Source organism: Cryptomeria japonica, chromosome 4, assembly GCF_030272615.1.
Source record: "Cryptomeria japonica chromosome 4, Sugi_1.0, whole genome shotgun sequence".
NCBI classification, from domain to species: domain Eukaryota; kingdom Viridiplantae; phylum Streptophyta; class Pinopsida; order Cupressales; family Cupressaceae; genus Cryptomeria; species Cryptomeria japonica.
In genome coordinates this window covers 146,085,586-146,229,764 of record NC_081408.1, presented here as the reverse complement: position 1 = coordinate 146,229,764, position 144,179 = coordinate 146,085,586, and positions in this window count along the sequence as shown.

Sequence of the window (144,179 nt, the reverse complement as noted above, 5' to 3'; positions counted from 1 at the left end):
GATTAAAGAGGCTTTGTCATCTCCAAATTTGACTATTCCACCATCATACCTTTCCATACTTACAAATTTTATTTTACCACCAGTCATATGATGTGAACAACTATTGTCAATCACCCATACACCCTTTTCTTCTACCTTAGCAGCCAAATCTTTCTCCTCAGCAGAACAAATAGTGGAATCAATAGGCATAGGTCCATCTTTTTAAATGGCAATAAACACAACTTCATCTCCGACTAATTCATCATATGTAACACCTTCATCTGAAGCATAATAATAGTTCTTCTGGTTCCTAAACTTTCTCTTTAGACTTATCAGGCTTATGATATTTCTCATGCTTCTCATATCTATCAGTTGTATTACAAGAAAAGCATCTAAAGGGAAAATTTTGATCATAATTACTAGCACCTATAGGCAATCTTCGGGAAATCAATGCTTCAAGATCATAAATCTCTGTTTCTTTCTCTTCTATATCTCTTCTTTCTCTTTCATACCTGGATACCTGAACTCATCCAGATCATATTTCTGCTTACCAAAAATAGATGTTGAGGTTTTAAATGTTGTCTTAGACTTTCCATGTGATTCTCCAAATTTTCTTAGCTCTAATGCATCAAGTTTTCCAACCAATATATCTCTTGTTAGTGTAGTTACACTGTAGATCTCATCAATAGCAGCAACCTTATGTTTGTAAGAAGGAAGCAAAGATCTCAACACCTTAGCAACAATCTCATCTTCCTCAATCTTTCAATCAGCACATATGATACCAAGGACAAGTACATTCACCTTAGTCATTTATGAATGTATGTTCTCATCATATCCCATCTTCAATGTCTCATACTTTCCTTTCAAGATCTACAACTTAGCAACTTTTACTTGACTATCACCTTCATATAGGATTTCAAGCTTCACCTAGATCTCATGTGCAGTCTGGAGTTCTATTAAATTTGTCATTTTAGAATCACTCAGGGCACTGAGCAATGCTTCCTTTGCTCTAATATTATATTCAACTTCCTTAACCTCATCAAAAGTGGATGGTCCATTATGAGGAACAAAATAGGCATTCTTAGTAATCTTCTCCAAGACATTTCAAATGCACATCCATCTGGTTCTTCCACATAGCATAGTTACTTCCATCAAACCTTGGATTGTCCTTTTTGAAAAGAATTCCTTGAGCATGATAAACCTAGAGGATTCAGTTAATACTAAGATGGGGGTGAATCGATATTCACAAAAACTAAAACTTTCAACACCAAAACAAACTTATCTCAAATCTCAAAATATTCAACACTTTAACCAAATATTCATCATAGATTTCTTCATCAGATCTAGATAACAATTTCCTCTTATGGAAACTTATTAATTAGATTGGCTATTGAATTCAATATCAGATCACCAAACATAGTTACCAACTTATTAACTGATTAGAATGCTTCATCAATCATATAATCATCAATACCGGCAACCACTTTAAGATCTTTGATAAACAAATATAAACTGTCTTTACCAGGTATCAAAAATAAAATATGAACATAACAAGAAAATCATACCACACATGAGCACCATGTTTTTCACGTGAAAACCCAAATAGGGAAAGACCACTGTGGGAATTGGTACCCACAAATATTTTATACTCTTTCAGAATGCACCCTATTAGGAGCCAAGCCCAATTAGAATCTTACAATGATTGCCCTGTTAGGAGAAAACCCTGTTAGGAGTCACTCGGTTAAGGGATTAACCTCAACCTTCTTAGAAGCTTTGATCTATTAGGATCAACCTCACAAGAGGATTTAGAACTTAGATATTGAGTCACCCTGTTAGGGGATTTTACAATCTGAGGACTGTTAGGACCTACCCAATTAAGGGATTTTAGCTACTATAATTGTTAGAGAGCAACATTGAATGATCTATGTATAGCACTCTACTTCTTGCTTGATTAGATCCAATTAAGTTCTAAGTCTTCATCTCTCTAGTAGATCTTCTCACACACACTAGTTCAACTTCTCACACTTCTCAAATTCACAGACACTCCAAAACATCAACCTTGCCAGCATAAGTAACTTTTAGAACTACATCAACATCAAAACCCTAAGACTAACTACATAGATCATCATAAATCTTTACAACTCATTACAGATCATCATAGGGATCATTAAAATCAATTAAAAATCAATATCATCCATTGAATGATCATAAATCATAATAGCAAGTCGATCTAGTATAAAGTCAAACCCTTAGTACATTCCACTAAGCACTTTGCACATTCCCAAGAAATTCGTTATCCAAACACGCCAAAACATATTTCAAACTCATCACGCAGTTTGTGCTGCATTATCATCAACACGTGAACTTGATGTAGATCACTACTAAACCAAAAATCATTACCAGTTAAGAGAATTCTTTACTAGTCCTTAAACCCTTCTTAAACCATTGTAAAAATTCATGAGAAATTCAAAACATACCTTCCAATAACCATTATAGGATGTGGTTCTAGTTACATACTCAAATCCTTCATAAAAGCTTATGTATCAAACCATAAGTCACCAAACATCGCTAATCACTCAATTCCATCAAAACTTATCTGCTTTACCGATTAAGGTCCTAATTCACAATCTTTCCAGTAAACTCTGTCAAACTGTTACTCTGGTAGACCAAATCACTTGGCAAACAAGTCAATCACCAAAAACTAATTGTAAACATCATTAAACATTAGTTCAACCTAGTTGCCATCAATGACAATATAGATAACTGATCATGTCATCTTCCTCTACCGCTATAGTCATCCACCATCATCTCATCTTTATCAATTATGCCAACAATCTCCTCCTTTGGCATTGATGGAAACACTAAATATCAACATACTCAACTCATATTGTTCCACTCTGTTCTGGACCTTCTCTGCAACTCTTCTCTTCTCTATTTCACCTCATCTTCCAGTTACACTATACCTACTCCAACTAATCATATGTCTTCTCTTAATCATATTTATTCTCCCCCTTTGACAACAATGCCAAAGGTGCATAAGAATGACAAATCATCAAGTCTGTTGTAGTTGTTGTCTTCAACATGTCTGCAAACACATCTAAGTTTCTCCCCTTATGGAGTATCCTGCATCTCATCAATCCAAAGTGAAAAATAGTCATGAAGCCTACTGGATTGATGCATCCTACATTCTAGTTTTGTCTAAGAAGGGGTCTAACCCCTAATTTACCTCTAAGATAATCAAAGGTTGTCTTCGACAATGGTTTTGTGAAAATATCTGCTAGCTGCTCTTTGCTTGTCACATACTCCATGCGGACTTGTTTTTCATGTAATCTTTCCCTTAGAAAATGATATTTCAATTCTATGTCCTTTGTTCTTGCATGTAATAGGATTTTTTGAAATATCAATTGTACTAGTATTATTACAATAAATAGTTACCAGTTCAAACATATCAAATCTAAATCCTTCAAGCACATGTCTCATCATCATTGCCTGTGTGCAATTCATTGATGTTGCAATATATTTTGCCTCTTTTTTTGACTGGGAAACATAAGTTTTCTTCTTACTTGTCCAAGCAACCAATCAACCTCCAAGAAGAAAAGCTCCACCAGTAGTTCTTTTCTGGTCATCTACATTGTGTAGCCAATCTGCATCAGTAAACACATCCAAAAAGAAATTTTCTTTTATAAGGATACCATAAACCATAATATACTATGCCTTTCAGGTATCGGAATATCCTTTTCACTACTACCAAGTGAGTCTCCTTGGGATCCTTTTGAAATCTAGCAACCAATCCAATAACATGTGTAATATCCAGCTTGCTATGAATGACAAAATACAATTTACCAATCATAGACCTATATTCTTTCTCATCCATAGATGGTGAGTCATCTTGCTTAGACAAGTTGTAGCTTGTCACCATCAGAGTACCAACCAGTTTACAATCTTCCATGTCAAATATTTTCAACACCTCTTTCACATACTTACTCTGACAAATTAAAAATCCACTATCCAACTGCTGGACCTGCAACCCAATAAAAAATTTAATCTCTCTTATAAGAGACATCTCAAATTCCTTTTTCATCTCCTCAAAAAAATCCATGCATAAGTCATCATTACCACAAAATATAATGTCATCCACAAATAATTTAGCTATCAATACTTTCTCTCCATCAGTCTTTAGATTTATGTTACTGTCCCCACTAGTACATGGGAATCCTATCTTGATCAAGTGTGCATGCGTCCTTTCAAACCATGTTCTCGGTTCTTGCTTCAATCCATATAGTTTCTTAGGTAGTTTGCAAGCCATATCTTTGTCTTCAGACAAAGCACATCCATCTGGTTGTCCTATGTATACTTCTTCAAGGATACCATTGAGAAAAGTTGATTTAACATCCATCTGATAGACTTTAAATCCTTTAAATCTAGCATAAGCAAGTAGCATTCTTACTCCTTCCAATCTTTCCATAGGTTCAAAGTTTTAACCATAATCTTCTCCTTATTCTTGTGCATAGCCTTTGCAAACCAATCTGTCTTTATTTCTCACAGCCTTTCCTTCTTCATTTAAATTGTTTCTAAAAACCCATTTGGTTCCAACCACATTATTGTCTTCCAATCTGGGAATAAGTGTCCATGTCTTGTTCTTCTCTATCTGATCTAACTCCTCATTCATTGCACTAATCTAGTCATCATCCTTTAATGCCTCTCTTATTGTTCTCAACTCAATAGTGGAAATCAGACAAGAATTTTCTTTGATTTTCCTCCTTGTTTGTACTCCAACACATTTATCTCCAATTATTTATTCTTCTGAGTGATTTAACCTGACATACCTTTGTATAACTAGTTACAGTGTTGTGCTTCCTACTTCATGTTCTTCATCCCTCTCTGCATTTACCGGTTGAGCAGCTCTTTCTGCAACATTTTGCTCATCAGTCTTCTGCACTTCCAGTTCTATGAACACAAGTCTTTCTTCATATTTCTTAGGCTTAGATTTGCTGGACTCACCAGATTTATCAAGGAGTTCATCTATCTTCACATTAGCACTCTCAATGATCTTCTTAGTTCTCTTGTTATAACATTTAAATGCATTACTCTTTGTAGAGTAACCAAGAAAAATGCCTTTGTCACACTTAGCATCAAATTTTTTAGTGTAATCATCTCTTAATATAATATTTACTCCCAAAGATTTTGAAATAGCTTACATTAGGTGTCTTTCCATTTCATAATTCATAAGGTGTTTTGTTATTACCTTTTTTGACAAGTACTCGATTCAAAGTATAGATAGTAGTGCTAACTGCTTCTCTCCAAAACATCTTCAGTACTTCACCTTGAATTAACATGGTTCTAGTAGCTTCAAAAATTGTTCTATTCATTCTCTCTACTATCCCGTTTTGTTGTGGAGTTCTAGGAGCTGCCTCTTAATTACCTGTTCATCATAGAACTTCATAAACTCATTAGAAGTAAATTCACCTCCCCAGTCAGATCTCAAATATTTTAGATTCTTCCTGGTATATTTCTCAACAAGAGCTTTAAATTCTTTAAACTTACTAAATACCTCAGACTTTTCTCTCAGAAAAGTGACCCACATCATTTTGGAATAATCATCAGTAAAGATCATAAAATACTTATCACAAAAATAACTCTTAGTCCTCATTGGACCACAAAGATCAGTATGAACCAAATCAAGAATATTCTCTGAAGAGAAAGACTTACTCTTAAAAGATACAAAGGTCATATTACCCATCTGACAATCCTTGCATAACATATTGTCCAGTTTCACAAGCTAGGGCAAACCTCTCACAATACTTAACTTACTAACTTTAATCAAATTGTCAAAATTGACATGATAAAATTGCTTTAACCACAAATAGCTATCTTCAATCTTCACCACCGAATAATCATTTACATTAGTAGATATCCTTCTACTATTTGTGGTGAAGATATTTACATTAGTATTTAGATAGCTATCTTCAATCTTCGCCATCGAATAATCATTTACATTAGTAGATACCAGTTTTGAATTCAAGTAGATATCCTTTATCATTAAGTTTTCCAAGACTCAAGAGGTTATGTTTTAGTCCTTCAACCCAAAAGACATCATTTGCATTACTCTTTTCATTTAATGAAATTGATCCTTTACTTTTAACCATGGAGGGAGAGTTATTACCAAATCTTACAACACCTTCATCAAACTCTTCAAGGGATAACTTACTTTTTTCACCAGTCATGTGGTGTGAGCAACCACTATCTATTATTGATTCATCATTGTTATCCATGTGTAACACTAAATCCTTCTCATAAGTCAGATCCTCCTTTAGAGAAACAGATATTATTTCCTCATTGTCATCTTCTTCTGATTCATCATTGATCACACCTTCATCCACTACAACATAACAATGTTTGTTGCCTTTTCCTTTGAATCTCCTAAACTTTTCTTTGTTACCAGTGTTAGGGCAGTTAGTAGCTATGTGTCCAATTTTACTACAAGAAAAACACTTAAAGGGTAATTTACCTTTATATTTGCCTGTTCCCATAGGGAATCATTTAGCCAATAATTCTTCAAGTTCCATCAGATGATCTTCATCATCACCATCACCTCTGCTACCACCATGACTAGACCTGTAGTCATGATTATGACAAACACCTTTTCCTTTCCTTGTTGATGTACTAGTTACAAAAGCCTTAAAAGTAGATTTAGAAGGTTTAGAAACACTATTATCAAAACTATTTAGTTCAAATGCAGTTAACTTTCCAATTAGAGAATCAACAATAACTTTATCTTTCGAAATGGACCTCAGTTCTTGAATAGCAGACACTCTGATAGAATACTGTGGTAAAGAGTTTTAAGCATTTTGCTAACAATAGTATCATCTTCAATCTTACCTCTGGCACTCTTTATTATACCTACAACTTCCTTAATCCTTTGTTCTCATCGTCAACCATTTACATATCATTAAATTTTCCTCTCAAACTCTCTTCCTTTTCCCTTTGTACATGTTCATCTCCTCCATAGATTAAATTTAAATTTTTGCATACTTCATTTGTAGTTTCTAATCCATGAACATCAATATATTCAAAGTCAGACAAAGTGCTTACAATTGCTTCAAGAGCCTTAATTGTTTCTTGTTGTTCTTTGAGCTCATTTGGTGTCAAGGGACTAGTAGTAGGTACAACATACTTGGTTATCACATGATTCTAATACTGTGAACCCATTCCTTTAATGTAGATCTTAATCCCATCACTCCATATCTGGTAGTTGTCCTTGTTAAACTTGGGACCCTCCTTCTTCATCATCATTCCCATAATCTTTCCCTCAAGTTGTTAGTCTTTCTGCACACAGAGGACCAATGCTTTGATACCAATTGATAAACCTAGAGGATCCGATAAATACTGAGATGGGGGTGAATCAATATTAACAAAAACTGAAACTTTCAACACCAAAATAGACTTATGTCATATTTGAAAACATTCAACACTTAAACCAAATCTTCATAACAATTTTCCTTATTAGATATAGATAATCATTTCCTCTTATATAAACTTATTAATCAGACCAACCATCAATTCAATATCAAATCAACAAACATAGTTACCAACATATTAACTGATTAGAATGCTTCATCAATCACATAATTATCAATATCGATAAGAACTTTAAGATCTTTGATAAACAAACATAAATTGTCTTTACCAGTTATCAAAAATAAAAAATGAGCATCACAAGAAAAGCATACCATACATGAACACCATTTTTTTCACATGGATACCCAAATAGGGAAAAACCATAGAAGGAATCAGTGCCCACAAATATTTTGGACTCTTTCAGAATACACTCTGATAGGAGCCAAGCTTGGTTAGAAGATTACAATGATGCCCTGTTAGGAGAAGACCCTAGTAGGACTCACCTGGTTAAGGGATTTACCTCATCTTTATTAGAATCTTTGATCTTTTAGGGTCAACCTCGCAAAAGGATTTAGAACTTGTGTATGTGAAAAGTGGACCTGTATCTGTATCTGGAATACACAACACTTCAATTAAGTCATTAGATGCATGGTTAGACAGATATAAACATGAATATGAAAACCATAACAAATTAACCCATTGCCTTCTAAAATATGCGAGCATAAGATTGCTCTTAGATTTGTATAAGCAATCCAGTGACTAGACTACACCAAGACAAAGGATTTAATCTATATGAGCATGATATTAAGCTAGATGGATGCAAGATTAATCTAACAAGATTTAAGCAATAACTAAGATAAATGATCTAAATATGTATGAAATGAACCTAGAGAAAAAACAACTTAATAGCAATATATTCTCCAGGATTTTTTTTGAATGAGAGATGAGAGCCTGAATTTATAGAAAATCTAGAAAGAAACCAAAGGCTAAGATCAAATGATGATGAGCGATCAAGATTTTCCAAGAGGAAGCACAATCCAGGTGAATTGATGTGATTGGATGCTTTTCTCAGTTTTAAATGAAATTGAACTAAAATTAAGACAAAATCAGGAAAAAAATTGATTTATTCTCTATTTCATTCAATTTTAATATTTAATTATTTTAATTATTTTCTTTGAGATTATTTATCAATTTATAATTTGTTTTCCAAGATTATCTCCAATTGATTTCTTTTCTCAATTTTTAATTCTTTCTTGGTCAATTAATTCCTTTTTGATGATTTATTTCCTTTTTTGAAGATTTGATGGCAAATTCATTTATTTAATTAAATATGCAAAATATATTTAATTAAAATAAATAAGATAATTGTTTAAAAATGATTTACTTAGAATGATCAATTAATTAAATAAATATTTAATTAATATTGAGTTATTAATTTGTCATGTGACATTGTTGATTTAAATAATTAATTATGTGCTCAAGATTTATTTAATTGCCTTTGGTTGGGACCTTGGTGACCTTGGTTTAGATGACCATTTTTAGGGTATTACATTTGCCCCTCTTTGAATTAATGTGTGAGCAACACGTTGGTTCAAAGAAAATTTGATGTCTAGGAGATACCAGTTTTGAACTTGATTGATTACGAACTAGATGAAAGCAAGGAGTTTATCTTGATTCGAAGCAATGAAGCTGAATGAAGTGTGATTAAAGCGATACCAATCCCGAACTTGATTGAACTAGGAATGATAGAAAACAAAAGATACCGAACTTGAATTTGATTGATCAAGAAATGGATCTTAGTGATCTAGAACTTAATTGATCTAGACACAGTGAGTGATGATAAAAATCGATCTTGAACTTGATTGATCAAGATACGATGAGTAAAGATAAACTGTCCATCTTGATCCAAAGCGATGAATATCGAACACCTGCTTAGATTGAGTGTGATAAAAACAACTCTTTAAACCCTTGATTGAGTTTAAACAAATAATCAGCTCGATGAAAAGCGATGAAACTGATTAACTTTACGTGATTGATTCAGATAAAAGACAAATATCAGCTTGATATGAAGCGATGAAACTAATATGCCCCTAGCGATTGAATTGATTCAGAAGATTGAGAAATCTCAACTTGATATAAAGTGATGAAGTTGAGATGCCCCTAGCGCTGAGGTCTTATTTGATTGATTTTCTTTAGTTGAAAAAGATTTTTTGCTCAACTTTCAATGAAGATTTGAAAATTTTCTCGACATTGAAGAATGTGAGGTCATAAGGTCATGAGTATGCCCCCTCGGGAGAGAAATCGAAAGATAGCGAGGGTACATGATGATAGGCAATTTCTTTAGAGATGATAAGTTTGAGCATAAATTGATTCAAAGAAATTTTTGAAAATTTAGCGTTGATTGATAAGAAATTGAGCGCAAAGTTGATTTGTAGAAATTAAATTGAGATTCAGCTTTGATTAACAAGAAATTGAGCAAAATTAAAAGAGAGAATGAGCTTTTGATGAAAAGTGTTAAGTGGTCCAAATTGTGAAATTGACTAGTAAAATGATATCGAATTTCAATTTCAATCCCAAAAATGGAATCAAAACGGTCAAATTAGCTAAGGGTACAATTTTGATGTCCATCAGAGCAAGTTCAAAAATTAGGTTTTTGGCTATATATGGGACGAAAGTGTCATTGTCAAATCATTTTAACCCTCCAAGTTTGAAAATTAAAAAAGCCTTATGTGAAGAAAATGGTGATCCCTACTCGTCAACATTGATTCGAGCACTAGAGAAGACATAATCAACCCCAAAACTATGAGCTAGTGGTAAGTGATCGATCTTAAGCCTCTTATGTTTTCAATTTTGATTTTTTTGGTTCATTTTGGAAGTTTTTCTCATGTGTGGGGTCGGGTTTCATGTTTTATCATGCGAGATAGGATCCTATCTCATACGAGTAACTGGTAAAATTTCTTTTGTAGTTTAGGGTGATTAGAATTATCATTCGGGATGCACCCGTGTATCGTACGATAGGTCTGTTAAAAGACCATTTTGTCATGCAGGAGCTAATAATATGTCATTTGGGGTTTTTTTGTCATGCGAGAGCTAATCCTAGCTCGTACGAGATTTTGTCTCTCTGTGTTTTGTCATTTGGGAGACAGTGAGCATTTTTGAAGGTCCAAATGTGAAATTTTGATTTTGCATGTGACTTAGTTGAATTTGCGTGATGTTTTACTTATCTTGTAGGCTCATTTGGAATGTTTTCTGATGCTTCATTGTTGGGTTTCTTATAGGTTCGGTTACCTCCTGTGCTGTTTAGATGCATTTATCCTCCTACTATGGCATTATTTCGACATTTATTTGAGGTTGAGTAGGCTCATATTGACTTGTGCGGCTTGACTCATCTATTGAGATTACCTGATATCTGTGTGAACCACTGGATGCTCATGACATTGGTTGAGCATTTTCATTCAGAGCAGAACACGTTTCATCTACTGGTGGGGGAGTTGACTATCACTCCTCAGGATGTATATAGGATCCTCCATATCCCTTTTGCTATGGATAAGGTGGGTTATGATGTAGGGCACCTTCTAGGATTACAGGCAGTGAGGCATGTCTTTAGTGATCCTAACATTTTGACTCATTCCATTAGTTGGGACATATTGATGAGCAGGTACAGCGAGGAGAATCCTCTGGCATGTGTTCTAGCATGGTTCATAGCCTATTTTCTGATGCCAGACAGAGGGCAGCAGGGCTTCCAGTGTGGATGGGGTTGGATTCTAGAGAGATTGATAGAGACCCCTCAGAGACTTGGCTGGGGTTCATGTTTATTGGCCCACATGTATGGAGAGATGCATGAGATCGTGTATAGAGATGGATGGAGCATGGCGCTAGTGTATATATTTTGCAGGTGTGGGCTTGGGAGCACCTTCTCATTTGTCAACCCATAGAAGATGATAGTAGAGAGGTTGGGCAGTCGATTATATATAGGTATGCTAGATACATTACGCAGCCCCATCTGGACAAGAAATTTTTTTGGAGACAATAGCTAGATGACCTGATAGCCATTGTATGGAGACTGTATAGAGGCTTGGAGCCATGGGATGACTGACAGATGGTTTGTAGGGAATTTTTTATTATGCGCCCTCTTATTGGGAGATCACAGACCATTGTGGAGCGATTCATCGTTTCTTGAGTGATGAGGCAGTATGGCCAGCCTCAAGGGATCTCATAGGAGTACACAGCTTATGTGCGTTACACAGATGAGGTGGGACAGGGATGGTCTCCATGGTTGTCCTATGCTTTGGTGATGTAGGAGCTGATTGGTTTGCATCGCCTGAGGTGGGATTATATGGATGATGTGGCAGATGTGGGGGTATTGCCCCAGTATAGAGATTGGTTTCAGCATCATCCGTTCCCTTGATTCACAGATCTAGTAGAGCAGGCTCCTCATATTGAGGATGATGTTCTTGCAACGACATAGGGATAGGGACAAGGCCACGGGTAGGGACAGGCACAGAGAGTTGAGGCTCCACAATGAAGTGGTGGTGATCCTAGTGCTAGCAGCAGCAAGGTGCCAACAGATGTTAGACAGTAGAGGGGTGAGGGTGGATCCCTAGGTCATGTAGGAGTGAGATTGGGTGGGACTGAGGAGGAGCAAACAGCTCTGAGATAGGTCTGGTAGCAACGGGATGAGCAGGGTAGACCCATAGGTGGAGATGGGGGTGGCGAGCCTATGAGAGAGTAGGGGACTGACATAGGGCAGTCAATGAGAGAACGTCTTGCAGAGCTACAGTCAAGGTTGACAGTGGCTCAGACTCAGCTGGCAGATCAAGACCGACAGCTTGCCAAGGTGAGGGTCGAGCATGATCACCAGATCGCATCATTGAGGGCAGAGTCGAGAGCAGAGATAGAGGCTTTACGATAGGAGGTCCTTCCACAGAGTAGTAGGGCAGTCTACTATGTGGCAGGATATAGTGTCGTAGTTCTTGTTACACATCAGGTGATACCCTACTCCCAGTATATGGAATGATCAAAGGGAGCTCGGGTACCTCATCAGGATCCTGGGCATCAGGCTCCTCCTCGTCCTCCAGGTGATAGGGAGAGGGTACTAGCTAGATTATTTATGTTTGTAGCTCAGATATTTTTTGTAGACACACCCATTTTTTGTAGCCTATATGATTCTTGCTTTGATGGGAGTTTGTATATGTCATTCGACATCATTTTGTACTCTTATATTTGACATGATATATATATGAGATCTGATTTGACTTCATCATGCTTGTATTGATTCGCTTATGAGATCTTTTTATATGCTTTATTCTATATGTATGTATTTCTTTTCAGTGTGAATGTATGCAATGCAAATGATTATTGATGTCTATTTTTGTTTCTTTTTATATGCAAATAAATGAATATGAATGAGTAATGAGTAATGCAAATTTTTCATTTTTCTATGCAATAAGATGCATGTAAATGAGTAATAATGAAATGTATGAATCTATATAAGATGCTTATGGATGTAGCTAAATATCTCAAAACAAGTACTCGATCAGAGAAATGATGAAGAAGAAACCACTTAGCTAAGAAATGATGAAGCATCCAACTCTCATTTAGAAGATACAGAGATTAGTGTTACCATACTGAAATCACGCTAAATTCACGAGATGCAGAATGAAATGCAAGATGAGATGCAAAATGAGATGCAACCCTAAACCTAGTCACTGGACTTTGAAAAGCTTAATTTTCATCATTGAGTGTTTTACAACTACAACAGGCAGATTAGAGTTCCTTTCTTTTCATGTGTAATATTAATTATCTTGTCCTCAATGACCCCTTTTTTCATTCATATCCTTGGACAAATTTCACATGGACCTGGATTACACAATAAAGAAATTCCCTCAAAACAAACAAAGAAATGATGGGAACCTCCCTATAGCATTCAAATAAGCCAAGTCAAGGTATGTGAGGCAATTTCACCTTGATGTGAAGGCTCTTATCATAGACACCTAGCTAATTTAGATGCATCCAGATCATTGGGATCATTCCTTCAAGTAGAAAACAAAGAATATATTATGCCCCCAATACTTGCTCCTCTTAGTCAAGATAGACTTCCTCGAGTTACTTAGAGGGATAATAATCGAAAACCAATAAAAGACAACACACAAAGAAAATTTTCTTGCATAGCTCAAACTATTTAGTGATTATTTTCTGACATGTTGTTTTGCTTGTTAACTCAGTGATTAAACTCTTCAGTAGTCAAGAGACAGCTGACTGACTCAGAGTGGATGACTAGGTTTCACTGACATAAGGTTGACTTGGTTGACACTACTTAGGAAATGTAATGTGCTCTTGTCGATTACCTAAGACTAGGACATTGATCAGTTTCAACCCATGAGGGTTCCAACGAACCAGGATGTCACAAAAGTGACTGAAATATGTACAAGTGAAAGCAAAGATGCATGAAAGTGGGAATACCAACGTTGTGTTGATAGATGGAGCGCTTGAGTACAAGAGGCACCTGTTTGCCAGGTTTTCACCTAGTTGGTAGAGATTCCTTTTTTTTTTTTTAACAAGGTGCCTGTTTACCAGGTTTTCACCAAGGCATTTTCTCTCTTTTTCCTTTTTTTTTTCTTTTTCTTTTTTTTTTTGTTTTGAATTTCTTCAAGACTTTTTCTGATTTTTAGGATTTTTTCAGGACTTTTTTTTATTTTTAAGATTTTTTCAAGACTTTTTCTGATTTTTAGGATTTTTTCAGGACTTTTTTGGATTTTTAGGATTTTTTCAAGAATTTTTCAGATTTTTAGGATTTTTTCGGGACTTTTTAGCTATATAGGCTGTTGTAGCAAAGAAAATTTAAGTGAAGGATTTCTTTAGATGGATGGTGTTGATTGGTTCATGGAGCTATTCTCCTTCCGATGTTGAGAGTTGATAGGCACCAGAGCCAAAAGTTGCAGTAACAATATAGGGACCCAACCAGCTGGGTTCAAACTTCCCTTTGTTGTCTCAAAACTATTGATTTTTAGGATTTTGTCTTAGAACTAAGCCACCAACCTGAAATTCTTGGTGTCAAACCTTTTTGTCATATCCTCTAGACATTCTCTTTTGATACACTCTGAGATGATCAAACGCCACTTGCCGACGCTCATCTAGCAATTCAAGCTCTTCTAATCTAGATATTCTATAGTCTTCATTAGTAACAAGGCCTTGCAAGGAAACTCTTAGAGATGGTATTTCTACTTCAATAGGAAATATTGCTTCAGACCCATACACCAAAGAGAAAGGTGTAGCCCCAGTAGGTGTTCTTATACTTGTTCTATAAGCCCATAATGCAAGATTGAGCTGCAGATGCCAATCCTTCCTAGATTTGTTTACTACTCTATGCAAGATAGTCAGTAGGTTTTTGTTAGATGCTTCTTCTTGTCCATTACCTTGAGGGTAATATACTGAGGACCAGTGTTGTTTGATTTTAAATTTCTCACAAAGTTCATCTAGATTTTTATTCTTGAACTGTCCTCCATTGTCAGTTATAATGGATGAAGGTATACCATACCTACAGATGATATAATTAAGAATAAATAGAGCTACTTGTTTGCCGGTTGCCTTGATGAGCAGAACTGCTTCTACCCACTTAGTGAATTACTCAGTGGCATTGATAATAAATTTATGTTCATTAGATGATGCAGGATATATTTGGCCAATCAGATCAAATGCCCACTGTTGGAAGGGCCAATGTGTCACAAAAGGGTATGAGATCCCTTGCTGGAGCATGGATAAGGTACCCATGTAGTTGGCACTTTTCATAGGCTTTAGAAAATTTAATAGCTTCTTTCTCCATGTCTGGCCAATAGTAGCTAGCCCTTAGTAGTTTTCATGCTAAAGTAAGACCGTTCAAATGGGATCCACAAACACCTTCATGAACCTTGGATAATGCGCATTGGGACTCTTCAGTTTCTAGACATCTAAGCAAAGTATTATCTAAACCTCACCTAAATAGGTCATTAGCAATGATGACGTACCGTGACGCATTTCGGATTAGGTTCCTTTTTTCATTTCGGGAAAGATTAGCAGGGACAACTTGGTCATGCAGGTAAGAGTAAATGTGGCTATAACGAGATGAGTCATATCCAATAATAGAATAGACTACCTGGGACTTGGGAGAATCATAGGCAGGGTAATGTAAGTCTTCCACTAGGAATTCAAAGCAAAAATTAGATTTCTGTAGCTATGGTATAGATGCCAAAGTGGCCATTACATTCACTGCTCTATTTGTTGTTCTGGAGATCTACTGAAATGATACGAAAGTAAAGTATTTCTTGAGATCATCCACCATTCTCTTATAAGGCATCAGTTTATCATCTCTTGTCTGATATAGGTCATTGATCTGGTTGATGATGAGTTGCAAATCTCCATAGATGTGTAATTCAATGATCTTCCACTCGATGGACAGCTTGATCTCGTTTACCAAAGCTTCATATTCTGCAATGTTGTTTGTGCAAGGGAAGAGAATCTTGTAAGCTTTTGGAATTGAGTATTTTTGGGGAGTAATAAAAAGTATCTCGGCACCAGAACCATGTTGAGTGAAAGACCCATCAAATAACATCTTCCATGATTGTTCAGTAAGGTGAATGATTGATTCATCTAGGAATTCTATATGCAGAGGTTGACTGTCTTCAAGTGGAGCATCAACAAGTTGGTCTGCAATAACCTGTCCTTTGATGGCTTTACATTCTACATATTCAATATCAAATTCCATAAGAACCATGATCCATTTGGCCAGTCTCCCTATAAGAATTGCTTTACTGAGAAGATATTTGAGTGGATCAATCTTAGCTACTAGCTTAATAAAGTGTGCCAACATATAGTGCCTTAATTTTTGTGATGCAAAGACCAATGCTAAGCATGCTTTCTCTATTATAGTGTAGTTCATTTCATATGACACCAATATTCTATTGATGTAATAGATAGCTCGTTCCTTTTTATTGTCATCTTGTTGTGCCAGAATTGCCCCTAGTGAAGTATTTGTAGCTGATATGTACAGGATCAGTGGCTTACCTTGATTCGGTGGCATTAATATGGGTGGATTAGAAAGACATTCTTTGATTTGTTGTAAATGTTGTTCACAATCTTTATCCTAGTTGTATTGAATCCCTTTGCTTAATACCTTTGTAAAGGGTCGAGCTTTATCAGCTAGCTGAGATATAAAATACCTTATTGACTGAAGATGGCCCTGTAAACTTCTCATTTGACTGATATTCTTGGGTGGAGGCATTTCCATTATAGTTTGGACCTTTTCAGGGTCAACCTCAATTCCATTTTTTGAAATTATGTAACCAAGCAATTTTCCTGATGTTACTCCAAATGCACACTTTTTAGTATTTAATCAGAGCTTGAATCTTTCCATTCTATCTAGTATGAGGCCTAGCTCTTAAATATGCATAGATCTCTTCATAGTCTTTACCAGGGTGTCATCAACATAATCTTCCATGTTTTTATGCATCATATCGTGGAAGATAGTGGTTACTGCTCTTTGGTAAGTTGCTCCTGCGTTCTTTAGACCATACAACATAACATTCCAGCAGAAGGTTCCCCATGCATATGTGAAAGCTATCTTTACTTGATCTTCAGGTGCTATCTTGATCTGATTGTAACCAGAGAATCCATCCATTAATGAATATATCTCATATCCAATAGTCATATCTACTATCATGTCAATGTTGGGCAATGGAAAATCATCTTTCAGACATGCTTTGTTGAGATCCCTAAAGTTTGTGCAAAATCTAATAGATTTGTCCACTTTTGATATAGGTACTATATTTGATATCCATTTTGTGTAGTCTATAGCTCTAATAAATCCAACTTTTAGCAACTTCTCTAGTTCAGCCTTGACTAGCAGTACCACATGAGGATGCATCTTATGGAGTTTTTGCTTGACTGGTTTAACTCCTGGTGTAATAGAGAGGTGATGCATGATGAGATCAGGATCTAGTCCTGACATATTTGAGTATGTCCATGCAAAGTTGATCTTCTTTTCTAGAAAAAGGTTGCTGAAATCTTTCAACTCTTCTACTGATAGTGATTGAGCTAAATGAATGATGTGTGGTGTCTCTTGACTCCCAATGTTTACTGGCTGAGTTGGCTCGATCAATATGGAAGATATTTCCTAGAAGTGACTTGGCAATATATCAAATATCTCACCTTCAAGCGCCTCAGAGAGGTTTTCACCTTAAGGTACATCCTTTATTTTCTCTTTTTTAGATTCTGACACCACCACAATATGGTTTTCACCATCAGATCTTTTATTTTTATTTTTCTTGTTTTTTGCAACTAAGATACTTGATATCTGCTTCAGTCATGTTTTCATTTTGTTTGCTCATGGAAAAGTACATGGGTTCAATTGTATTGAGATAATATGCTAATGTATAGTCATTAGCAAAAGTAGGTACATTCAAGGTTTGCTTATAAAGAGTACAATCAATCAGTTCTGGATGCATTAAGGATAAAGTTGGAACGGGCTCAATGGATTTCACGATACTATCATTATGGCTTTAGATCGACCAGTCGAGTTCCAAAAGACTACCTTTCGTATGTGTCTTGAGACTAGGAAGAGTTACGACATGATTATCAAAACTCATGTTAGTATTTATTGCACCTAACCCAACCGACTTATTTATAACGTCATCACCTACTTCAGACTGGACTACATACCATGGTGTGATAGTAATAGGGTCAACGGACAGCATCTCAACTTTCATGACAGAGTAATCATAATGTGTTATTGAATAATCGTTGTTATAAATAGAGCTCCTCTCTGAGTTATCGGAGTCATAAGATGAAGTTTTTGGCTCATCTTCAAGTGGCTTAGTGAAAGTATATATAGCATCAACACCCACATCTTTGATGCTGCAAGTTCCTTCGTGATTTGGTTCATTGATTGTTTGTATTTGACACACTTGTGGAGATAACCTTGATGGTTTTGTTAATCCCTATCATTTTTTCCATTCAGCTTCCTCTGGAGTGATGACTGGTTCTGTTTCTGTAGCTTCTACTTCTTCTTTTTTAGTTTCGTACCTAGTTTGTCCTACCTCATTAGAGGGGGAGTTCGTAGGTGAAGAAATTTATTATGTCTTTCTTCCTCCAGCTGTTGTTCATAGTCTTCCTATCTTTTTAGTCTGATTTCTTCCATTTATTTTTGCATGTTTAGGCGTATCAGCTCTTGTGAATCATTTGTGATATCACTGAATTCTTCAGGGGTTTTTATAGTAGATGTATCTAGGATGTGGTCTGGACCCCATTCATACTCATTTGAATCAGTCTCTGAATCATTTACTTGTTGTCTACCAGTATATATGATTGGAACTTTTAGTGGTGCAAACAATTCTTTGATTCTGTATACTTCGTCTCTCATATCCTCTGGGACTTCTACTTCCTGTGGTACCATAGCTGATATAACTAGAACTTTATTACCATCTGTTTACTCTCTTTGGGTGGGCAATTCTTTTTGTTCATCATCACACTCTTCCTGAGTTTGTTGAGTATTAATTTCTTGTGTTGTTAAAGGTAGTACCTTTTTCTTCCACTTACATTTATGGTGAGACATGTGCTTCTGATCTAATTGCTTTGTTAGATCATATCCCAGTCCAGCTTTATCATTGCTAGACTTAGTTTGTAACTGAATAGGTTCAACAATACCTTTTTTATGTTTGCCTAGAGGACCAGTACCTTAATATCCCATGCACTGAAGCATCTTATAGCCTGGACCATATTGTGTCGAAGAAATCACACAATGTCGTATTTCTTTTTTTACACTGTCTTCTTTGAAAAGCAATTTGAGAACATCATCCTCTTCTATTTCACCTGCAAGAGAAGTAGAGGACTGTATAAAGAGACCATCATACATGACTTTTGGAGTTGAAGTTTGTGGCTTCATAACCTTTGATGGTTTTCCTGACTGTCTTGGTGATGGAGGAAGAGACGTTAGTGAGAGTATAGGCTCTATCTTGTAGCCATCCATGCCAGTGTTTGTGATTTTCAATTTCTTTTGTAAATCTTTCAGCAAAGATTCTAAACTTTCAGCTATGGAGGCCGCTCTATTATGAGGAACAAAAGCATCAGCACTCTATGTTAATGCATTGCAAGTATAGCTTGTATTGACAGGAATAATGACTTCAACTCCATTATAAGGAAACTTCAGGCATTGATGATATATAGATGGTATTGCTTTCATTTCATGAATCCATGGCCTGCCTAGTAAGATGTTATATGATAGATGAAGATCCAAGCCTTGAAAACTGACATCTCTTTCTACAAGTCCTACCCTGATCGTTAATCACACTAGACCCTTAGAGGTTCTTTCTTCTTCATCATAAGCCTTGATTGTTATTTTCTTTATTGGATCAATAACTTTGAAAAAAATCTCAGTTGTGTTAGTAGATTGTATGTACAGATATTTTGTTAGGCCCAATACGGAAAGCTAATGTACTGAGAGGGGAGGGGTGAATCAGTACTTCAAATTTTTTTTCTAACAATAACTTTACTATTAAGCATAAACCAAAAACTGTTGTAACATAATATAATGCTAAAACAAATAAATATCAATCATACATGATTCACTCCATAAAACATATATTTTGGTTATGCAAAAACTCTTGGTTAGAGAGAAAAACTGTGGTGGGGATGACACCCATAACTTCACTACTGCAATAATAAAGGTTGCTTGGTTAGAGCTACATGTTTAGCTATTTCTGATAGCTTACCCTATTAGGAGTATCAAGATCTTTAGATCTACCTTGCTAAAGTTATTTTACAACACTTACTCTAAATGTTGCACCCAGTTAAAGGCTTTACAATTTATAGACTTTGTTAGAGTTTTTTACCCTGTTAAAGGTTTCTCTTACAACTCAAAATATTACAGTCAAAATCTTACAAAATATCTACAACTTCACATCTGAAATGTTATAGCAGACTCTATATGCTCAAAATGAGATTACCTTGCTTATAACATACCTCGGTAACCCATAAATTTACTTGGTAAACCTTTCTATTTACTCCATTCCTTGACTATTCTCTTAAATCCTTCTCAGTGACCTCTGTATATCTCTATCAATCATAACAGTCATAACACTCAGTGCTTTCCCATGATTTTTGCTTTTCACATATGTCTTTCTTCACACACATATTGATCCTCAATTCATGTTGTATAAATAGATCTCTTGTAATGGTGATCTTGTTCATGCTTCGATCTTACAAACATGATTCATTAAATGAAAAACCATACAAAATTATTTCATTGGACAGATGTCCTCAAAATCATATAAATTCTATAAGTGCAATTTCCAATGTGTTAACAGTTTCTTGTTCCTTGATCTTTGTAACATGTTTCCATATGTGTCTAGGTTCAATGAATCTAGTAACATGTTTCACTCTATGTGTATGAACTCAGTATACCATCTTTGATGCTTGGTAGTCATAGAACGTTACTTGGTAGACAACTCGGTGTATACTAGACTTTTTGATTTGTAACCTCTGTAACCAACTGCTCTGTGCTTACCGATTGAATATTTTGGTAGTAATAACCGACTAGGATATATAGAATGACTTTGGACATAAAACTAATGACAACTTAGCAAATAGTAACAATCTCCCCTTTTGACATTAGTTTTGAAATATTTGACAAAACTTCTTTCAAAGTCATAACTCAAAAATTCTATATACTTACAAAATTTGACTAAACTGACAGTATATACAATTGTCAATAAAATAGTATACTCTGATATACTCCCCTTGTCAATATACTATACATAACTCTGATTATATCAATATTTTGTATTCACTACTCGATTCACTGCTCAGTTCATTGCTCGGTGATCACTGCTCAGTTCATTGCTCCCCTTATCATAATTATCTGTATACTCGAATATGCTAATCTGCTTGGTATAATCCTCTTGTATACACTATACTCCCCCTTTTTGACAAACATCAAAACTAGTTACCATTCGGTGGAGGCAATTGATCAAAAATGGATTTAGACTTTGTTCTTGCATCAATGAGAGCGGAAGAGAGTGCATCCTTGACACTATCCATGAGTGAATTTTGAGTTGTAATATTAGCTAATAGTGAAATCAGACCATCTAAAGTGCTTCCCTCTGGCTGAGTGGATAAGGAGGTAGCCTTGTTGATCTGTTCTTGGATGGAGGACAAGTGTGGAATGAATAGGGTTTGAAGAGTCATAATGTCCATCCTTATTTTGTGCTCTTCATTCCTAAGTTCCAGTTGTTGAGCCATGAGCGTGTGTAACTTGGTATAGAAATTCTAAATAGAATTTGGCTGAGTGGTCAATTTATTGGAGAGATTAATGATCTCTTTCTCAATCACTTATGTTTTACTCTTGATATCTTTAATGAATAAAGAAAATGTACAAAGTTTTTGAAATAAATAAAGAATCTACTTGAGTTGAGGGGACAACTCAGCAATAAATTTGACAAGTTTTACTTTACCAACAACAATGGCTTTCTGTACCTCTTCAATCATTTTTGTAGTGAACTCTTTGTCCTTCAATTTGCTTAGGTATTCAAATGCGTCTACTCCAGATGCTTCTATTTTAGTGAGGAGTTCATGTAGTTGAATATGGATGGCTGCATCTTTTGTCATTGTAGCTTCAAGTAGCATTTCTATTAAGAGTGCTTTGACCTTCTGATGTACTATGTTTTTCTTTTGTATAGCCATTTGTTTCTCTAGTTCGGCTTTGGCTTTGCATAGTTCACCAAATTCAATAAGTGCTTGTCCTTTTAATTTGGATATGTCTACATTCGGCAACACAATTGGTTTTGACAAATCTAACTAGAAACTATTCTTTTTCAATTTCTTTTCTTTAGAGGAGGAGGCTTTCACCGATTGAACTAACACAATGGCTTGGGAGGCTTTTTCACCCTCGGTAGGTTGCTCGGTAGAGGAAAAGCTTTTGTGAATTTCTTTAGCCTCAGATGTAGCCTTCGGTGAATCCTTTCTCGGGGTCTGAGTTGTAACATTGTCAGTACTTGAAGGGGCTTGAGAAGTCTGTTCCCCGGTGGTCTGAGAAGTAGCTTCTCCTTTGGTAGATTGGTGACCCTCTTTTCCTTGTTCAGTATCCTAAGGTGTCTCGGTTGAAACATGTTGACTTACCAGAGGACAGGACTTGACTTGTTCCAAAACTGACTCACTTGATACTAGTTTGGCATAAACATTCCCTTCTATCATTTCCTGTTCCTGTTCCTTGGTATCCATGACATCCTCATCAGGTTGTATACTTTTAGCGAGGTCTTGTTCGGTGATATCTAATATTTCAGCTTCACCTTGCTCATTAGCACTCTTGATTCAAAAATTTTCTTGCCATTTTTCTTTTGTTTCTTTCTCTACTTCAAGATAAAGGCCATTCATCAGTTTCAAGGCTCTTTGCTTGACTAGGAAGTTTGTCTAGTAGTTTTTCAAATGTACACTTATGTCATCTACTAACATGTCTGGAAAGAGATGTACCAAACTTCTTTCTCTCATCTTCTTTACTGAGTCCATAGCATATTTTGACCTATTATCAATTTATGTAAGTACAATGCCTTTGGAAGTGAATAAGTTACTTTGAATGGGACCAATTAGAATTTAAGAAGTGTACATACAACTAACTGTTCTATTTGCCTCTTTTCTTCTTTTGTCTGAGAGTCATTTTTGACATACCTAAATGCTCCAAATCCACCATATTGTTTTAGATTGGCACAAAAATTATCAACACCATGTACATCTTCCTTTTTGCTTTTGACAATCTGAAATTTATTTTTGTCTTCAAATTCAGTGTCACTTGACTCTTTATTTAAAATGAGTCTCCAAGTAGACTTCTTATAATTTTTTGTTACCTTTGGAACTACAACATTTTTCTGCTTCTTACTCGGTGACACTGCAGATGATCTGGTGTTTGGGCGTCTCACTGGAGGAGTCGGTGATACCTGTGATGCATCCTGTTTCTTCCTTTTCAAAATTTTGCCTTTTGGCAACTCGATGCTCAATGTAATAGTTGCTTCTTGGGCTTCAAATTCCTCCTCGGTGATGACTTGAACGCTCTTGATAGGAGTGGAGGAAAAACCTTCTCCAAATTTCTCTGTTAATGCTTTAATCATTTTTGTTGCTTTCCTAGTAGCCTTTGGTACTACAATGCTCATTTTCAATTTTTCTCTAACTTCTTGATATGTACCGTATCTGATCTTGGTAGCATGCCTTGGCATTGCAAGAAAGGCATCTATCTACTGCTATGTAATGTCAAAATCAATCTCATAACCCATAGGTGGCAAAGATTGAGTTCTTGATTCTAACGCATTGACATAGTAGTAGTCGGTATCCACTTCAAAACATATATTGTCCTTATATTTTTCCACTAACTATGGTGGTATCCTGTACCTGTTATGCATCTTTTCCTGAAACTTGCTAAAATAATCATCCATAATCTCATTGAAGTTATCACCTAGTTGTTTGATGAAGTCATTGATTTAATGGGTGATTGGTCGGTGTAGCTCCCAAACTACATTATTGACTGATGGAAAGAATTTCTCAAAATAGAAAAACATGCCTACCAAAAGTGATCCAAACTTTAGTGTGTTTGCCGAGTTGTTCTTCTTCAGCTTCCTTATGGTGTTGAGATTTTCAAACAAATTTTTCAACAACACTTCGCATAGATCAATCTTCATACCTTTCTTCACAATTTTATAGGCTAAGTCAATAGCAGCACAGGGTACACTGTTTTCCCTTGTCGATTAAAAGAAACAATAACCTATGACTCTAATTGCAAACTTCAGCTCTGCATCTGTGACATTGTTCAATTTTAGACCTCTGCAATCAGATTCAACTCCGGTTAAAGTGATCAATTCCTTCTATGAAATCATTTTCTGAGGTTAGGCATGGTCAAAAATAGGGTAATCGATGATCAAGTGGATTATTTCCTTGGTGATCTTGAATGGTTTCTTTTCTAACCACATAAAGTCATCATGAACTCTGCTCAAAACAAATTTAACCCATTGGGGTTTGAAGACTCGTGGGTAGGTTAGGGCTTCAGTCAATCCCTTGATTTAATATGTTCAAACTTGCTATCCAGTTTTCCATCGGTACACAATTCATCATATGTGTCCTTGATCTCTGTGTGACCTTGTTCCTCAACACGACACTTAGTGAAGATTCTGACATCCTCAACTAATAAAACCCTATCCGGAATGAGTGAAAATGTAGTTTTATCATTTGGTTCAGATGCTACTTTGGGAGGTAGTGAGTATTTCATTGAGGGCTTCTCAATGTTCTCAACAACAATGGGTTTCTGAATCTTAGGTGCCATATCAAACTTTGGATAATCACTTAACGAAAGAGCCTTAGGGATTGAAAACTTTTAACTAGCAAACGCTTTCCACTTAGTAAATATAAAATAGATATTCACAACTGATATGATTGGTTAACTTACTTGACAATGCATTATGATTGATATAAATACCTTGAATTTCGTTTAGAGATTTGATCGCCTTTGAATCGATTCGCTTTGCTTTCTGAAAACTTGGTAAGTATAAAATGACCATGCAAAAGCTTTAAGTACACATTTTACCTTATCAGGCTCCATGCAGTTAGGTCAAAAGGCATTAAATGCACTTGGTTCTACTAAACCAATTTACATATTTTTCCTTTTACCGAGTAGCCAGACTTCCTGCATTTACCGACTTGATAGGCTTCCTACATTTGCCGACTTGACTAGTGCTCCAAAAGACTTGATAAAACTCCAAACTTGCTAATGCATCTTAGCTATGCAGATTTTGAATTAAGTACATCATAAAATAGGAACTGTTAAGATTTAACCTTGAGAGAATGCAATCCCTTCATACCTTTACAGGTTAATTTGGAATAGATGCACCTAACTCGGTAGGTAAGGTGCTTTCTTCATTTGACACAATTTCCTTCTTTTTCCAAATCATCTGGAATTTTCTTTTTATTTCATCAACATCTCCTCTAGGTTGTTCTTTGCAATCTGTAGCCAAGTGTCCAACCTTCTGACAATGAAAACATGCCATACCAGGCTTTCTCCATGATCTTCAGTTGTTCATTCCAAACCTTATAAAGCAGTTGGCACTTATATGTCCATATCTTCCACAACATTCACACCATATCCTTGTATTATAATCCCATGGTACTATAGTATACTATCGGTTAAGATCAGTGTGAGTTCTGTAGCCTCTAGTATTTGCTCATTGTGCAGACCATATATAGTTCTTCTGCTTAAACCAACACTTCTCAGTACTCTATCCATATCTATTGTAGTTTTTACAAAACCCTTTGAATTTTGCCTTCTGATAATTGTTAGTAGACTTTGTCCTACATTGGTTAGATGTGTGACCATATTTATTGCAATTGTAATAATAACCATTAGACCTAGTGACATTCAGTAGCTTACCTTTTCTTATTTGGCACATGTTGGCAGTATGTCCTTGTTTTCCACAGTAATTGCAAATAGGCTTATTTCTTTTGATGTTATTCTTGTTTCCAACTTGCTTTGATGATTCTCCTCTCTTGGTAGTGTGGATTCCCTTCTCGGTAGAGTCTTTTCCTTTGTAACCAAGTCCTACATCTTTGTTGGATCTTCTTGTAGTTAGTTGCTCATCCAATATCCTTGATACTTCATAACTTTTCTTTAGTGTTTCTTTTGACTTCTTTTCTGTTTTAAGTTCATCGGTCAATCTTGATAGTTCAAGTTTCAGTGCTCGATTCTCATTTCCTTTAGATTTTCTTCATGATGTGCATAACCCAATTGATCAGATAAATTTTTTTGAATTCCAGTCATCCTTGTGATTTCATCATTCTTTTCAGACACTAATGCTTCAAGTTGTTGTTTTTCTCTTTCTATATCTCTTATGTTATCCTCGGCTGTCCCTAATGCATCAATATTTTCAGTCATCTATGTGCTGAAATATTCATGCTCTCTTTTCATTGCTTTTAGTTGACCAGTCAGTGCTTTGTTCTTTTCTTTCAATGCTCCAATCATTTCTTAAGTCTCTTCAGATATACTATTCTCAGATGATGTCTCAATTTGTTCCACCAGCTCTTGAGAGTCCTGCAAATCATCAGACAATCTTCTTCTAACTTTCAGTGATCTTTGCATTTATTTCTGCATGTCTGCAATCACTTGATTAGCATGATCTAATTCATTTTGAAGATTCACAATTCTCCGAGATTGTTTGTAGCCTTCCATTGAAAAGATCTTTCTCTTTAGGTAGTTAAACCCTTTTCCAAGATGAAAGCTCTAATACCAATTGTTAGGGCCAATATGGAAAGCTAATGTACTGAGAGGGGATGGGTGAATTAGTACTTCAAAACTTTTTTCTAACAATAACTTTATTGTTAAGCATAAACCGAAAATTTATGTAACATAATATAATGCTAAAACAAATAAATAACAATCATACATGATTCACTCCATAACACATATATTTTGGTTATGCAGAAACCCTTGGTTAGAGAGAAAAACTATGGTGGGGATGACACCCACAACTTCACTACTACAATAATAAAGGTTTCTCAGTTAGAGCTACATGTTTAGCTATTTCTGATAGCTTACCCTATTAGGAGTATCAAGATCTTTAGATCTACCTTGCTAAAGGATTTTACAACCCTTATTCTAAATGTTGCACCTGGTTAAAGGCTTTACAATTTATAGAATTTGTTAGAGTCTTTTACCTTATTAAAGGTTTCTCTTACAACTTAAAATATTACAATCAAAATCTTACAAAATATCTGCAACTTCACATCTGAATGTTATAGTAGATTCTATGTGCTCAAAATGAGATTACCTTGCTTATAGCATACCTTGGTAACCCATAAATTTACTCGGTAAACCTTTCTATTTACTCTTTTCCTTGACTATTCTCTTAAATCCTTCTTGGTGACCTCTGTGTATCTCTGTCAGTTTTAACACTCAGTGCTTTCCCATAATTTTTGCTTTTCACATATGTTTTGCTTCACACATATTGATTCTCAATTCATGTTGTATAAATAGATCTCTTGTAATGGTGATCTTGTTCATGCTTCAATCTTACAAACATGATTCATTAAATGAATAACCATACAAAATTATTTCATTGGACAGATGTCCTCAAAATCATATAAAATCTATAAGTGCAATTTCCAATGTGTTAACGATTTCTTGTTCCTTGATCTTTGTAACACTTTTCTCATATGTGTCTAGGTTCAATGAATCTGGTAACATGTTTTAATTGGTGTGTCTGAACTTGATATACCATCTTTGTTGCTCTGTAGTCATAGAACATTACTCGGTAGACTGCTTGGTGCTTACCGACTGAATATTTCGGTAGTAATAACTGACTAGGGTATATAGAATGACTTTGGACATAAAACTAACGACAACTTAGTAAATAGTAACATATTCAACCCAGTGCCTCCATCTATCAAAACATGTTTAACGTGGTGTTTATGGATCATGGCTTCAATGTGTAATGGTTGGTTATGTGGGTGACTCAGTGAGTTATTATCTTCTTTAGAGAAAGTGAGGTAATGAGGTCAGGTCAGGTGACCCACGATAGATTGAAACCAATCTATGTCTAAATCTTTAGGGACATTGGTGGTAAGTAGAGCCTTGTCCAGGACCTCTCTATGAGAAGAAGAGATCTTAACCAGTTCCAAAATGGAGATTTGAGCATTGGTTCTCTTCAATTGTTTGACAATACTATAGCCAAAAGAAGAAGATGAAGCCAGTTGTTTTGATTTAGCCATGATTGTGTCTGTTTTTCTATTTGGTAGATTTGATGTTGTTTGATCAAAAGTTGAGGAACTAACTCCTGGGAGAGTAATCTTCCTTTGAGCGTGAGTCACGACATTAGCAATTTGTGTTTGATTTTGGTGATTTGGGATGATGATCACATTGCAATATTTAGTTTGAGCAGATTCAATCATGTTGATTACATTATCGTTGTTAATGTAGGTATAATTGACTCTAGCTCCTCCCATGGATTTTGAGGAATCTCCTTGTTCATAAGTGGGTAAGGGGTCTTTAAAGGCCTTATGATCAGCATTAGTCACAATATTTCCAACAACGATCTTGCTTGCGTTAATGAGATCTTGGATTTCATGTCGGAGTTTCATGTAGTTGTTTATATTATGTCCCTTGTTCTGATGGTAGTCACAGTATTCATTTTCTCTCCACCATTTGGGTCTAATTTCTGGGTCATATGGTCTAGAATTGTCTAGAAATATTATCAAATTATTTGCCAATAAGGTTTTAAAAGCTGATTCATATGATTCATCGAGAGGAGTAAAATCACGCTTAGGTTTTGAAAGCCAAGGTTTTTCTTTAAACAATTCTCTTGTTTTCTTTGGGGGATTCTCTGTTGTAGTTTCAGCTGCCTTGAGTGGTTGCGTACCACTAGCCAAGTTAAATATTGTGGATTTTGTTTTTTCTTGGATAGTATCTATCACTCCATCATTAACGACATTCTTGTTGCTATCTTTTCCATATTTCTAGTATTTACTCTTTTCTTTAGAGCTAGAACCTTGTGATGTTTCTTTCCAAAGTGATATATCTCCCTTTTTGATAAGCATGTCTTCCATTCTGAGGGCGTTATCTACCATTTTGTTGAATGAAGGGTGTACTTGCATCTGGACACTATACTTCAATTTAGGGACTAAGTTGTTGACAAAGATATCCATTTTCTCAAGATCTAGGATAGTCCATGAATATCTAGAGAACATCTTTCTCCATCATTGGAGGAAAGTGAGAAAGGGTTCTCCTGTCTTTTGTCTAGTATTGCAAATCTCTATCATAGTGATTGGGTGACAAATGTTGTATGAGTATTGTTGTAAAAATAGTTGGATTAGTTTTTCAAACATTTTTATCCCTTTGGGTAGGCTTGCAAACCATTCCATTGCTTGATCCCCTAAACTCATTGGGAAAAGGCACATGAGGTACGTTTGATCATGCATGAACTCCATACAAGAGGCACAAAACTCTCTGACATGATCTTGAGGATCTGAGGTACCATCATTTTTGTCAAATTTTGGAATCTCAACTAGTGAAGGAAATGGAGACATGTAAAGGTTTTTGTCAAATGGGAACGGGCATATTGTGTCCAGAGAATATTATTCTGGCATTTTATCTTTGCCTTGTAGTTTTGTGACCGCAGTTTGTAATGTTTGCATTTGTTTGCTTATTTTTCCCCATGGTGTCTCTTCCTCTTCAGCGACAAGGGCCTCCACATTATAACTAGTAGGGAGTTTGGTGCCTTGCTTTGCGAATTCTAGGAAATAGTCCTCTTTTTCCCTAGCCATGATGACCTTCATCATTTTTTGAAATTGTTTATCATTCTGACATTTATGTACTTCAGCTTCAAGAGGTTCAGGAAGCTCAAATTTAGTTGATGAGGAGTCACTGTCAATGGCATGATTACTAAAGTCATTGTGAGTGTCTCGTTTACTAGCTTCTCTTTCTTGTCTTTCCCTAGACATGGTGGGAGATAGGGGCTGACCAAAGATTGGTATGTCATAAACTGGTATTTATGATGAGGATGGTTTATTGTAAAAGGGGTTTTTCACAAAGAATGGATTGTCTTTTGACAAAAAAAGGGCATTTCTTTTTCTTTGTCGCTTTTGCTGTGAGAATTTCTAGTTTGAATAGGCATTTGTAACCGACAGGACCGAGAGCCAAATGTTTTGCAGAAGTCAAGATCAAATTGTAGCTAGTAGTTCATTTAACGTAGTGATTGAGAGAAGTAACTAAGATTTGGTCTAGTTTCATGAATGATCTATCCTATGTAAGACGTTATCTAAGTTAACTTAGGTTTGATAAGATGTTTGTTTGAACTAGCTTAAAGATGATCGACAAAAGCATGCAATGCAATGATAGAGGTACACTATCAAGGTTATTTATGCTCAGGAGGATGATAACTAGTTTTAGGCTCACTGTAGACTATTTTAGACAGGTTTGACTGTTCTAGACTGGCAAAATTAGAGACTTGTATGATAGAATTTCTGAGACCGTACAACAATATAATAGCTTTAGGATGACAACAGTTCTATTTCGTATGAGTTACTACCTAGTACCATACGACAAATGGGTAGGTCCCGAATGACAAATGATTCTATGCAGTTCTGTCTCATACGACATGGGATTTAACTTAGAATGGAAAACTTCTGGATCTCATATGATAGAGGATTAGCTTCATGTGACAAATTAGCAGACTCGTACAACACAAAATATGGTGCAGGACGACAAATGATTAGGCTCGTACCACTGTTAAAAGGATAGAGACAAAAATTCTGAGTTTTTCAATGGCTGTGTATGATAACTAAGTATGACCAATTCTAAGGTGGACTAATTTCTGACCAGGATGGACTAGCTTTGACATGGACCAATTTTATCACTGATTTGTTGATTCATTTTCTCCAGTTTCAGTTTCAGGGATGAAAACATAGAAAACACGCAGTATGAATAGTAACTCCTATCACAGCATGCAAACCCTATGGAAGTTGGCTTAGAGAATAAAACCTTTTCTTGCTAACTTAGGTATACACCCAATAGCTAATCAGAATACAGTCATTGAGTCTCATGCAATGGATTCTCATTGCTGTAGTAGCCAACTCCAAACGCTAATGGGGGCATGATATGACAAGTGTCTTGGGAGAATTACTATCTCTCTTGCACAAAGATTATAAACCTTTCGGAGGTGAATCAGGTAGCTTCTAATTTTTATTGGATCTAGTAAGGGTTTCGTTCGACACGTCGAGGTATAAAATCAATTAAGAGGTCTCCTAGCCTTGAAAACCAAGGTTCAATATACCTGAAGGTACTAAGGAGAGCTATTCCTGAGCACTGTCGTTGACTTGATTTTCATCAAATCAAATTTATTTTATAGTGGGTTGGAGTACTCGGTGTTTAGCCATTCCCACTTAGGTCATTCCCCTCACACCAGCCATAATGACTTTAAGACTTTTTCAACCCCTTGGGAGGGTAGGCCTTCTAAAGATGTACAAATCTCAAACAACAAAAAAGCCTCAAGGGTCTATATTTCTGATTGTCTTAGAAAGACAAGAGCATACTCTCCTACCTCTTGGAATTTTCCAAAAAAACACAAAGGACAGATTTGTTCATTACCCAGATAGCAAGTTAGGTGCCTAAAAATTTAAAGAATGCAAGATGTTTGATTGATTTCTCTTTATGCAACCTACAAAAACAATGCATCAGTAGTCATGTTGTTTTTATTCTTTGACAAGAATATGTTTGATTGATAAATTCTTTGACAAGCATCCTGCAAGAAACTGGTCAGGTTGTGAAAATACCAGGCAGACAAAAGATAATTTAGGGTTTAGTGTTAGTATAATCAAAATTTAATTCAAGAAAAGCCTCAAAAAGTGAAACTTGCTTTTAATCTAATAGAGAACAGAATCATACGACAATTCTCATAGAATGGAATGACAGAAAACTTTTATCATACGAGTCCAAAATCAATATAGAATGATAGAAGATAACATAAGAATTATGTCATATGAGTCCATATTATGATTCGTACAACAATTTACAGGATATAATATTGTGTCATACGATAAACTAAAGGCTTCAATATAATGTCGTATGATGTAGTGAAATTGCTCATACAATATTTTGCAGAGACTGTATGGACAAAACCTACAAGATAAAAAGAATGATTCTGAGGTAGAAAAAGTAGTTTTCTGCCACACGATGGGTGCCAGAAATGTGTGTGTGAAAATTGGACCTATATTTGTATCTGGAATACACAACACTTCAATTAAGTCATTAGATGCATGGTTAGACAAATATAAACATGAATATGAAAACCATAACAAATCAACCCATTGCCTTCTAAAAGGTGCGAGTATAAGATTGCTCTCAGATTTCTATAAGCAATCCAGTGACTAGACTACACCAAGATGAAGGATTTAATCTATGATATTAAGCTAGATGGATGCAAGATTAATCTAACAAGATTTAAGCAATAACTGATATAAATGATCTAAATATGTATGCAATGAACCTAGAGCAAAAACAACATAATAACAATATATTCTCCAAGATTTTTTTTGAATGAGAGATGAGAGCCTAAATTTATAGAAAATTCAGAAAGAAACCAAAGACTGAGATCAAATGATGATGAGCAGTCAAGATTTTTCAAGAGGAAGCACAATCCAGGTGAATTTATGTGATTGGATGCTTTTCTTAGTTTTAAAGGAAATTGAACTTAAATTAAGATAAAATCAGGAAAAAAATTGATTTATTCTCTATTTCATTCAATTTTAATATTTAATTGTTTTAATTGCTTTCTTTGAGATTATTTATCAATTTTGAATTTATTTTTCAACATTATCTCTAATTGATTTCTTTTCTCAATTTTTAATTCTTTCTTGGTCCATTAATTCCTTTTTGATGATTTATTTCCTTTTTTGAAGATTTGATGGCAAATTGATTTATTTAATTAAATATGCAAAAGATAATTAATTAAAATAAATGAGATAATTGTTTAAAAATGATTTACTTGGAATGATCAATTAATTAAATAAATATTTAATTAATATTGAGTTATTAATTTTCCATGTGACATTGATGATTTTAAAAATTAATTGTGTGCTCAGGATTTATTTAATTGCCTTTGGTTAGGACCTTGGTGACGTTGTCAAGATTAGGGGCCCATGGTTTAGATGACCATTTTTAGGGTATTATAGAACTCAGATATTGAGTCATCCTATTAGGGAATTTTACAATATGAGGCCTGTTACAACCCACCCAGTTAAGGGATTTTAGCTGTTATAATGGTTAGAGAACAACAATAAATGATCCATGTATAGCACTCTACTGCTTTCTTGATAAGATCCAATTAAGTTCTAAGTTTTCATCTCTTTGGAAGATCTTCTCACACACTTTGGTTTAGCTTCTCACACTTCTCAAAATCATCGACACTCCTAAACATCAACCTTTGTGACATAAATAAGTTTTACAACTAGGTCAACATCAAAACCCTAAGACTAACTACATAGATCATCATATATATTTATAGCTTATTATAGATCATCATAGGGATCATTAAAATCAATTACAAATAAATATAAATTATTGAATGATCATAAACCGTCACACCAAGTCTATCTTGTACAAAGCCAAACCCTTAACACATTCCGCTAAGCACTTTGAACATTCCATAGAAATTCATTCTCCAAACACACCAAAACATATTTCAAACTCATAATTTAGTTTGTGTCATGTTATCATCAACATGTGAACTTGATGTAGATCATTGCCAGGCCAAAAATCATTACTAGTCCTTAAACCCTTCTTAAACTCTAGTAAAACTTCATGAAAAATTCAAAACTTACCTTCCAATAACCATCATAGGATGTGGTTTTGGTTACATACTCAAAACCCTCATAAAAGATTATGCATCAAATCATAAGTCACCAAATATGGCCAATCACCCGATTCCATCAAAATTAATCTACTTTGCCGGTTAAATTCCTAGTTCATAGTCTTGCTGGTAAACTCTGTCAAACTGTCAAACTCTTACTCCAGTAGACCAAATCACTTGGCCTACAAGTCAATCACCAAAAATCAAATGTAAAAATCATTAAACATTAGTTGAACCTGGTTGCCATCAATGACAATATAAGTAACTAATCATGTCATCTTCCTCTACTAGTACAGTCATCCACCATCATCTCATCTTCATCAATTATGCCAACGGAGCTTCCATCCCAGAACTCCTCAAGTAATTAAGCTTCTACTGGAGGATCTAGCTCTGATATCAATTGTTAGTAGAAATCTAGAAGGAAGACTAAGAGGGACGGGGGGTGAATTAGTCTTAAGTGAAAATTAGATAATTGAACTTTAAAATATAAACTGATAAACTGTACCAATAAATAAATAACTTAAAAGTACAACACACAACACCAAGATTTTGATGTGGAAAAACTGGTCAAGGGAAAAACCATAGTGGGAACCTACCCACAGTAAGATGATACTTTGTAGTAGTATGTAAAAATGTTACAATGGGGAATGCACATGCATTCAAGCACACTACCTATAGCTCACTACTCAAAAGACATATACCCAAAAGGCTACAACACTCAAGGAAGTCTCACTGACTTACAAAAATATTTGGAATACAATCTAGAATAAATGAACTACAATGATAGCATCTACAAATGCCTAATGACAGTTTCAGTTAAGCATAGTTGTCTACTCTACAACACCGGTCTGACCATAACTCTTTCCCAAATGATAAATCCTTGTTTGCATATTTATCTTTGTCTGATAATGCAAACAAAATACCGCCAACTCAAATTACATAAGTGTATCACCTATATATATATAAATCATCAACCTTGATAACAAGGTTGACTAAACCATCAACCCTCAACTTGTAATTACAAAAATTACATTACATGATACAAGGATTAACCACCGAACCATTATTATGATTTAGATTACATAGCATAGACCTAATTCAAATTCCCAAATATAGAGCACCACTGAAAATCATGCCAAGAGAAACTGCAATATGCTACACCACAAGAAATACCACATAACATGAAAAATCATCACTGGTTCATGGAAATCACCAAAACTCGCACAATGATCAATTCAGATCACAAAAAAAATAGGAAACAACTAGGAGACACCAGTAAGCATGTTAAAATCATCTAAAATAATTGCACCAATACCTCTTAACAAATCTTTATTGGTCAACATCTCAAAGCTCAGGAGCACAACCAATCAGCAACTGTCACAAGGAAACATAACTTGTGGAGCACCAAATCATGAACCATGTGAAATGAAGATACACAATATCATCAAGAATAATATCCCAAAGTATGAGCACAAGGTTTGATCATGCTGAAATATACTGGATGGAATACCAGATTCTGTAAAACAATGATCAACAAAACCAAACTACAAAACCAGACCAGAAACTCTTCCCAAACTCATCGAAATAACACACAAAAATATGTTAACATCAATGACAACAACATATCCTAGTAGTATCAATTAAAAATCAAATCCAATAGACTATAACATAAAGGATAGATCTCTTCTCTTTAGATACTTATCTCTCCTCACCAAAGTCCTCTTCGCATCCTCGGAAAAAACTCTCCAGCCAATCTTAGCTAGTAAATCTTTATTAAGGATACATAGCCCTCAGATACTTAAACCCCTAGCTTGCTTAGTATATCAAACCTTCTCCCAGTCCATGAGTGACATTCTGTTGCATTATTCCACTCCACACTAGAGTCATCTCCTCTGGATTTAGTCCAACTTCTTAGCCTAGGAAGTAGGAATGTGAAAGAGAGAGAGGAGGTACACAAAAGTTCTCTAAAATAATTCTTTAAGAAGCTGGAGCTTTCCTATGCTACTAAGAATCATACGTAACTTTCTATTTAGCCAATTTTCTCTAAATTGTTTCCAAGACTCCTAGACAAACATCATTGTCCACCTTACTAGTTCTGAGAAGGATACCTAAGTATCTAGAAGGCAGATATGCCACCTTTAAGTTGAGATTATTTCCTATCTTGTTCCGGAGTAACTAGTTGGCATTCATAAAATAGAGATAACTTTTATCCACATCAATTTTGCATCCTTAACAATCTCCATATTTATTTGTGTCGTAGGTTTGGTATTCACATCTTGGTCTTTTTTAATGGCATCAATGGCCTTAAATTTGTCTATTCATGTATGGTTTTTTCTAGTAGCCATTTTTGAACGCGAATGGAAGGAGTAACAATAAGATCAAATTATAAACTAGAATCATAAGTAGACCCAATCTCAATAGAGGGGATCCAACCAGATGGGGTTGAGGCAAAGTGAAAATTTTACAACCTATGAATGAGGCTATAATGGAGAGGGGGTTTTCTCTTAACAATAACTTTAGAGACAGGTTTAGATAAAGGAGACAAAACCCAAAAGGGAAAATTTATTTCTACCCCATGGCGAATATGATTCAACATGGGAAAAATTTGCAAATGGAACTTCATTCTCTTTCTGTCCAAGGTGAAGTACTTCATGAACAAAAGGGTCACCTCCTTCTAGATACTATGGATTTCTTCCCTATTATAACTACTTTGAAGCTTAGAAACCCCTTCCCTAGGTTCAAAGAAATGATCAAAATCCTCCTTGTAATTCCCTTTGGGATTTTTGGAAAAGGAAATTCCATTGAGGGCCAACCGAGTCACTTTTGCAAAGGTCTCCATAGAAACCACAAAGGAAACACTCTCAATCTTAATAGTCCCATTATCCCACACATAAACAAACATAATAGGGAGCTTAAAATTATGGCCAACCATCCCCTCCACATAAGTATCCAAAATGCCTTGAATCACCTTACCCTAAAGTTCCCCATTGTCCTTGAATTTTTAGCATTCTTGGAGTTCAATTTGATTCAAATCACCAACCACATTCGTAGAAGTTGAAGCTAGGTTAAGAAAGTGACACGTCTAAGAGATACAATGATAGATGTTACCAACAAAATTTAAGCCCTGCAACCTTATCTAGCAATGAAGGAAAAGTCAACAATGGAAAGTACCAAAAAGTCTATATTGGGATTATGCATCACTAATAGACAAGTCATTCAAAATCATGGCAAGAGACACAATCAAGATTTCATCAAGGTGAGTCTAGATTTAAAAATTATTAACAAATGTGTTGAAGCCCACCACCATGTCCACAATACAATTTGCCTCCCCTCACATGTGGAAGAAGCTAGTGTTGTTGAGAGTAGGAAGGAGAGCACGAAACTTGGTGATGAGAAAGGTCTATAGACCTTTATTCTAGTTTAGCCACCCCATTAAGAATCATGATTGTATTGCAAGAATCCCCTTCAAAAATGATATGTCTAAGCCTCTTATCCTTGGAGGCAATTAATCTATGATAGACTTAAGCCACTTCAGCCATGCTGGAGGTTTAGAAACCAAAATTTTCCACATAGGCAAGGATGCGGCCACCACATGAATCCTTGATTGCTCCAACCCCTCCTACCCAACCGAAGTTGCCATGACATGATCTTTGTTGCCCTAAATCCTTTGTTAAGAATTTTAAGTGAATTCTCTTTCCATTTATTGATTAAGGTGATTCAAACAGACATAATAAGATACCATCAATGTATTACAACAATTTACATTGAAGGTGATTAAAATAGACATAATAAGACACCATCAATGTATTACAATTATTTAAATTAAAAATTATAAGTTTCAGTAGAAAAACAAATCCAAAAGGAAAGGTTATAAGAGACTTAATTTTTTAAGAATAATAAAAATAATTGTAGAAATATATTTTTACTCAAAAAATATTTTAGGCATTTATTTTGATCACATTATTAGTTTATTAGAAAATATATGTAAGAATTTTTATAACTTAACATGAATTATTAAATCTATACCACTTGTAGATCTAGGCAATCTAACCCCACTCACAATGAACCTAAAGATTCTATATTCATTTATATGTTGGATCTTCTCAAGAAATTTCCTATATATAGGAGCACATTTCTCAAAGCTATAACCCTATGTCATTTAGCACAATCAATTTTAAACTATTATCTTATTTAACATTGACAATAACACCCTCACTCACTTTCCTTTCTTAAGGACATAGCTTTCACATGTTAAAAAATAATAAATAAGGACATTTAATCTACATTAAATGATTTCATATTGATCAAGAAAATGGCATCATTAGTATATGTAGTAAATATAAACTCCTAAACTTGTATTGATTATTCTATACTGCTCCTTCCATTTAAAAATTTGGTGAAGTAAAACTAACATCAAAATCATGAGTGGTGATCCTATCGATATAGGTATGTAATTATAATGGGGTCTCACAATATCCTTACAACTACTTTTGTACATTGTTTCCATAAGGTTTTCCTTCCATAGTACTTATGCTGCTTGATGTCTATATACTCATGTTTTAAGTTTTACTTTTTATCATGGGTGTAACTCAAAAAATGATCTAGTTGACTACATAAGAAACTTTTTCATACCTCAAGCTTGTATGAATTATGTTTTGTCAAAGATTTTTCTAAGAAAAAGTAGGCAAAGTTTGTAAGAAAATATTATAACCGAACAAAGGAAATGTGCCAAGACCACTCTACTATAGTTATTGCATCAATCTATCCCACGTGTAATTAAATTTTTTATCCTTATGAAATCTGTGTGAACAAACACTTTCCATTTATACTTAATGGTGACATCCAGAGGGTTCACCATTTTTGCTTTTTAATCTATATTGACACTTTTTTTAGTTATTTTTGTATTATATTTTTAATCCCTTGGTAAATTTAGTAATGAAATGTTAAACATTTGGTGCAAGTTTAGTAAAAATACTTTTAAATTTGCACATAATGAAGTTTTTCTTATACACAATGTTCCATGATTCATGGATTTTTGTCTAAGGGAAAAATAATATTAATGTTGAGGAAGTTGGTAGCACTCTTGATTTTTTATGTGACATAAGTATGGCTTGATAGAAGAAATATTTACACTCTCGGTCATCATCTTGGAAGAAGAAATTACTAGTAGCGAGTATTGAAACCATGTGAATGATTTTGGTATTACATGATGAATATCTCCACAATAACATATCTATGTTATGTAGATAGTTATGTGAGTAATCCCTTTGAATGGGATCTAATGATGTTGAATTAATTAAATACTTTGATGTGAAAATTTTAGGATATGTCTTTTGGAAGATGGTGTTTTATAAGCTCTACATCACATATAAGTTAAACTCTTAATAACTCATACAAATTTTGATAACTAATCCTCATAATAGAAGAAAGAGAAAAAATAACACTTCATTTGACAATGAAATGCTTATCCTTTGTGGCAAGTTGTAAGGATCATTGTAAGTATTGCTTTGGTGTTGAGTATATGTATATGTAAGCACCAGAGTTCCCCTATTCACCAGTTCATATACTCACTCTAGACTAAGAAAATGTCTACACTAATGTGCTCTTTATTTTTCTAGTGCGCAATTTTAAAGAATATTATACAAAGGAGCACAAATATATTGTAAGGGTTTCTATTTAAAATTTAAAACATGTATATATATCACCCCTTATAGTTATAAATTTGTCATATATAAGAGCACATTATTTTTTGCATATATATGTCTCTTCCATATCACCTTCTTAAGTATTCTAAAATAAAAATGTGTCAATTATATGTATGGCTCATGTCTCATTATATAACATTTCAAAATTGTAAGAAATTATATTCTCACTATAATCACTATAAAGGCACTATTGCAATGTTCTATATATTTCACCTATATCAAACTTTCTCTTCTGTTGACATTATATCTCATTATGATTTTTTCTATTTTCTACCATGCAAACTCTTCATTTATTTAGGGATCCATAACCTTGATTTTATTCATTTACAAAGTTCTTTTTTCATTTATTTACTTGAAATTAAATGTTGATTGCACATGCTTAAAATTATTCGCTAGGATTGGTTTCTTTAATACTACCTCATCGAATCGAAAGCCATGTTCATATTCATTCCTTGCCACACCATAGTATACCATTCACTTCAAAGCTTTTCCATATCTTCATTGAATCCAAATGTTCCCTTATTTGAGAAAACACATGCATAATGTTAATTTCCATTATTTAACAAATAACACATTATAATTTTGCACATAAATTTGATGTAAATATTTTTCATAGGTACAATATATTTTATTTTTTATTAAGGATCAAAGTGAATGAGTGCCCACAAAAAATTATTAAAGTATCTTTATGATAAATATTTAAAAAATAACAAATCTATATAAAAATATCTATTTTGAATTCATATGAAAGTAATGCTAAGATTTACAATAGTTAATACATTTTTGTGAGATGCTTGAGCTCCAATTTCATCAATTAGTAAAACCTTTATGAGTTGGGTGTATCATACAAGTAATAATTAAATTAGAAAACTTATTAACCTTAGAAAATTATAGTAAGTTTCCATATTTATGCCAACACTATGGTAGTATATACTCATACAATTGAAGTAATGTTGATCTTTGCAAGGATCAACATAAGTATGAATATCTAATTTAAAACATTGGCTATTAGATATAGACAATTCATCAAATAGTTCTTAGTATAGTACAAGTATTATTTTACTTGTATATATTTCTCATAAGATTCCTTTGTATCATCAATAGTTATAGTACTTACATATATTTCTATATAAAGACATTTTGTCCATCATTTCAAATCAAGTAATCATGGTTATTATTGTCAACTAGATAGTAGTGATTAATGATTGTGAATATTTTATTTTGATGGTTGGTTAGTCATAGATACAATTGTTATTTTTATTCTTAATGTTGTGATATTTCTAACTTTAAATTTTGTATATCAAAATACTATATACTATTTTAACTTAATTTTGTGAAGGATTACAAAATAAGTAATGTTAAAAATGTAAATAATATTTAATAATTTTTTAATTATTTTAATTATATCTAAAAAATTAATGTTATTTTACACTAATTAGATTTGATTGAGAAAATGAATTATACAAACAAGTCTAAGCATAAAGGTTACTTTTTATAAAATTAACTTAACTATTGCACCTCCATTAGAATCTTGGTGTAAAATTTGTAAAGAATCTAAAATCAAGATTGTATTTCAAAATTGTACATACAAAAAATATACTACTAAGCATTACATTGTAAATTAAATTACTTTATCTTCTATACACATAAAAATATACTATAAAATTATAATTTTGTATATATTAATTTATATAATTTTCTATGGGAGCAATATTTACACCTCTTTCCAATACAAATGCTAATTTTAATACATAAATTATAATAAAATTGAATAATTGTCACCTAATTTTTCAGATAATAAATTACCTTAAAATCAAAATACTAATTATAAAATTTATCATTTTTTTTTTTTTTTTAACATCAAAAAAATTAAAATTAATAAATTATTTCCTCGACCAAATCATTGTTGTAAATTGACTACACGGCCTAAGTAGTAGAAAGAATAAAAGGCCAGGATTTCAATTTTGCCCATATGTCAAGCTGGAACAGTAAAAGGTCAGGATTTCAATTTTGCCCATATGTCTCAAAGCTGGAACAGTAAAAGGCCAGGATTTCAATTTAAGGGAAAAGCGACAAGACATCATTAAAATAGGTTGAGATCTCCAACATAGGAGAATACATAATTAAGTAGAAGGTACGTTGGCAAAGAGTAAGTATTAAAAATATTCATCACAGAAGTTCCCATATAAGCGCTTATTCACATTTGAAGGGATGAGGGACATGCATATGGCAGCGATCAACATAGCGATCAATAAGGTCAAGAGAACCCGAACCGATCATAATCTCACAAAAGCAGCCTAACTTCAATTTCCTGATGCCCCTGCAACAACGGGGATTAGGGTTCTTAGTCATACCTCCATTCGAAATACAAGGGTTCACCCTACTCAGGGCTTCGTATTGATTGGGACAAATATTCGGGTCATCTTCCCCCTGCACAGTATACATACTCATCAGCAGAACAGCACAAATCAGAATCGCCATGGCGTTAGACATCTTTCCTTTCAAAACACCAAAAATTGCAATGGATGATTCAATCCATCTAGTTTTCTCTTTTTATAGCCTTTGAGGGCCATGAGTTGGCACTGGAATCAACATGGACGATGGTGAATGTCACGTGGACACAATAGATCTTATTTTATCAGTGAAAAACCGTAAAATCTCGCTGCCATAAAGAAAAAACAAGGAATTTGTGAGATGCGGAGTGCCTTTTTATGGTAATTTATGTTAGAAATCGCATGCATTGGTTAAAAGAGGGCACCGACCAAAGTTAAAGGCAAGAGTTTTGATCCTCGTTGCAGAACAGTAATCTAATTTTAGAAAATTCGCGTTGGCGTGAGTGTGTTTGTTGAGTGCTTGCTACAACAATCATGTAGTACAATTACAGAATTTGTTTGAGATATTGTAGGGTCAGAGCTTATAGTTTGTTGTACATATCAGCAAATAATAATTGTCCATATATCATTTAGTTTGATCAATAGTAATACTTGTAGCGAGGAGAAATCAGCACCTAATCGTAATGACCTCCCTCAAATCTGTTTTTTTTTATTATAAACTTGGTGATATTAAGGTAACCAGGGAAATGTCCTCTGCATTTTATAATCAGCTGGTTTGGATGGTGGTTCTCTCCTTGAAGACTTCTAATATAATCTATATATTTTATTTAATATATTCAGCGACGCTTGTCGCTTTTATACAAAAGAATAAGAAAAGATGCAGCGTGTACATGACATGCGATTTAGTTTATTCTCATTGTTTTTGGACGTTTATTCTCATGGTTTAAGGAGACATATAATCTGCTTCTTGGCAAGCATAGAATAATTTGTTAGACTGTCTTGCTTTACCTGATGCAGATTTCAATGCGAGAAGAGAAGGCTCTGACAAGCTTGTGTGAGGAAGCCTGAAGTTTAAACGTTTGTTGTATTTTTTACCTATGTAAAATAGCTGGGGATTTTTGACGTTTTCAAAAATAAAAGAAATGCCACTAAATACATTGAAGGCTATGCTAGTGTAAGATGCTATGCGGGAACGGGAAAGGCCACAATATCTCTCTGATGGTCTTTATTTTCGGCATCCTATCGCATGTATATTGAGGAAAACATAACATGCAAAATTCTTTTTTATTCATCTATTGTAGCCGTCCTCTATATGTAACTTATTCAAAACATCATTTTCTTGTTTAATCTGCCTTCCTATTTCATTTTCCAAATCATAATTGCTTTATGTGTTTTAGCCATGATACGCAAAGCTAGTAATTGTATGTTCGAAAAGTGTAGAATCCTGCAAATGAGAAACAAACAACTCAAGCACACCAATGAAATATTATGTTAGAGGATTGAAATCATAAAACAAGTCATGACATAAAACTCTAAGCACGTCCCATTGTCCTCTATCTCCAAGAATCCTTCAGACTCAAGGTAGCTCTCAGCTTGGAAGAGCACTGGATCTCTAGTATGACAACCTAAAGAATGAAAGATATATGATTCTAAGATCTAAATGTATGCAACTATGATCGTAATGAGATTTTATTGATAGGGAACTATGACATGTTACCAAATTGATGAATTTAGTGTGATATTAAGCTAGCACGAGAATGATATGAAGATGAGATTAATCTAGAATGGAAAAGAAACTAAAATGCTATGATGAGACATCATGAAATCTATGCTATGATGCAACTATAATGATCTAAAATGCTTAGAGATGACAAAATGAGCTTCTTGATATCTTGCACAAAACAATTTAGCTATAACTTAGATGCAAAATTGCAAATAAATAAGATGGGATCCTTGATATGAGAAAATGAGCTCTATGTATAGAAGAATTGGTCAAATGGATAGCCAGGATTGAATTGGATTAAGAAGGGTCAAGATTGAAAGTTATCAATCCATGTGATATTTTCAACCCAATCGCATGTTGACAAATGTCATCATGAGATTGCTTGAGAGTAGAGGGAATAAACATTGAATGCTTGAGAAGTTTTGATGGTTAATTCCATGTGGGTGAGATTATTAGGTAAAGCTATTATTTAAGGATGTAGGCTATTATCCATTGGTTCAACTCTTGTACAAAGTTAAAGATGGTCAAAGGGACAAGCCATGATGGGTTGATGTGTTGAAGGGATGATGTCTTGTAAGAGATTTAAAAGATCTTTGAAGACTTTGGAGGTTTAGCTTGTGTGAAGGGAGAAACCTTCAAGGCTTTTGTATTATCCTTACAAATTTGGGGAACTCAACAAGTTAACCTGTTGAAAAGGATAAAGTCTTAAATGAATTTAGAAGAAATTTTTACAAATTTTGAGAATTGACTTTTCCAAATTTAGGGATGTGACATGATTAGAAGAATTAAGCTCATTAAGTGGGATTTGAGGACTTCTAGAAGAATGATTAGGAGATCAATGAAAAATATGATAATATGATGAAACTATAAAGATTTGGTCAACCACTAACAGGGGGATGAATCAGTAGCTAGAAAGTAAATGAAATTTTCACCAAACTTATATCCATCTAAGAATAAACTCATAAAGTATACTAGTTTAGACACTTTAACAAATCTGCAACTGCATTATTAAACCTTACCGGTTGACCTAATACTTCAGTGATATAATACAATAGATCAAATATCCTTTTACCAAAACCTCAAACCACTTCACTAATACCAGTAATAACATATTTCAAATCATTTTCAATCATTTAAATATATCTATGCAGATTTACCAATCATTCATATCAACCATATCAAAAACACATCCACAAAATCATTCACCACTTGACACAATGATTTTTCACGTGGAAACCCAAATGGGAAAAACAATGATGGGGATGAATACCCACAAGTATTTTGAACTCTTCTGAAGTTCGCCATGTTAGGAGCCAAGCTCGATTAGAAGCTTATACAATAATATTTTATTAGGAACAAATCCGATTAAGGACCACCTGATTAAAGAATTGACTACAAATACCATGTTAAAGGTAATACCCTGTTAAAGGTAATCTCAGTGGAGGATATAAAATCCAAGCTAATGGATCACTTGGTTAGAGGATTTCAACAAAAACCCTGTTAAAGCTAACCCGGTTAAGAGATTTTACTGTTGTAATGGTTAGAGAACAACAGGTTCTTTGACCGATCTGTAAATAGTACTTCCTTGCTAAATCAGATCCTTTACCACTTCTATCTACCTTCACATCATTCTGCAGACACACCTACTAGTTCAACAACAATCACTTTCACACTTAATCAAATTTTTCAACCACTCTTTCAATCAATCCATCGACCTTATAAACAAATATATTAGGTCGGTAACACAACACAAACCCTAAAATTCTCATAGAGATTACAAACACATCAGTTCAATCTTGACTATTAGATTACATGCAATCAACTTTACATTCTTCTAAGTATCTACAACTGCTCCTGGATCATCGCACTTTGAATCTTGTACCACATCATGCATTTGTCAATTCATACTATGAATTTGATCATTCCCAAGATAAACGGTTATGTTACATGCCAAAATCTTTTTGAAACTCATCACGTGCAACATGCTTACGTGACATCCTCATCACCGATCAAAATTCAGTCATAAATCATCACAACCAATCTCCAAGCTTCATCAGTTAGGGTTCTTCTTCTCAACTAGTTAGGGTTACCGGTTGATCTTCACTGCTTCATTACTAGTTGCTTTACTTCTTTATTACTGGTTGTTTTCCTGCTTCATTACCGATTTCTATTGACATCAATGACAACACTATACTTCTTCAATGCAATCTTCATGCAATGCTGACATTCTCCCCCTTTGCCATTGACGGCAATACAAATATCAATACAAATTGATTTTCATGAATGAGAGTAAATCATATACATAGGTAGAGGAATCCTGGTTTGGATTTGTTAACATATATTATCCTTCAACTGTATCTTCATGTCTTCAGCTAGTAACTAGACTGCAAACTATCTTCTCTCCTTAACATATAAGGCTATGAATCATATAATATTCTCCCCCTTTCACAACATTGCCAAAGTGAAGGTAAACCATTATGTTTCTTATCCATTCTTAACCGCTCTTCAATTAGCTTCTCCCCCTATGGAGTAGCTCCATTCTTCACCAATCCTTCTTTAAGATTTTTCAATAGCCTCCAGGATTGATATCTTCCATATTTTCTTAATTGACTTCATGTAGGGGTACAACCTCTAACTCACCTCTGAGATATTCAAATATAGCCTTAGGTAGAGGCTTAGTAAAAATATCTACTAGCTATTCTTTAGTGGAAACATGCTCCAATGATACATCTTTGCTTTAAAATTTCTCTCTCAGGAGATGATACTTCAGCTCTATATGCTTTGTCCTAGCATGTAACACCGGGTTCTTAGAAATATTAATAGCACTAGTGTTGTCACAAAAAATTCTTACCGATTATGATATCTTCAGCTTGAAACCTTCCAATATGTGTTTCATCCAAATTGCTTCGGTACAATTAATGTAAGTTGCAACATACTCAGGTTCTGTTGTTGATTGAGAGATGCAACTCTATTTCTTGCTGCTCCAAGACACTAATCTACCTCCAATAAAAAATGCTCCCCAGGTTGTACTTTTCCTATCATCAATATTGCTTGCCCAATATGCATAAGTAGAGAATTTTAATTCAAAGTCTCTTGCATATGGATACCATAATCCATAATCTATTGTGTCTTTCAAGTATCTGAAAATTCTTTTGGTTGCAATCATGCATGACTCCTTCAAATTTTTCTAAAATCTAGCAACCAATCCTACTGCAAGAGAAATGTCTAGTCTGTTGTGGACAATATAATGTAGCTTACCTATCATGGATGTGTATTATTTTTCATCAACTAGTGCAAAATCATCTTCCTTTGATAATTTATAACCTCTAACCATTGTTGTTCCAACTGGTTTATAATCTCCCATTCCAATATTTCTCAACACTTCCTTCACATACTTGGATTGTGCGACAAAAATTCCTTCCTTCATCTTTTGGATTTGCAAACCTATGAATTTTTTTATCTCACCTACTACTGACATCTGAAATTCATTCTTCATTTCATTAGAAAAATCATGACACATATCATCATTACCTCCAAAAATGATATCATCAACAAATACCTCACTTACCAGTATTTTATCTCCTCCTGTCATGAGATATATGTTACTATCTTCACTGGTTCTTTGAAAACCTATCTTTACTAAGTGAGATTGCAATCTCTAATACCATGCTTTTAGTGCTTGTTTCAAACCATATAGTGTCTTATGTAGCTTGCACACCATATCCTTTTCTTCAATTAATGCATAACCATCTAGATGTTCTATATAGACGTCTTCTTCCAATATTCCATTTAAGAATGCTGATTTCATATCCATCTGATATAATTTAAATCCTTTGTATGCAAATACAAGTAGAGTCTGTTCGCATTTGCATGAAGATTGCATTAATAAAATGTTATGTTGTCATTGATATCAATTAACTAGTAATGATGTTGTTATAATATTGTTTTGTAACTGGTAGAAAGAGCTAGTAAAGGGAACTGCAACCGGTAGTTGACCTTATGGAAGAAATGGGTATTACTTATGAAATGGAGAGATCAACCAATAACCCTACCTATTGATGAGACCAAATCCTAACCAATGGAGCTTGGTGAATTGGTTGTAGTAGATTATGATCAAATGATGAACGGTAATGAATATGACATGTATACATGTTGTATGAGAATAATTTCAAATTATTTATGGCACATAGAGATAACAGTCTTTATGTTGGGAATGAGCGAGTTCATTGCATGTAATGGAAACCATGTGATGAGTTACAAAGTTTGATGAAGTAGTGATCAAGGAGCGGTCAAGGTTGTCTTGAATGATGTGCAATGATTTCTATGTAATTTTCTATGTAATCCAATGGTCATACTTGAACCAATTTTTTTCTAATCTCTATGAGATATTAGGTTTGTGATGTATTACCGACCTATTGTTCTTGTTTATAAGGTCGATGAGTTGTTTTGTTATAGTGATGGGAATTTGTAGTTGAGAGTAAGAGAGAGTGGTTGCCAAACATGATAATGTATCTATAGCATGTGCAAAAGAAGATAGGAGCATGAAAAGGATTTGAACAAGAAAGTGTAGTGCTATTCAAACAAATCAGCAAACCCTTGTTGTTCTCTAACAATTACAACAGTCAAATCCCCTAATCGAGTAAGCTCTAACAAGCTTAGTCTTATCTAAATCCTCTAACTAGGTGATTCATTAGCTTGGATTTAAAATCCTCTACTGAGGTGACTCCAAAGAGGGTGTTTCTTCTAATAGGGCATTATAGTAAATCCCTTAACCGGGTGGTCCCTAACAGGATCTGTTCCTAATAGGAGTTTTGTAAAGGTTTAACAAGCTTGGCTCCTAACAGGGAAAACTTTAGAAGAGTTCATAATACTTGTGGGTATTCATCCCACTGTGGTTTTTCCCATTTGGGTTTCCACGTCAAAAATATTATTTCAAGTGGTGAATTCTTTTGTGGTTATGTTTACTTTAGTTAAATTGCTTAACCACTAAATCCACTTAGATGTGATATGATGACCTACAAAAATATGAAATATGTTTTAACTACTGTTAGTAAAGTATTTGAATGATTTGGGTAAAAGGTTTTAATATTTTCAAAGTTGTTTTACTGTTAGTCTATTATAATAGTTAAATGGTTTACTTGTCAGTAATATTGCATTTGACAGTTCAGTGTTTAAACCAGTCAGTTCCGACTTTGTCTTGAGAGGTTGTTTTTAAGTTTGGTGAAAGTCTAATTAGTTTTCTATCTACTGATTCACCCCCCCCCTCTCAGTAGTTGACCGGATCCTTATTCATTCATCATACAATCAATTGGTATCATAGCAATTCAGGTCCTCTAAGGTCTAAGCCTAATAACTTGAGGTAAAGATCTTGAAGAACGATGAAGAAAGAAGGTCCAAAGTTTAATAGAGAAAACTATATAATATGGAGTGATAGAATGAAAATCTATATCAAGAGTCTAGGAAGTCAATACTGGGAACATGTTGTTACTCAATATGTTGCACCTAGTGGCACTATGTCTGATGATCAAAAGAAAGAGCAACAAGAAAATAATCAAGAAGTGGAGGCTATTATCAGTTCTTTGTCTGATTCAGAGTATGTTGATGTCCATGGTCTAGAGACTTCTTATGAGGTATGGAAGAAACTTGATAAAATATATAGTGGTGATGAGCATGTGATAATTGCCAAAGAAGAGAGTCTAAGAGGAAAATTTGATGACATGCGGATGGCTGAAGGTGAAAATAATCAATAGTATGGTCAGAGGATCAAGAAGATAGTCAGTGAGATCAAGAGTGTTGATGGTAAATTGGAGGATGTCATGGTGATTAGTAAGGTGTTGAGATCCCTTCTACCGGTCTTTGCTATCCGAGTTGCAGCCATTTAGGAGCTAAAGTCTATTGATAAAACTAAGGTAACTCTTGACTCCATCATTGGAAAGTATAATGCATTTGAATTAAATGGTTATGATGGTAGTTCTCAGAAATCCAAATCTGCATTTAGAGCTTCAATTTCTAACCCATCTATGAGGAAAAGTAGAGATTCCAGTCACAATTATGAATCTATATCCAGCAGAGAAGTTGATGATGAAGACAGTCTGGTTGGGCTTGATGCATTATTGGCCAAGTAGTTGCGCAGAGGTACCGGTAAGTACAAATATAAATTACCTTTGAAATGCTTTGCATGTAATGAGATTAGACACATTGCAACTATCTGTCCTAATGGTGACAATGAGCACAAGCGTGAGAAGTTCAAGAAGTACAAAGGAAAAGGAAAAAATAGATTGTCTCATTGGAGTTGATGGTGTTATCATTGATGAGGAATCTGAGGGAGATGCTAGTGAAGACATTCTCTTTGTTTCCATTAAAGAGGAGACATCTCATCAGAAGGTATTTGTTTCTCGCATGGATAGTTCTAATGATTGGATCATAGATAGTGGTTGTTCACACCACATGATTGATGACTGGAGCAAATTTTTAAAGGGAATTTGATGGAGGAGTTGTGAGATTTGGTAATGACTCACCCTACATGGTAAAAGGAAAGGGAACTCTTTCTCTTAATGGAAAGACCAGTGTAGATGATGTCTACTGGGTTGAAGGATTAAAGCACAATCTTTTGATGTAGCACAACTCAATGACATAGGTTATCCATTGGAATTTAAGAATGGAATGTGCAAAATCTATGGGAGAAAAGGTGAGCTAATTGCAACTTGAAAGCAAACAAAAGGTAGCCTATTTCACCTCAATCCTAAAGTCAACAACCATTTAATTGCTAAAATAGAAGATAGTTGGCTTTGTCATCAGAGATTTTGTCATATAAATTTTGATAACATTGTCAAAGTCAGTAAGTCCAAGTCAGTGAAAGGTTTTCCTTAGTTGGACAAATTAGTTAATTCTTTGTGTAAGGAATGTCAGTTGGGAAAGATGACATCCTCAAATTTTATGAGAAAATCTTTTTCAGAAGAACATTTGTTAGATCTGGTTCATACAGATCTCTATGGACCTATAAGGACTAAAAGTATTGAAGGTGATAGATATTTTATGATCTTCACTAATGATTGCTCAAGAATGATGTGGGTCACATTCTTGAAGGATAAGTCAGAAGCCTTTAGTAAGTTCAAGGCATTCAAGGCCGTAGCTGAAAAGGAAAGTGGCAAGAAGATAAAGTGTCTGAGGACTGATCAAGGTGGTAAATTTACTTATGAGGAATTCACTAGATATTGTGAAGAAAATAGAATTGAGAGGTGTCTTTTTGCACCGAGGACACCACAACAGAATGGTATTGCAGAAAGGAAGAATCAATTAGTTGTTGAAGCTACTAGAATGATGCTGATACAAGGATGTGTAGCAAAAATTTCCTGTAGAGAATCTGTTAGCACAACTGTCTACACTATGAACAAGATATTGGTAAAAATAGGTAAGGATAAAACTTCTTATGAATACTGGTATGGTAGATCACCTAATGTCACTTATTTTAAGATATTTGGTAGTAAGTGTTTTATCAAGAGAGGTGACTATGTTAGCAAGTTTGAGGCTAAAAGTGATGAAGAAATATTTCTGGGTTACTCCACCAAGAGTAAGGCCTACAAATGACACAACAACCGAACATAGAGAATCATTGAAAGTGTTGATGTTCGATTGGATGAGTATCATAAAGTCTCGGGATAAACCGGTGAGGAGAAAAAGGAAGAAGATCTTTGCATTATAATTTTGGAACCAAAACCGGTGAAACCAGAAGCTGGTGAAGAGAATGTTGTTGTACTACTTCAACTAGAATAGGTAGATTCAAAAGAAGACGATGATAATGAAGAAGAATAACCTGAAGATAATGATCATTTCATTCTGAGGTATGTTAGACTATATCATAATCATGACCAGATTATGGGAGATAGAGATGCTGGAGTGTTAACCAGAAGAATAATTAGAGAGAATTTTTGTATGATCTCCACTATTGAGCCTAGAGCTGTTAAGAAAGCATTTGGAGATGATCACTGGATCAAAACTATGGAGGAGGAGCTTGATGAAATTGAGAAGAAAAGCACATGGACCCTAGCACCTAGACTGGTGAATAAAAATGTGATAGGTACTAAATAGGTATTTAGGAATAAATTGAATGAAGATGGAGTAGTAATCCGAAACAAATCTAGATTGGTATATAAAGGTTATGCACGGGAAGGAGAAGATTATGGTGAGAAATTTGCAGCAGTTGCTAAACTGGAAGGTGTCAAGAATATACTTTCTTTTGTAGAACATAACAGATTCAAAGTATATCAGATGGATGTGAAGTTAGCATTTCTAAATGGAATATTAGAAGAAGAAGTATGCATTGAGCAGCCAAATGGTTATGCTTTGACTGATGCAAAAGATATGCTCTATAAATTATACAAGGCACTATATGGTTTAAAGAGACCATCGAGAGCATGGTATGAAAGGCTACATTCACACCTGATGAAGATAGGTTTTCAGAGAACCAGTAAAGACAACAACATATATCTCAAAAATAAAGGAGATTAGATAATGGTTAGTGAAGTGTTTGTATATGATATCACATTTGGAGGAAACAATGACATGAGTGATGACTTTGCAAATGAGATGAAAAGTGAGTTTGAAATGTCTCTAGTGGGAGAGATAAAAAAATTTATAGGCTTGCAGATTTAGCAGATGAAGACTGGTATTTTTATCACACAGTCTAAATAAGTGAAAGAGGCATTAAAGAATTTTGGAATGAGTGACTGTAAACCAATTGGGACACCAATCGTTACAGGTTGTAAACTATCTAAGGAAGATGAAGCCACAAATATTTATGAAAAGGAATATAGGTCAATGATAGGGAAAGTGCATTATGTTGTTCACAGCAGGCCAAATATAGCTCATGCAGTTGGTCTAGTTGCCAGATTTCAGAAGAATCCAAAGGAGACACATTTGATAGAAACCAAAAGAATATTAAGATATTTGAAAGGTACTATTGACTATGGTTTATGGTAGCCATATGTAGGAAACTTTGATTTGAAGGTTTATACGGATGTAGGCTAGGTAGGTAATGTTGATAATAGAAAGAGCACAATTGGTGGTGCATTCTTTCTTGGAGTAGCAAGAAGCAGAGTTGTATATCTTAGCCTACTACTGAAGTTGAGTATGTTGTAGCCTATATGAACTATACCTAGGCTATCTGAATGCAATATATTCTGGAAGGATTCAAGCTAAAGTTTACAGAATCGGTAAAGATTTTATGCGACAACACCAGTGCAATAATTATTTCAAAGAACCCGGTGTTGCATGCTAGAACCAAGCATATTGAACTAAAATATGATTCCTTAAGAGAAAAAGTGCAGAGTAAAGATGTGTTATTGGAACATGTTTCTACCAAGGAGCATCTTGCAGATATCTTTACTAAACCTCTTCGTAAGACTACTTTTGAGTATCTTAGAGGTCAGCTAGGGGTTGTGCCCCTACATGAGGTTAATTGAGCATGATGTAGAATACATCAGTCCCAGAGCTAATTGAAGAATCTTACAACAGGATTAGTATAGAGTGGAGTTATTCCATAAGGGGGAGAATCAAGTTGCAGGTTGATGATGTCGAATAGTGAAGTTTGACATTGCATGTTTTACTTTCACTTTTGCATTGTTCTCAAAGGGGGAGAAGAACTATAAGACTATGAGGAGAATTGTATGATTATGAGAAGATCTATATCAGGTTACAAGTTGAAGTCATGGAGACCTACTTGAAGGAGCATACATGGTAAAATATAAACCAATATTCCTACAAACATCATCACAATCAAGGCTATTGATACTTGTATTTGTCATCAATGCCAAAGGGGGAGATTGTTGGCATTTGCATGAAGATTATATTAATGAAATTTTATGTTTTCATTGATGTCAATTAATCGGTAATGATGTTGTTATAAGGTTGTTTTGTAACTGATAGGAAGAGATAGTAAAGTGAAATACAACTAGTAGGTAAGCTTATGGAAGAAACATGTATTTCTTATGAAATGGAGAGATCAACCGGTAACCCTACCTATTGATGAGACCAAACCCTAACCGATGGAGCTTGGTGAATCGGTTGTAATAGATTATGATCAAATGAAACAATAATGATTAAGACACATATGCATGTTCTATGAGAAGTTTTTCAAATTATTTATGACACGTAGAGATAATGTCTTTTATCTTGGGAATGAGCAAGTTCATTGCATGTAATGGAAACCGCGTGATGAGTTACAGAGTTTGATGAAGTGGTGATCAAGGAGTGGTCGAGGTTGCCATGAATGATGTGTAGTGATTTCTATGTAATCCACGGTAACTCAAGGGATACTCCATGATAATAGGCACTGAAGACATCAAAAGCATGTATCAATCCGTGATACTGGGATACTCCGGAACCATCAAACCGAAATTCAAAGCAATTGAGGATCTAGGGTTAACTGGTATTCTATACATACCGAAATTCAAGGATGAGGTGATCAGATACATTCTGAGTAGGGTTCACAATGAATTTATTTGGCTAGATAGGCCTTACATGATCATGAAGGAGGCAATTAAGGTTGTCACTGAATTACCTAGGGTCGCACAAGAACCTAGCAAGAAAATTTCCAACATAGAGGTGAAAAAACTCATTGATGCTACACCTGACAGTAGACCAATGAGGATAAGCACAATCACCAACATGGATATAAAGTTTGCAAGAATGATCGTAGGTTACAAGGTAACTCAATCCAATTGATTGAATTATGTTGCTAGTTCATGCATTCATGCCGCAAATCAGATGCTGAGGGATAGTGTGAAGTATGATTTGTGTGATTGGATGAGGATTAAGTTGATGTTAAACCTTGGAAAGATCAAAGGAATCAAGAAAGGCACCTTTAGATATACAAACTTGATTGTCTATTTAATTTTGTACTTCCTAAATGAGCTACCCGGTATAGGGAAGAAGCATTGGGCTCATGACATACTAGTAGGTATGCAGATCAAGGAAGCTATCACCAGTCTAGGTACCAGCAGAGATGAGAAAATTTGGGGGTATTTTAAGACTTTTCAAGAAAACATGAGGAAAAGGGAGAAAATTTCAAAGAACATTTGGAGAAGTATTCCACTAATATCTATTTCATGGTAAAAATTGATGAAACTCTTATGGAAGCAATTGAACAGAGGTAAATTTGGATTACTGAGCTTGGACATGAGGTAGATGATAGCATTTTTGAACTCTCTTAAAAAATGTTGTTGGATGCCCCATTAGATGATAAAATAGAACATTTTGGTATAGTGGGAGAGAAGGCTCTTGAAGTGAAAACTACAAAAGTGAAGAATCCATAAGTTCACATTTCCCCTATCACTTTTGACTTTGATCCTGAGGATATTGAACCTCTGGCTTTTAGAAGGGTACAAAAGAAGAATGTGGTAAAACCACCTCTAGAGCAGAAGAAGGCAGAAGCTAGGAGGAGACTTGTCAGAAAGGTAACTAAGCCTACTGCACCTCCACCACCAGTAAGGAAACCAGTCACACTAGCAACAATAAGCAAAAAGCAGAAGGGTGATGATATTGGAACTAGTAGGACAACAATTTCATGTGCTAAACTTGTTGATGAAACTACAAAAGATGGAATGTTGAAAAATATATCTAAGTATTATGAATATTTAGAAGAGAATGAGAAAAGTGAATTGGAAGGGGCTATTTCGTTATATATGGACATCTATAAGAAAGCCTTAATTGAAATTTTGAAGGAGATACCTTTATCCTTGTATAATAAATTTGAAGCTAGGAGACTTGACGTTGTCAAGAGGGATAGGGAAATCAAAGAAGTTTCACTTTTAGAATTGTGTGGTACTGTAAATAATGTAGAAATGAAAAGGTGTATTCATACTACAAATAGGACTATCTTGAGTAGTAAATCTCGATAGATAAGTCTTATGATGGGAAGAGTAAATGAGGTGGTAAATGAGACAAGTAAGGGATGGACAAAATTCTTTTAGAAAAAACCAAATTTTCTCAAATCTCAAGAAGAATTTGGAATGGCAACATATTCAACCATTCTTGACAAATCAAAAGGGAGAGGTATTTTGGGCAGTTCAACTCCAGTTTTGACACCAATGATAGTAACTATAAACATTCAAACACAACCGATAGCTAAGGAAAGTGCACAATCTATACTGACACAAACCATTTTTGAGCAAGGCAATGTACATGACATTAGAAATACTGTGGATAATACTCCGCTGATAGGAACTGACACTGCACCAAGTGGCAAAGCCATTAGTGCAATAGAGGTTGAGATGGGTAAGGTAACCATTGAGTCCATACTGGTAGGTAAAACTGATTCCCCGGTAAAGGTTTTGGCAATTGACACTTCTGAGGTTGAGAAGAAATTAGTCTCTGAGTTGAGTTCAACTGAATGAATGATGATGGCTACTCATAAATTACTAAAGGAAGGTATTGTGGATAAAGGATTAACTGATCAATCAGTCTTTGTATTGCATAGATTATTACCTGAGTGTCAGATTGAAGATGGAGCAAGCCCTTCTTGTAAGCTCAAGACTCTAACATAACACATATCCAACAATTTTCAATCTCTAAGGCAGATAGTAGACCGACGGGCTTTGGAAAATTTTATAGTAACATAAAGAACATCTTTTGATCAGCTTATGAGACAAGGAAGAATAAAATTGAGGACAAACTTGTCCCTATTGAGGTTTGTTTAAAACAATGTAAAAATATCTACAGAGTGTGTTGCAACATAGAAAGTCTTACAACTAATGTAGATAATAGATTGAAGGAGTTATATGATAAGATGGATAAAATTGCTAACTCTTTTGATGGATTGACTACACTAACCACATCTGTTGATGGACAAATTTTGTCCTTGGAGAACCATTTTTTTTCTTTTGAGAAGAAGAAACAAAATCATGAGAAGAGCAAGACATCTAAGAGGATTGGTATGTCCTAGACTAGATACACTGGGTGTTCACAAGAAAGAATGTATGGATATGATAGCTAAACCCACACCGACAAATATCCAAGAGAAAGAAACACTAGCCCACTTACTAAGTGGACTTGCATCTATTTCTGATACCCTCAAATTCGGTTGCGATACATATATTCAATTATTGCAAAAGCCATACCCAAAAATCCTGAAGATGGCAAAGCTCTAGTGAAACTAACAATATTCTTTTATTCTTTCAATTGTTTCACTGGTCTTTGGAATTAATGTCAAAGGGGGAGTATGTTCATATGTGAAAAATATTAGAAAAACACATTTTAGATGGACTGTATTGCTTAGGGCGAGCATATCAGAAGGGAATCCATTTTTCACATGAGTGTTGCCATCAATGCCAAAGAGGGAGATTGTTGGCAATTGACACTCATTGGATTCATTTTCTTGTCATTGATGGTAACAAGATATGATGGAAGTCATAAATCAGTACTAGGAAGCATATACCAAAAGATACCAGCTTTGGAGCATTCAGGGCTACATCGACACTGACATCAACACTTCTTTGGAAGCCAACATTGAGGAGGATTTACCTAAATCATTTTGTAATTATTATTGTCAAGCCCAATATTTTTGTAAATCTATTGTAAGTCAACATAAGGCATATCATTTGTAATAGGTATATAGGTCAGTTTGCTAGGTTATTTTTGGAAGAGAAAAAATATATATGATATGTGTGGATATAGGAGAATATAGCAGTACTGTATGATACGAAATATATGTATGGAGATCATTTTTTATGCAAATGCTATATCATACAATGACCTATAGATAGCTTGGAAAGCATTCTTGCAGGAGAAGTGTTATCGATAGCAATTCAAAGTTTTTGAACCGGTATAGAGTAGAACCAAAATTGAAACTCTATTTGGCATAGTAGATGCATTCTTGAGTTCATTTTTAGTAATTTACATTGGCAAAAATCTTGTATTCAGTGAGTCTCTTTAGTGATGAGCAATATGTGTGATATTTTGCCAAGATCAAGGGCACAATGAAAAGTATAAAATAGAGACAAAAGAATGACAAGAACAAACTATATTCTCATCAATATGCAAATGATCAACTAGATTAGCCAATACAATGAATATAGGTCTTGTTATATAGGCAAGGCCATATGGATGTACGAGCACACAATCATGACATGTGGCTCAATGAGAAACAAGGGTAGGTAAGAAATACTAGGGGTAGGTAGGAGAAATAATATAATATTCTACAAGAGGTGGATGACCCACTGAATGTGGAGTGTAACAACAAAATAAGACCACAAAAGGTGGAATTTCTCCTACAAGCTCTATCCCTATTTGCACACTTCCCTAAGTGTCTCAAATCATAACTATGAAGAGATGCATTATCCTAATTTAACTTAAGTATAGTGTAATAATATCCATAAAGAATATTTATTTACACCAACACCCCCCCTAAAGGGCAACTTAGGGAAATGAAGACTCAAGTCAACAATGCAAGATGGGTCTCAGCTACTAGGCCATGATAGGTACCCATGTACAATATGCAAATGCAAGCAAAACTATGCAATGCAATCTCTCACAAATGGAGAATGGGAAAAAACCCAGTGGGAAAAAGCTCCCCCCAAAAGAGAGATGAATGTACAAAAGACTCTTAAAGAAGAAGGACAAAACCTCAAAGAGGCAAAAGTCCCCCCCATAAGAGAGGAAGGAGAAGTCAACTGACCCCCCCTAATGACACATCCTGCACCCCCAAGAGAGCTCACAACTTCTAGAACTTACTCTCAGTGAAAGGTTTGGTGAATATGTCTGCAACCTGCTCCGCTGTAGGACAATACTGCAAATCAATGACCTACTCTTGATTCAGCTCTCAGATATAGTGCATATGAATCTTGATGTGTTTGGTCCACTAGTGCTAGATCAGGTTCTTTGAGATTGCAATAGCACTCTGATTGTCATAATGTAGAACTGTCGGTCGTGGAGTGGGGAACCCAAACTTTGTGAGAATCTTCTAAATCCAAATGGTCTCAGTCGCTGCATTAATAACTACTTGATACTCAGCCCTAGTCAAAGAAAGAGCAATAGCATGCTGCTTCTTGCTCTACCAACAAATGGGGCCTGAACAAAGGAGAAAACTGTAACCTGAAGTAGACTTACGATGATCAAGATCGCTAGCTCAATCGAAGTCTGTGTAACCAACCAAGCGAATTCCTGTGCCTGCTGCATAGTGAATCCCATAGTGATGTGTACCCTAGATGTAATGATGGATGCATTTGGCAGCTTTCCAATGAAGCTCATGTGCTTCCTGAATAAAGTGAGAAACCATGCCAACTGAAAATGAAATATCATGGCGTGTATGAGTCAAGTAGATGAGACTACCCACAAGCTGACAATAAAATGTGGCATCAACTACTAGAGAAGAACATTGAGCCTCAAGATTTACTCCTGAAAGAAAGGGAGGTAGGGCAGGTTTACAATCAGCCATATGAAAGCGTGCAAGTAAATGAAGAGCATACTTGGGCTGCAAGAGTGTAATCTCGAAAGGTGACTGTGAAATCTCTATCCCGATAAAGTAGTGCAAAAGACCCAAGTCACTTAGCAAATCTGTCATGCAAAGTATATTTGACCCTGTTAATGATGGATGTGGTACTCCTGTAATGATCAAATCATCAACATAAAGCACAAGTATCAAGTGAGAGTCATCCTATCACAAAATGTAGACATTTGGATCAAAATGACACCTGGTGAACCCTACTAAAGGCCATAGAGAGATTTTCTTAGTCTGAAAACCAAGGAAGTATCCTGGATGAAACCCTATGGCTGCTCCATATAAATCTCCTCATCAAGATCACCATGAAGAAAAGAACTCTTCACATCCATCTGATGTACAGTCCATCCATGAGCTGCAACAATAGCAAGTGTCAAGTGAATGGAGTTCATCTTGGCCACGGGCACAAAGGTCTCAGTATAGTCAACACCTGCAACCTGTGAGAAACCTTTCGCAACAAGATGAGCCTTATACTTATCCACACTACCATCCACTGCAAAATTGGTCTGATAGATCCACTTACATCGAACCATATTTCTCCCCTCAGGGAGATGGACTAAATCCCATGTGTTTTTCCTCATCAAAGAACTATACTCTTCCTCCATAGCTTGGTCCCACTCAGGAACCCCTGATGCTTCTCGAAATGTCTATGGATCAGAAGCGGTAGAAATGAATGCATGTGGAAGATCCTGATGCTGTGATCGAGTCCTTCGTGTATCTAAAGGATCCCCAACAAGAGAACTCACAGACTCAAGTGTCTGTTGAGCCCAATGAGGTCTAGGTGGATGTGGAGAATGAGTCTCCTCAACTGCAAGTGGACCCTATAGAGGTGTAACCCTGTGAGTCAGAGTTGAAGGAGTCTCATCATCTGAATCACTAGCATCACTATCCACAATGGAGGAAGGTGGAGGAGGTCGAGAGGTTAAGCTAGGAGAGATTTCCTCAAAGTGAACACTCCTCTCAATAAACACCTCATGTGTCTCAGGACAACCTCAGGATATCCAACAAATATGCAAGGCCGACTCTGAGGTTCTAATGCCTTGCATTTTTGTGAAGGTATGAGAGCCCATGCTGGACACCCAAAGACTCTGAAATGTCTGACAATCGGTTTCCTACCTGCCCAAGCCTCAAAAGGAGTAATACCTTGCAAATATTTGTGAGGAACCCAATTCTAGATGTGTGTGGCACAACTGATAGCCTCTGCCCAAAAGGTGGGATCAAGAGAACATGCATGTATCATACAACTAGCCATTTCTTTGAGAGTTCTATTCTTTCATTCTATAACTCCGTTCTGCTATGGAGTGTATGCAACAGAATACTGAAGATCAATCCCCTCAAATGTACAAAAAACCTCAAGTTTCTTCTTCACATATTCCCTTCCATTATCTGTATGAAGAATCTTGACCACTTTCCTGGATTGCTTCTCCACATGAGTCTTCAAGTCCTAAAATCTTTCAAATACTTCACTCTTATGAATGAGAAAGTAGACCCAAGTGAAGTAGGAGAAGTCATCAATAAAGGTGAGGACATAGCGGGCCTTGATAAATGAAGGTGTTGGAAATGGACCTGCCACATCATTGTGAACAAGTTGAAGAACTTCCAAAGCTCTCCAAGCTTTCCCCTTATCAAACTTCTCCTCAAGATGCTTGACCATGGAACAACCTAAACATACACCATTTGAAAAGCTGATTTGAGGTAGACCTATGACCATGTCTTTCATGCTGAGCTATTGCAAATAGCGTTAGTTGAGGTGACCAAATTGCTCATGCCATAGCTTACTTTCAGAATTTGAATGAGTAAGCAAGGCCCTAGAAGGAGAACTTGGCACAAAGTGGGAGAATGAATAAATCCTTGAGTTTTCATTGACTTGTCCCACTACTACCAAGGCATCATCATCAAGCTCCTTTACCACAACTGAATTTGGTGTAAACTCAACCTTTTTCCCATTCCCATAGTGAGTGATTTGGTAGATAGAGAGAAGGTTGGTACACAAGTTAGGAACATAAAGACTATTCTCAAATGTTCCATCATCCATGTCAACTGAACCTTTCCCTTCAACCTCTACTTGTGTATCATCACCTATGTGTGAGGTACCTTAGATGGCTCCAATGAAGAAAACTACTCCTTTGTAGAACCCATGTGATATGAGGCACCCAAGTCAAGTATCCACTGCTGTGAAGAACCTATTGTAGCCACAAATGCTTGCCATTTTCCCTTAGAATGTGAGGAAGAGGAAGGAGATGAATCCTTCTTTGTGTAGGTGGATGGAAAGTTGATGTTGTTTTTCTTAAGAAGATTGGTTAACTCATCAACTTGTTTGGTGTGGCATCGATGCTCATCATGACCATACTTCTTACAATATACACAAGTTGGTTTATCCTTCTTAGGTGGTGGCCCCTTCTTGGAAGAGGATGAAAAATCGCCTTGTGATGGAGAGGATGATTGTCCTTTTTCTTGTTGTGGCTTTGACTTAGAGTTTTCATCTTCTTATTGGAATCTTTGCCTTGACTTCCTTGATTCCCTTGATTAGCCAGCAAAGCCTTGGACTTTGAAGACTTTTAAAGCCCCGTGTTCAACAACTTAGATTGTTCCAATATCAACATTTCTATGAAAGCATCAAATGAAGGCATAACATAGGAACTCCCCACTGTCAAACGATGAGTTTGGAAGCTAGACACAAATGCTGCATATTCTAGTGTAAGCTTGTCCAACAAGTTGAATATCAACTAAGCATCCTTTTTGTCAATTGCACAATCCTTAAGCTTTTCTCTTAGCTCATTTGCTTTGGTGACATAATCTTGGATTGTATCAAAACTCTTGGGATCCAAGTTGGTGAGCTCATTGTCAATCTTATAACCTTTGATTTCATCAACTTGACCATACAATTTCTGAAACATATCCCAAGCCTCTTTGATTGTTGTACACTTCTCAATGTGAAAAATGAGATCATCCAATACATACTTACGTAAAGTTCCAAGAGCCATGCAATTCTTAGTGATCCATTCTAACTGAGCATTAGGATCAGCCTTAGGATTAGGTGGTGTTGCTATTGTTCCATCTATGTAATGCGTGAGACCTTTTTCCATTAATTTGCTCCATACTTTAATTTTCCATGATGCATAATTATGTGGAGTTAAAGGTGGAAATTAATGAGGAATAATAGAAAAAAAAATGAAAGAGAACAAGGAATGAGAGGCACAATCACACAAGACACCCTCCCAAATTCACTAAATCAAAGAACCCCCCAAAAGTGATGATTTGGCACTTTATACCTAGTGCATGTACAATGGGCCACTTGCAAAAAATGGCAAAGTAGACTTCTGATTTGAATTTTACAACTACCTCAATAAGGCCAAAAGAGACTCAAACTAATAGTGCATGAGATCTAAACTAATATCCAAGCAATTTACAAGTACCAAATAGGCCAAATAAGACCAATATCTGAAAGTATAATTTCCACTCAATATTTGAAATCTGATCATACATTATGAAAGTAGATGAAAAAACATGCACTTTCAAACAAAATGGCACCTAAAAAGGAGGTCATATGAGCTCAAATGAGGCCTTTGAAGTTGCAGAATTGAGGATTGGACAGGTACAGCTAAGAGAATCCAAAAAATCTGAAAAACTTGTGCACCAAAATCAGAAAATAACCACACCACTGCGAAGAGAATGAAACATTATCCCAAATAAAAATAATTGCACCCAAAAAGGAGCAAAATTGAGCAAGTTATGAGCCTTCAAAGTTGGCCCAAAAAAAAAATAGCTCAATGGAGAGTGTTCTGAGAATTTCCAAAAAATGCTGACTGGGCATTGACTGTTGGCAAATGCACACTCCAATGAGAAGTTGTAGGTGATTGAAGGTTTTGTTATTGATGGCAACCTTACAATCATATGTTACCAACAGGCACCGACACTGATAAACTCTACACCGACATACAGTTCGCCGACACCGAAAAGATTGATTACCGACAGCATGGCTGACAGGAATTTTGTTTAATTATATTTTGTATTTAATTGTAAAATATTTTATGTAAGCCGACATGATGGATTGTAATAAGACTCATATAAGTATGAGATCTTAGAGAACATTTTTATATAGGAGATATGAAGTAGATATGCTTGGATTATTGCAAACCTAATGTGTGAATCATAAGGCAGATTTTAGATAAGGGTTTATGATTATTGCAGAGCTTAAACCGGTACTGAATCTGGCATAGAAGATGCTGATTTGAAGCAGTACATGACATTGGATTTGTATAATCCATTTTTGTAAGTCAATGAGACTTCTTTTGTAACTGAGCAATGAGCTCTGGGCACTTGGCCTTCCTACATGTGCAAGCCCCTATTGTAACAATAATATTCACTTATTGGCCAGTAAGCAAATATTGTGGGTCACAAATCCCACTGAGGTTTTTCCCACACTGGGTTTCCTCATTAAAATATTGTGTTATGGTGTGTCTTTTGTGTTGTGCTTATTGTTCTTATTTACTGCATTAATTTTGGTTTACTGGTACATAGTTTTGGAATGCTTTTCATATAATAAGTTCAGAAAATTCATTTATCAGTCAGATACTGATTCACCCCCTTCCTCTTAGTATCTTTGGGAATCCTAACACTGATTAGGCAAAAAAAATGTTGATTGTGCAAAAAATGCTAGGTGGTGCTGACTAGGCATTGACATGGCAGGCAGGTTGTCTTCTATCAGTGGTCGCCGGAAAATGGACACTCGACAATCAGAAAATGATTGTCAGCAGTGGTTGCTAGAGGTGGGTTGGCCCCTCCGGTTCTGCCGCTGCCAGAGAAGAGGGTCGATGGGAGGCATCGGTGGCGGCGGGGTCTGAGGGGCTTGCGCAGGCGGTGGTGTGGTCTACCGCAGGTGACGACGTAGACTACGAGGCTCGGCAGCGGCAGAGCCAGAGGGGCCTATGCGGGCAGCGACATGGTCTGCCACGAGCGGTAGAGTAGATTGCGAACGGTGCCTAGTAGGGAGCCGGTGGTGAAGCGCAGGCACCGAGGTCACGGAGTGGTGGGCAGTGCTGGAGGATGGGGCCGCCGAGGTCGGAGTTGCAGGTGGCTGGTGGGCTCGGGGCTGTCGGAGCTAGTGGTTCAAATTTTTTTTTCATAAACCTAGAAAAATTTTCAATTTGTTTTTTTTAATTTTAAATCCAAAAATTCTGTATCATACTGCCCAAATTGGGCAAAAATTCCTTCACCTCCAAAAGTCAATTTTCACCAAAAATGGTCGAGTTTATACTCGATTTTTATGGAAATGGCCTCCCGGATGCAATGGTGAGGTCAAAAACACTCTAAGATTCCTCCAAAAATGCTTTTCCCTCAGATCTGAAAAATAGAAGCCTTCAAAAATATCTCCAAAAACCAATCAATGAAGCCCCAATGGCTTTGATACCATGTGAGATTTTCCCAAGATCAAGGGCACAATGAAAAGTATAAAATAGAGACAAAAACATGACAAGAATAAATTGTATTCTCATCAATGTGAAAATGATGAACTGGATTAACCAATATAATGAATATAGGCCTAATTATATAGGCAAGGTCATATGGATGTACGAGCACACAGTCATGAGATGTGGTTCAATGAGAAACAAGGGTAGGTAAGAAATAATAGGGGTAGGTAGGAGAAATAATATAATATTCCACAAGAGGTGGATGACCCACTGAATGTGGAGTGTAACAAAAAAATAAAACAATAAAAGGTGGAGTTTCTCCTACAAGCTCTATCCCTATGTGCACACTTTCCTAAGCGTCTCAAATCCAAACTACAAAGAGATGCATTATCCTAAGTTAACTTAAGTATAGTGTAATAATATCCATAATGAATATGTATTTACACCAATAGTATGCTCTAGGTATTGGTAGTGGGCCAGCGTCCCTCGTGAGGATTCACAACATGGTTTAATAGCCTCATGTGGATTTTATGTCTAGTGGTTGTATCGAGCATTGATAGGTCGATCTTTTAGTGCAACAACAACCCTAGCTTGTAACAAGTGATATTAGAGATTGGTCACAAGTTCGAATCACGTAGGCTATAGCAAGTGACGCTAGGAGGGGGATTGTTGGCAATGGGCCAGCGTCCCTCGCGAGGATTCACGACATGGTTTAACAACCTCCTATGGATTTTATAAGTCTAGTGGTTGTATAGGGCATTGATAGGTCGATCTTTTTGTCCAACGACAACCCTAGCTTGTAACACTAGGAAGTGTGTCTTCCTGCAAGTGCAGGCCCCTATTATATGTAATATATTTTTATATGACCAATGAACTGATATTGTGGGTCACAATTCCCACCATGGTTTTTCCTCATTGAGGTTTTCCACATATAAAATTTATGTGTTATGGTGTTCATTTATGTGGATGGTTTATTTGCTTCTTGTTAAATGCTTATTTATTTACCGATATATGTATACATGGTCTAAAAAGTTAAAAATTGTTCCTTCTGGTAGAACACTGATTCACCCCCCCCCCCCCCCAACCCCCATCTCAATGTTCTTGGATCCCAACAATATTTATCTTATCATTCCAGATTTTGTAGTTATTGTACACGTAAAAAAATGACCACTTTCCTAAGTGAAAATTTAATATTCATTTTACCCTCATTACTCTATTTAATTAAATTGTTTAATTAAATTATTCACATTCATCTATTGGATTAAATAAAATATTCAATTTATTTATTTAAATTCACCTAAGTCTCTCAGCCTTTGATTAAATAAATCATTTTATTTAATTAATTCCCCTTTCTCCCCTTTTAATTAAATTTACATTTAATTAAATTGCTTATGGCAAATAAATAAATATAATTTATTTATTTAAATCCCCCACTTGTATTTATGCAAGTTGCATCTATTTTAGTTGAAATAAAGTAATTTATTTTAATTACCCTCCATCCACTTGCATTCTCCTACATTTCCCACTTGCCTCTCTAACCCCCCTTCTAGATTCTTCTAATCACTTCTAAATTAGCCTAACCCATCTACTAAATATTGTCACATCCCTAAGCAAAGTGAAGTCGCTTCTCAAACCCTCAAAGTCTTTGGAAACCATTAAAAGCTTTATGTCTTCAACAAGTTAACCTTGAAAGTCTTCCAAACCATTAATGGTTAACTCAACCCTCTTTCATGACTAGAGACTTTCTCTCTAACTCAACCCTCATCTAACCCACGGGTCTCATCAAGCATTCATGGCTTTACCCTTGGTTATTCCTTTAACCCTTGCACAAGAGTTTATCCTTTGGGTAAAAGCTTTATCCAATGGGTAACCTTAACCTAACCTTAACCCTTACCTCTCAAGGTAACCATGAGGCCTTCTCAAGCATTTAATGCTTCTTACATCCCCTCTCAAGGAGTCTTATGTTGATAATTGTCACCATTTCATTGGTGAGAATTGTAGACATGGATTGATAACTTTCAATCCTGGCCCTTGATAAGATCATCCAATCCTGACCATCCATTGCCCTATTCTTCCTTTAAATAGAGCTCTCATTCCTCTATTTCATATCCAAGTCTTTAGTATCAAACTTATAGACATTTTACTCATAATCCAAGTTTCATACATCTAATCTATGCTCATTTTATAAAGAATTTAGTCTCTCTTTGACTAGAAATAATCTAATAAAATATTTAGAAGTATTTATATTATCATAAATAATCATATTAAGCTAGTGTATCATGTTAGGGTAGTTCTTTTACTAATCTTTGCATATTATCATCATATACATGCTAGTTTAATTCATGTTTGTTAATAGAATGCACATTTAGGATTGCATTCATGTTAGACTAATCAAACATCCCTCATTCTCATGATTGTCATCCCTAAGTCACTTTGCTCAGTGGTTTGAGAGAAAAGGAATTGTCTTGAGGGGTCTTGTGAGATAGAGAACAAAAGAACATCCCTTGGGAAGTTGAGTTATTCCATGTAACTCCATAACTTGCACCAAGAGTCCCATTGGTGTGTGGACTAGTTGTAAATTCATATTTTTCATTTCATGACACCACTTTTCCCGCATACATTTTTTGTGCCCACCGTGGAGCATAACCCCATTTATTAGATCATTTTTTCAATAGAGCTAAAATTGTAGGTATGCAAAAAATAGGAATTAGCGCATTGGTACCATCCTTTAGTGCATCTAGCCTATCCTCTGGTGCATACCGCTCATTGTTTAGCATGTTGGACCTGAAACTTAGCGCATCCCATAGTAACCTTAGCATATTACCCTTTTGTTTATTCTTGTTAAACCTCAACGCTTTAAAGCATCAGTCCAGTGCATCCATACAATAGCATAGTGCATGTGGGTCTTCAGTTAATGCATCAGGTCTGCCAGTTAGCGCATAATAGACACATAAGGAAAAACATAGTTGTAAACAAGACCAAAAATTAGACTTGTATAAGTCCACCTTGAAAACTCTTTTTTCTAACTGGTGTTTTATTGTAGGTCACTAACATTTGTTTGCAGGGTTGGGAGATTTCATTTTACTAGTTTAGGCATTTTGATTAAATTTTTCTTGTTTATAACTTTGTTAAGTTAGTTATTTGAAGTTTTCTTCATTTCCTTATTGGTAAAAATGAATTTGTTTTCCTTTTGGGTTACTTAAAAAGAACAACAAACAAAAACCTTACCTTTCTTTCATAGGGAGAGAAACAATTCATTTTGGGGTTTAAAAAGAACAAGACAAACTTTATTTGTGCAAAGTTTTAAAATGAACCTCACCATCCTTTGGTGTTTAAAATGATCCACTTCATTTCTTGCATAAGTTAAAGAACCTCATTTCCAAATTGTAGATAGAACAAAAGAGGGAAATCCTTCCCCTATCGAATTTATTTTGTTGACCATATTGAATAATTTGCTTTGTTGACTAGGATTTCTTTACTTAGATAATAAAATCATTGATTTGAGAGTTAAAAGAACACCATGCCTTTTGGAGCAGCATCTTCCAATAGAAATTAGCAAATCACTGAATTGAAAGGTTAAAAAGAACCATTTATGCCTTGTCTTGAAAGTGGAAGGTATATGGTCTCCCCTTAACTGGGTGACCAAAAAGTCAAACCACTCTTAAGCCTTCTGTATTTCAAGCATTTACATCCTTTAGGAGGCCTGCCCTCCCTAGTTACTCTTAGAGCATCATTTAAATGGTCGGTGAGAGGGGAATGACCTAAGTGGGAAATGACTTTATCACCAAGTGTTCCAACCCACTATAATCAAAAGTGGAGGGTGATGAAAGTCCCTTCAATGATTTTCCTCATCAATTAGCCTTTCGTTGGTATCTTTATGATACATAAAGCATTTGTTCTAAAGGTTGGGAAGCATCCCGAGGGAGTTTATCACTGAAGACCGAATGAAAGCCCGATTGCAAACTTTAGCAATAGAAACCTTGAGCTGAGTTAGTATCCAAACATCCTCAATATCATAATGCAAGGGTGGGGAAGAATCCGCCCCCATGATTACTCACCATATATCTCCCAAGATAACTTCCCAATTGTGAAGCAATTAACTTTGGGTTAATTTCTAGCAAAAGGCAAAAAAACAAGTGCCCCCTAGGGGGTGACATGGCTATTTGAACTGATGGAGTATCAAGACTAGTGGGCTATGGTATTGTTGATGACCTTTGAATAAAGAGTCTATCTGAATTGTCTTATTTGTATCCAAACCTATAAAACCATTGGGGATTTGAACACATCCTCGTAGAACATACACTCTTTGTTTAGAATAGGCAAAAATGGTTGTGTCTTTTGTGTTGTGTCTTTAGTTTATAAATTAGAAAATCATCCATTAAAATTAAACAAGTGTTGAAAATTTTCAAGCAAACCCAAAACAGAACAAATAGAGCAGTTTAGTGCATAGGAGAAATCTCCTAGCGCATCTAGAACACACTTTAGCACATACAAGATGAAACTTAGTGCTCTCATTCTTAAAACTAGTGCATAATAGTCTGAACATTTGGCAGACTTTTCACTAGTGCTCTAAGGCACCATATTAGTGCATTCAAGCATCAGCCTAGTGCATTGCGGGCAAACTGTAGCGCTTTGAGTCTAAACATGAACATGTATTAAGGATAGATTAGCACATAACCCATCCAGATTAGTAAAAATTCAAAACTCTAGTTTAGTGCATAGCACAGGTAGCTTAGCGCATTGGTGGCTTTAAATAGCGCATCTAGATCAAACAGTAGCGCATTCAGTCTCTATCTTAGCGCATAGGTAAAACTTAGAAAAACAGAGAACAAAACTGAGCATTTTTAAAAAATTTTATCATCAATCTCAGATACCCTTTTGGATCCTTAGTTGACCTTGCCAAGCAAAGCTTAAACCAAAACATCAGAGAAATATTCCAAACAATCAAGCAAGTCATTCTCATAACAAAATTGTCATAACTAAAACTAGCTAGGGTTAAAAACTTTATCCTATCAAAAATCAGGTAACATCATCACATTGATCAAAAGGTTCACCATCTAAAGGATTTCATCAACCAAACATACCTAGTTTAAACTTAAGTTGTCAAATTGAGTCTCCATATCAGAAACTCATATCCATATCATTTGACGTACTTTGTCGTGGAGGCGAATCTAAACCTCTACTTGAAAAAAGTACACTTAAGTTTTCAAACGAAGTATCTCAATCTAAAACATCAAAGGATACCATTGATCAATCGTGTATGACCACTCCTCATATTTTGAGAAGAAAAAGTGTTCATCACAAAACCTAGTTGAATAAACGAAATAAATTTCTCTACGTAAACCATCAACTCTTCAAATCACATCGCACCTTTCTCCATCATATGCGGTTATATCTTCAAGACAAGTCAAATGAATTTGATGAAGAACCATTGAGAAGTAGAGCCTTTTGCCAAAAATCAGCATTCAATCAACCATTAAATCGTGGAGGAAAGATCAACCCAGCTTTCTTCCCAAAAATTTGCATCACTTATAACATAGCTCAATTTGAACCACCAACTCCCAAACAAACAAAGAAGAGGAGTTTGTCCCCTTTGTCATGGAAAGTTTCTACTAGATGCCCGTTGTCACTTGCTCTCAACAAAACAAGCAAATAAAACCATAACTAGAGTCTAGTATGGGTTGAAGATTATCAAATCCTTTTGAGTATCCAAATCTAGAGGACATAGAGATTACTGAGGAGCTTATTCAAGAATGTCAAGAAAACCCCTCATTCTAAAAACTTATGGAAAGACTCATAGAAGATGACAAATAAAAATACATGCTCATGCTAACAAGCAAAGGAGTTAGGATTCCTAAAGAATTCGACACTAAAATCTTTAGGAGAAGGTCTCAAAATTACACTTATCAAGAACAACATAGAGAAGAGGAAATATGTGACCCCGAATAAAACATACATAAACAAAACATACCTGAACAACATAACATACCAGAACACACCCATACCTGAACTAGGGATAATGAAAGGGAAGACCCTTTCCCTCAACAAGAAAATGCGCCCCTAGTCTCTCTTACACAACAAATGCAAATGTTGCAAAGACAAATGTAGGACATGCAATAGGGAACCATGGTACGCTATTCCTTAAACAAAATTTGTCCTTACCCCTTTGACAGGAGATTAAACATGATACCTTTTCCCCCAAATTCAGACATTACCCAAATATGACAATAATGATGGTAAGAGTAATCCTTGTGATCATGTTCAAGAGTTTTGTACCATGATCCTTGAATTTTCTCATGATGACACTTATTTGATGAGGATATTCTCAAGAAGTTTGGGAGGGCAAACAATGGAGTGGTTGTCTAAACTTACACCTCCCATCAGATCCTTTGATGAGTTGGTCAATAAATTTATCACGCAATACTCCTACAATATTCAACACACAATCACCATGTTGGATGTATGTAATACCAAATAGAAAAAAAATGAAAAATTCATTGTGTTTCTTCAACGATGGATACATATGGTTTCGAGACATCCTTGAGATGTGTCTGAGAAAGAAAAGATGGAATCTTTATTGACAATCTGAATAGTGAGATGAGTTATTTACTCAAGCTCCAGTGCATACCATCTTTTGCCAAATTAATCAAAAATGGAATCCAAGTAGAGGAGGCACGTATCAAGAAAGGAACATTGAAGTTCTTCAAATAATGAACTATTCATAAAACTCTCATTTTAACAACGAGAACAACAACAACACCTTAGACAAATCTAGATTCTGGACCAGAAACAAAAACTGTTAATGAGGGAGGAACTAATGCTAAAGATATAAAGTCCAAACAACCTGTATTGGCTTTATCAGGTAATCCCCAAGCTACCAAGAATCAAAAGGGTTCTAACCAAGGCACTAACACTTATCTGCCAAATACCAATCAAGGACCTTCAAATCAAAATACCAACAACAATGCCCAAGGCAACAACACAAACCAAGGAACTAATCCAAATCAAAGGGGTAACACCAACAATTTCCAAAATAGACACATCTACACACCATTGGGATAATCCTTAGAATCAACATTATGTGAAGTCCTAGCAAACAAGATTATCACATTACCAGCCACAAGAAACTTTCAACCCAAGGTCAAACCACCTTGGTGGAATGACTCACACTTCTGTGATTTTCATCGAAACAAAGGACATCAAACAAATGATTGCATGAGGCTTAAAAATATTTTTAAAGACATGATTGATAGAGGTGATTTAACGGTCGATGGTCTCAAAAAAAATAGTGATCATGATGCATTTAAAAATCATATTCCAAATTACAACAAGGAAGGATCTTCATCATCAAATGATACCAGAGGAGCTTGCATAAATCACGTATACAATAACACCATCAATCATATATCGACAAATGACAGTCAAGTAAATGTCCTTAAAATCAAAGACAAACACGAACATGAGTCGATCAATGTAACCACCAGAGCTTAAAAAAATGTCTTGAAAGGGCATACAACAACAACCATTCTCCCCAAGACTCAGTATAACTTTGTTGATCAACTATAGAAAACTCTTGCTTAGATATTCATACTCGAGTTACTAAAACTTTTGCCAAAACATAAGTACTTTTTGGAACAAGCACTAGTTGAAATAAATATGCCTCAAGATCTGGATACTGATAAATTTCAAGTCATGGTGGCTCACATGATAATATCTCCTTGATCCATCCACATAATACTCCCTGTCATATTGAAGTCTTAGTCTACAAACATCGAGTTAAAAGAGTATTAATAGATGGAGGAGCTAGTCTCAATATCTGTACCTTAAAACTTATTTGTGCATTAGGCTTCTCTGATCAATCCATTGATCCACACAAAAAGATCACCATCAAGGCATATGATGATGAAGAGAGATCATCCAAGGGAACAGTTGTTAGGGTTCCCACAGATACTGAGAGGGGGGAGTGAATCAGTATCTGATCGGTAATGAAATTTGCTTGAAACTGAATATGCAAAACATAAAGTAATAGTATACCGGTATGCAAGAATTATTGTAAATAATATATTCAAAAACATCCACATGAAAAGAACACCATAACACAAGATGTTTAACGAGGAAACCCAGTATGGGAAAAACCTTGGTGGGATTTGTGACCCACAATATTCACTTACTGGCCAATAAGAGAATATTACTTACAATAGGGGCCTACACATGCAGGAAGGCCAACTGCCTAGAGCACACTGCTCAATAAGAAGTCACACTGACTTACAATGAGGATTATGCAAATCCAATGATTTGTACTGCTTTACAATAGCATCTTCAATGCTAGATTCAGTACCGGTTCTTGCTCTGTTCTTTACATATACCTTTGACCTACAATTTGCACATTAGGTCTACCTTATAATTTTCTTTATGCTTCCTATACATACATTACAAATGTCTACAATGATCTCTTTTATATATTAGAGTCATTTTACAATTTTCCAAGTCATCTTACAATAATAAAAAAAATATTACATATCAAAAAAAAATCCTGTCGGCCTTTGTGCCGGTATACATGTTCTTTTCTGTGCCGGTATACATCATCTGTGCTAGTGCCGGTGTAGAGTGATCTTGCTGATGTCGGTGCACCGTCTTGTTTGAATAATGCTTTGCTAGTATAATGTCTTTTCGGTGCCATAGGATTGCAAGGTTGCCATCAATGACAAAACCTTCAATCACACACAATGTCTCATTGGAGTGTCCATATGCCAACAATCTCCCCCTTTGGCATTGATGGCAACACTCATGAGAAATTTCAAAAGACATCCAAAAAAAATGTGTAGACCAAAAATGTTACCAAAAATTTGAGAGCTCCCCCTGAGCATGTGTTCCCTGTGTTTTGAATTTTCTCATCCTACTACTCCCCCTTCGGCATCAATGACAAAGGTTAGTAGATTTTGTAGTTGTACCAATTCATAACCTCAACCTTGTAGTTGGGTTGTTATTATCTGAAGAATATCTCCCAAAATTAAGTTTATACCATCCATAAACTTCTTGTTGTCTTTTATTGTAGTCTCAGTTCTATATACTATACCGGTGAGATGTTGCAAGTGCTCTACCGGTGTTTTGCTTCCCTGTGTTAGTACCTCTAAGATTTCCTTCCACAGAGATGCTAAATAGTCCAATCTTGGACTTAGTTTAGATCTCAAGAATTTTGCATTGTTTATTATTTTCTCTTTCTCTCTTTCTAATTTTAGCAATTCTTCCTCAAAATTTGTTATCTTTTCCTCAAAAACTGATAATGTATCGGGTGAGTTAACAAAATTATCGGCAATTTTATTGATCTCTTCCTGTACCTTGCTCATATTTTTGTCTACATCTATGGTCAAAATTTTTATCTTATAGGTGTCTTTGTACAGAGTTTTGTATTCTTTCAATAAATTGCACAGTTCCGGTAGAAGTGTGTCAAATTCCCTGTTACACTTCTTTATTCCTTCCTCAAAGAATTTCTATTTCTCTTTTTCTACACTTTCCTTTACAGATTCTACCTTTGTTTGCTCCAAATTTCTAGAAATATATTTACAAAGTGTATCCAATTGGCATAAAGAATCTTTATTGTCTATATTACAATTTGGAGCTATTGATTTCAAAAATGGAATTGAATCATCTATCGCTTTATAAGCTTGTGAGCTATAATCAGTTATTTTCTTGATAGATTCAAGTAATACCTTAGTCATATTTGATGGTGACCCAACAAATTGAGTGCCGGTGGAAGTGACCATGCTAGTATTGACCTCTGGTAGGTCTGTTTGTGTCTCCATCTCTTTAAGAACTGGTTTTCCTGCATCATTTCTTACCGGTGGCATTTGTTTTGGAGCCTTTAGCTCTATTGGTTTCTCTGTTTGTGTTCCAGATTCCATCTTTTTCTCTGAATCTGCTGTCGGTTTCTCTTTGTTTCCTGTTGCCGGTTGCTCTTTGTTTCCTGATTTATCTACTATATCCTTATCTACCACTATGTTGATTTTCTGAGTATCAACATTCACAGTATATAGGACTTCAGGATTAGGATTATTATCTTCTGTGTCCATACTCTCAGTTGCCAGTTGATCTTATATAGTTTTTGTTTTTACCGGTGGAGTATTTAAAGGAGGTGGGGGTAAGTTGTCTCTAATCTTGATACTTGGTGGTCCACCAACTTTACCTTTCCCTTTGTCCTTCTGATATACTAGAATGGGCTTGGGATTCCTATATTCTTCTTGTTTTTCCTTTTCAACCAAGAATGTATCCCAACCATTTTCTATTTCCTTTGAAACTTCAATAACTCTACCTACCATTAGTGAAATTTGTTGGTGTGTAGTGGAAAAAACTGTCCGGTTGGCCTAAGCTATCAGATCAACAATTTCCTTAGGTGAGTTGATCGGGTATACTGCAAGTAATTTTTCTATTTTAATTTTCTTATCCAACTCAATTATTCCTTGCCTTCTGGCCTCAAATCTTTTATATAGTTCATCAGGAATTTCATTTAAGACTTGCAACAATAACTTTTTATACATGTCCATGTGTAATATGACACTCTCTTCAACTTGTCCTTTCTCATCATCTGATAGGGTGTCAGATTTTCCCTATATTTTTCAATTTACCTTCCTTTGTGATCTCATTCAGTAATATGTCAAGAGGGGCCAAGTCAGTGTTTGTCTTCTTCTTCTTTTTGGGGGTCAGCTTCTTCTTAGGTGTGACCTTCTTGACTAGAGATCTCACTACTTGTTGCTTCTGTCTTGTCCTTCTGGGTGAAGGAGTGGTTACCAGTGAGGGGTCTCTTTTCCTAACAACTCTTTTGAAAGTTGCTGGCATATCTCCTTCTAAGGAATTATCTACCACTGATAGATGAGTTTCAAGTTGTTGGGCTGCCAACTCATCTTTTGTTATGCCGGTTTTATTTAATACATCTTCCTTTATGGCTTTTGCTTGTTTGGTTCCTTTTCTAACAAATGCCTCAACCTTTTTCACTCTCTTTTTAGATTGAATTTGACTTTCGATGGTCTCAGCACTACCAAATACTTCTTCCTTTGGTTCATTGGGGCCTTCCAGAAGTGCTTTGGCATAAGTTTCCACTATGTGGTCATCTGTTTCATACCCCATCTCTGTTACCCAGATTGTCCTAGGGATGACTGCTTCCATCCAGATCTCATCCTTTTTTATTACAAAACATATATCATCCTTGTATTTGTTGACAATTTCCTGTGATAGTCTGATTCTTTTATTCATTCTGACCTTTAGTGCTTGAAAATACTCATTGATATTCTTTTCTCTATTTTCACCCATGTTGTTGAATAAGTCAGATAATTGTTTTCCTACTGGTATGTCAAACCCAAAATCCTTGTTGCCTATACTGGGAGCCTGTTTGGTTATATGTAGCATTAAGCATACAAGTAAATTTACAAATCTAAAGGTTCCTTTCTTATCCTTCTTGATTTTTGCTAAATTGTCAATTAACTCATCCTTTAACCATTCACAGATATCAATTTTTACATTGTCCTTAACCATGTCATAGGCACTCTTTATGCATAAACTGGAAACTGAGCTAAGCCTATTAGCATGAGTTGCTTTGTAACCTAGAATCATGCTAACAAATCTAACATTTGTATCGGTCACATCATTAACCCTCAATGATCTCTTGTTAGATGTTGCACCAATTAAGTTTGTTACCAAGTCATTGGAGACCTTCTTGGTTTTGTCAAGTCTGTTACCGGTGGAAGGTAACCCCGTTACTACTTTCATAGCTTCATTTGTAATTTTATGCACTGAGTCAAGCCAAAAGAATGAACCATGTACCCTGCTTAAAACTATCCTAACCACTTCCTTGGGAAATTCAAGAATGCAGAGGATTTCAGTGAATCCTAGGGTTTCAACAATTTTATGTTTAGATTTCACATTACCAGAGTTGTCACATATAACAAACTTATACATGTTTTTGATTTCTTAATCACCTAATTCCTCTATGTTGCAATGAATATACATTCTAGGGTCTTCTGCATAAACAACACCTTTTGGAATTTTTAAAAAAGCACCTGTGTTGTCATCTTTCTTAGCTACCTGGGGAACTAGCTGAAACACGGGCCTAGGTCATTTTATAACTTCGACTACTATAGGGTTTGCTATGAATTTAGGTGTAGAGGAGGATGCCATGATGATAAATACCTTTTTCTACCTTTGGATGGATTGATTGCTGAAGTGCTTTGCCTCTTTGCTCGGAATGCCTTAGCTCGGAAATCTTCGTACTCTCTAAAAGTTTGAATTCACGGTGAAATGAAATGGAGCCAAAAAACTTATTTTATAAAGTCTTTTCTACTACCTACCACATTAATTGCTTGTCGGTAATGTATTAGCTCAACTTTATTTGCCAGTAATGAATGATTTTCAACTTCTTTTCTCTAACCAAGGGAATAATAGCACATGTGTCATTTGATTGCCAAACCCTCAAGATAATTTTCTTCAATTTGATGAAGAACATCCTGTCGGTGGAGCATTGCTCTATCCTACCAGTGGAGCATCATATTGTCCTGCCGGTGGAGCATTTGTTGGTTCTACCAGTGAAGGAGTATCCCCAATATTTAGATCACCTTTTCTAATCCATTGTTTTGAGAATTCTTGCTTAACTTCTTCAACCTTTTCTTTACCTTTCAAACTAGTGCTTTTGTTATCTACTAGTGTACCTTTACTTCTACAAAATGTAGCAATATGACCAATCTTGTTACACGCATAACAAGTTACATCATTTTTCTGAATAGCTTTCCCATAACCTATGCCGGTTTGTGTTCTGCATTTATTTGATAAATGACCAAATCTTCCACAAACATAACATCTTACATTCATTCTGCAATTTTCAGAGTTATGACCAATTTTGTTGCATTTGGTGCATTGACCGGTGGGAGGATTGATGTTCTGATAATTCCTAGATCTACATTCATTTGCCCTATGACCAAATTTATTGCAGTTAAAGCATTTTCCATTGAATTTGTAAGTATTAGGTCTTACCGGTTTGCTGTGATCCTGGGTATTTGCAGTATCAGAGCTTTCTCCAACTTCAAATCCAATTCCAGAAGTGTCACCTTTGGGTTTTTGATTCTTTAATAAGGTACCAAGTTCTTCTGAGCTTTTCTTGAATTTTTCTCTGTGTTGATTTGCAGTTTCCAATTCCCTTTCCAAGATTTCTTTTTGTCTCATTAGTTCATTCGAGTCATTCTGAGTATGCATTAGATCTATCTTCAACATGTCATTTTCATAGCTAAGTATTGTGTTCTCATTTGCTGCATCACTTAGTCTTCTGGTCAATTCTTCTTCATTCTTATTTCTATCCTCAATATCTTTGCAATATCTCATAGTCATATCCTGCATTTCATTTTTTGTTGTCATGATCTCTTGTTTCAATTTTCTTATCATATCATTTAGTGATTCCTTTTCATCATTCCCATTTTGCAATTTTTCACAAAGTTCTCTTCTCTTATTTCTTGTAACAGTAAGATTTTCTTGAAGTGCCTGAATAATGTCCTGAGCTGCTTTTAAATCATCTTCTAATTTGATATTTTTCAACTTCTTTGCATCATAGTCAGTAAGAGCTCCTTCAAGTTGCTTCATCAGATTTTCCATCTTTACAAGTGTCAAGAACTTCCTCAAGCTGTTAGGCTTCTGAAAATAGAGGACCAGGCTCTAATACCAATTGTTAGGGTTCCCACAGATACTGAGAGGGAGGGATGAATCAGTATCTGACTGGTAATGAAATTTTCTTGAAACTGAATATGCAAAACATAAAGTAACAGTATACCAGTATGCAAGAATTAATGTAAATAACAGAATCAAAAACATCCACATGAAAAGAACACCATAACACAAGATGTTTAACGAGGAAACTCGGTGTGGGAAAAACCTTGGTGGGATTTGTGACCCACAATATTCACTTACTGGCCAATAAGAGAATATTACTTACAATAGGGGCCTGCACATGCAGGAAGGCCAACTGCCTAGAGCACACTACTCAATAAGAAGTCACATTGACCTACAATGAGGATTATGCAAATCCAATGATCTATACTACTTTACAATAGCATCTTCAATGCCAGATTCAGTACCGATTCTTGCTCTATTCTTTACATATACCCTTGACCTACAATTCGCACATTAGGTCTGCCTTATAATTTTCTTTATGCTTACTATACATACACTACAAATGTCTACAATGATCTCTTTTATATACAAGAGTCATTTTACAATTTTCCAAGTCGGCTTACAATAATAAACAAAATATTACATATAAAAAAAAAATCATGTCGGCCTCTGTGCCGATATACATGTTCTTTTTTGTGCCAGTATACATCATCTGTGCTGGTGTCGGTGTAGAGTGATCTTGCTAATGTCGGTTCACTATCTTGTTTGAATAATGCTTTACTGGTATAATGTCTTGCCGGTGCCATAGGATTGCAAGGTTGCCTATGTAATGCTTTGTCGGTATAATGTCTTGCCGGTGCCATAGGATTGCAAGGTTGCCTATGTAATGCTTTGCCGGTATAATGTCTTGTCGGTGCCATAGGATTGCAAGGTTACCATCAATGACAAAACCTTCAATCACACACAATGTCTCATTGGAGTGTCCATATACCAACAACAGTAATATTACCTATTCAGGTAGGACCGATATAAAGGGACACTATGTGTTGGGTCTTAGACATAGACTTGATATACAATATTTTATTGGTTCATCCTTTGATACATGAAATGCAAGCAGTATCGTTAACCTACCATCAGTGTGTCAAATTCCCATATAATGGATAGGAGATTTCTATATCAACAGATAATAACTCCTTTGAAAATTGCAATGCTATGGGAGCAGCCCAAGACAGCTTGGTTCCACACAACAGGGAAGCTCAAACTTCCTCAGCATTAAATCATCATCAAGAAAAGCTCAAATCTCTATCCATGGATTTGAAACAAAAGATGAAAATCAAAGAGAAAGGCATGGGAGAATACTCTTTCGAACCCATGTGTCTAACCAAATTACCAACTTTGCGAAAAACTCACGGGTAGCCTTCTACATCAACACATCAAGCAACACAACCCATCACCAATTTTGATGGAAAATTTATCCAATTAAGCACACTAGCACATGAATCAGAAGAGAAAGACACCCTTAGTTGGCTATACAAGGATGAGGAAGAAGTCTGAGCTTCTACTATGGAGGTAGCCATACCAACACAACAGTATGGAAAAGGATTCGTAATCATGCAATGGATGGGATACAATGGCAAAGCACCTATAGGCAAGCGTCAAGAAGGAGATATAGAACCATTGGACCCTCCTTTGCAATTTTATAGAGACAAAACAGGACTGGGATATGGACACAGTCTACCCCCATGGAACAAGAAAAAGAAATATCAAAAAACTCAGTGGAAAGAGAAGAAGAGAGACAACAAAGATTCATGGAAAGAGGCACTACATCAAGCAACAAATACAATAAGGAAAGAGCAAGAATACTAGGAAAAAGAGAAACAACAAGAGGAGTTGGCCATTCACAGAGAAGAAGCATCTTATGAGGAAGTACACCATGTTCAAGAACCCATTCAAAACAAGGAAGAATCACCTCTTGAAGAAATTACTACTCCCCAAGGAGAAACGGTATATGAATAGATGCAAAGAGTACAAGTAGGTTCCGATACATAATCAGAGAAAAATACAAGACTAGTATCAATTATCAGAGATCTCTTTTCACCTTACAACATACCTGTTAGGCACACTTAAAGACTCTAGGACAACACTTCTGAGACTGATTCTAATGACTATGAATGGGGCACTTGTTCAAATATTACTGAAGATATCCCTGAAGGTGCTATTCATACACCCCTTTCTCAAGAAGGACATGACACCAAGACTAGATTACTTGAATTTGGTCCGCAACATATCTACGAAGCTACATAAAATGAGCCGTGATACTACAAGCAAGTCTACATGAAAGATGATACCATAGAAGACCTCGACAATATTTGTAACTTAACCAAACTCACAAACAACCTTAACGATACCTCTATAATGACACTTATCACAGCCGACCTTGACCCACCCAATGACTCTTTACCATTCGTATTTCCCGATCTCATAGATTGGGATGAACCTGAACACCATGAGTTACCCATATTTCCATATGATGAATCCATTATCCATTACCTATGTACAGTCAATCTGGAAACAAAGTATACTAGAAAACAAAATAGCAATATCTACAATCAGGAGGGTTCCAAGTCTCTCAGTACAAAAATGAAAGAAATAAAGGATTTAATGCTGAAAACCAATCAATGGCAGCACTAGATCACAAAAAAGTCAAAATAAAGGATGCATCTGAGGGTGAAAACCTTTTTAAGGAACCTAAGGATGGGAGACTTGACACTCTTCCTGAACACTATTAGGAGCAATCACACATATTGATTGAGCCCACTCAATCAATCAACATTGGTACAAAAGAAGTAGTTATAAACATACACCTAGAAGAATCTTTGACAGAAGAAGAAAAACCAGAGTTTATTAGATTCTTCAAAGAAAAGAAAATCAATTTTGCTTGTTCCTATGCAAATATGCTCAGGATTGATCCAAACTTAATCATGCATTATTTATCTATTGCTCCAAGAGCTAAGCCATTCAAGAAAAAACTAAGAAAGATGAATTCGTATGTAGCACTAATGGTCAAAGTTGAACTAAAAAAGCTATTAGACGTCAGATTTATTTGACCTATAGAATACACTGAATGGATTTCAAACATTGTGCTAGTTTCACAACTATATAGAAGCATCAGGATATGCACAGATTTTAGAGATGTGAACAAAGCCTGTCTAAAGGATGACTTTCCTTTGCCCAGCATCGACATAATTGTAGACATCATAGTAGGCCATGCAATTCTATCATTAATGGATGGTTTCTCTGGCTATAATCAAATCAAGATAGCTCCAGAAGATTAGGATAAAACAACGTTCACCTATCCTTGGGGAATGTATTGTTCGAATGTCATTCCTTTTGGCTTGAAGAATGCTGGAGCAACTTATCAAAGAGAAATGATGACAATCTTTAATTATATGATGCATACCTTCATGGAGGACTATGTGGATGATTTACTAGCTAAGTCATTTAGTCGGGTAGAACATCTAGGAATATTAGATAAAATATTTCAAATATTGGAGAAATTCGAAGTTAGGCTGAACCCTAAGAAGTGTGTCTTCGGGGTGACATCAGGCAAATTATTAGGCTACATTGTGTCTGAAAAAGGAATTGAAGTAGATCCAGTGAAGGTACAGGCCATCATGGAGATTCCACCTCCCAAGAATATTAGCCAACTCAGATCTCTACAAGGATGACTCTAGTCAATCAGGTGATTCATAGCCCAACTAGCAGATAAAAGTCTACCATCCAATCATTTGCTACATAAGAACATACCATTCAGATGGGAAGCCAAGTCTTTAGAATCATTCTATCAAATCAAGCAATATCTAATGAATCCACCAGTTTTGGTACCACCAATAGAAGAAAAATCGCTCATCCTCTACATATAAACCATCGACATATCATTGGGGGCATTGTTAGCACAAAATATCAAGAAGGCAAGGAATGAGCTATATATTACATCAGTAGGATATTAAATGGCTATGAGCTCAATTACACATTCATTGAGAATGCCTTCTTAGTTGTAGTCTTCGCTTCTCAAAATTTCTGACATTACATGCTAGCTCACACCATCAAGCTAGTAGCAAAAATTCATCCTCTCAAATATTTACTCAGCAAAGCAACTCTTATAGGTAGATTATCTAAATGGGTCATGATTCTCAACAAGTTTGATATCCACTACACAAAGTGTCAGGTTATTGAGGGATAAGTAATTACAAATCAATCAGTTGAAGCACCAATACCTGATAAGAAACCAATGAAAGTGGAATTTCCAGACAGGGATGTTCTTACTGTTACACCCAAACAATGGACCTTGTATTTTGATGGTTCCTACACTCAACATGGCTCAAGTGTCAGCATCTTGTTCGTCACAACTGAAGGGCACACCATATCAAGAGCATATAGACTCATGTTTCCATGCATACTATGAAGCACTGGTCATAGGAATCAAAATGGGTGTGGAATGGAGAATCACAGAACTGAAAGTCTATGGAGATTCCCAACTGCTTATAAATCAGATCAACAATGAATATCAGACAAAAGATGACAAACTATTGAAAATACAAAAGAATGGTCTATGAATTCAAATAATATTTTGTACACATCACCTTCGAGCAAATACCAAGGCTGGAAAATAGAGCAGCCGATGCAATGGCTACTATCGCTTCACTACTACAAATTCCAGAATAACAAAGTCATTATGAGTTTCTGGTAGAGCAACTATTTTCTCTAGCCTATGACAATTTTGCATCCAATGTTATCTATGCCTTAACTGGTTCAGACTCTCTATTATACAAAACAATATATGAATATCATAAAACCAATACCCTACCCATTGACCTATCATGTAACCAAAAATGCAACTTTATCCAGCAAGCCACCCATTATACCATAACTGTTGATACCCTTTAACGTAAAGGTCTAGATGGTACTCTTCTTCATTGCCTTGATTGTAATGAATCTAACTCTTCTTTACATGAGCTTCATGAGGGTATTTGTGGCACACATTCAAGTTTTCCTACTCTCTCTAAAAACCTTTTGAGAATTGGATATTACTGGCCGAAAATTGGTGCAAGAGCACCTAGGTCCTAGTTTACTTGTTTTAAAAATTTTTGGCTTGTACTAACCCTAGATAAGTGAGTAGTGAATAAGGACTCCAGGAGGGTCCAAGAGTGAGTATTTTGTCAATGTAGGCATAGGTGGAGTTCATTTTACCTAGGTTTGCATTTTTTGTGTAACTAGTGAGTTTGAGTAGTTGTTTGGCCTTTTTGTTGGTCAAAAGTGCAAAAAGTTGGAAAAATAATTAGAGAGGGTTAAATAGGTCTTATACATGTTTAAAATTTCATATGTGATCACTGGACATAGGTCTCTTAGGTGGGAGAGCTCAAAAGTGCAAAAAATCATAAAGTTGCAACAAGTTGTCATGACAACTTTTGAAAGTTGTCATGACAATTTTTGTCCTGAAATTGGTTAGCGGTGGATTTGGGGATTTCCCAATGCCATGGAAGGACTCTACACATGGGAAAGCTATATAAACCCCCTCTTGAACATTTATCAAGGCTGGTGTACTTGGATTTTGAAAGCAATAATCAAAATACAAGATTTTGGACTCAACTTTTCATTGTTTTTGTCAATTTTTGCATTCTTTGAAGGTTTAATGGGTTGAATCCATGAATCCAATGATGGATTGAGGTTTACTAGTGTGTTATAGGGTATCAATTTTATTTTAAAGATTTGTATTTTTCATTTACTACTGTTTAAGTGATTTGATTTATAGGTAGCCAGTTTTGGCTTGTAAATAGCAATTTCCTTGTAAATATGGTTGCCCCATGAGTCCCACACGTGTTGTGATCATGACTAGTTTGGGTATGGTTGGAAACCTCCTTTGTATTGTAAATATGAAGGTTCAAGTGCTAAAGAAGTGTTTGGATATGAATGTCACCTCATTCTAGGCGAGTCCAGGAGCAACCCGGCTAGAGAAGAAGAGGTGAAAATGTGGTGAAGAGTGCAGGGGTGAATGCAAGATCACCATTTTTGAATTTGGAGGAGTCCATGGGGTTTGGGCAGACTTTTATGTACAGGGAGGAGTCTTGAAAAATCCATTTAATAGCAAAACCTCAATTTTCCTACTCACTGCCGGTTAAAGGCCTTTAAAACCCTACAAACCCTCATTTTGGGGTTCATACCACGTGTGGTTAGACCAGGGCCTAAAAAAAGAAAAATCTATTAGGCATCAGTGTATTATTGAAGAAACTATAAACTTGTTTGGGGGTTATTTGAATTTTTTTCCTCCAAGCCCTAGAAAACCGGTCTTGGAGGCCTAATTAGGCCTAATTTCTTGTAGCCCTTTTACGGGCAAGATTGTGAAACTGGTAAGAAATCTAAAGGTTGCAACCCACCAATGGACTCTACATGTACTATAAAAATGTTTGAAGACTTCATTAGACCTTTGCAACATCTCATATCAATTGGGGGTCATTAGTACAAGTTGAGGCTAAGAGGCCAGAATTGAGCACCTAAGAAGCACAGTGAATTAATAGGGTTCCTAACCAAAACACCAGAAGCAAACACCCTAGTAAGGACAAGAATAAAGCCCTAGAAGAGAGTGAGAGGGACTTAGAGGCCTAGAAGGAAACTAGGCTTGGTGAGTTGGTGGAATTGAGCAACATCAACTTAGTGAAGTGTTGAGCAGCCTAGGTCAATACTATCAGGTATCAGAGCCTACAAGATTTGGGCTAGTAAGGTTGATGTCCTTGTTGTTAGGAGAGTTGGTTGGAGACAATATGGTGATGAATGTAAAGTTGGCCAAGAAAGTGGATGATCAAGAGGAAGAGAATAGACTCCTGAAAGGGAAATTGATTGTGTTGGAGAGTAAGCTTGGGGCAATTGAAACTAGGGCAGATGAAGTGTTGATAAAGGTGGGAGGAGTAGAAGGGAAGGGTAGAGAAGTGGCAGAGATAGACAAGATACTTGAACCTGGCCCTATCTTAGAAAAAAGAACCTTTCTTGAAGGCATTGAAGGCCTTGAGTGGCAATTCACTAGAAGGATTTCATTTGTTCACTAGCAAGATGGATGCAAAAGTGGTCCTAGAATGGATAGAAGGTATGGAGAACCACTTTGAGTGTGAATGCATAATTGAAGCTCGGAGAGTTAGGGTAGCCAAGTCCAGGATGAGAGGATTTTCTCTCACATAGTGGCAGTTTGTACAAGATGAGAGGAAGAAAATGGGTAGAGCACCCATCTCTTCTTAGAAAGGGATGTTAGTCAAAATCAAAGAAGTCTATCTCCTTGATAACTATGAAGTGAAAATTCATAGGAAGAGACAAAACTTAAGACAGAAGGATCTTGATGTTGGTAGCTACATGGAAGAGTTTCACAAGCTTAGCCTTAGATATCATGTGGTAGAAGAGGATACTCTCAAGGTTACTAGGTACCTAAATGGCCTATGATGGAACATCCAAGAAGAAATCAATTTGATCAGCCCAAAAATAGTGCATCAAACTTTTCAACTTGCCCTTAAGGTGGAGGAAAAATTGAAAAGAAGACATGACTCAAGCAACAATAGAGGCAGAGGTAGAGGAAAAAACAATAGAGGCCATAGAGGAGGCTTTGGTGGAAGAAGTTCTGAATAAAGAACACAAGGAAAGTCTAAATCATTAAGCAGCAAGATATTGGTAGCAGTAAAGGAGGATTCAATAGAGGAAGGTCTAGTAGCCAAGGTAGAGGTTCGTCATACTTTGCAACAATGAAGTGTTACCATTGTAACAAACTCGGTCACCCAACATATAGGTGTCCAAAGGAGGTATCATCATCACATGGTGGTGAAATAAGAGTGAGCTATCTTCAAGAAGAGTCTTCAACTAGAAAGACTTCAAAAGTTGCCTTAGAGTCAGAAGTAGGTGACAACTTGATGATAAGAACTTTAATCAAAGAACCAGTCAGAGAAGAGCATAGCCAAAGAAGGTCCATGTTTAGGATCAAATGCAAGATTTTGGATAAATAGTGGAAAGTGATCATTGATTTAGGGTCTACAGACAATATTGTGTCAAAAGAGGTAGCGAGCAAGCTCAAATTGCAAATAATACCTCACAAACTCCCTTATAGAGTCACTTGGTTGAACAAAGGACATCATATTCTTGTTAATGAGCAAGCATGGCTGGATTTTACCATTGGAAGGTATAAGGACAAGGTTTTATGTGATGTCCTACCCATGGATGCATGCCATATTTTATTAGGAAGACCATGGAAATTTGATAGACAAGCTATCCATGATGGAGCCAAGAATGCATATTCATTCAAGAAGGATGGAGTCACATTCAAGATTCACTCTATCCTTGAGGAAGGTGAAAAAAGGGCAACAGGTCCTAATGTTCTTTTGGTGAGTGAAAAGAAGTTCTTAAAGACACTTGAGGAAGGTGAAGGTATAGGTTTTGCACTAGTGATGAAGCCCAAAGAAGAAGACAAGAAAGAGTAGCAAGATTTACCATTAGAAGTGCAAGAATTGTTGAAGAAATTCAAGGGTATAGTAAGTGAAGGATAGTGAACCACCTTACCTCCTAAAAGAACCATAAACCATCAAATAGACTTCATTCCCAGAGCATCCTTTCCTAATAAGGCAACCTATAAAATGACTCGTCAACAAAACGTTGAAATTGCCAAGCAAATCCAAGAGCTCTTAGACCAAGGCCTAATTAGGAAGAGTATTAGCCCTTGTGTTGTCCCTACCATGTTGGCACCAAAAAAAGGTAGTACATAGAGATTGTGTACTCATTTTAGACCCATAAATAGGATCACCATCAGATATAGGTTCCCTATTCCTAGAATAGAAGACCTAATGGATTGTTTAGGAGAAGCCAAGTACTTTACCAAGATTGACCTTAAGAGTAGCTATCATCAAATTAGAATTAAGGAGGGTGATGAATGGAAGACTGCATTTAAGACTACTGAAGGTCTTTATGAGTGGCTTGTAATGCCATTTGTCTTATCTAATGCTCTAGGCACCTTCATGAGACTCATGAATGAGGTGATGAAGGACTTCATAGGTAAATTTGTGGTAGTATATCTTGATGATATTCTCATTTTCAGTAAGGATAGAGCAGCACATATTAGTCATTTGCAAGATGTATTACAAACATTGTATGATGAAAAGCTAACCATGAATTTGGATAAGTGTGAGTTTGTCAAGAAGGAGTTGGTTTATCTTGGGTTTGTGCTGTCTCAAGGAAACCTCAAGATGGACCCCAGGAAATTTGAAGCCATTGTGCAATGGCCTACTCCTAGATCAACAACAGAGGTGAGAAGCTTCCAATGATTAGCCTAGTACTACATGAAGTTTATTACACAATTCAATGCTATATGTGCCCCAATGCTAGAAACCATTAGAGGTGGTATGAAGGCCAAGTTTCAGTAGGGTGAAGCGGCAAAAAAGGGTTTTGAAACCTTGAAGGAGAAAATAGCTACCCAACTGGTACTAGTGTTGTCTAGTTTTAAGAAACTTTTTACTGTAGAGTGTGATGTAAGCAATGCTACAGTAGGTGTTGTCCTAAGCCAAGAGGGAAGCCCAGTAGCCTTCCATAGTGAGAAGCTAAGTGATGCCAAGAGGAAATACTCCTCTTATGACCTTGAGTTGTATTCTTTGGTGCAAGCATTGAGAAAATGGATACAATATCTCCTACCCAAAGACTTTGTGGTGTACATGGATAACCAAGCATTAAGTGTTCTGAATTCCCAAGACAAACTCAGTCACAAACACATGAAATGGGTGGAGTATATGTAGGCCTATACATTCACCATTAAGCACAAGAAAGGGCAGCTAAATCGAGTAGTTGATGCACTAAAGGCTCTTGACAATCCAAGAAATTCAGTTGAGAAGCATAGGTGTGGACAGTTTTAAAGACTTTTATGTAGAAGATGAAGACTTCTCAAGTGCCTACCAAGTATGCAAGGAGTATCAAAATCATTTCCATAGTGAATACTCAAATTTCACTTTACAACATGGGCTATTGTTCAAGGGTGGACAACTTTGTGTGCCTAAAGGCTCAATGAGGGAAAATCTCATACAAGAGAAGCACAATGGCAGCCTTAGTGGTCATTCTGGAGTCAATAAGACTCAAGAGTTGGTTCCGAGGTTCTATTATTGGCCAAGGATGAATCAAGATGTGAAGAGGCATGTGGAGACTTGCATAGTTTGTCAAAAAGCCAAGGGTACTTCAACAAATGTCGGTTTGTATCAACCACTTCCCATACCAAGTAGACCTTGGGAATGCATTAGCGTGGACTTTGTGGTAGGTTTGCCAAAGACAAAGCAAGGATATGATAGTATTTATGTCATTATGAACAGATTTAAAAAAATGGCTCACTTTTTGCCTTGTAAGACCACTCATGATGCATGCCACATAGCTCAGTTGTTTTTTAAGGAAATAGTAAGGATACATGGTTTACCATTGAGCATAGTTCCAGCTAGGGACTCCAAATTTATGAGTCATTTTTGGAAAACATTATGGCAAAAGCTTGGCACAAAGCTCTCTTTTGGATCAACCTACCATCCTCAAACATATAGGAAAATTGAGGTAGTGAATAGAAGTTTGGGAAACTTATTGAGGTGCCTTAACAAGGAGTATGGGTAGACATGGGATCAAGTACTTGCTCAACCTAAATATGCATACATTGACACCATAAATGGGACTATCGGTAAAAGTCCTTTTGAAGTAGTCTATGGTGTGCACCCAAGAGGCATTTTTGAGTTAAGGGATTTAGGAAGCACTGCAATTAGAAGTGGATATGCAAAGGACTTTTCTCAGTCCATGAAGGAGGTCCATGAATCAGTTAGGCAAGCTTTGAAGGAGAACACAAGTAGAATCAAACAAAAAGTTGATGAAAAGAGGAGAAATCTACAATTTCAAGTGGGGGATCTTGTTATGGTGCACTTGAACAAAGAAAGGCTATAGAAAGGAGTTCCAAACAATTTTTAGATGAGGATGATAGGTCCATGTGCCATTCTAGCTAAGTATGGTGAAAATGCATACAAAGTTGATCTTCCTAGTGACATAGGCTTGTCACCAGTTTTTTACATAGAAAACTTGGTTGCATACAAGGGGTTAGTCCAAGGTGTAGAATGCAGCCTATAGAGGTTTCAGATGATGTGCATAACCTTTAGTTACCATCCAAGCCTAATCCTAAGGCCAAGAAGGTATTAAGTTCAAGAATTTCCAAGAAGATTAGGCATCAAGCCTATTGGGAGCACCTCATTAAATGGAACAGAATGTATGATGCTGAGACTACATGAGTGATGGAGTCAGAGTTCCAAAATCTTTTAATTGATCTGACATTGATTCCTGAAGAGGTGACATGATCTCATTTTGTTAGGGAGAATGGTGCAGGAGCACCTAGGTCCTAGTTTACTTGTTTTTAAATATTTCAGCTTGTACTAACTCTAGCCAAGTTAGTAGTGAATAAGGACTCTAGGAGAGTCCAAGAGTGATTATTTTTTCAATGTAGGCCTAGGTGGAGTTCATTTTACCTAGGTTTGCATTTTTTGTGTAAATAATGAGTTTGAGTAGGTGTTTGGCCTTTTTGTTGGTCAAAAGTGCAAAAAGTTGGAAAAAGAATTAGAGATGGTTAAATAGGTCTTAGAAATGTTTGAAATGTCATATTTGATGAATGGACATAGGTCTCTTAGGTGGGAGAGATCAAAAGTGCAAAAATAATTAAGTTGCAAAAAGTTGTCATGACAACTTTTGAAAGTTGTCATGACAATTTTTGTCCTAAAATTGGTTAGCAGTGGATTTGGGGATTTACCAACACCATGGAAGGACTCCACACATTGGAAAGATATATAAATTCCCTCTTGCATGTTTATCAAGGTTGGTGTACTTGGATTTTGAAAGCAATAATCAAAATACAAGATTTTGGACTATAGTTTTCATTGTTTTTGTCAATTTTTGCATTCTTTGAAGGTTTAATGGGTTGAATCCATGAATCCAATGATGGTTTGAGGTTTAGTAGTGTTTTTATAGGTAGTATTTTCATTTTCAAGCTTTTTATTTAGCATTTACTACTGTTTAAGTGATTTGATTCACAAGTAGCCAATTTTGGCTTGTAAATAGCAATTTCCTTTTAAATATGGTTGCCCCATGAGTCCCACATGTGCTGCCATCACGGCTAAATGGGGTATGGTTGGTGACCTCCTATACATTGTAAATATGTAGGTTCAAGTTATGGAGAAGTGTTTGGATATGAATGTCACCTCATTCTAGGTGAGTCGAGGAGCAACCCGGCTAGAGAAGAAGAGGTGAAAAAGTGGTGAAGAGTGCATGGGTGAATGCAAGATCACCATTTTTGAATTTGTAGGAGTCCATGGGGTTGGTTCAGACTTACATGTACAAGGAGGAGTCTTGAAAAATCCATTTAATAGCAAAACCCAAATTTTCCTACTCACTATCAGTTAAAGGCCTTTAAAACCCTACAAACCCTCATTTTTGGGTTCATACCTTGTACAGTCAGACCAGGGCCTAAAACCACAAACATCTATTAGAAATGGGTTTATTATTGAATAAAATCTAAACTTGTTTGGGCATTCTTTGAGTCATTTTCCTCCAAGCCCTAGAAAACTGGTCCTGGAGGCCTAATTAGGCCTAATTCCTTGTAGCCATTTTCCGGGCAAGATTGTGAAATTGGTAAGAAATATAAAGGTTGCAACCAACCAATGGACTCCATATGAACTATAAAAATGTTAGAAGACCTCATTACACCTCTACAACATCTCATATCAATTGGGGATCATTATGACAAGTTGAGGCTAAGAGGCCAGAATTGATCACCTGAGAACCACAGTGAATTGATAGGTTCCTAACCAAAACACCTAAATAAAAAACCCTAGTAAGGACAAGAATCAAGCCTTAGAAGAGAGTGAGAGGGAATTGGAGGCATAGAAGCCAACTAGGCTTGGTGAGTTGGTGGAATTGAGCAACATCAACTAAGTGAAGTGTTGAGGAGGCTAGCTCAATTGTATCAAAAATGGAAAAAGAGTCATATCTCTTTGAAAAGAAATGTCCTAAGTGCCAAATCCATGGAAATATTATCCATGCACAAGCACAGGAATTGCAGCCATTTACAACATCTTGGCCTTTCTGTCAGTGGGGACTTGATTTAGTAGGTAAAATTCATCCTTCCTCTTCAAATGGACACAAGTTCATAATCGCTGCGCAACGTATTTCACAAAATGGATTGAAGTAGTCCCATTGACCATAGTAACTAGAAAACAGATTGGCTCATTTATCTTCAATTATCTAATCTACAAATATGACATTCCTAGTTCTATCATCACAGACAATGGACATCCCTTCAAAAATCAGGATGTACGAGAACAATGTGAACAATTCAAAATCCAACATCATTTCTCTACACCTTACTACCCACAGGGGAATGGTCAAGTAGAGGCATCAAATAAAACAATATTGAAAATCCTAAAGAAGATAGTAAATGATGCAGGAAAGGTTTGGCATGTCCAACTCAATCCGACACTCTGGGCCTACAGGACTAGCATCCGGACACCTACATGGGCTATGCCATATTCTTTGCTATATGGATTAGAAGCAATTTTACCTCTTGAGGTAGAGATTCCATCACTTAGAGTATCTTTGAAAGGTCTCTTTCTAGATGAGGAGTATTAGGTCAACAAATTGAAAGAACTAGAGCTTTTGGATGAAAAGAAACAACATTCCTATGATCACCTCAAAGAATACCAACAATGCATGTGCAGAAGCTACAACCACAAATTCATCCATAGGATTTTCAAAGCTGGTGATCTTGTACTCAAAGAAAATCCCAGTAATCAACAGGATCGATATAAGAAGGGCAAGTTTGACCCTAACTGGTTCGGTCCCTATGTTATCATATCAACATATGGATCAAGTACCTATCAACTAACAACTTTAGAGGGATATGTTCTTGATGAACCAACGAACAACATCCATCTCAAGAAATACTATACTTGAGTGGTCTAATGCACGGAAAAAGTGAAAAATACAAAAACACTAAAAAAAATTAATAAAATCAAAACAACAAAAAAGTGTAATTAAAATAAGTGGGGAAAACCTAGCACCAGGTGCTACTTGTGAGGGAACAACTCCTCTATCTATCATTACTCATATCTCTAGCGGCCAAAGTCAAATCTCATGGCCATCGCCCAACACTTCTTACACAGTATTATCCTCGACATACTTAGTGTAGTTGATATCTTTGCTTATCTAAAGATTAGTTCATCATATCCCACCATGGCTTGGTAATCACTGTAAATATCCACATCGATTGGTATCTATAACTAGGGGTAATATTCCTCTAACTTCAAGCATTCTAGCAAAAATCAAACAAGAATCATAGCATGCCAAGAAAATCTTGTCAACAACAGCTCATCAGCCAAGAAAACAAAACACTAATCCAATTAACAACTTCAACACACAGGATGGATGATTTTCTAAAATATACTTTGTTTACATCTTGCATGAAGTTTTGACTATTTTTCACTTAAATTTTTTGAATTATTAGATCTCGTAAATTTTCTCAACGATCCATTAAGCTAGAGAAAGTGGCTGGAGACTCTGATATTTTTTTTGGTTTTGTCTATGAGGCGATCACTTGTACTATGCAAATATTATCTCGAGATGTGATTATGAACATATCACTGAAGACATTGTTCCACTTTGCACATACAAATGGTCAAATCTTGTCTGTTTATATGCAAGAAACACTCAGGTCATCTTGGTTCAATTATACCTCGATGCTTGTGCCATCTTGCAATACCAAAATCCATGTAAGTTTTTCTCAGGTCATTATGGTTCAATTATACCATTATGCTTGTATACACTTTCAACATATCAAAAGCTCAATGATGATAAAGAAAAAAAAAGCAAAAACATGTGACTATATAGGAATGACAAATGACAAAATGAGGATGATCAATTAGTTGCATATCATTTTACAATTAGTTGCATATCATGCAAATTTGTATTTAGTTGCATTATCATACATTTCATTTTCAAGATACATCTCACAAATCAATCATCACAACAAACATATCATTATATCATTGCATCACATCATCATCAACTATCATAAATCAATATCAAATAAAAAGCATTTATCTAAGCATCACATCATCATCATAAAACCATCATATCAATGCATAAATCATCATCCATAAACATATCACATGTGGATCAGAAAATCAGTGTCATATATATATATATATATATATCAAAAATGGTCAAAATATACAAAGGATGTCATGTTTGTCAAACTACAAACACAATGATCAAAATCCAATAGATACAAGCCTCTCAAGTATGACTATCTCTTGAGGTTGATGGTCTCATAGTAGATGTCCCAACTCCTAGACCTCCAGGTGGATCATGTCGAGAAGGCCCTATAACACCTCTGCTCTTTGTCCTTGACTGACTCCGAGCTAATTGACTAGCAGTAAAACTAGGAGCCCTCTACTCTCTAGGGACTAGATCCTCATACAACCACCTATAGTACTCAACCACCATGGTAGTGTACCGTATCTCCCTCAATGTGTCCCTCATCGAGGCATCAACTATCACTCTATGTAGTATCTTTGCAAGCTCCTCTTCTCGACCCTAATGCTCTCTCTTTGTATCCCTCTTTGTGGTAATCTGCGTAATCTAGCACCGCTGAGCCAATACTTGTGCCTAAAGCTATTGCACTATCATCTATAGGGACCTAATCTATGTATCCTATTAGTGGGTGGGTACCGGGACCTGAATAGGTACCTTCTGTCATGGACCACCCATCCCTATCCCTATCCTAGGCCTCGATGGAGGTAATACATCTGATCTCCTCCTCTGGATCGGCCACCTAAACTCCTTCATCCCACCCACAACTGCTAGCACCTCATCTACTCTCCCGACCCCACCAGCTCCAAGAACCAAACGTCCCCTACCTCCATCACCACTTGGTCATCTAACTAACCCAATATCTCCTCTCCTCCCTCCATCTCCTCTCCTCCTTCCATTCCCCCCTCCAATCCTCCCTCTATCCCCTCCACCCCCTCTTCTATCTCCCCATGTCCCTCTACCACCTCCCCTCCCATCTCCCCTGTCATCTCCTCCATCATCCCCATATCCCTTCTCCATCTCTAGTTGCTCATCCTCATCATTGTCAAAGGCAGGAATCATCTCTGTCAGATCTAATATTGTAAGGAAAGCATAGTGCAGAAAAGCCTTCCTAATGTCAATTAGCACGGAAGATCATACAATAATGTAGTTTAAAATTTCTATAGAACATTAAGAACCTCATAGATAAAACAAATAGAATCAATAGAGAGACAGAACACCAAGAATTGCGTGGGAAAACCCTTTCGGGGAAAAACCCCACCACCAATAGTTGAACACTTTATTTTTAGTAAATGAATTTAGAGTAAAGTTTCAGTCTACAACTACAGGTATTCGCTATCAAATTCTCATGAATTGGACACTCCAATCAGCTCACAGAAGCAATTATGTCTTATCAACAGAACAATTGCTTATTCAAGTTTCCTCTTGTCTTCATATACATTTTCCATGTCGAGCATTCAACTATCAGTTTGCACCAATTGGTTAGACATCTAATTGTCTGTGTCGGTCTGCATTTGTGACAAAATAATTATCCCACATGCACCTAGGAATCACACCGGTTCATATTCAAATACACCGGCAGGAACTTCTAATGTGACCACAAGCTCATCTTTTGGACTTCGGTTCAAAGCGAGCATCTACGGTCGATCGCACCTTATTGATCATCAGAAGACACTCAACAAGGTTACCCCGATGAACAAGTATGCGGTTCCTAAACACGTAACTCCAGACAAGTCGGCTCCATCGGGTATCGGTGTAACTCCAAAACTACATCTCCGATGGCCGATGACAAACCCGATCGCCGAAGGTGAATCCATCGGATATCGGCATAGCTTCTCACAGACTCCTTTGATAGCCAATAACACTCCAATGACCAAAGGAGGATCCATCAGGACTCGACATAGCTTCCATCTTGTTCCTCTTGATAGCCAATGTCAACCTAAGGCAACTCCATCGAGTATCAACATAACACTGAACAGGTCCACCCGATAGCCGATGCTACCTTGATGACCGAAGATGACTTCATTGGGTCATCAGGATGACTTTAAACCTTCTTCTCCAAGATTTGTTACACTTCAAGACATAGGAAGACAAACTCATTGGGTATTGGTATAGCAGACCGAGACCACTCTCGATGACCAATACCTACTCTGATATGTCTATTTCATCGGTAAAGGTTATATCGATAGAGCTCACAGATTTTCTTCACATTGTTTCATCTGCCAGAGTTAATACGATCAGTATGAACAAAGGTCAAGTGAACTAGAGACACATTTCCAATAGATATCCATTCCATGGCATGGGCCATAAAGAGTGCTCCAAACTCCTCTGTCATCCCAACATCTACCACTATGAACTCGTAATCTCATATCTGTCTGGCCAAATGCATGTACTTCTCCACAACCACTACACTATCAACAATTGGACCTCACTCTAGCACATCCTATCTCCGACAAGCATATAGGCATGCTCCCTGTGGTTTACCCTGTTGTCGACCATACTGCCATTGAACATGGCTATGCAAGAACCTCTCAATGATAAAAGGTGTCTGCCCTATCAAGTATCACAACATATATACATAGGGCATCTCTAACCCATCCTCCACCCACACCTCACAATCCATATACGGTCTCTAGATGAACGTATCAATATTGTCCAACACCCTCCTCCAATGCTCTAGTTTTCCTAGCTTACGTAGGACAATTATACTTGTGTACCCATATGCATAAGCCCGAACAACTAGCCTATCCCTATCTACAAGTGGCCTTATTGCGGTAATGTGCTCCGAAGCCCACACCTGTAATAATGTGACCTCAACTGATAAACTGTTGTATCCTAGATACACTCCCTAGTGCAAATATCTATACAAATGGGCCAACATATAGGACCCCCTGGCAAACCTGCAACCCTATGTCACCATATCCTCTAACACCAATCCCCACCCCACTGCTATTCCCTTCAAGCTATGATCGGGACACAAGAAGCCACCTACAAAGCTTGCCAGTATTGAAGGTAGTGGAGCATAATCAAAATCTATGAACTCCTGCCAAGGGATCTCATATCCAAAAATATGATCATAATGGAATTTCCAATGAAGAGCCTATGTCCCATCCTCCTCTGTCTACTCATATGGAAATAGTCCTCCAATCACTGGAATCTATAAAATCTGATAATAGTCCTCTGAAGTAATTGTCATATCACCAGTATCCAAATGAAAGGTGTTCATGTCAATGTGCCACCTCTCTGTCAAAGCTGTCAGCAAACCCCAGTTAATGATATATCGAGGAATTTCCAAAAAAGAGGATAACTCACACCTCTCCATAATATCTCTATCTGCCTATGTCAACTAAGGAATCAAAGACCATGGTCTAGGAAATCGCTCTCGCAACTGAAGCACACAAAGCCATTCCTGTAACAACAAAACAAATGTCTAGCAACAGTTCCCTTATCTATCCAATATATCCAATCAATATCAAACTTGAAACAATGCAAGTATCAAATCAAGTTCCATATCGAAAATCAAATCCCATAACAAAATCAACACAATATCAAACTTGAAACAATACAAATATCAAATAAAGTTCCATATCAAAAATCAAATCCCATATCAAAATCAGCACAAATATCAAACTTGAAACAATGCAAGTATCAAATCAAGTTTCATATCAGAAAATGAGGAATCCATATCAACACCAAATCAACTTGAAACAACGCAAGTATCAAATCAAGTTATATATTGAAAATCAAATCCCATATTGAAATCAACATCCAATCAACTTGAAACAACACAAGTATTAAATTAGGTTCCATATCGAACATCAAGACCCATAATGCAAGCACCATATCAAGAAATCATATCAAAAGATCCATATCAACAATCAAAGAACCATATCAAGAAATCAAACTCAAAACTCTATAACACAAGCACATCAAAAATCCATCACATCAAGAACCATATCAGAAATCATGAATCAGAATTCATATTGGACATCAAATTCAATTCAAGGCAAAATTCAAAGATCCATATAAAATAACAAATCAGGATCATCATTCAATCAATCAGCTTGGTACTTCAACAACAAAAGCAATTTCACAATCTATCAAGACTCGAACATCATCACAACAAGCATAAAATTCACTAAAACTCCATCCCAAAGCACTTGGTGGACACCGATTTACCCCTATAATCATCTTCCTCATCTATTTTTCAATTTTTCAATTTTTTTGATTCATCTCAACAAAAATTTTCAATTTTTTTGATTCATCTATCGAGGGGGCATTATCAATATCATTTATCAAATCTAGGGCACAACATCGACATCTCGATATATGACATCACATCGACCAAATTTTGGCAACACATCAAAGTTTTCTTTGAATTAACATGTGCACACACATCACTTCAAAGAGGGGCAAAATGTAGACGTATAAAAATGACCACTTTCCTAAGTGAATATTTAATATTCATTTTAACCTCATTCCTCTATTTAATTAGATTATTCATGTTCATCTATTTGATTAAATAAGTTATTCGATTTATTTAATTAAATTCACCTAAGTCTCTCATAGCCTTTAATTAAATAAATCATTTTATTTAATTAATTCTCCTTTCTCCCCTTTTAATTAAATTTACATTTAATTAAAATGCCATGGCAAATAAATAAATCTAATTTATTTTTTTAAATTCCCCACTTGTATTTATGAAAGTTGCATCTATTTTAGTTAAAATAAAGTAATTTATTTTAATTACCCTCCATCCACTTGCATTCTCCTACATTTCCCACTTGCCTCTCTAACCCCCCTTCTAGATTCTTCTAATCACTTAAAAATTAGCCTAACCCATCTACTAAAATTTGTCACATCCCTAAGCAAAGGGAAGTCACTTCTCAAACCCTCAAAGTATTTGGAAACCATTAAAGGCTTTATGTCTTCAACAAGTTAACCTTGAAAGTATTCCAAACCATTAAAGGTTAAGTCAACCCTCTTGCATGATTAGAGACTTTCTCTCTAACTCAACCCTCATCTAACCCAAGGGTCTCATCAAGCATTCATGGCTTTACCCTTGGTTATTCCCTTAACCCTTGCACAAGAGTTTATCCTTTGGATAAAATCTTTATCCAATGGATAACCTTAACCTAACCTTAACCTTACCTCCCAAGGTAACCATGAGGTCTTCTCAAGCATTTAATGCTTCTTACATCCCCTCTCAAGCAGTCTTATGTTGACAATTGTCACCATTTCATTGTGAGAATTGTAGACACAGATTGATAACTTTGAATCCTGGTCCTTGATAAGATCATCCAATCCTAACCATCCATTGCCCTTTTCTTCCTATAAATAGGGCTCTCATTCCTCAATTTCATAGATAAGTCTTTAGTATAAAAAATATAGACATTTTACTCATAATCCAAGTTTCATACATCTAATCTATGCTCATTTTTATAAAGCATTTAGTTTCTCTTTGAATAGAAATAATCTAATAAACATTTTAGAAGTATTTCTATTATCATAAATAATCATATTAAGCTAGTGTATAATGTTAGGATAGTTATTTTACTAATCCTTACATATTATCATCATATACATGCTAGTTTAATTCATGTTTGTTAATATCATGCACATTTAGGATTGCATTCATGTTAGATTGATCAAACATCCCTCATTCTCATGATTTTCATCCCTAAGTAACTTTTCTCAGTGATCTGAGAGCAAAGGCATTTGTTTGAGGGGTCTTGTGAGATAGAGAAAACTGGAACATCCCTTGGGAAGTTGAGTTATTCCACATAACTTCATAACTTGCACCAAGAGTCCCATTGGTGTGTGGACTAGTCCTGAATTTGTATTTTTCATTTCATGACACCACTTTTCCCACATACAGTTATCTCTATTGAACTTCGTACCTTCTCTCTTCATGATTTTTTCCTAGATATTTTCCTCAAGCTATTAGGCTTATACTCAAGAGGACCTGGACAGCTCTGATACCAAATGATAATATAATGAAACTATAAAGATCCAGTCAATCACTAAGAGGGGGGATGAATCAGTAGTTAGAAAGTAAACTAAATTTTCACCAAACTTATCTCCATCTAGGAATCAACTCACAAAGTATACTGGTTTACACATTTTAACAAATCTGTAGCTACACTGTTAAACCTTACCGGTTGACCTAATACTTCAGTGATATAATGCAATAGATCTAAAACTTAAATATTCTTTGACCAAAACTTTAAACCACTTTACTAATACCAGTAATAACATATTTCAGATCATTTCCAGTCATTTAAATGTATCTATGCATATTTACCAATCATTCATATCAACCATATAAAAAACACATCCACAAAATCATTCACCACTTGACACAATGATTTTTCACGTGGAAACCCAAATGGGAAAAATCACGGTGGGGATGAATACCCACAAGTATTTTGAACTCTTATGAAGTTTGCCCTGTTAGGAGCCAAGTCTAGTTAGAATCTTATACATTAATTTTTTGTTAGGAATAGATTTGATTAAGGACCACCCCGTTAAGGGATTGACTACTAATACCCTGTTAAAGGTAACCTTTATGGAAGATTTCAAATCCAAGCTAATGGATCATCTGGTTAGAGGATTTCAACAAAAACCCTATTAAAGATTAGTCGGTTAAGGGATTTTATTGTTGTAATGGCTAGAGAATACTAGGTTCTTTGACCGATATGGAAATAGAGCTTCCTTGTTGAACTATATCCTTTACCGCTCCTATCTTCCTTCACATCATTTTTCAAACACACCTCCTAGTTCAAAAACAATCACTTTCACACTTAATCAAATTTGCCAACCACTCTTTCAATCAATCCATTTACCTTATAAACAAATACATTAGGTCGGTAACATAACCCAAACCCTAAAATTCTCATAGAGATTACAAACACATCGGTTCAATCTTGACTATTAGATTACATGCAATCAACTTTACATTCTTCTAGGAATCTATAACCGCTCCTGGATCATCGCACTTTGAATCTTGTAACACATCATGTGTTTGTCACTTTATACTATGAATTTGATCATTCCAAAGATAAATGGTTATCTTACGCACCAAACTCCTTTCAAAACTCATCATGTGCAACATGCTTACGTGGCATCCTCATCACCGATCATTATTCGGTCATAAATCATCACAACCAATCTCCAAGCTTCATTAGTTAGGGTCCTGATTCTCAATTTGTTAGTGTTACCGGTTGGTCTTCACTGCTTCATTACCGATTGATTTACTGCTTTATTACTGGTTTCTTTATTGCTTAATTACTGGTTGATATTGACATCAATGAAAACACTATACTTCTTCAATGCAATCTTCATGCAATGCCAATAAAATGTAGGATAATGCAAGTGGGTGGTTTTATAAATAAATTTGGTTTATTTATATGCAAGAAATTATTTTTATTAAATATAATTTAATTAAATGGTGGAGTGAGAATTTAATCAAATATATAAAATTTATTCAACTAATGGAAGAAAGGGGAATTAATCAAATCTTGAATTTGATTAATGGTGGATAGAGGAAAACGGGATATTAATCAAACCCTAGTTTTATTAATACCTGTGGATAAATGATAATTAAATAAATAAAATTTATTTAATTAAGTGTGCAGATTTAGGTGTCTACATTTTGGTCCTCTTTGCAGGGACATGTGACCACATGTTGATTCAAAGAAAAATTGTTTGATATGTTGCTCAAATTTTTCGATTTTGATGTTGTTGCCAAAATTTTCGATATGATGCCCTAGATATGAATACTGATACTGATATGAAGTCGATATGATAAATATGCCCCCTCGGAGAGAGAAATTGAGGAAATTTCCACGCCCAAGTTGATTTCATTATTGTTGGATGATTTGACGATTTTTTGAATTTTTAAATTTTTTTTTTTTTTTGGCGATTTTTAATTTTTTCTATTTTTTTGGCGATTTTTGAAATTTTTCAATATGGATCTACCAATAAAATAATGATATGATGTATAAAATTACATTCCCAATAGAAAACACATATGCCCCACACATCCATCTAGGCAATACACCTCACTTACATCACCATTGGTTATATAAGCCTCCAAGGGTCCATTTCTATCTCATTTGTGCACTTGGCATTTGAAGATTGGAGCTTTGAGAGGAGAAGAGGGGAGAGAGAAAGATGGTGACACCTCATCATTATCATCGATTTGAGAAAGTTCATCAATTTGAGAGGCCAACAGTGTATGGACCTCTAGTACATGGGATTTTGAACCTTTCTTGTGTTATTTTTGAGCATTTGATGGATTTTTGAAGATTTTTGCATATTTTTATGTGTTTTTTATGCCCTAGGTTTTTAGCTTTCTTTTAGCGCATATGTCATTTTTTGAAGCACATGTGATTTTTTTTGTGGTGCATACAAATGTTATCATGGCACATAAGAACCTTTGTGTACTGCATATGTTCAATTTAGTAGCGCATATGATAAAGATTGTAGTGCATTTGGTGATTGTTATGGTGGATACGTGTAATGTATTGGCACATATGAGGGGTTAAATAGCGCATATAATTATTGTTGTGGCACATTTTATCTAGCGCATACAACAACTATTATAGCACATGTGAGATAGAGTTAGGTTTTTGATATTTTATGAATTTTTTGAAGTGGGTAAATTTGATTTTTGGAATGTAGATGATGTTTGATACTCAATTTGATGAATATTTTTCTATGATTTCATTCGATTTTGTTGAGGATATGGATTTTTTATAGTAATAGGAATTGATGAGATGTCAAATTGATGTTTCGATTGATAGAGTGTTGGATCAAAACTCTAGTGTGATCGGCCTCATGGATAGGATACTTGATTTTGATATGAGACAATTGATTGCAATATGGATCACTGGATTTGATATGGGTCATGTGATTCGATATGGGTTCATATGATTTTGATATGAGTCATTGATGTCGATATGGGTCACTTGAGTTGATATGAGTCAACTGATTCAATAGGAGATAACTTTAAATTCAATATGGGATAATGTTGATTTGATATGGGTCAACTTTGATTTGATATAGGATAACTTGGATTTTAATATGGGTCAAATTTAATTTAATATAGGATAAACTGATTTGAAATGGTGACTTCATCACTGATATGGGATAACTGATTTGATAGGGTGACTTCATCATTGATATGGGATAACAGATTTGAAAGGGTGACTTTGTCACTGATATGGGATAACTGATTTGGTAGGATGACTTCATCACTAATATAGGATAACTGATTTGATAGGATAGGCTAATATTAACATATGTGGGTTTGATAGTGTGACTTGTGTGACTGATATGGGATAATTGATTTGATAGGATAGGTTAAGATTAACCTACATGACTGATAAGAGTTTATTATCAAAACTCTTGAATGTTAGTGTGACTGATGTCATTGATAGGGGCACAATAAGATTTGTTTAAGATCTCATGCTGAGATGATAGAAGATTTTTTTGATTGACTCATGTTGATTGATCCATATGATAGATAGAACTAATATGTTGTTCATATTGTGATGTAGTCTGTATTGGGTGTACTGATGCTTCGGGAGCAATACTTGAAGACTTTGGCTATGCGGGGAGCACTAAGTGATGGAGACAAAGGTGTTATTGCTACATGTGGTTTGTTGCACATCTTGTTGATTCCTTCCTACTAGAAGAAAATGGCTCTATTGACTAAATTGGTGGAGAGGTGGCATACTGATCATAACAAGTCTTCTATTTGCCTAGTAGAGAGATGACAATGACACCGAAGGATGTATATCGGATCCTTCGGATTCCCATCACAAGAGAGTTAGTTATTTATGATATGGAGGAGCAGGTTGGTACAAAGGCATTTCAAGATGTTTTTGGTGACTCACATATCAGTGGATATTCGATTGCATGGCTAGACATGGTTGATTAGTATGCACTGCTACCTTCCATGCTAGCAGGTTTGATTGGTGGCTTCATCTATCCAAATCATAGGCCACATGGGTTTTCTATTGGATGGGGTCATGTATTGAGGTAGATGGTAAGGCATATGACTCTCTATGCATGGGGGATTTATATGTTGGCCCACCTGTACCATGATTTGCACCAGGTGGTATATAATGAGGGAGCAAGTTTGTTAGTGGGGTCACACTTCTACAGATCTAGGAATGGGAGCACATAGCCGTGACCTGACCAATCATAGAGAGATCAAGGCTAGTAGGACTTCTGTATTTATTTATGTATAGATAGGCAGCTTATTAGCCAATGCTTGGGAAGTTATAGTATTTGAGATGGGTTCTTGATGATATGGAGACCATACATGGATTGTGAGGCATGGAATGAGGATGCAACATAGATCATGACTTTATTTAAGAGAAGGTACTTGATAGGGAGGAACCCTTATGTTATTGAAAGATTCATTTTGACACGTGTACGTGAAGTTTGGTCGTACCTAGGGGATGCCTCAGGGTGTAGCCATATATCCACGAGTGTACAAGGAGATAACAGATTGGGGGTCGACACTAGATTTTGATATAGCATAGGATGAGTTTGATCCACTACCATAGGTTTAGTGGGAGATGTGGTGGGGGTTGGTAGATGCTGGTATGACCGCATAGTATGTACAGTTTTTTGCAACACATCCCTTTCCATGATTGACAGGATCCGGGGATCCAGTACTGCCTTTGGAGGAGGTTGATGAGGATGATGATGAGGGAGGGCCAGGAAGGTGGAGGGGTGGCAGAAGAGGTTGTGGGATAGATAGAGGTAGGAGAGATGGTGTTATGGGAAGAGTCAGAGTTCCAATCGGACAAGGAGGAGATGGTGGAGGGGTAGGTTGTGGAGGTGGTGATAAAGGGTGAGGTCGTGGTGTGATCAGGGGAGGAGGAGGATGGTGAGAGGACCTAGGTCAGAAAGGCCATTGCAACTAGAGGAGGTGGTAAGAGGAGATGGGTTTTCCTAAGGAGGAGAAGAAGGAGGAGGATAAATAGCCATTTATTAAGAGAAGGAGGATAGATATGCCACTACCTACTGCCCCAGTATCGATTGCTTCAACATAGGTTGGTCAAGATCCACAACTATATCAGCTCCTAGTTGTTTAGATTTCAATGCCTCCTCATTAGTAGCGAGCACTAATAGCTTCCCTATACTCTTCAGTACAGTGGCAATAGGGTCAATTGACATAGGCTCAATTATAGATAGCCCAACTGCAAAGATGGGTTACCACTCTTTCTCTAGAGCCAAATACAGCCAAGGCAAAGAGGGATACAACAAAGGGGTTTACATGCTACACAGGCCTACATTGCTCCTCACCATAGAGTGCAATAAAAAGATAGAGCGGTGGGGTCATGTAAAGAATCTTATGCATGTGATACAATAGGTAGCATAATAGGGCTTGACCAGTGATACCATCAAAGACCTAATATGACACTTGGAGTGGCCCAAGAAATAAAGGAGTTTCTATCATTCGGGTGTTCCTCCAGAGCGGCGAGCCCCATCTTATGTTCCTAATTCTTAGTGTGAAGGTTTCTAAATAAATGAGGGTAGCCTAGGAGTTTTGGGACCTAGGGGAGATCCTAGGGGTGATGATAAAGGTGCAAGCCCTACGAGTAGTGGACAGGGTGCCAAGCCAGCATATTCGAGTGGTAGTCACTCTTAGATTTGCCCCCAATGTTAATTTATTTTGATCATTTTGATGTAGTCCTTGGATGATATGTATACACTAATATATTTCTATTGATCATTATGATATGACTTGATGTACACATTGATGTATAGTGATGATTGAAATTTGTAGATTTTATTATGAGATGATATCCAAGGACTTTAGACATTTATTCTTTCTATTTGATTCATTGTGACATGATTCATCAATCTTCGTTTAGATCCACATAGTTTACTTTATGCATGATGAGATGCTTATATGTGCTATGGATGAATTTAGTTTTATAATCTAGATGTTTATGTGCATGATGTTGTGTTTATGATGTAGGTGATACCTATGTGATAGTTGATGCAATGCATATGGATTTGATCTATGATGATGTGATCTATATGTTTTAAAGGTGATATATTCTTTATATGATGTGAAGATCTATGCAAATGATGACTTACACAATACATCTGGATATGTTTTATAATGATGTGATCTATATGTTTTTGAATGCTTTAAATGATATGATAAATGCTTTGATTTGGTACTTAAATGATAATGATATGTAACTAAATGATATGATATGATCAATGATTCTTAATAGAAATGATACTAAACGAGTATAAATGCAATTAAATGATATAAAAACTGCCACTAAATACAGTTTGATTGGTATGATAATGCAACTAAATGTTCTTCAAATGATATGATCATGCAATTACATGCACTTGTAATGATAATGCAATTAAATGCACCTTTAAAATGACATGTTAATGTACCCAAAATACACTTTAAATGATATGATATGATAATGCAATTAAATGCACTATTAATGGTATGATAATGCACTCTCTAAGATAGTCATCCTTTTGATCAAAGCTAGAGTGCTTCCTTTTTATCATCATTTGAGCTTCTAAAACGTTGAAAGTTAATACAAACATGGATGGTATAATTGAACCATGATAACCTAAGTATAACTTATATGAATTTTGATATTGCCAGATGACACAAGTGGCAAGGTATAATTGAACCAAGAGGACCTAAGTGTTGCTTGCATAAAACAAAAAATAGTTAACCATCAGTATGTGCAAATGTGAAATGTCTTCAATGATATTTTTCCAATAATATCTTAAGACAAATTTGCACATTACTAACAATTTCCTCATAGATAATAGATAAAGAAAATATCAAACTCCCTCCTTGCTTCTCTAGTTTCGAGACTGTGGACCATTTGGTGGAATTGATTATGTGTTGTATTGATGTTTTGTCATTGATGCCAACACTAGTTGTTTGGATGCTTTACTGGCACCCTTTTGGTCTTGCTAGGTTGAGGGGTTTCTAGTTGATTTGGATCTAGCATGATTTGGTAGGCTCCGATATAGTTTGATTATGGAATTGGATTATTCATGATACTCATGTTCATATTCAGTAAGTTGGTTTCGGTCTGGTGATCAGATGATATCGTATTTGCTTAGAAGCCTAGTTTCTAGTTCATGCGAGCATTTCACTGACAAAGCTCTTGATGAAGATCTTTGATGAATTACATAAGTGGTGTGGGTGCATCTTTTGGTAGAGTTCCAGGATGTTGATGGTGATCATGTTTGAGACTTGATGGATGGAGATCAATGTTGTAGTGTATGGACCTATACTGTGTCCTAGTTGGTCTAGGTTATGGACCTATTTAATGAAGCGCGTGGATTGGACTTCTTGATACATTTCCAGAATATCTTATTTGTTGGATATTATTTTTTTGGTCTAAGGTTGACATGTTTTGTAATTATGTATTTGGTTTATTTCCTAGTGGCTAACCTGATTGTTTATGGTTGAGGGTTTGTATATATAGATGTAAGATCTCATTGTAGATCATATAGGGATAATGATAATATATGGCAAATGGATATGTTTAATGTGAAAATAATGTAATATCATTTAGGCAAAGGATTTGGTCGATCATTGGAGATCGAATTGGTTTTATGTAAGAAGATTTAGTCCTTTGGTATTGAGCTTAACTAGAACAATACTCAGCCATAGGAGATTCTATCTTTTACAGTTCAACACTTCTTCGGATTGTAGTCGATATTTATATGTAGTTAGTGAGACTCTTTTTGTGATGAGCAGTGTGCTCTAGGCTATTGGCCTTCCTATAGGTGTAGGCCCCTCAACTTTAATTCATATATTTACTACAAATGTATTATCTGACTATGGGTAGGCTTCATACCTTGGTTTTTCCCTTTACTGGGTTTTCCACATATAAATCTTGGTGTCATGTGGATTGTATTTATTCCATGATTATTGTTTATGCATAATTGGTTTAACTTCTATTTCGATATTTTGGTTTAAGCATTCTAGTATTAATATTTTGGGTTCTTCTATTATGCTTTTAATTGCTAATGGTTCTGGTAATCGGTGACAACTGATTCACCCCCTCCTCTTAGTTGTCTTTTGATTATTTGAACTATCTAACAATTGGTTTTAGAGCTTTGGTACTCTCTGAAAAACCGCTTGAGGAAGATCCTATGGTGACTATCAGTTCAAGTTCATCCAATTCATCTGGAGCTATCTTTTGAAGAGATATTCCTAGGCTTGATTGAATAAATTACATAGTATGGAAGATTCAGATGCAGACTCACTTGAGATGTCTTGGTAACGAGACTTGGGAGATCACACAGAATGGTGTCACACCTTATAATCCATCAATTGGCAATCCTCCTCTAGCACACCAGGATAAGGAGCTTGAGAATGATTGTAGAGAAAGAAAATCCCTATTGTCTACACTTTCTTATCAACAAATAATGGGATTAACAGACAAATTATCTGGAAAGGCTATATGGGATAATTTGGAGACTCTTAATGAAGGTGACCCTATAGTGAAGATTGCTAAACTTGATGGTTACCGGGTGAGATATGAAAACCTAAAGATAGAAGAAGATGAAAGGATTAGTACATTCATGGAAAGGGTAAATGATATTATTATGGGAATTCAATGTTGTGGTGGAACTTTGAGCAAAGATGAAATTGTTTCTAAAGTTTTGAGAGCCTTACCACTAGCTTACAACATGAAGGCTACTATTATTATTGATTTGAGAACAATGGCTAATTCATCTATGAACAGATATACCTTGGTTGGGAAATTATCTACTTTTGAGCTTAAAGATTTTGGACCTTCTAGAGCTGTGAAGTCTAAACTTGCTTTTCATGCATCTACATCTACAACCGGTAAGCAAGATTGGAAAGCTTTATATGCAAAGGAATTAGAATATATGAAGAGAGAAGATGATGAGTTGTAGCAACTTGAAGCACTATTTTCTAGAAGAGTACCTAAAGGATCGGTATTAAGTAAGTATGAAGGAAAAGCACCTTTTAAATGTTTTGCATGTAATAAGATTGATCATTTTGCATCTACATGTCCTGAAAGGAATTCAAGATTTGAAGAAAGAGTTAAAAGATATTTTAAGCCTAACCCTGGATGTCAGAACAAGTATAAGTACAAAAAAAATAGAGACAAGTCATGCTACATAGTAAATGAGGAAGGCATTACTGATTCTAATGATGAACCGACAGAAGACTCTGCTAGTGGTTCCAACAATGGGAAGGAATGGGTGTTTCTGGCTATCAAGGAAGATGATCCGACACTATAAGAGAATCTACCTAAAGAGAAGGCACTTGCTGCTAAAATTGAAGACAAGGATGAATGGGTAATTGATAGTGGTTGTTCACATCATATGATTGGAGATAAAGGGAATTTTTTATCTTTTCAACAATTTGATGGTGGTATAGTTAGATTTGAAGATGACAAAGAATGTATGATCAAAGGAAAAGGAAATATATCATTGGATGGTAAGAACAATACTGACAATGTTTATTATGTTGAAGGTTTAAGGCATAATCTTTTAAGTGTAGGACAATTGGTGGATAAGGAATTTCAATTACAGTTCAAGGATGGAAAATGCAAAATCAGTAACAAATTTGGTTTGAAAATTGCAACCAGTACATAGACAAAAGGTAATATATTTCATTTGAAATCCAGTGGGAAGACATGTTTGATTACACAGATTGATGAGAGTTGGTTATGGCATAAAAGACCATGTCATATGAATTTTGATTGCATTGTAAAGATCAGTTCAACTAAGGCAGTTAGGGATATACCTAATATTATGAAGCCCTGTAATCTGATATGTAAAGAATGCCAAATGGGGAAACAAGTCAAAACCTCTTTTACGAGTATACAAGATAAATATAATGATGTTCTTGATCTTATTCATACTAATTTGTGTGGCCCTGCTAGAGTTTGAAGGTGATAGGTTTGAAGGTGATAGATATCTCATGCTAATCATTGATGATTATTCTAGAATGATGTGGGTTACTTTTCTAAAAGAAAAATTTGAGGTATTTTGAAAAGTTTAAAATCTTTAAGGCTAAAGTGGAAACTAAGAGAGGATTGAAGATTAAATGTTTGAGGTCAGATCATGGTGGAGAATTCACTTTCAGGGAGTTTAATAACTTTGTTAGAAACATGGTATAAGAAGACAATTTTCTGCCCCCCGCATACCTCAACAAAACGGAGTTGTGGAAAGGAAGAACAAAAGTATCTTGGATGTTGCTAGAACAATGATGATGGAAGGTAGTCTACCTCTTATTTACTAGAAAGAAGCAATGAGCACAATTGTTTATACATTCAATAGAGTACATATCAAAGGAAAAACTAGTAAGACACCTTATGAATTATGGTTTGGCAATACACCTACAATTAAGTATCTCATAATTTTTGGTAGTAAATTTTATATCAGGAGAGATGGTATCATTGGAAAATTTGATCCTAGATGTGATGAAGGCATATTTCTTGGTTATTCTAATGAAAGAAAGGCATATAGATGTTATAACAAGAGATTGCAGATAATTGTGGAGAGTGCTAATGTCAAAGTAGATGAGTTGAATATAAATCAAATCAGAGTTTATGAGAAGGAATGGGCAGTGGAAATGATTATATCTAAACTGGTGTCACCTTTACTAGAACAAAGTGTTGAAGTAGTTACTCCAACAATATCAGACAATTCTATAGTAACTGAAGAACAGGGAAGAGGAACAGAGAGTCAGAGGACTCCTAGGTATGTCAGACTGAATCATTCAGAAGATCAGATCATTGGGATAAGAGAAATGGAGTGATGACAAGAAGAAGACTAGAAACTAATGAGGCATTTTTAATTTTACAAGTTGAACTGGTTTCTGTAATTGAGGCATGTAAAGATGAATATTGGTTGAAAGCTACGGAAGAATAATTAGACTAGATTGAGAAAAACAATACGTGGACTTTGGTTCCCCAACCTAAAAATAAGAATTTTGTTGGAACTAAATGGGATTTTAGGAATATTTGAATGAGGATGGTCAAGTTATAAGGAATAAGGATAGATTGGTTTGTAAAGGATATTCTCAAAAGGAAAGAATTGATTATGGAGAGACTTTTGCACTTGTAGCTAGGATTGAACCTATAAGATTATTTCTTGGCTATGTTGCTTATAAAAACTACAAGGTTTATTAGATGGATGTTAAGTGTGCATTTTTTAATGGGGATATTGATGAGGAAGCTTATATTGAGCAACCTAATGGTTTTTCACTATCAGATGATACAAACATGGTTTGCAGGTTAAACAAAGATTTATATGGATTGAAATAAACACCTAGAGATTGGTATGCAAGGTTGGACAAATATCTTTTGAAGCTTGGTTTTACTAAGGGCAGTGCTGACAGTAATTTATATTATGAGATCATTGATGATGATATACTGATTGTAGACACCTAAATTTGTCATGTCTAATTAAATAAATATTTTATTTATTTAATTATCTAAGCCTAATTCTTCTATTAATTAAATAAATCTTTATTTATTTAATTAATTCATTTATCCTCTTCTAGCCTTATTTCTCATTTAAATAAATACATTTATTTATTTAAATTATCCCTTTCCTAAATTAAATAAATATCTTATTTATTTAATTATCCTACTTCTTCTATTAATTAAATAAATCTTTATTTATTTAATTAATTCATTATCTTTTTCTACACATGACACATGTCATTCATCTCTTATTTCCTACACTACCTACCTCTTTCATTATTTTGGTATTTCTTATACCTACCCTCTAATCCTAGCCGACCTCTCTTTTTACACCTCTCAATCTTAACCCTCCATTTCATATTGTGTCTTCTATTTAAGGAGATGCTTTCTTCATTGTCAAACCCTAATCCCTAAGGAGACATGCCTAACTACTTGATCAATTGACTAGACTACAATTCTACTTGCAACCACATTCCGTTCTTTGTTGAGCTCTTGTGCATACAAAAATCTGAGAGCAAGTATATCAAGCAAGATCAATGGAGATAGGAAGAATGGAGATCAAAACCCTAGTGGACATGTGATGGTATAATCTTTGTGATTTTGAGTTATTTGCATTGTCTTAGGTTATCTTCATATGTTATGGTGGATCTTTGTTCATTGTTAGGCTAGGGTTTGGTGGTTGAATTCATTTAGCTTTTCAATATTGTTGTTTATTGTTATCCATTTTCACCATATACATTTTGGCACGCCCGGTGGGACTCTTGCCCCTTTGCATTTAACATTTTTGTTGCAGATTTTGCATTTTTGAAGTTGCAGATCGGATGATTTCGACGACATTTTAGGTTTTTTCCACGTCTGCGAGTGTTCGGATCGCGTTTTTGTATTTTAGAGGCGTCTGCGATATCTTGGATCGCGTCTGTGTTTCTATCATTTTCTATTTTTGCAGGTTTCCGAAAGACGCGTCTGTGATTCCGAATCGTGTCTGCGCATCATCTTATCACGTCTGTGATTCCGAATCGCGTCTGCGTATCATCTTATCACATCTGTAGCCGAAAGAAGCGTCTGTGTTCTGTGGCCGCGTCTGTAAACTACAGAACCGCGTCTGTGTCGGACAGACGCGTCTGTGTCTGGTATAACAGCGTCTGTGCATTCTGTTTTGCAAATTTTTCAAGTTTTTCGATTCAGGTTTTCAGATTTTGTACTTAGGGTTTCAGATCTGGTTTATTTTCGGCTAACCTTTGCAGATCTAGCTAACCTGATTTGTGCAGCTTGCTTTGGAGACAAATACGTTTTTGTTGAAGGCCCCTTTCCACAAAGTCTTTTTGGGTTTTCTAAAAATTTACCTAACTTGTGTGCTTGCAGGAAGGGGTTATCATTTGAAACAACCCAAACTACTAACAATTTTGTTGCAGGGCCTTAGCTAGGGTTTTGTAATTTTTATTGTGTGCCTTGTTTCATAGCTTAGCAAACACTTCAATTGGTGCACTAAAATTGAATCATTGTCTTTTGTGTCTTGAGCAATAGGCTCTTTTTGTTTACTCTTTAGAGGGCCTGTCTTCCCGTGTGGTCATTAGGACTACTAGTGAGAAGAGAACGACCCAAGTGGTAGCGAGGAAAACCCACCTCATCCAAACCACTATAATCAAATGTATTCATGGTGAAAACTATGAATAACGTGTGCTGATTAGTTCATACCGACACTATGTCTCCCCATAAACCCGTTTGATCAAATTTATTTGATCATTTGTAGGGCGTAACCCCTACCGGCTGGGAGCCTTCTGTATTTACAGAGCTGAAAGTGCCGCATGTATGGCCACACGAGCGGATGCCCTTACTAGCACCATTTTGTTTTAGAGGCCCAAATCCTTCTAGTTGTTGGGGCAGGAGGTCGGACCTCTGGTAGCGGCCCACACACATACGGTTCTTAGTAGAGATACAAAGTTCGCCATGGGGAGTTTTCATGGGGACTGATGCTTGGCTGACCCGAGAAGTGAGTGTCGAGGGTGGAGCCAGTGAGGTCAAGCATCTAAGTATCCGCTCTGAATAGCGTAGCCTCAGGGGTAAAACCCCATGTGGGATCAACAACTATTGTCTTGGCCAGCCATAAGAATTGTGCTTGACTTATGATAAACATTCAAACACTCAAAGACAAAACAGCAAAACATTGTGTCTTTTGTGTCTTCAAGTGTATGCAAAAACTTTTTACATCAAACAACACACTTTCTTGGAGTCATTTTGGAGTCTAAACACTAGCAAACATTGAGTCATCAGCACTGTGTCCTCTTGTCACGAAAAACAGTCGAACAATCAGATTTGGTCACAACAAAACAACTTCACAGATAGGAAAGATTGCACGAAGGTTACAGAAACGCGTCTATGTCTGTTCAAACCGTGTCTGTGTCAGATAAACGCGTCTGTGAAGTACAGAATAGCGTCTGTGTTTTTATCTGCGTCTGTGTCGAACAGAGACACGTCTGTGTCTGGGAATCGCATCTGTGAAGTATACAGGCGCATCTGTGTCCACAATTGCAAAAAAAAAAAACTGTTACAGTCCCGGCAAACATCAACAGGAAAATCTCAGAATCACGTCTGCGTTAAACAGAGTAGCGTCTGTGTCTTAAAACCACGTCTGTGAAGTATACAGAGGCGTCTGTGTCAGGATTTGAAAATTTTAACAGTCAAACAAACAAAGAAATCAGTTTCGGCATACTTGAGCTTCCTAGGTTGTCTCTTCAGATTTCATCTAGCATTCAACCTGTCTTTGGGTCTCACATAGTCCATCATTGCTTCACAACTCATTTTACATTCATACTTGTCTAAACTTGAGTCAAAAGGTCACTTTCTTGTCCTCATCATACTTTGTCAACACACTACATACAACAACACTTTGCTAAGTGGTCCCTCATCAAGGTTTCTTACCTTTGGGTCTCATTTGGTCTTACTTAGAGTCAAGGTCAGCTTACCTCATCAAGAGAAACTATCCTCTCTTTGGAAGTCACACCTACTCTACTACTTACATACTTGGTCTTATACTTTGGACATTGCAAGTACACCTCAAGATTCATTTACACTTCATACAACTCTTCGTCTTCCATACTTTTTCCATTTTCCATCTAGTCTCTCACATATTGCCAAACACCTAGTTCATGGTTGAAACCCGTCTTCAAAAATCTAGGAGAATAGTCAAAGAAGCTCAAGAATCCGCAAACATGAGTTCTTATGAGTATGACAATGATGTCTTCTACAATCCTGAGCACACTACATTACCAGACATGAATGTTTATAGACACAATCCAAATGTGGAAAGCGCAAACGCTATAAACAACAATGCTACACACAATGACAATGTTGACAATTCTTCAATACTATCAGCAGACATACAAGAATCTATAATGGATCCTCAATTCAATAGATTGGTTGAAGAGATAATGAGGAGAGATCGTCAATATTTCCTAAACATGATGGCACAAAGTGGAGCTAAAATACCACATGATTTTGACTTATCTCAACTTATGGAAAGTAGACCTTCACAACAAAACTCAACCTAATAGTGGAGGACCAAATAATATGATGCCGGAGTCACCATCAGTTTTGCTTCAGAAACCAGCAATCCCACATACACAAGCTCAAATGCATGATACTTACGCTCAAAGACCATCATGGAGGCCCTATGCTCAAACACATGCTCAAGATATGGGTCAACCAAGACAAATGGATACTCAAGGACTTCCTCAAAATTTTGACACAAGGAGACCTCATGCCAAAATTGGGGGCAACACAATGGAAAATGAAAGGCCTATTGAATATGGTTTATATACACAAAACAGATATGGGGTCCCTCAACAAGAAGTTATGCCAAGTGCTCCATACATGTCGCAACAATATAGACCTCCATATGGACATGTTTACGATCAGTATCATCCATACATGCAACAAGCTCCTCCTCAAATGGGTGTTTCAAACATGGGGTATGCTACAAGAAATCAATCTCCTCCCAAAAATAATTTGGAGCAACAAATTAGAGATCTACAAAAGAAAGTGGAAGACATGGGCACATCAAAACCCACATATACTATGAGAGATATATGCCCTTATCCATTTGATAAGAGCATTCCAATGCCTCCGTTTCCTCTGCACTTTGTAACACCAAAATTCGACAAATATAGAGGGAGAGGAGACCCCAAGGCACACATAAGACAATTCTTCACAGCTTGCATTGAGGTAGCGGCAGAAGAAACATACTTGATGAGGTTGTTCCCATAGAGCTTAGGAGATCAAGCTATGGAATGGTTTTCTCAATTACCTCCCGGTATTAAGTCATGGGGCGACTTGGCAGAAGCATTCATTCAGCATTTTTCTTACAACATTGAAACAGATGTCTCAGTTACTACCTTGTGCAATACGAAACAAAAAGAAGGAGAATCTTTCGCGTCATTTTTACAAAGATGGAGAAACCTAGCTAGCAGATGCTCTTGTGAGATCCCACAAAAACAAATGGTGGAGATGTTCACACAAAACGTTAATAAAGCTATTGGCTATGATCTCAGAAAAGCTTGTTTGTCTACATTCAAGGATGTCATTGAAAAGGGCCTAGCAACAGAAAAGGTCTTAATTGAACAAGGAGTTATCAAGCTATTCAAAGAAAACAAAGAGGACTTCAAAGGAAAGGACAAACCAAAATTTTGGAACAAGAACAAGAACACGGTTAATGATGGTGTTGTTGATGCCAACACAGTAAGACCAAAGTTCGTCTTTTCTGGATCAAGTTCTATCGACAATCAAGTGAACAATCAAATGGCTGCTAAACCACGAAGGAAGTACACTCCATTGGGAGAACCACTTGAATCAGTATTCAAAAAGCTTGTAGCAAACAAAGTGATCACAGTCCCAGATTTTCCTCCATATGAACCAAAGGTCAAACCGAATTGGTGGAATGATGATGAATATTGCGAGTTTCATAAGAGCAAGGGTCACAAGACAAGTAATTGCCATCGATTGAAAAACATTGTACAAGATCTCATTGACAGAGGAGATATTGAGATTGAGGGACATTCATCTAATCAAGAGCATGAGGTGTTTAAGGAACCATTCCCAAAACATGACAAGGGAAAAGGCAAAGTCATAGATGATCAAACCAATTACACCAGAGCATCTTACAATTATGATTCCACTATTAATCACATCTCAATGGACAATCATATTTCTACCATTACTATCAAAAATAAAAATCCTGAGAATTCTTCTCCAAGACCCAAAATTGTCCTAAAAGGTGTGGGATCTTTGTCCACATCTACCTCTGAATGTCATGTTACAACCCGTCGAGGTAAGATCACATTGCCAGGTACCTCTACTAAGAATACCAATCTTCCGTCAACTAAGCCTGAGTACGACCTTGTAGAGCAATTAGGGAAAACACCCGCACTCATCTCTATTCTTGAGCTCTTACGTATATCTCCTGCACATAAAGCTATCCTTGACAAAACCTTGAGAGATACTGCTGTCCCTACTGATCTAAACGTGGACCAGTTTCAAGCCATGGTGGGATATTTATCCATTCCACACTCCCTCACATTCACAGAAGCCGATGACGCCTCCATAAGTTAGCCTCATAATGCACCTCTACATATTGAAGCCTTCATACATAAACACCGAATAAAGTGAGTCCTGATAGATGGAGGAGTAGGTCTTAATATTTGTACATTGAGCACCATTAGACAATTGGGATATTCTGACAAAGCTGTAAATTCTACAAACCAAATCACTATTAAGGCTTATGATGATGAAGAGCGTTCGTCCAAGGGCACGGTCATCTTACCACTAAGAATAGGGCTAGTCACAAAGGATGTGGTTTGTCAAGTCCTGGATCTAGACCTTACGTATAACATATTGCTAGGACGTCCGTGGATTCATGAAATGAGGGCAGTCCCATCAACATATCATCAGTGCATTAAGTTTCCTCATAATGGAGTCGAGGTAACGGTCAATGGTGATCCAAATCCATTCATATATTGCAATAACTTGAGATCACATACTGAGACTATCATTCCCAGCAATCGTGAAGCTACTCCTTCTTCAGCATATATTGATCCTGAGTCATTAAAGCCCTCGACATCCAAACAAGGTGAACTTAGAGCCAAGTTTCAAGACAAAGGCATGGGAGAATACACTCTGAATCAAACAATGTTCTTACGACAAGTCATGACCTCTCCCAAGGAATATGGGAGGCCACATCCTAATAAGCAAATCTCCATCATGCTACTCAAATGGGATCCTACCGTCTTTCAAAAATGGGGCGAACTAGAGGAAGAAAATTTATATAAAATGCTATATAAGGACGCTAAAGAGGATACACATGATCAAATTATAATACCCTGTGAGAACTATGGCAAAGGTTTCAAAATTCTACAAAGATTTGGATATGATGGAAAAAGCCCTCTCGGACTATGCAAAGAAGGTGTCATGGAGCCTTTACAACCTGAGCTAACTACAAGAAGGGAACGCTCCAAGGGGCTTGGTTTTCTAAATCCCAAGATTCACAATAAAAGAACAAAATAGATATGGCAAGTCAAAGTGGCTGAAGTTCAACAAGAAGATGACTATTCTACAGATTCCAATGAATGGGAATGGGGTTCAGACAAATCCTCCAGCGACTATGAGCTCAACGAGACATTTAGAGAGCCAGAGGAACCTACAGAGGAGGAGGAGTTTTACAAGAAATTCAGAGTTGGTCAAGAACCGACCCATAAGGATCCCGCACAAGCTTCGTTTCAAGGCCCTAGGTCAAGATCACATAGGATGAGGACACCTGTCCCTGAGGGTGCTACTAGTGATGACAATTTGGACTCACTCACGATCGAAACTGATGAGGAGAGTGCCATTGATGACCTCGATGACTATCTTGACATACCTGAATATAACCACATCTTCACTATTAGCCTTGCGAACTCTGAAAACACTAAAGACCTTCCCCTTGTTCACCCCCAACTCATTGACTAGGATCAGGATGGACCAGCACAGCTTGATACATTTCAAAATGACGAAGCTATAGTCGATTATCTTGGCATTCGCGATGATCTTCCTCTTGGAGACCATAAAGCAGGATACGCCATAGAGCTTAATAACATGGCATACTTTGGTGAGGGTGTCGGGCCTTCTAGTCGCAAAAATGTGAAAATAAAAACAAAACAAGGGTCTTATGGCGGAAACCACACTGTGGCGCTATCTGACTCTAAAAAAGTAAAAAGAAAGGACGTATCTGAGGGTGAAAACCTCTCTGAGGCGCCCGAAGATGGAAGGCTTGACATTCTCCCAGCATCATACGAGGAAAAATCATCCATGTTGGTAGAGGAGACTATAAAGACAAACATTGGTACAACAGAGGTTCCACATAACATATTTTTGGCTCAATCATTGACAGAGGCCGAGAAAGCAAGGTTCATAAGCTTCTTTAAGGAATGACAAGTCAACATCGCATGGTCTTATGCTAATATGCCTAGACTAGACCCCGATTTAGTAATGCATCATTTAACAGTCAAACCGGGGGCAAAACCAGTAAAACAGAAATTGAGGAAAATGCATCCACAAGTGGCATTATTAGTCAAGGCAGAGCTGGAGAAATTACTGGATGTCGGATTCATACGCCCAATTGATTATCCTGAATGGATTTCCAACTTAGTACCTATTAGCAAACCAGATCGCAGCATCCGAATATGTACAGACTTCAGGGATATCAACAAGGCTTGTCCGAAGGATGATTTCCCATTACCAAACATTGATTTAATTGTTGATCTCACAGCAGGCCATGAGATGTTATCTTTAATGGACAGATTCTCTGGATATAATCAGATCAGGATTGCTCCTGAAGATCAACATAAAACATCATTTACTTGTCCATGGGGAACCTTCTGCTGGAATGTCATGCCCTTTGGACTGAAAAATGCAGGTGCCACGTATCAACGAGCTATTACTACTATCTTCCATGATCTCATGCATGTAACGGTGGAAGATTATGTTGACGACCTTTTGGTTAAATCAATAGATAGAAATACACACTTGGACATACTTTCAGTTGCTTTTGATAGGCTGGAAAAATACAAGGTAAGATTAAACCCAAAGAAATGTGTCTTTGGAGTAACCTCCGGGAAGCTCCTAGGATTCATTGTGTCTAAAAGAGGAATAGAAGCTGATCCAGCAAAAGTCAAGGCTATCTTGGACATGCCGCCACCCAAGAATATCAGTCAACTTCGGTCTTTACAAGGGAAACTCCAGTCCATATGAAGATTCATAGCACAACTTGCAGATAAGTGCAATCCTTTCCAGCACCTGCTACACAAAAACATCAAGTTCAAATGGGATGAGAACTGTCAACAGGCTTTTCAGGCACTCAAAGACTATCTTTTGAACCCGCCAGTTTTGATGCCACCAATTCTGGATCAACCATTGCTACTTTACATATCAGCTACTCCAACAGCACTGGGGGCACTCCTAGCACAACAAATACCTGACGGCAAGGAAAAAGCAGTCTACTATATCAGTCGCACATTGGTGGGATATGAGCTAAATTACACTCCAATTGAGCGTGCATGTCTCGCTGTGGTCTTTGCTTCACAAAAATTACGACATTATATGCTCACTCACAAGACTAAGTTGATTGCCAGAATTGATCCACTAAAATATCTTCTCAACAAAGCTACACTTACTGGGCGACTGGCCAAGTGGGTAATGATTTTGAGTGAATTCGACATTGAATACGTGGACAGAAAAGCCATAAAAGGACAAGCCATCGCAGATCAACTGGCAGATGCTCCCATGATAGATGATGTTCCTCTATAGTCAGAATTTCCAAATGAGTCCATTCTAACAATATCACCTGCAAAGCCATGGCAACTATACTTTGATGGCTCATACACACAACATGGGGCAGGAGCGGGTATACTCTTTATAAATCCCCAAGGCGATTCTATACCAAAGTCATACCGCTTATCATTTCCTTGTACCAACAATATAGCGGAATACGAGGCATTAACAACTGGGTTAAGAATTGCAGTTCAGTGGAAGATCCAAGAACTTCGTGTTTTTGGGGATTCTCAACTCGTCATCCGTCAAGCAACTGATGATTATCAAACAAAAGATGAAAAGCTAATGCCTTACAAACAACTGGTAGATGATCTGAAACAACACTTTGCAAAGATAGAGTTTGAACAGATACCAAGAGAACAGAATCGTGCTGCTGATGCCATGGCTACAATTGCTTCGCTCATTGATCTACCGCAAAATGAGACCTGCTATGAGTTCCTGGTTGACAACCTGCTGATTCCGTCATATTAGATCACTCCTACGGAAATGATATGTGTTGTTGGTCTTGAATCCCAGTTATATGGTTCCATATTCACATACCTTCGCGACAATATCTTACCTCCCGATCTATCGAACAACCAACGCCACACTTTCATTCGCCAATCCTCCCGATACGTTATCCTAGCTGATATCTTATACCGACGAGGTCTAGATGGCACCCTTCTTAGATGTTTAGAGAGTGACGAAGCTCAGATTGCGTTACGAGAAGTGCACGAAGGGATATGTGGTCCGCATACTAGTGGTCCTACCTTGGCCAAGAAACTCATCAGGATTGGATACTATTGGTCTACTATGGAAAAAGATGCATATCAGTTTGTCAAGAAGTGTAAGCAGTGTCAAATTCATGGAGACCTTATACATGCACCAGCACAAGAACTACAGCCACTTGCATCTCCTTGGCCCTTTTGTCAGTGGGGACTCGATCTCATAGGTAAGATTCACCCTCCTTCTTCCAATGGACATAAATTCATTATCACAGCCACAGAGTATTTCACAAAGTGGATTGAAGCTGTGCCTCTCACACAAGTTACTGGGAAACAAATCGCTACTTTCATCCTGAACTACATCATTTGCCGATACGGGATTCCTACTTCCATTATCACCGATAACGGGCGTCCTTTCAAGAACCAAGATATTTGTGAACTCTGTGAGCGCTTCCATATCTCTCACCGTTTCTCCACACCATACTACCCCCAAGGTAATGGCCAAGCTGAGGCGTCTAACAAAACAATTCTCAAAATACTTAAAAAGACAGTCGACGACGCTGGCCATAACTGGCATGTCCAACTCAATCCCGCACTTTGGGCCTATCATACCAGTGTTCGCACACCTACAGGAGCTACACCCTACTCACTTGTCTACGGCGCTGAAGCCATCTTGCCTATTGAGGTCGAGTTACCTTCTTTACGGGTCTCCTTGAGAAACATAATCAACGATGAAGACTACAGGGTCTCCCGCTTACAAGAACTAGAACTGCTGGAGGAACGACGACACACTGCTTTTAATCATCTCAAGGCTTACCAACAACGAATGAGTCGCAGTTACAATCACAAGGTCAAGCCTCGCACATTTGAGGTAGGTGACTTAGTCCTCAGAGAGAACCCCAAAAATCAGCAAGACAGAGATAAGAAGGGTAAGTTCGAACCAAATTGGCTTGGTCCTTACATCATCACAGCAGCATATGGATCTGGGGCATATCAGCTCTCTACTACAGAAGGTGAACCTTTGGAGGATCCTATCAACAGCATGCACCTTCGCAGGTTCTACACATAGCTCTTCGGAATATCCTAATTTAAAAATACAAAAAAATTATAAAAACAAAAAAATCGTTACTTGGTGAAAACCTGGCAAACAGGCGCCTTGTGACAACAACAAAAAAAAATTGAAAAATTGAAAAAAGTAAAGAGAAATAATTTTGTCCAACGGTGAAAACCACTTCGGTGGCGCCCTGGGCAAGTACCATGGTGAAAACTGGGTCACCAGCGCCATGCGTAGGGACTTTGCTCCTCCCTCCTTCAGGATTCTCTTTCATCCTTTCACATTGCACACACTCACAACCTATTCACTCACAATAAACTTACCCATTCCCATCATGGCTTGTTATTGATCTACCTAAGATTGGTTAGCCATCCATAACCCTCCCTTTTCACTCCCTTTTCCATCCATAATAAATTAGATCCTATCTGTAACTACGGCCAATTCCTACGTCTAGTAATGGGTGTGGAACTGAGAACATCACATGTTTTGAGGAGTACAGTTTCTTTCAGCTTTCTTCAGTCTATCTGCACACAATCCGCAATAAAGCAGCATCTGCATCGCCAGTCCGCAATAAAGTTTCGTCTTCTCCGCAATAAGGTATTAGTTTCATGGATTCAGTTAGTTTCAAATGAGACACAGCAGCAACAATGGGCTTCAACAAAATCAAATCTTTCAACAGACTCAGACAACATATGGTTTAGTGCTATCTATCTTTTTTTTGTGAAAGTGAACATTGTGACCACAATCGAATAAGACTTAAACAAGTGACAAGAGACACTAAACTTGAGGACTACAGTGGATGTTGGTGTCGAGTCTTGGTTTTCTTTTGATTTTATCTTTTGGTGACATGTCTTTTAGCTTTTCCAGGATGTCTTTGACTAGAGATTCTATCTCCAGGATGTCTTTGACTAGAAAGGCGAGGATGGGGTATCGTCACCTATTTGCATTTGCTATCTATGGATTGTCTTTTAGTAATGCTATGACTTGTCCAAGGATATGAGGACACTATGAGTCTAGTATGAATTGGGGCATTCCTTGTTTGTGACTGTCTTATCTCCATGCAAACAGGTACAATGACTTTCTGGGTCGAACAAATGCCTCGATTGTCATAACCTACCTGCCATAATAAGCTCAATGATGGTAACGCACAAGAAGCTCTTTCACATTCATATCTTCTGTCTTCCATCCCCCTTTCTTGATTGACTTCCATCGTCCTTCTCAAGTCCGCGTAGCCCGCTATCACATGACTGAGTATAATGACACACCAAAAATATTTGCATTTCATATAGTTACACCTGCATCACCACATATAAGCATTTCATACATACATATAGATATCACAATTGCATCACATCCTGCATACAACACATGTTAGCACATCTCACATTTTCATTATGTAAATACTCATTTGCATTATCATATTCATTAGCATTACATACATTCACATTTGCATCATGCATCACATATACAATATAAAAGAACAAAAATATATTGCATTGCATCATATAAGCATCCATATCATAAAACATGCATCACATAAGAACATCTCATCACATAAGGTACACATGCATATAGCTGCCGCAAAAATGGATCATCTCTCATATATACTCAAAATGTGTCATGATACAATGATGTCAAAAGAATCATATGACTACAAAAGAATCACCCGCAGGTGTCTACAATACAACAATGGTACATATACTGATACAATGGGAGCCCACTATAGCTATGAGGAACTCCCTCCCTCGGAGCCGCCTCGCCTCGATGGAGTTTGAGCTATAGATGGACCCGCCCCAGGATCCCCCTGTCTCTCTGGTGGTGGTGGAGGCCCCATGACCCCACTGCTGGATGCCTGTCTCCTGCGGCTCCCTCCCGTAGCCGTCGTTGTGTGCGACAATCTATGGAAGCTCCTAGCCCGCTGATCTGCTGGCACGACTGCATCGTATAGATCCCTCCAGTAGGCGATCTCCTCTCCGGCTCGCAGAACATATGCGTAGCCTGCCCCTGCATCCTCTGCTGCTCGCCTGCCTGCCCTCAGAGCTGTCTCGGCCTCTGTGTATCTCTGGATGGCCTGATCTCTCTCCCGCTCTGTGTCTCGGACCCTGATCCTAAGGTGGTTCCTCTCCCGCACCAAATCCTCAATCTCATCTGCTTGGCCCTGGTAGATCTCCCGCAGCCTCACCACCTCATCCTCCTCAGAGTCTCCGCTCTCTGCCTCTGCCTGTGGCTCCTCCCCTACAGGTGCCTGTCCCTCAACCTCTGCCTACACCTGTCCCTGTGCCTGTATAGGTACCTGTGGCTGTACCTATCTCTGTCCCTCTGCCTGCACCTGTCTCGGTCCCTGTCTAGGACCCTGTGCTGCTGGCACCTGTAGGGGCAGTCCACCCCGTCCTCTCACCACCGGAGCTGCTCTCTCCTGTCCTCCCTCCCTCCGAGGTGCCACCCGCCTCTCTCCCACCACTCCCCTCCGCCTTCGCCGGCCCCTACCTCCATCCCCTCCTCCATCATCATCCTCTCCTCCACTCTCTCCATCCAGTGGCTCTACCGGATCTGTCAATCTGGGAAATGGATGCTCTGCCCAGTATGCAGAGTACTCTGTGTCCATCCCTGCATCATCTACCTCTAGCCACATGTCCCATGGCATCGGCATCATCTCAGCTAACTGTGTCACTACCTGATCATATGATAACAGTGGGCCAAACTGCACCTGATCTCTGACCGTCCGGGCATACATGCCCGAGCCTCGTGGCATCCGCTGAATCCGCCCGAACTGCCTGCACACCCTGTCTACCAGCTGCCTCTCCAGAATATAGGGCGTCCGCCCCATCAGATACCTGCTACTAAACACATATGGTAGCTCCAAGGCATCGTCCTCCCACTCCTCGCACCCCAGGTACGGCCTCCAGATCACCATGTCAATATAATCAATGACTCGCCTCCAATGCTCCAATCTCCCAATCCGAGGCTGGGATGTGATCATGTCATACAGGTGCACGAAACTCTGTCCCTGTCCTCTGCCTTTGAAATGAATGGGCCGTGTGATGGGAAGGTGCTCATAGGCCCACACCTGCAAGAGAGTCACACCGCAGCCCAAACCCACTGATCCGTGGTATACAAACTGATGCAGCTCATAATACAAATGTGCCAGGACACATGGCCCCCATGCATACCTAGTGTGCTCTGCCATCAGCGTCTCCAGGGCCCCTCCCCAGCCCACTACCAATCCTCGTGTGGCCCTGTCTAGACACAAATATCCACTGATGACTCCCCCAACAACTGCCGGCAGTGCTAATCCTGTGGCAGTCATGGTGTCCCAAGCTACATGACCTGCTCGCATCTCCAACTCAGGATCCTGAAAAACCCGTCTCAATGCCTCCCTGTCACCGTCACGGTCGTAGGGAATCAACTCTCCATCAATAGGAACATGCAGAATCCTATATACATCCTCTAATGTCACTGTCATCTCACCCATCGGCAGGTGAAACGTGCATGTCTCTGAGTGCCATCTCTCGGCCAACGCAGTCAGCAACCCCATGTTTGCCCGAAACTTGGGTACATAGAGCATATGTGTGAGACCCATCTCCTCAATGGAAATCATGTCCTGGATCGACAACTCTGGTCGCAGTCTCTGAGTCGATGGGAATCTCTCCCGTGACTCTAACATCGGCAAATACTCCTGCAGTCAAGCAACTCAATCATGTCAGTTATCGTGGCATTCACTGTTTATCACAAAATGCTACTTGCTACCTAAATGCATCTGGTTATGTATCCTAGTGACACTCACTGTTCATCACAAAGTGTTGCTATCTACCCTAAGTAGTGCTCCCTGTTCATCACAAAGTACTACGTGTATGACATTCCCTGTTCATCACAAAGTGTCACTCACATTCGCACTCCCTGTTCATCACAAAGTGCTGCCTATCCTGGTGCTCCCTGTTCATCACAAAGTGCCTGGATCTATCCTAATCTTTCTAGAGGACCTGTTTGAGTGTATCCTCTCAGCAGCTTATCCAATCGATAGCGTATGTTCATCACAGAACTGCCGATTTGACCTAAAAGACTAAAACCATGCATTTAAACACACAAACGCACTTTTATAACACACACGCGCTTTTAACTCATAAACACGCTTATAGACTGCACAAACGCGCTTCTGAAACACAGACGCGTTTTATGAACACAAACGTGCCTATGCCAGACACAAACGCGACCAGGGAACACAGACGTCCCTACATGACATAAACGCTCCTATAAAGCACAGACGCTGCTACATTTCACAAACGCATCTGCATTCAACACAAACGCGGTTCCAGGCACAGACGCGCCTGGACCCGACACAGACGCGCCTGTTGGACACAGACACGCCTGGCACTGACACAGACGCGGTTGCGCGTTTTTGCACTTTTTAAATATCCTATTCCTAGCGCATTTATTGCTCCTAAACATGCATTTATGACAAAACTCGAAATGCGTGAAAGTACGAGGAGGTTTTCGGGTACTTACCGGCTCTCCTGCATCGGTTGGTCGCTGGAATCGGCGGACATGGTCAAATCTATGAATGAATGCCATCGCTGCTGACTGCTGCTGCTCTTTTCTCGCTCTGCACTGTGATCTTCTAAGGGTGTGGATGACAATGAGGATGTCTTTTGCTCGTGGTCTATCTTATAGCCTACCCTAGCCCTGGCCTTCATTTCCTGAGTCAGTATTCTTCATCCTGTGACTTTGTCACTTTATCCAATCAGTCCATTCTATCTCGTCTTTCTTATCGAGAGATTGTCTGCACTCTTTCCAGACTTTTTCATCCAATCTCTCGAGGGGGCATATAATTCCTTATTCTGGGGCAACTTTGTATCAGTTCATCTTATTTTCTTTGAAACAACGCGACAAGCCGCATTGTCTCAAAGAAGGGCAAAATGTAGACACCTAAATTTGTCATGTCTAATTAAATAAATATTTTATTTATTTAATTATCTAAGCCTAATTCTTCTATTAATTAAATAAATCTTTATTTATTTAATTAATTCATTTATCCTCTTCTAGCCTTATTTCTCATTTAAATAAATACATTTATTTATTTAAATTATCCCTTTCCTAAATTAAATAAATATCTTATTTATTTAATTATCCTACTTCTTCTATTAATTAAATAAATCTTTATTTATTTAATTAATTCATTATCTTTTTCTACACATGACACATGTCATTCATCTCTTATTTCCTACACTACCTACCTCTTTCATTATTTTGGTATTTCTTATACCTACCCTCTAATCCTAGCCGACCTCTCTTTTTACACCTCTCAATCTTAACCCTCCATTTCATATTGTGTCTTCTATTTAAGGAGATGCTTTCTTCATTGTCAAACCCTAATCCCTAAGGAGACATGCCTAACTACTTGATCAATTGACTAGACTACAATTCTACTTGCAACCACATTCCGTTCTTTGTTGAGCTCTTGTGCATACAAAAATCTGAGAGCAAGTATATCAAGCAAGATCAATGGAGATAGGAAGAATGGAGATCAAAACCCTAGTGGACATGTGATGGTATAATCTTTGTGATTTTGAGTTATTTGCATTGTCTTAGGTTATCTTCATATGTTATGGTGGATCTTTGTTCATTGTTAGGCTAGGGTTTGGTGGTTGAATTCATTTAGCTTTTCAATATTGTTGTTTATTGTTATCCATTTTCACCATATACATTGATTATTGAAGTATTTGTTGATGACATTATTTTTGAGGTGAACATAAGTTATGCATGGAATTTTTTAAGAATATGGAGAAAGAATTTGAGATGTCTGGGATTGGCGAGATGAAATTTTTCTTAGGTTTGTAGATTACTCAGACTGACAAAGGTATTTTTATCTGTCAAATTAAGTATGCTAAGGAATTGTTGAAGAAATTTGGTATGGGAGATTCTAAACGGGTAAGGTTACAAGTGAGAAATTGACAAGAAAAGATGTTTTTCCATTAGTGAATCCTATAAGAGACAAATCTATGATTGGAGGTTTCCTTTATTTGACTCAGACTAGGCCTAACATTATCAATGTAGTTTGTATTATTTCAAGATTTCAGAGTGATCCTAAAGAAAATCATGAGAGTGTGGTAAAAAGGATTTTTATATACTCTCAACGTATAGTAGAATATAGTGTGTGGTACCCTAAGGATGATAACTTTACTTTATGTGCATATATAAATGTTGATTGGGCTGGAGATGTTGATGACTAGAAAAATACTTCTGGTGAGGCTTTCTTTCTTGGAAAGAAGTTGGTTTCATTGATCAGCAAGAAAAAGTCATGCACTTCTTTATCTACTGCTAAAATTGAGTATGCTGGTGCTGCTACTAATTGTACACAAGTTTTATGGATGAAGCAAATGTTGAATGATATAAAGGTAGATTGTGATGCACCAGTACATATTTATTGTGATAACTTTGCTGCTATTGATATATTAAAGATCTGGTATTTCATTATAAGACAAATTACATATGTATCAAGTATAACTTTTTGAAGGAAAAGGTGGAAGCAAATGAAGTTAAACTAGTTTATATGAACACTAAAGAGTAGATTGCAGATATTTTCACTAAACCTTTTCCCAAAGAATCATTTGAGTACCTGAGAGATAGATTGGGAGCTTTTCCCCCTCTTGTAGAGAGTTGATTGATGTGGTTTGGCATCAATCTGGTATGCATTATTAGAGATACTATTTATTCTGGCACTGATGTAGGGAGATTACTGCTTAGGGGCAGTAGTCAGCTTTGTGATTCAATGGTTTATTTTTTTTCTTTGATACTTTTGTTATATTTTTGGCATTGATGTCAAAGGGGAGAGATATTGATGTGAAAAAGAAAAAGAAAGAAAAAGAAAAAGTAAAAGGGGGAGAGATGTTAAAAAGAAAAAGAGAGAGAGATAGATATTAATAGAAGGAATATGTACAATTCAGAGCTTTACAGAGATATCATTTACAAGGGGATTTTGGTCTTTGGGATATTGGTGGTTGTCTTCCATTGGGGGAGACTTGTTTGGTATTTCTTGGTACTTAAGATGTTTTTAACATCTAGTGTTCCCATCAATGCCAAAGGGGGAGATTGTTAGCCATTTGGTGGAATGAATTATGTGCTGCATTGATGTTTTGTCATTTATGCCAACACTAGTTGTTTGGATGATTTATCGGCACCCTTCTGGTCTCGGTAGGTTGAGTGGTTTCTAGTTGATTTGGACTTGGCATGATCCAGTAGGCTCTGGTATAGTTTGGTTATGGAACTGGCTTATTCATGATACTCATGTTCATATTCAGTAAGTTGGTTTTGGTCTGGTAATCTGATGCTATCTTGTTTGCTTAGAAACTTGGTTTCTAGTTTCGGTGAGAGTTTCACTAACAGAGCTCTTGATGAAGATATTTGATGAATTACATGTGGTATTAGTGTAGCTCTTGGTAGAGTTCCAGGATATTGATGGTGATCATGTTCGAGACTTGGTGGATGGAGATCATTTCTATAGTGTATAGACCTCTACTAGGTCCCGGTTGGTCTAGGTTATGGACTGGTTTAATGAAGTGTGTGGATTGGACTTCTCGATACATTTCTGGGATGTCTTATGTGTTGGATATTATTTTTTTGGTCTAAGGTCAACATGTTTTGTAATTATGTATTTGGTTTATTTCCTCATGGCCAACTTGATTATTTATGGTTGAGGGATTATATATATAGATGTAAGATCTCAGTGTAGATCATATACAGATAAGGATAATAAATGGGAAATGGATATGTAATGTGCTAATAATGTAATATCATTCAGGTAGAGGATTTGGTCAATCATTGGAGATCAAATTGGGTTTATGTAAGAGGATTTAGTCCTCCAATATTGAGCTTTGTTGGAATTGTACTCAGGCATAGGAGATGTTATCTTTTGTAGTTCAACACTTCTCCAGATTGAAGGCTGGATTTATATGTAGTTAGTGAGACTCCTTTTATGATAAGTAGTGCCCTCTAGGCTATTGCCCCCTCAATTTTAATTCACATACTTACTGCACAAGTATTTTTTGACTATGGGTAGGCTTCCCACCTTGGTTTTTCCCTTTACCGAGTTTTCCATCTATAAATATTGGTGTCATGTGGATGGTATTTATCCTGTAGTTATTTTTCATGTTGAATTGGTTTAACTATTATTCCAGTATTTGGTTTAAGCATTCTAGTATTAATTTTTTGGTTTTCGGTATTAAGGTTTTAATTGCTAATGGTTCCAGTAATCTGATACAACTGAGTCACCCCCTTCCCCCCCCTCTTATTTGTCTTCTGGTTATTTAAATTGTCTAATAATTGGTATCAGAGAAAAATCCAAAACATTAATACTAGATAGATAGCAGATAAAGAAAATATCAAAATCCCTCCTTGCTTTTCTAGTTTTGAGACATCCTTGAGCTACTTAGGAGTTTTGATATAATCAAAAATCAAACTACTATAGATGAACATGCATGTTTACCCATGTAACTTGTTAGATCAAAACATCTTACCATATATATCATTGTTTGGTTTATCAGATATCACTTGATGTGTTTAGATCTTGTTTTGACTTCTCATCATTGAGGTTTATGAACTTTGTTTTGTGAAATATGTTTGTGTTTGCGCAGTTGTTTGTCTATTTGATCTAAAAGTTCAATTGTCCCCAATGAGGTTAGGGTTTTTCCTCCAGGTCATAGACACCACTATTAATATGGATATGTACATTGATCAGCAAGCCATGGCCATACATGATGTGGATAAACTATTGTAGACAATAAATGATAGTGACTATGCTAAGTGTGTCCAATATTGTGTTGCATATAAGAACTTTGCAAGATATGTGCATTGTGCCAATGGCTTAGATTAGATAAATGAAAAATAATATGATAATATATACTAATAGATAGGAGAGATGATCTATTGCAAATAGCACCTATTGCCAATTTTTCACTACTTGCTTTTATTGCATCTTTTTCTGATATTTTTACTATTTTTTATTTTCTTGCTTTTTCAATGTTTTGATTGCTTTTTTGTGCATTGGATAACTCATGTATAGAACCTTTTGATATGGATTTTTTAAATAGGTTCATCGAATACATCCCCTTCTGATGTGGATAACTGATTTGCTCCTAATCCATATGTTATTATGATGACAAAATAGCCAAGCCAGTTTGGTTCAAACTTGCCCTTCTTTTCTTGATCGTATTGATTGCAAAGATTTTCTTTTAATACCAAGTCACAAAACTTTAAATATTCTTGACTTGACCTTGTGCTTATAGCTTCTTCACATGCATTTTTGATATACTTTTAAATGATCAAAATAATGTTGGCGATGTTCATCTATTAGTTCTAGTTCTTGCAGTCTATTGACCCTGTATTCCTCATCTAGAATGAGTCCTCTAAGTGATGGAATCTTGACCTAGATGGGTCAAATAGCTTTTAATCCATACAGAAGTGAGTATGGTGTGGCTCATGTTAGTGTGTTGATGCTTGTTTGGTATGCCCACAAGGAAGGATTGATTTCAACATGCCAATATTTATTGACATCGTTCACTATTTTCTTCAAGATTATAAGAATGGTTTTATTTGAAGTTTCGACTTGGCCATTCTCTTGTGGATAATAAGGTGTTGAGAACTGATGTTGGATATGAAATATTTCACATATTTCTTTCACATCTTGGTTCTTGAATGGTCTACCATTAGCAGTGATAATATAACTAGGAATGTCATGCTGACAAATGAGATAGTTTAGGATGAAAGAGGAAATTTCTTTACTAGTAACAGTGGTTAATGGGACAAATTCAATCCATTTGGTTAAATATTTAGTGGCTATTATAATAAACTCATGTCTATTTAAGGATGAGTGATGAATTTTACCCACAAAGTTGAGTCTCCACTGGAAAAATGGCCATGATGTTGTGAATGGTTATAGCTCCTATGTTGGTGCATGTATAAGATTCCCATGAATCTGACATTTCTTTGAAAACTGATAGGATTCATTTTCCATGGTCAGCCAGTAGTATCCTAGTCTCAAAAATTTCTTGGCTAAGGTAGGACCACTTAAATGTGTGCCACAAATACCTAAGGAGAGTACCATCAAGATCTCATCAATAAAGTGTGGTAAGGGTATAACCAGATGTTTGACAGATAAGGTTGTGTTTCTAGTTTCTAGATAGGTCTGGTGGACGGGTGTTGTCCTTTAGGTAAGTATAGATATTTCCATAGATGGGGGAGTCAGAACCAACTAAATGACATATGATCTAGGATTCTAGATTGTCATAAGTAGGAGAAAATAATTGTTCCACCAGGAACTCATAACAATGTTGTCCTTCTAGAATTGGTAGAAGAGAGGCAATGGTTGCCATGACATCTGCAACTTTGTTATCCAGTCTTGGAAGCTATTCAAAAGTGATGCTAAAAATTATTTCTTGAAATCATCCACCATTCTTTTATATGGCATCAACTTTTTGTCTTTGGTTTGATAGTCATTATTGACTTAATTAATCACTAACAGAGAGTCACCAAAGACTTGTAGCTTTGTGATTTTCCATTCTACCGCTAGTTTGATACATGTAACCAAAGCTTCATATTTAATAGTATTGTTGGTGCAAGTTAACATTATTCTATAAGATCTCAGAAGTGTGTGTCCCTGAGGAGTAACAAACATCCATCAAAGTAGAGTATCCATGTTTTTTTTGCAACTACCAAGACATCTGTATCTAAAAATTCCACATGGATCGGATGATTATCTTGTAGTGGTGCTTCTACTAGTTGGTCCACAATTTTTTGTCCCTTTATAGCCCTTTTATCAATGCAGTGGATGTCGAATTCACTTAATATGATCACCCATTTTGTTAGTCATCCTGTCATAGTAGCCTTGCTAAGTAGATATTTGAGAAGATATATTTTTTCTACCATCTTGATGGTGTGAGATAGCATGTAGTGCCACAGATTTTAAGAAAAAAAGATGATAGCTTAACAATATTTTTCTATGAATGTGTAGTTGAGTTCATAACCCTTTAAAGTTTTGTTGATGTATTAGACTGCGCTTTCTTTTCCAGTAGAGTCTTATTATGCTAGTAATGCACCTAGAGATACCTTGATAGCTAATATGTACATAATGATTGGTTTTATTGGTACTAGTAGTATCAAGATAGGTAGATTCATTAGATATCACTTCAACTAGTTGAAGGATTCTTCACATCGTTCTTCCCATTTGAAAGGAATATTTTTGTGTAGTAGATGGATAAAATATATACACTTGTCTTCCAGTTGTACGATGAATCTTCTTATAGGTTTTAGCCTCCCTTAAAGTGACCTTAGTTGGATGATTTTTATAGGAGGTTGCATCTCCATGATAGCTTAAATATTTGTTTGATCTACATCAATACCTTTTTATGATACTATGTAGCCCAATAGTTTTCCTTAAGTTACCATGAATACACACTTTTTTAGATTTAGTCGTGCATTGAATTGTTTTAGCCGTTGGAAGATTTTGTTAAGGATCTCCAAATGTCCTTGTCTACTAAATGAATTTGCTAATAGGTCATCAACATATTCTTCCATGAATGCATGCATCATATTATCAAATATTAATGTCATTACTCATTGATAGGTCACTCCTGCTCGAAAAGCATGGAATCCTGCATTCTTCAAGCCAAAAGGCACGACGTTCTAGAAATAGGTATCTCATGGGTATGTGAGAGTTGTCTTGTCTTGGTCTTTAGGTGCTATCTTGATTTGATTGTACCATGAAAATCCATCCATTAGTGATAGCATAGGATGTCCTACGGCTAAGTCCACAATTATGTCTATGCTAGGTAGAGGAAAGTCATCCTTTGGACAATCTTTGTTAAGATCCCTAATATCTGTATAGATTCAGATGCTTTTATTTGGTTTAGATAATGGTACAATTTTTGATATCCATTCCAAATAACCTATGGGTTGGATGAATCCTATGTCTAGTAGCTTCATTAGTTCTACTTTGACCAAAAGTGCAACATGTGGGTTCATTTTTCTCAGCTTTTGTTTAACAGGCTTAGCTCTGGGACCTATAGATAAATGATGCATTATTAAAACTAGATCTACTCCTGGCATATCTTAATAATAGTAAGAAAATTTTATTTTCTTTTCTTGGAAAAAATTAGTGAATTCTGGTCTTTCTTGTTTTGTTAATGACTCTTCTAGATATATGGTCTTTTCCATTGTTTTAGTGCTGATGTTGATGGATTGAGTTGGCCTAATCAATATTGGTGATCTCTCTTGATAATGTTTAGGAAGAGGATCAAGTCTCTTATCCTCTAGCGCCTCAAAGAGGTTTTCACCATTGGATACGCCCTTTGTTTTTACTTTTTTATGATCTAATACTACCATTAAATCATTTTCACCATTAGATCCATTTTTTATTTTAATCATTTTGCGACTAAGAGACTTGGCACTCTCCTGATTTAGAAATTTATTATGAGATTCACTAGTGGAACATGTTTATGGATTTTTTGAACAAAGGTAATGAATAATGGCTTCATCATCTTGAAAGATAGGGATATTAAGTGACTCGATTTGTTCCCAGTCAATGAGTTTCAGATATATTAATGGTAAGGGATCATCTGGCAGGCTAAGGTATATGGCAGCGAGAGTCATGATAGATACATTGTCAAAGTTGGGGATAGTGAAGTCAAGGTCTATCATGATACCCTCCTCAGAATCTACATCACTTTGAATTGGATCGACCTCACTAGAGTTTTCGATATGTTGTGGTCCAACTTCAATTGGTGTAGCTCCTGAGCTTTGTCATTCATAGGGTATGAGTGTCTATCTTTGGATGATAATGATCTCTTTCTCATCACATGATATTTCATCGGAGGAATCACATTCATGTGAGTCTGTCTCTGAACTAGCTTGTACCTTATGGATTTTCTCATATATATTTTGAGCAACTTCTTCCCGCTTGATGGGGTGAACTCACTATGTTGGTTCCCCCTTTTTCATACATCCTTTTTTTTGCTGAAATCATACATTTTTTAGAAAATATAATGATTTAAGCTTTAATAGGTCCCATTTGAAGTAATTAATTAAAGAGAGTCAGATCAAATAGTCTTAGATCAAAATTTATTGGATAGATCCTCTCTACTTCTAAATCATACTTGCAATGGAGTCTCCTTTGCATCTATCAAATGTTGATAAAAAACTAATTTTACATTAGCTTTTGGGGGGTCAAATGAATTCATTTTGAAGATTTGTTTTTTTAAGTATTTAGCCCTTATTATAAGCTTTCGAAATAGTATAATTTTAAAAATATTTAATTTTATTAATATTTTTTTTATTTTATTTCTTATGAATGTAGGGTTTTCACCACACATGAACTTCTTTGTTCAATGCTTATGGAAAAATAGTAAATGTCACCCAAAAATTTCTGAAAAGTATTTATGCACTAGGTATTGAAGTCCTCTTTCCAACAAAAAAAAGATTTTTGTTACATATACAAGAAGTTATGTAATATCAAATGGACATATGTCAAAATTATAGTTAACTCGACTTCAAATCTTAATAAAATATGAAATATTGAAGATAATGTTACAAAACCAATTGGAAACACTAGATATGGATGTTACAAATCCAAATTTGAAAGAATTACGTTCATATCTATTATATAAAATGAGTTATGCTATACAGAGTGAGTATCACTCTTTAAAACATGTTATTTTTTGAAAAAAATTAGTTTTCAAGGGAGATAGAAAAATGGAAGCAAATTGATTCCAAAAATTATCAAAAAAATATTTTTAAAGTCTGCATACAAAATTACACAAATCACTAGTTCACATCATCTACTAATTCCTTATGATCTAGAAGTAATAGGTGTCTGAATCTAAAGTTTTTTCTGAAAATAAATATTGCAATGTCAAAGTTGGTAAAAAAGTGTAACTCACTATTGTGGGTTTACCCGATGGCGAGTTCTTCCTATCTAAATGCATATTCCTCTTCTTGTTGTCTTTTCTAGATTGCTTGATGTTCTTCTTCATATCTAGATATTGAAATGTTTTTCCCAAAACCTATGCCTGATTTGCCTTTAGCCTTATGGGATGGAAATTGTATAGGTTCTATGATACCCTTTTTTCCTTTGCCAAGAGGACCACTATCTTTATATCCCATGATTTTCATGATATTGAACCCTTTCCCATATTGTTGTGTTTGAACCTTGATATTGATAGCCAATTCTTCATTTTCTTCGTCCTTGTATAGCCAATTTAAGATGTTTTTGTCATCAGATTCATCCTCAAAAGTTCCTACCCTAACAAATGTATCATTAAAGATCCTAATAGGTTTTGAAGAATTTTGTTTAGATGTTGAAGCTTTCCTATGATATTTTGGTGATATAGTCCTCTTGGATAAACAAAGAGAATGTTTAAAAAAATACTCCTGTTCATTTATATTTTAGATTCATCTTCTTTTTAAAATCTAGTTATAAGGAATTGAGTTGTGCAATACTACTACTTGATGATGTAGAAGCGATAGCTTCTCTATTGTATGTTACAAAAACATCATATACTGCCTTGAGATCATTGTAGTATTGAAATGGATTGGAATCTGCAAGGATTGATATTTCTTACGTATTGTATGAGAATTTAAGACATTGATGGTATGTTGATGGTACTACTTGTATTTTATGGATCGAAGGCGACCCAAGATTATGTTATAAGACAAGTCCATGTCTAAGACTTGGAAAATTATATCCATCTGAATTGGTCCTACTTGTATAGGTAATGCCACTAATCCTTTAGAGGATCTCTCTTCATCATCATAATATTTGATAGTTATCTTTTTCTTGGGGTCTATAGTATGCACATATAATATTTAGAGTACATATATTTAAACTGGCTCATCCATCTATTAGTACATGTTTGACTTAATTATTATAAATGAGAACTTCAATTTGGAGGGATATTATATGGATGACTCAAAGAGACATCATCATGCTCCAAAAATGATAAGTTGTGGGGCACAGTTAAATATCCCATCATGGCTTGGAATCGGTCAATATCCAAATTGTTTGGTATCGTTGTGTCTACTAGAGATCTTTCAAAAATCTCCTTATGCGCGGGTGAGATTTTAAGGAGTTCCAATACAGATATTTATGCTGGGGTCTTTTGTAATTGATCTAATAAGTTGTATTGAATTGAAGGAATATCAGGTGCTTTAGATGTGTTTCCCTTCAATACAAACTTAGGTTGTGCTAATTTGGTTACGTTGATTGGACGATACTCTTGTTTGTCTTTGACCTTGACAACATTTATCTAGTTTTCATATGTAGATATGTGGTTGATAACATTGTCATGGAGGTATTTGATCTTGTTGGCCTTGTTGTTTGATGAGGATGATTCTCCCTTTTGGTAATTAGAAAGAGGGTCTTTGAACGCTCTATGGTCATCATTTATTTTGTGTCCTTCAAGTATTATGCCACCTCGATCAAGAAAGTCTTGAACCAAATTCTTCAATCATAGATAGTCATTGGTTCTATAACTTTTGCTTCGATGATATTCACAATGGTGTGCGTCATTCCACCATGATGGTCTGAGTTGTGGTTCATAGTCTCTAGTATCAAGCAATGTTATCATTTTTCTTTCCAAAAGCTCTCGAAATACTAATTCAAGAGATTGGCCCAAAGGTGTAAATGTTTAGCAATATGGGGTTATTATTGGTTTTGGTTTAGTGTTATTGGTAGGTTTCAGAGATATTGTTCCTAATAAGCTCAAAACTGGCTGTTTTGAATTTAAGTTGTGATCGTTGACTATCCCATCATCAACCACATTCTTGTTCCCTATCCAAAATTTGGATTTGACATTGTTATTGTAATTTTTGTAGTTGTTTGAAGGACCAGCTCCTTCCTTGTAAAGTTTCAAGGTTCCCTTTTTTTATCATTGCCTCCTCAATTTTGAGACCATTTTCAATCATCTTTGCAAAAGATGGTGGACATTGTAATTGGAATTGATAACATATTTCATCAATTAAGGTGTTGATGAAGATGTTCATCTTTTCTGTTTCTGGTATCTCTCGAGAATATCTTGAGAACAATCTTCTCCATCTTTGTAAGTAGGTGAGAAAAGGTTCACCATTCTCTTTTTTTGTGTTGCATAGATCAAGCATGGTGATTTCATGTTGGATATTATACGAGTATTGAGAAGTAAATTTATCTATCAACTCTTTGAATGTTCTGATTCCTGTTGGGGGTTTTGAGAACCATTCTATGCTTGGTCCTCCTAAACTTGATGAAAATAAACTTATCATGTAAGTCTCGTTATGTGCAAATTCCAAGCTCATAGTGTAAAATTCCCTCACATGGTCTTGTGAGTCAGTTTTGCCATAGTATTTGTCATACTTTTTAATATCACAATTTTGTGGAAAGGGAGGCATGAATATGCTCCTATCAAATGGATAAGGAGAAATGTCTTCCACATTATACCTCCTTGTTCATCCCCTTTGCATATATTGCATTTTTGCTGAATATTTTGAATTTGTTGAGTTAATGCATTTAAAGGGTTGTTGTCGTTGTGATGATTTGATTATGCTTTCATTCTATTATATGTTTTCCTAGGTCAATCTTGATCAAAATAAACAAGGATTTTGGCTCCATAACTGTTTAACATCAGGAGATACTTGTCTTTATCATTTACTATAGGCTTTTCCATGAGTTTTTAGAACTTAGGGTCTTGTTGGGCTTCTTGAATTAGCTCATCACTTTTGTCTTCTACCTCGATACCTTGATATTTTCTCCAGGTATTTTATTCGTACGACATGGTTGGTTTTGTTTCTATGTCCTTTTGTTTTAAACTTTGGGATCTTTTCCAAATGGGCATGTGAGCAATTTACTTTGAAACGTGATTCAATAGGTGATCTCTGGTTTAGATAGATATGAGTTATTGATTTTACCACTTTTTGGTGCTCGAAAGTGGGTTTACAGTGCCACATGATAGAGACCAAGTTGATTCCTCCAAATATCTATGGAAAGCCACTTCCAACTCTTAATATTCTTTAGGCTTGGACCAACTTCAATAAGGATACAAGATCCTTCTATACTTTGGGCTTGGCAAAACCTAGGAGGGTGATCCCCATGCCAATTTGGGATCTCTACGCCACACTCACAAATTACACATGAAATAATGTACATATTCTCATATGAAAGGCTTGATAGAAAATGAGAATGCTCAAGAATGGAAAATTCTTCAGTGATCCTCAACCAGTTTGGAGCATGAAATGATTATATGCACTTAGAAATATACATGAAAGTGAAAATATTCTGTTATTCAACAAATTATAGCAAATAACTGGTGATTCCGAATAGAAAATCAACATCAGTTGGAAGCTACGACTAGTGCCTTACTTCATTGGAGACATGAAATCATACTACAAAAAGTGTATTCTGACATAATTTATCTAACAACATATAAACATAAGATAGTATTACTTTGCAACACATCATATTTGCAACCCCAACCTAAAACTACTTATCAAAATCCTTGCAAATATCCCTACCACTCTGCAATTCTACTCAAGAATTTAATTGGCCACTTAGACCAAAGCATGAACAAAAAACACATACATGACAACAGTGTAATGAATGATGAAATCCTTGATGATATTCATTCAAAATATGATAGAACAATACACTAGAGAGAAATGGGTTTGAATTATATTTCTATTGAATAATCTGGGTGTCTCTATCAAAATACAATTTATACATAACTCTTTCAAGAACCTGCGGAAAAACAAACACAAGACTCTTTCTATTTTTCTCTACAAATGACCTTTTTACAACTTTTTCATTTTATCTAGAATTTTCTATTGGAACAAGAAATTTGGAACACTAAGGGGACCAAAATCGGAACCCTATCTCATAGTCCTGAATTCTAGTTTATTAAAAATAATGGAGCAAACAAGCTTTAGGCCAAAGGAAACACCTATCATCTCAAAATGATCACATACAACTACATTTTGTTACAAAAATATTCCATCCCTCATTTCATTCAAATAGGATCAAAATCTGTGGCTTCTTCTCTAAAACTTATGATGAATTTTACCGCTATCTCTATTATAACAGTTCAAAAATATCCACCACTAGAAGACAAAAATAGTTATATCACACTATTTGCAACCTTTATTCGTCATTTAGATACATACTACTCCATGCACTGTACTCTTCATCGGATGGCCAGTCAAAACTCATGACTTCATCAGCTTTAGCCCGGTATGGAATGCATTTAACGACTACTTGGTTTGCCTCTCTTTCAAAAGTTTCAAAAAATGACCCCGTGGCAATTATTTTATCCATGCTATCCTCCAGCACATCCATATTTATCCCTTCACATATTAGCTCTACCTAGGTAGAGATGAATCTTTCTGCCTCATCCTTCTGAAATTCTTGAGGCTTGACTGCCCCTTCTTCATCTTTAATATCTGGCAAAAGAGTTTGATTCAACTCATTGAAACTTTTCATCAGTTCCCTTACCTTTCTTTCTATATTTTCTGGAAAAATTTGGGCTTCCTACATTGATTTTACCAACAAATATGTTGGTTGGAGTGCGCATGGTCTCTCAACATGATACTTAGATGTCATTGACATTAGTCTGAGCTCATTTCCCCTTTGCAACTATTTTGTAAATAAAGGAATTTCCACTCCTTTATCATCATCAAATTTTTGAATAGCATTAAATAATAAATAATATAAGGCATGAACACTATTGAGTTTGTTATAAAAATTTTCATTTAAATGAGTTAGCACTAAGGTAACCATTTTCTTTTGCTTCTCAGTTGATTGATCTTCTAATTCTTTAAGCTTATTTTCTAATTCAACAATCTTTTCTAAAAGATGAGACTGAGTTGGTTCATTTGATCTAGTGGTTTCAAGCTCATCATCATCACATGGCACTAATGACATATTAGGGATATCAACAATTATATTAGGTTGAACTGCTTCTTCTTCCTAGACAATAGGTGATGACCTAGATTTTGATAGCTTAGATAGGCCTATAAGGGCAAGAAAAGAAACCTTTATCTATCCCTGCTCAAATAGATGCACTCTTGTTTGCAACTTCACACACCTTTTTGGAGCTTCATTTTAATCATTAAACAATTTATGAAACATTCTCATCAGCTCTGCCTTTTCCAAGGCTTCTCTTTTTGAAGTCTCATGTACCAACTTAGCAACATCAATATTCAACTTTTTAGCCTCTACACTTGTTGTGTCAGATGCTCTTTTTATAATAAGGCCTTCCCTCAAATTGGGGTTTAAGTCATTGATGTTAGGATTTCTAGGTTCTTCCTCTAGTGCCCATATTGCCAAGGTTGCATAATCATCTACAAAATCTAACCCTTTTCATGCCAAACTTGCTTCCTCCTCTAAATTGAAATGTTGATATTTTGATTTCTTGATTGCATCAAAAGCCATTACATCTGCTATGTCCCATTTTGGCAAAATCAGGACTCTAGCTTGACTTATAATCATGTTTCCCTTATCAAAAATAATTTCCTTAAACTCTTGCATCATTTCATTCTTGACCTCTTACTAATTTTGTTGATCAGATCTATCTGGCCTTTGGGCCTTTTTCCCAATAGTTCTCCTTTTCTATTCTTCAATCTTCATCTTCCATACTAATTCCAAAAAGGGCTCCTTACAAAAGTATCATCTTCAAGGAACTTATCACATGCTTCTTTTCTTGCATTCATGAAAGTTTTACCTTGAATATCTAAAGGAGTGATGTCCAATTCCAGATTAGGGGGCAAAAGAGGAACACCTAGTTGCATTTTGGCACTTGTTTCTATGAACATATCTTCCTCCATTTGTTCTTCATCCAGCCTTACAGGTGAAAAGGGAATAGGCGATGGCAAAAGAATTTTGTCTGAGTCTTCAAGATCAATGATCTTGATTCCTTTAAAAGGCTTGATTTTCAACTTTAGGGAAGTCTCCGTACTCATTATCTTTTTACCCTTTCTCCTTATTAACCTTCCATTGTCGTTGATGCTCTCCTCCTCATCACTTGTTTCTTCTCTTTCTCTTTTCGAAGAAGATTCATGAACAAGTCTCCATTCTACCATGCCACCTACTCTTTGAGACAAAGGAGGTTGTGAGCTTGACTATTGTTGGTCATGAAATTTTTCATGTTTGGTCTTCTTCTCCTTCAAAATTATCTATAATTCAAAAAAATTATTCATAACAAAATCAACCTTAGCACAAAATAGAGTAAAATCCTTTACTGGATCATAATTTGGATCCATCTTTTGAATTGCAACCCATAACTTTATGAAAATTATCCATTTTTCTTTCCTCCACTCCTAAATCATGGGATCAAATTCATTTCTAATTATATCCTCAGGAAAATTATGCTCATGAGGAAATAGACCTCCTTCTATTGTTATCTTGAAGATATTGTAAAACCCCTTAGGATCACTGTGTCTAGCTATTCTCACCCCCAAATGATATGGTGCATAGAATTTATCAAAATGTTCATATTCTCCTTTCCGAATTGTAAAATAAGGGATGATAGTATAGTAAGGGAAAATTATTTCTTTTCCCCTTCCCTTTAATTCCTTGTCATAAATTCACCCTATCTTCCACATTACCTCAGCAAAATCCACTCTCAAAGGATCTTTAAAAGGCAATACACGTGGTTGTCTAGAGAAACCATAAATTCTAATAACAGTGCTTATAGGATAAGGGATAAAATCACTCCAATTGTGCTTAATCTTGATAAGGGGCAACCTCTCTTTGGGCCTTACAAAATCATGCAGCTCCTTGGGGATCCTTGATGGGTTTACTTTCAACATTTGGCTCAACTTAGAAGCAAAGTTATTCTCAAATCCTACAAAGATAGCCTCCTATCTATCCTAGGACATATATGTGCTCCAATGTTTCACTAGAATCTCCTTATCATCAATTGTCCTTTTGAGGTTCATGGTACCTTCAAAGTAATCTATGTTCCTAAACAGGAACATATGCATGAGTAAGGAATACCAGAAGAACTTATCACTAGCACTTCATTTTTAACATATTGTAACCCTTCATGAATCTTTTCTTCAAGGTATGGCGTGAAGTCAAAAACCACTGTATAATCCGGATGTTGAATTTGCATGGCCATGTACATGAAATCAGGTGGCATAACTGCAATTGGATTGAAACTCAATACCTGACATAGAGAGAAAAAGGTAGCCTAAAAATAGGGAGCGAAAGCACCAATAAGGGATGGCTCCTCTAAGCTAGGGCCAATATGGTATGTTGTGTTTCCTACTCTAGCCAAATGCATTGGAAGGAAATTACTTCTAATGAACTCCTTCATTTTATAGTATTCTTCTTTTAGCTCATTGAGGTCTACTTGCACCAGGTCTACAAATGGTTCATATAGGTCAAAAATCTCCTAGAATTCTCCCCTTCTGATGGTTAACAAAGTATCTCCTTCATTTCCCCTAATAACCTCAAGAGAGGTTCATATCTGCTTGCAATATCCTTGAGAAGTTTGACATCCATGAAGATACCTCTCACACCACTAATTTACCCAAATCATACTACCAAGGACTGGATAGTAAGGAATGCAAGTTCCTCTGTCCATACCATAATTTGAATGTCTCTAATCCGGTCATTGGTATACTAACATCCACAAACTGGAATGCTTTATCAGATAACCCTTCTCCTAGGGTTTTTCCACTCACAAATCTTTGCCCTTGGTATCTATCATTTGTCAAGGGATTCAATTGGTCCAAGAAATCATCATAAAGATTCCTTTTCATGTAATCAATTTACCTTGAATATTTTCATGAGGGAGCCATCTTTTGAACTAGGGTTTTCTACTATATCTTCAAATTGAGAAAGAAAAGACTAGGGCTAACATAAGACTTAAATTACAATAGTAGTTTAAGAAAATTTCACTCTTCTTTGTTTAGCTTATAACTCTAGAACAATTGAAATTCTTTTCCTATAATTTTGTGCACAATTTATAACATTAATTATTTCAAGAACAGATGAAGGATTTCAGACAAACTTATTGTTTTTATTACACTAGAGGGATAGCGATTCTATGTTGCAAGAAATCATTTCAACCTTATTCACCTGCAGGAATGTCTTTTGGATTGCTATGATTTTTTTATGAATCAAGAATAGCCTTTAAGAGTACTTTTATTACCACTTGGAATGAAAAACCAATGTCTCATCCACCACTACTACTTGTGCGTGTGAAACAATGACTCTAACTTGTATTTGAAAAGTTTAAAACCTGACCTTCGATCATCTTTCAAGTTGGCAAATCTTACAGAACAAACCATTCAATATAACATTTACCCTCCAATGTGGCAAGTGGGTCTATTCTTGGCATAATGTGGCATATCCAACTCATCGCCTGCTTCACTACTTTTAGTGACCCCACCATCTTCTTTCCTTGGCCCTCCTTGGACATGTGGCATCATCTTCTGATGTCACGGTACATAATCTCCTTGCATCTCTCAATTGCGGGATCATGAAAACCATTATATCTGATCTCTATTTACTTTCTAACTATGTTGGTCACTTAAAAATGGACACTAACTCACAAGAATTTCTTAGACTAGAATTAAAACATTACCACTTGATATAAGCATGCACATAAACATTCATTTCTAGTAACTCAAGTTTTATCCGTTGGGAACTGGTAATATTAAAAATTTGAAAAGTCAAACTACCAGCTCACCTTTCTCCATCGAGAACACGTGGAATCATCTCATGATGACACATTCTTTATCATCCTTGTACCTTCAACAATAGGGAAGCATGGACCATCAGATCTATCATGTCTCTATCAACC